This window comes from Telmatherina bonti, assembly GCF_933228915.1.
Source record: "Telmatherina bonti genome assembly, chromosome: 13".
Taxonomy (NCBI): Eukaryota; Metazoa; Chordata; class Actinopteri; order Atheriniformes; family Telmatherinidae; genus Telmatherina; species Telmatherina bonti.
Window position 1 is genome coordinate 17,838,385 of NC_136611.1, and position 143,712 is coordinate 17,982,096.

General features: G+C 38.0%; 8 protein-coding genes across 26 annotated transcripts; 4 read left to right on the plus strand and 4 right to left on the minus strand.

Annotated features, from left to right (window-relative positions):
* Positions 1–2,198: 2,198 nt before the first annotated feature.
* Positions 2,199–27,785, minus strand: agtpbp1 (ATP/GTP binding carboxypeptidase 1). Of its 12 annotated transcripts, none has more exons than XM_079251447.1 (27): positions 27,666–27,785; positions 25,985–26,043; positions 25,046–25,176; positions 19,772–19,839; positions 19,457–19,520; positions 19,026–19,172; positions 18,569–18,700; positions 18,334–18,427; positions 18,147–18,184; positions 17,667–17,875; positions 17,381–17,558; positions 17,098–17,139; positions 16,238–16,326; positions 15,810–15,926; positions 14,045–14,826; positions 13,871–13,954; positions 13,623–13,709; positions 13,234–13,382; positions 13,013–13,100; positions 12,368–12,512; positions 11,547–11,697; positions 10,435–10,615; positions 10,100–10,229; positions 9,497–9,628; positions 8,488–8,664; positions 7,497–7,648; positions 2,199–4,121 (listed from the first exon to the last, which is right to left on the minus strand). In XM_079251447.1, the coding sequence occupies exons 2-27, from the start codon at positions 26,014–26,016 to the stop codon at positions 3,950–3,952; spliced, it is 3,771 nt and encodes a 1,256-aa protein (XP_079107573.1). In that variant the 5' UTR covers positions 26,017–26,043; positions 27,666–27,785; the 3' UTR covers positions 2,199–3,949. The 12 variants fall into 12 exon arrangements, with proteins under 12 accessions (XP_079107573.1, XP_079107569.1, XP_079107572.1 ...); XM_079251443.1 differs by having other exon boundaries at positions 9,464–9,628; XM_079251446.1 differs by having other exon boundaries at positions 2,199–4,118; positions 13,623–13,712.
* Positions 27,786–28,022: 237 nt separating this feature from the next.
* naa35 (N-alpha-acetyltransferase 35, NatC auxiliary subunit) lies at positions 28,023–39,450 on the plus strand. 2 transcript variants are annotated; one of them, XM_079251832.1, is made up of 23 exons: positions 28,023–28,086; positions 30,182–30,307; positions 30,418–30,451; positions 30,614–30,728; positions 30,839–30,913; positions 31,881–32,048; positions 32,505–32,571; positions 32,697–32,740; positions 32,830–32,880; positions 33,349–33,432; positions 33,733–33,847; positions 34,223–34,401; positions 34,654–34,713; positions 34,869–34,975; positions 36,102–36,168; positions 36,406–36,504; positions 36,816–36,994; positions 37,087–37,223; positions 37,819–37,886; positions 37,967–38,107; positions 38,218–38,340; positions 38,650–38,730; positions 38,965–39,450. In XM_079251832.1, exons 2-23 carry the CDS (start codon positions 30,187–30,189, stop codon positions 39,022–39,024), a joined length of 2,175 nt encoding a protein of 724 aa, XP_079107958.1. In that variant the 5' UTR covers positions 28,023–28,086; positions 30,182–30,186; the 3' UTR covers positions 39,025–39,450. The 2 variants fall into 2 exon arrangements, with proteins under 2 accessions (XP_079107958.1, XP_079107959.1); XM_079251833.1 differs by having other exon boundaries at positions 34,920–34,975.
* An 846-nt stretch (positions 39,451–40,296) lies between these two features.
* Positions 40,297–41,586, minus strand: LOC306764470 (kallikrein 1-related peptidase b11-like; the record flags this gene model as incomplete). Its single annotated transcript, XM_079251644.1, has 5 exons — positions 41,538–41,586; positions 41,197–41,359; positions 40,741–41,021; positions 40,519–40,658; positions 40,297–40,443 (listed from the first exon to the last, which is right to left on the minus strand). The coding sequence occupies exons 1-5, from the start codon at positions 41,572–41,574 to the stop codon at positions 40,297–40,299; spliced, it is 768 nt and encodes a 255-aa protein (XP_079107770.1). The 5' UTR covers positions 41,575–41,586.
* A 2,226-nt stretch (positions 41,587–43,812) lies between these two features.
* golm1 (golgi membrane protein 1) lies at positions 43,813–51,629 on the minus strand. Its single transcript, XM_079251465.1, has 11 exons — positions 51,498–51,629; positions 49,549–49,690; positions 47,939–48,118; positions 47,687–47,741; positions 47,457–47,559; positions 47,146–47,269; positions 46,667–46,826; positions 46,367–46,585; positions 46,060–46,206; positions 45,728–45,826; positions 43,813–45,418 (listed from the first exon to the last, which is right to left on the minus strand). The coding sequence occupies exons 2-10, from the start codon at positions 49,675–49,677 to the stop codon at positions 45,729–45,731; spliced, it is 1,215 nt and encodes a 404-aa protein (XP_079107591.1). The 5' UTR covers positions 49,678–49,690; positions 51,498–51,629; the 3' UTR covers positions 43,813–45,418; position 45,728.
* Positions 51,630–52,558: 929 nt separating this feature from the next.
* Positions 52,559–61,452, minus strand: LOC306764348 (G-protein coupled receptor-associated protein LMBRD2B-like). Of its 2 annotated transcripts, none has more exons than XM_079251484.1 (18): positions 61,340–61,452; positions 60,240–60,451; positions 60,061–60,152; positions 58,766–58,864; positions 58,457–58,624; positions 58,148–58,358; positions 57,891–57,965; positions 57,666–57,770; positions 57,408–57,588; positions 56,435–56,616; positions 56,190–56,323; positions 55,857–55,962; positions 55,613–55,710; positions 54,708–54,811; positions 53,925–53,967; positions 53,687–53,795; positions 53,195–53,279; positions 52,559–53,068 (listed from the first exon to the last, which is right to left on the minus strand). In XM_079251484.1, the coding sequence occupies exons 2-18, from the start codon at positions 60,411–60,413 to the stop codon at positions 52,998–53,000; spliced, it is 2,037 nt and encodes a 678-aa protein (XP_079107610.1). In that variant the 5' UTR covers positions 60,414–60,451; positions 61,340–61,452; the 3' UTR covers positions 52,559–52,997. The 2 variants fall into 2 exon arrangements, with proteins under 2 accessions (XP_079107610.1, XP_079107611.1); XM_079251485.1 differs by having other exon boundaries at positions 53,925–53,971.
* Positions 61,453–76,205: 14,753 nt separating this feature from the next.
* On the plus strand, positions 76,206–89,906 carry slc1a3a (solute carrier family 1 member 3a; the record flags this gene model as incomplete). Of its 3 annotated transcripts, XM_079252069.1 has the most annotated exons (9): positions 76,206–76,389; positions 77,203–77,340; positions 84,399–84,603; positions 84,784–84,826; positions 86,122–86,390; positions 86,466–86,699; positions 86,805–86,999; positions 88,633–88,767; positions 89,323–89,906. In XM_079252069.1, the coding sequence occupies 9 exons, from the start codon at positions 76,206–76,208 to the stop codon at positions 89,528–89,530; spliced, it is 1,611 nt and encodes a 536-aa protein (XP_079108195.1). In that variant the 3' UTR covers positions 89,531–89,906. The 3 variants fall into 3 exon arrangements, with proteins under 3 accessions (XP_079108195.1, XP_079108196.1, XP_079108197.1); XM_079252070.1 differs by lacking the exon at positions 88,633–88,767; XM_079252071.1 differs by lacking the exons at positions 84,784–84,826; positions 86,122–86,390.
* Positions 89,907–92,496: 2,590 nt separating this feature from the next.
* Positions 92,497–121,724, plus strand: nipbla (NIPBL cohesin loading factor a). Of its 4 annotated transcripts, none has more exons than XM_079250978.1 (49): positions 92,497–92,829; positions 94,336–94,410; positions 95,646–95,794; positions 96,061–96,226; positions 96,531–96,631; positions 96,763–96,871; positions 97,062–97,219; positions 97,816–97,964; positions 98,458–98,548; positions 98,775–98,996; positions 99,660–99,914; positions 100,039–100,790; positions 102,253–102,463; positions 102,609–102,785; positions 102,967–103,140; positions 104,268–104,429; positions 104,526–104,629; positions 104,726–104,812; positions 104,970–105,201; positions 106,064–106,215; positions 106,342–106,422; positions 106,535–106,635; positions 106,837–106,966; positions 107,072–107,154; positions 107,814–107,946; positions 108,173–108,316; positions 108,935–109,021; positions 109,441–109,661; positions 109,743–109,845; positions 110,049–110,147; positions 110,337–110,483; positions 111,351–111,485; positions 112,232–112,330; positions 112,484–112,537; positions 112,609–112,717; positions 112,921–113,051; positions 113,434–113,574; positions 113,668–113,761; positions 114,468–114,622; positions 114,793–114,883; positions 116,249–116,422; positions 116,577–116,767; positions 117,584–117,691; positions 118,041–118,241; positions 119,062–119,208; positions 119,361–119,743; positions 119,839–120,013; positions 120,175–120,372; positions 120,497–121,724. In XM_079250978.1, exons 3-49 carry the CDS (start codon positions 95,731–95,733, stop codon positions 120,857–120,859), a joined length of 7,644 nt encoding a protein of 2,547 aa, XP_079107104.1. In that variant the 5' UTR covers positions 92,497–92,829; positions 94,336–94,410; positions 95,646–95,730; the 3' UTR covers positions 120,860–121,724. The 4 variants fall into 4 exon arrangements, with proteins under 4 accessions (XP_079107104.1, XP_079107106.1, XP_079107107.1 ...); XM_079250980.1 differs by having other exon boundaries at positions 104,529–104,629; XM_079250981.1 differs by having other exon boundaries at positions 100,039–100,214.
* Positions 121,725–123,077: 1,353 nt separating this feature from the next.
* ndc80 (NDC80 kinetochore complex component) lies at positions 123,078–127,997 on the plus strand (the record flags this gene model as incomplete). The annotated part of the gene is made up of 16 exons (XM_079252099.1): positions 123,078–123,169; positions 123,597–123,680; positions 124,061–124,184; positions 124,305–124,477; positions 124,591–124,693; positions 124,822–124,908; positions 125,074–125,167; positions 125,351–125,451; positions 125,554–125,698; positions 126,040–126,245; positions 126,392–126,541; positions 126,683–126,772; positions 126,902–126,994; positions 127,096–127,226; positions 127,510–127,612; positions 127,869–127,997. The coding sequence occupies 16 exons, from the start codon at positions 123,078–123,080 to the stop codon at positions 127,995–127,997; spliced, it is 1,905 nt and encodes a 634-aa protein (XP_079108225.1).
* Between the last annotated feature and the right edge of the window lie 15,715 nt (positions 127,998–143,712).

A 143,712-nucleotide genomic window follows, 5' to 3' on the forward strand; every position in this document is an offset into this window, starting at 1 on the left:
GGAGGCCACACACACTAATGAGCCTAATTTTGACTTGTTTAAAGGACATTACATCAAAGTTGAATCAGCCTGTAGGGTGTTTTTCCACTTTAATTTTGAGTATAACTCCAAATCCAGACTTCCATGGGTTGATACATTTGATTTTCATTGATAATTTTTGTGTGATTTTGTTGTCAGCATGTTCAGCTATGGAAAGAACAAAGCATTTAATAAAAATATTTCATTCATTCAGATCTACAACATGTTACTTTAGTGTTCCTTTTATTTTTTGAGCAGTGTATATATATATATATATATATATATATATATATATATATATATATATATATATATATATATATATGTATATATATATATATATATATATATATATATATATATGTATATATATATGTATATATATATATATATATATATATATGTATATATATATGTATATATATATATATATATATATATATATACATATATATACGTTCCCTGCCATAGGATGTGAAACACTGGAAAGTTTTTTGATAATGCTTTGACAAAGCTTAAATGCTTTGATAAAAATTTAACATAGATTAGATGAAAAAATACACATATTAATGTGTAATTTATTTAGTCATGTATAGTTAATTATTATGTAACAGAATTATGTAAATTTTTTGTCATTAACTCTCTGTTAAAGCCACATTTCACGATATGTAAGTTCTCTAACCCTTCATTGAGATTTACTGCTGTTGCATTCAGATGACATCAAACACACATGCACTCAACAGTTATCCCTGTTCATGTGTGCTGCTGTGACACACAGCCTGTACACGTACATCTTTGTCCAACCGTGCTTTGTGTACTTGTACCTTTTCAGGGTGCCAGTCTGTCCCTCTGTGGGACCACCAGTGAGTTACAGAAGCTGCCAAGTCAGACTCTGGCACTAATTGGCTACACTATTAGACGCCCACAGAGCCACACTTTGACTACAGAAATGAGCTCATCAGTGTGAGGTTGGAGATTGGGCATGGTGCCTGAGTGAAAGCATGAGACAGGGAGAGGCAGAGGGAGAGAGATTTCTAATTAGGGGTCTCTGATGAACACAAGAAACCTACAGATGCACTTCAGAACCATCCCTTCTACAAGACTCACACATACATGCACACACAATATTCACCCTTTGACCAGTGTGCTTAATTGGTTGGTTGGTACTGGTATCTGTGCCGATGGCTGGAGGGAATAAGGTGGTCCTTTGTGTGATGCACTTCAGCTGCTCTGATTGACAGCAGGGACAGGAAGTGAGGGCGTGGGACTTAGAGAGGAAAACAGCTTTTCTCCCTGCGCTGCCTTCCTTGGATTAACATTCTTCTCCAGCACTCCAAATACCTCTTATCCTCTTCCCTGCTTTCACTCCTCGTTCCCTGCATCTTCCTGTCCACTTATGCCCATTTACGCTGAGCATCATTTATTTATTTTCAGGACATTTGCACTGGCCTTTTTTGTCACCCTCTTCTTGCCCTTTTCATTTCCTGACAGGCAAAAGATGAAGTTAGTCAGGGTACTTAAGAGATGGAGGTACATTGCTGAACAAATGCTTATACAACTGAGCATCTACTCATGCTCTGTTGGCTCAGGAATAAATCAACTCAAACCAAGTGCTTTATACACTTGACCAGGAAGTCCTCCTGACACCTGTTATGCTGCACGTCATATTAATTGTAGTCGTATTACGACTGATGACACATTTTCAATATAAAGCTGCTGAATGTTGCTGGCAGCAGGGAAAAAAGGCTTAATCCCCTACAAACATCAATTTTGATTGTAGAATAACTTATTCCTTTTCATTTTCTCTTCTGATAGAAAGAGGCATGGCAGACTGAATCAGTTTTCTTTCCTATCATGACAAAAGAAAAACGGGCAAATGATGTCAGATTTTTATGTCATGGTCAGGAGTAATATTTTAAACTTCTTTTTCTGGATAATTGTGAATCTCTTGTCCAATTCTGGAAAGATTTACCCTTGAAAACACCTTTATTTGCTGCCACACTTTAAATTAAAACAGAGCTTTCTCACATTACTAAACATTTCTTTTGTACCTTCCTTTTATTTTTATTTTTTTATTTTTTTTATGTAAAGCACTATGTGTCTTATATACAAAAAGTGCTCCACAAATAACCTTGACTAGTCTACACAAAATAAAGCACAGCAGTTTTGTGTTCAGTTTATTTCCCATGCTTTCACTCTCAGATTCAGTTTTCTCTCACACAATTAACTTAAAAGCAGCTGGTACCTTTGCTTGTTTACCACAAAAAAACATTTAAAAAAAAAAAAAGCAAAACAATCAACAACTGTCCATTTAAACAGCTTCAAACAAATATATGAGCGCACACAACTGTAATGTAATATGATCTCACATTCATACACATTCACAGGCATACGTACCAATGTAAGATGCTCAAGAGCAGAATATGGAAAGACATGGAGCAAAAAAAAGGGACAGAAAAAGAAGAGAGAATGAGGTTTAGATGGAAAAAGAGAAAAGGATTGGAAGGAGTAAAAGTGGATAATCAAATTGAAAGAAGAAACGCAGGGTAAGAGCATTAGCTGAGTTGAATAATGGAATAACCTTCTCCTCCACACATACACATATTATGACCTCACACAATAAAAAATACTTATATACAAACACACAGGATGCATTCTAGGAACTTAATCACAAATAAAGCAAAAAAAAAAAAAAAAAAAGCCAGCCATCCACCATCTGTACAACAGCAAGAGAAGCACATATTCATGAACTTAAAGAAAACTATTTCATACCTTAAATACATAGCACCATCTGTTTTTCTGCCTGGGACTCTGCAGCAAATCCACAAAATGTACAAACAGGAGAGAAAATAAAACTGAGGCAAAGTCCAGTATATTCTTTTTCAACCATCGCATCCATGTGACCGCCAACTTTAGGCAGAGCTCTGACAACTTCAGGTGTGACTCATTCTGATGTGTAAAGTGAGTAAACGCTCAATAAGTTTGCTTGTTTTTTGTTTGTTTGTTTCATATTTAACATTTGTTTAAGTGCAAAAACATGTTTTTGGATCACTGTAGCTCATGCTTGTTCGTTACGGCTATAAAACACCATCTATTATTAAAACAACAGCAACACTGACAGTACGTGTGGATTTTATACATTCCATCTAATTGTCTAACACCTGTATGTGACCAGAAAAAGCCCAACTACTTCTGTGGTGTTTTCATCTGCATTTATGTTGTATACAAGGTCTACATTCATGTGATATAAATAGTTTTGGATAAAGAAAGGCAAACAGCACACGAGTGATCACCCTGTATGCACTGTGGTCTAAGGGGGAGAGGTTGCAAGGGAGAAAAGGTGGCATCTCTGCCTTGGTGTAGTTGCATATGAGGTTTTTGTTGTTCTTACTGTTATGGGACTCTGGATAACTACATGATGTGATGGATAATAAAGGACATTTCTTTGTTCTGGTTACAGCAGGAGATACAGCTTTTCTCTCTTACTTGAAGGCATATTTGTTGTTGTTTTTTTAATAAGTGAGAGGAGTTTAAAAACAAACTACAGAACACACAGATATGTGAGTGTTTAAGTTAAGCATGGTGGTGCCTGCTGTTTGCAGCTTGATTTTTTTTACATGTGAATCTCAGAGGCTGTCTGGTGTCTATGAAGGCTATAATATGGTGCTAAAAGGTGAAAACATTCACTGAGATCAACCCTCACTGTTGTTTATACAAGTGCACCTTAAGAGAAAGGCAGGTGGGGATGTGCACATTCAGGACCAATGTATCAGTTATGCTGGGCTGACATGAAGGAAGGAAGAGGGAAGAAGTATATTTTGTTAAAGTGTGTGATTTAGTTGTTATTGACCAGAAAAAGTGAAAAGCCAAAGAGAGTCTTCCACTTTTCACTCAAATAATCCCAAATAAAGAGGTGATGGGCACATCAGGACTAGTCTCTGTGATTAGTCTCAGAGTCCGACAGCTGATCCTGATTCTCGTTAACTTCTCCAGCCAGCTCATTTTCAGGCTCTGCATCCTCATCGTTGCTTTCTGCGCTGTAGTCTATAGCTTCCAGAAAGGATGGCTCATCCTCTTCCAACACATAGGTAGTTGAGCAGCTGCTGAATAACCAAAGAAAGAAAAACCATCATTGCAACAGATCTGTTACAGATAACAACGTTTAACTACTATTTAATGACTGATTAAAAAAGACCGAAAAGTGTTTTCATTTAGAAACAAAAAAAAAACAAAGACAGTTTTGCTTTATGTTGCAATAATGTCAAAAATAAGAAACCGAATATGTATGTGGGGCTGATGATTAATACATTTTTATAAGTATGCAAGCGGTAATTGATCTTGTTTGTCATTTTTGACTGGTATCCTGCACACCAAACAAGAGAAGCAGAAAATCTCTGGAGAAACTCTAAAACAGATTTTGTTATAATTTTGCTTAACAAATTATCTGAATGGAAAATTACAGCTGGTTCAATTCCGGCTCATAAACCAATAAACCTTAATAAAGCAGTAAAAATGACTTTAAGTGAAACTATAACTTGAAAAACCAACAAACAACAATTGTAGAGTTTAACATGCATTTCTAAACCATAATAAAATTTCATCTGATAACAAACGGTGCTTATGAGCTCTCACCAGTTAGGCTGTTTTTTTTTCCTTTGGGTCTTAATGGTTAAATGGTTGCTGGTTCTTTGAGGTTTTAGTGGCTTTAGTGGGTTTTTAATGGTGTTAATGGTCTGAAATGTGATCCCAAGGAGACAGTCGATCAGGGGGCTCAGACAATGAGCTCCCACCAATCTCCCCACTGTGTGAGTGCATGACACAGACGGAGATACAGGGAAATTGTGCATCAGTACATGTATGGTAAGCGTGTGTAATGATGGACAAAATGTTATCCAAACAGATGAAGAAAGTTGTGTATCAACCATTAGAAGCCATTACAGCCATATCAAACCCAGCTTATTTTTCAGAATTATCCAGCTGCAGTCATCTGACATCCAAGATCATGCATAAACATGAAGACCTGAACAGCCTCCACACACATGCAGAAAATAAACCTCCACAACTTTTAACTGTCTTTTAACCCCACCCTCCCAAGACAACGAACCAAACAGAAATTAATAAAAACTTATTCCCGAATCCACATATTTGTAAATATCGAGAGACGCCTCCCAGTGTCCACAAACATCGTTTGTAAGCTCTATTAAATGCTAAGTGCTAGCATACCAAGCCCCACGCATAAAACCATAAATCCAGGAAGAGAGCAACCAATCCCACAGGGTACTCACACAAACACTTTTGGACTCCCTTAATGATCAGACACATAAATGATGAATGAATATATCAATATGAGAGTAGATAGGTTAGTAAGAGAGAGAGACAAGGAGAGGCTGGCAGAAAGAGATGTATGCATTAAGTGGTTTTGCGTATAAAGCCATTCTTCTGAATCAACCGCTTTCACAAATCTTTTGTTGAGATACGCTGACATTGTAAAATAAAAAGAAATGAAAATAAGCTTGGGGGTCACAGCTTGCATCAGAACAGGTTTAATAATTTAGTGGCGGTGCAGAATGAGGAGCAATATAATCTGTGTGGGCCACACATTTCTTGATTGGTAATTTTAGTCAAGATGATCAGAAATCCTGTGAAGCTGTGTAGAAAGGCTCTTTTTTTTTTTTTTTTGTTATTTTTTTCTTTAAGGATGAAGCAGAGCAATGCTGACTCATAGTGTGGTGCATTCTTTTAATAATGGATAACAACTTGGGTATAATTACCTTTTTTGAATAAGCATTTTGTTTGGATGAGGAATGTAGTTAGTATTTGTTTATAACTCACTAGTTCACAACTTTCCAAAACCCGCAGATGCACTTGCATCGTGGCAAAGGATTATCAGAACAATACTTTCCTATTTACTATTTTCATCATAAAGTCACATAAAACATAATTGACTCATGACCGCAAGTAGAAAATCATTTAAGGTTTGTGCTATAAATTATCTTTGTAATTAACAAATAGTTAATTGTTGTGGACTGTAAAATGTCAGAAAACGGCACGTTCTCAGGGCAATTTCTCCAACCGTTAATTAAACTAGAAGATAAAACATTCAAACAAGTTCCAGCTTACATCTGCATGACCACAAAAACAGAAATGAAAACACTGAAACAATAATTTTTCTCTTGTAAAAAGCAATGTGCTAATTTAAAGAAAGCAAAAAATATCCTCTAAAAACTGGAACCAGAAAAAGAATGACATGTTCCTTCATTAAAACAACAAACCAGCCACTGATACATTTTTGGATGAGTGGTGAATGTATGATTGCTTTTACCAGAGATTTAAAGAAGTAATGGTTCATTGTTTTAATTTGATTTGATTATTATTCACACAGCACTGGAGTTGTAAACTAAACACACACACAAGAAAACCACAACAAAAAACAAGAAAATCCAAAGATATAAAGTTGATGTGCAGAACATTTCTTTAAATACTACCAGTAAAGTAATAAGACTTACATCTGTCCTACACCTGAACTATAAACCCATCCAGGGCAGTTTTCTTTACATGCAGTTATACTTAAGAGTATAATAGCATGCAAATGTATTCTGGCCATGCAGACAGAGAGGCTAATTTACATATTCAATGTGCATTTAATCCTCACTGCAGACCTGAGCCACTGACTACTTGAAGTGGCTCTGAAAACCTCTCATATGCCCTGCCTATTTCTTTCATGGGTAGTTCCCTCACAAACAGCCAGACTGGCAATTTACCAGTGACACACATCACGAACAAACTGTTGTTGTCTCAGAAGCACCAGCATCCAAGTAGACAGTAACACTGATGCTGTTTTCACACAGCTTCAACATACATCATGGAAAGTCTGATCACATGTGCAGTTTCAAGTATTTCACTTCACATTACAATACACCAATAACCACCGGTGTGGATGGATCGGAACTCCTCAGGCTAAATGCAACTAGTCTTACAGATTAAATCACACTGTGAGCTGGAGGAAACAAAGAAGATTTCAGAGCAGGAAAGCTAATAACATTCCTGCCAAATCCTTAATTACAATCAGTGTCCTGAATGATATAATCACACATGAAGTTATGAACATGTTTCAGATCTGCTTGGGTCGCACTGATTGCAGTATTTTTACAAACGTTTCTAATGACTATGTAATGTATACTATCAGAGAGACCTCAATAAGACAAAACTTTTAAGTGGCTGCTTTGTCGTGATGTAGAGCTGTGAGTGAGCACAGCTCTGATGACTAAAGACATGAACTGACACTTTTCAATTTGCCAATTGACTCTGAGATGTAAAGAAAAGCCTGAACATAAAAAAAAAATGCTTATAATGAAAAGAAATTTCACTGGCTTTGTGCTTATGTAAACTCAAACCACACCACCTTCTACAAATACCACACATCAGGTTCCAGGTGCTTCATAAATAAATGTGTGTGTAACAAGTTCCTCATTACAAACCTGACTGCCTTCGTATGCGTCCCGATGATATCGCTCTCCAAATCCAGCAGATGCTGGTGATTACGGAGACCCGTCAGCCTCTTCAGTCTCAGCAGAGCCACACAGAACTGAGCTCCCATTTCTTCCAGCTCTCTGGTGCCTATCTGAAGACCCTGGACGGGGGAAAAAACATACATTGGAAAATACTTAAAACACACATCTGTTCACAGAAAAAAAAAAAAAAAATCACTCATGCAACTTCGTCAAGCTTCTGTATATTTTCCAAAATAACTAGCTCTAATTAAAATAAACTTTAAAATGTGTATCCTATTACTGTGCTTGTTTTAATGACCATAACCATAAGAAAACTGACACTGTTAAATATACAAGTTCAATAATCTGTTCAAGTATACATGTGAATGAAGACTTGTTAAGGAATGGCCACACACAAAGTTAAACTCCAGCTCAACCCAAAAATCTTTTATGTTCTTTGTTTCCCCAGGGCAGAACTAGGAACATCTTCACTTGGCCTGACTGCAAATATATGGAGCTACAATTCAGTGGACATCAGTTCCTGCACATCTGGACAAACACTTCTGCACAGGAGGAGGTGGAAGCATCCAAGAACTCTGAATACCGGTATATTAGTTGTTGACATTGGCAAAATTCAGAAGGAAAGAAATCTGCTGGGTTGGACAGACATGAAGAAAAGGAGATAATGAAGCCAAAAAGGAGGCAGAAGAAGGAACACGGAATAATCAAAGGAAAGGAGAGGGAAAACTAGCACAACACTTCCACCTGGTGGATATTTGGAGATCTATGTGTGACCCTTCCCCTGAATGGCTCTACAATTGTTACAAGTAGTAGAAAAAAAAGTAAAGTTACAATCTCAACAAAATTTTTTAATGAGCAAAAATTGGAAAAAAAACCAAAGAAAAAACAAAAAAGAATGCTCTAATGAACTCCTTAAAAATAATCCTATATAAAATAAATAGATACTCTTCACACATACCTTATATTTGCCCTGGTCACAGCCACACAGCGTACTCTCCATAGTGTAGCTGCGCTGTACTCCAATCTCTCTCCATACAACCACACGGGCAGTCGATTCTTTGGAGCGCTCCACTACAAAGCTGCAGCTAGCCATGCTGAAGGCTGGAGCAATCTGGGACAGGATCTTAGGAAGTGTCTGAAAAATGGACAAATCCATTAATATTATTGTGTTTATGTGCATGTTGCTGTTTTTCACTGCAGCAGCAGTGGAAAAGAGTAATTCGCCGTCACGAAAATGCTAAATCTTTTGGTCTATCCTGCAAATTCTGGGAAGAGGCTTTTACTCTTTGCCCTGAATGCTTAGAACCTATCTCAGCATTTTCCAGACCATCATATTTTGGGGGGAGCCCCCAATGGCAACCCCTTCAATCCCAAGAAGGTCAAGTTAATTTTATCTCCTCCTCTCCATATCTCGCACAACGATATCCATTGGCCACCCCGCCGTACACTGGCGGCTGCTGCCGTCAATCGGCCACCACAATCCCTGTTCCCAAAAATATTGGGGAAACACTGATATCTGCACAAGTTCTTGCTTCCCAGACCTGAGATACTAATTTAACAGATCAGAACTTAGCATGACAATTCAGTCTCAGAAATGTGGTTGCAGTTGGTTTTATTGGCATTACTGCACAAACTGGGACCGAATAAAACGTTTTAAACTTTCAGTTTGCATTACTTCAGACAGCAAAGTTGCACAAGCTAACATAGATCTCTCAGATTATTGTGTATTGAGTATTGTGCTGCGAAACAATTTTAAGTTAGTCAGATTCATGCTGATGAGAGTAAAAAGCAAAACGAAACAGAAAAATACACAGGAAGATGGTAACTCAGAATATGCAGATGTAATGGTTGTCTGTCCTAGTTAGTACACATAAAAATGACTGGATTGAGAAATACTAGAGAGCAGGGGGAAAGATCTTGTAAGTGTTCATTACTTTAGAGACACATTTCTGTGTTTGTGTGTTTACTCTGTATCCAAGGTCCTCTTGTAAGTCGCTCGAAGATGCACTGATGTTGGTCTGCCAGACTGTCTCCTTCAAGCTGCAGCCATACATGAACACATTCTTTTTTCTGGAATGGCCGTGGTAATCACAGAACACCTATGCATTTATAAGCACACACACACACACACAGAAACACACAGAAAGAAGAGAAGCAGAGGTGGTTATGATGCATCACAGATAATCTTTTCGAAACTAAATTGAATTTAAGCGGTTATAAAAATATGTAGAAAAAAAAACAAATGACAAACTGAAAGAGGCGGTACTACCACCAATAACATAATGAGACTGCATTGAACCTGCTCTTAATCACTTTCATATCTAGTGCAAACCATTAACATCTTACTAAATCCAACTTGCCCACACAAAGTGTTTCAGAAGCCAGCAGAGGGTGTTGTTTGCAATAAAACTTTACGTGATGTTAAAAATACGGTGGCCGTGCAGGTGACCGGAGTGTGAAGCCGAACAGGAGAAACGTTTCGGGCAGTGAACGAGAGGTTAATGAGAAATAATGTTCCATAGTACGAAATACCCCACAGTCATTTAAGTCCAGTTAATTAGAGGTCATACCAGAGGTGCCTTTTGTATGTGTGCAAGATACTGCAGCAGGCTCTTAGTATGGTAGATGGTGGGGTGGAGCTCAGGATTGGGGTTCTGCCACTGGCGATTCAAATCCTCTCCACTCAGAGAACAACGATGACTACAGCAGAAAGGAGACGGCAGAGAAGGGGAAGGATACAGAATAGAAATCAACAAAGCAACAGCTAGAGAATCCCTTTAAACAAATTGAATGTGTGTTAATTGTACATAAAGTTGTGACAACTGTGCAGGCCCAGGTTCAGCAGATGAGTGTATACCTGAAAGTTGCAAGGGTGTATTGATTTGGAGTCATCTATTGTACTCACTTTCCATTTACAACTCCATCAGGGTTGAGCATAGGGACTATCTTAAAGATGAAGGCCTCTCTCAGGCTGGCTGCCAGTGGGCTGGTACCCATCAGAAATTCCAGCGTGCCCTTCATTACCCAGCTGGCGTTGGTCTCTCCAGGGTGCACTCTGGCTGACAAGAAGATCAGTGGACGATTTCCTAAACAGGGAGAGTGAGAGAGTGCAAAGCATGAACACATTTACAGGAATTTAAAGTTTTTCACCACGTGGAAACAGCATCAGCAAACAATAGTGGAGTGAGAACCATTTTGGGAATTACATGTGTCCTGACACTCCAAGGCTGTTCATATTTGGCAATTTTCACCTTAATGATCCTGGGCTATTTAAAAAAAACCACTTCATGTCATTTATTATTTGATTTCCATCTTGTTTTAAAGAGTGCAAAGCATCTTAAAAACTCAATGAAAGTAATACAGATCTGGATGAAAGTGACATAAAGGTTGATACATTTTTTTTAGATGGGGACATCATAAAAAGTAAAAAAAAAAAAAATCATACAAATGGCAACAATCTTCATCATCCTAATTTTGCTTCACATTGCAACTTTTTTTACAGTTATTTCTAGAGCATTTAGGACTTTTCCAGATTAAGTTTGAATTATTTTCCCTTCTTTCCACTGAATGCACAGCAAAAACAATAATCCATTTAGTTTAACACAATCTGTCACGTATTACATGATGTTGTTCCCTTTTTGACTTAACATCTGCCAGGAGGTTATACTCCTGCCCGCATTCATCTGACTGTCTGTCTGCCCGCCATTTGCTAGCAACTTTACACAAAAACTAATGGATGATTTTTTTTTTCTTCTGAGAATAGGTCTTGGTCCAACTGAGATTCCTTTAACTTGTGGGAATAAACTGGAAGCACACAGGAATTTTTAAAATGATTTCTCACAATATGTGTGGAAATGAGCAGATTGACTGAGCTCTTTGCTCTTCAACTGCTTTTTATAGTTTTAGAGAGGCGCAATTTTGATAAACATATTTTTACCAGTTTTTCCAGAACACATGAAACTTTTGCAATAAATAAAACCACAAGTACAGCATGTACACTTAGATTTATTAACTTACTAAACTGACAGATGTGATCATTGGAGTTGGACTCAGGCATGGCAGTGATGGTAAGGAGAGGACAGCTGTTCCCACCAAGGGTTTCACACAGAACGTCCTGCCTCAGGTAGATCTGAGGGGTCCTCAAATCCTCTAGTTTTGAAAGGTGCATCTGCATGTAAAGACAAATTATAAATAGTTTTTATTTCTCTCTTAATAGGCCAGTTGATTACATCCTTCATTTAGTGCATCAATGTTACATTTTTAATTAAAACTTTATGATTAAAACTGGGAATAAGATTACATGCAATTAAGCCAGACTGGACTTTTCTGTTGTTTTTGCAATAATTAGCCTTCCAAAGTTACTGAATATATAAATAACAAGACAACAGGCTTTGTGTCCAAAGTCAGTCCTGGAGGGCTGCTGTCCTGCAGGTTTTGGATTTTTTCCTGATGCAGCACACCTGAATCAGATTGATGGGTCAATATGCTCAAGCAAAACCAAACAAGCTGTTGAGGGGGAGGCATTTAATTTGAATTACGTGTGCTAGATCATGGGTACATCTAAAACCTGCAGGACTGGGGCTCTTGAGGAATGAAGCTTAATACTCCGAGACTATGGGAGCTAAGGTTCATCAAGTGTCTGTCTGGGACTTTCTCTGGGTTTGACACACTTAAAAACAACAGAATAAAAGACAAACTGAGTATGAAGCCAACAAAACATGAGTTAACACTCAGAAAACGATCCCATATTCTTCCTGCCGGGGAAATGATGAGAACTAACATTTTTTATAGGAACCTAAACTTTTACTGACATTGTAGTACTGGTACTGTAACACTACCTTAAGTGTGGAGAATGTATATGGATAATGATAGGCAAAGTAGCACACATCATCCTTGTGGCTGAAGCTAGCGCTGAAAGTCAGTGTGTAATAGGACTTTCCCTTTTGTCCACCAGCTGCTATGGAACTCCTTGCAAAGTGATTCCTATGGAGAGGAGGGAACAGAAGCACCCAAAGCGCAACATTAAACAGTAACATTCGATAAATAATTTCATTGTGTATTTCTGAACCAATTTCACAAATTTTGATAAGTTTAGTGACACAGGCACAAATGATTAATTGTGTTATCAATGAAGGCACAGCTGGATACAGCTCATATTAGACCTGCATGGAAAGCCAATACAGTAAAAATAAAGTATAAAGACATGCAACTTTAAATATATTTCTGCCAAGAAAAAGTGTCTAAGTGGAGGAACAGTGTAGCAGACAGAAAAAAAATCTATCCAAAGGAGACTTTTGAGAAAGAAATGTGAATTTCTATCAATGCTGCAAGGTAAAATGCTTGCGCTGTAGCTACATTAAATGTAGATGGTAAAATGTGCAGTCGTGAATTAGAAATAATCTTCTAAGTGGTGCTGTAATAGTACCATATATTTCCCTGAATTATTTGTTTCTACATGACTACAAAACCCTGTGTGGACTCACTTATAGTAACAGATGTCGGTTCCAGTTCTAACCCAGCAAGGCTTGCCACTGATGGCCTTCTGCACCGAGTACATCAGCACCTGCATGCCTGCACATACAAACATGTAAGAAAACACACAAATCTGGAATATCTGTTGCATTTAGCACTATCCTATGTCATATTTTATCTATGTAAATGTCTGATAACTTCGTTTTTATGCAGATGATGTTGCATTTCTCACCGTAGTTAAACTGGCTGTTTGACTTCTCACAGTTGATGATGTTGAAGCGGTAAGCAGTCCCAACACGCATGCCACTCACCTCAAAGTAAAACCACTGATGGTAGTGATTACTGTTTATATCTGAATTTAGCACCAGGTCATATTCATATCTGGAAAAATACAAAAAGATCATCTATAAATATGGACTCCAACATCCGCCATAAGAAATGAGCTTGTAAAACATCTTAGTTAAAAATATATATATATCAACATAAATCTGCTGTGTGAAACACTAAAAAGTTGAACTCAACTCTAAATATCAGTGATGTCATAAAACGGATCTACCTGATGCTATAAACAGAATTGAGGTTTTTAACTCTTCACAAGAAAAGATGACACTTTCTACTTACTTCCTAACTTGGACTGCCTTCCTGAGGTTGCCCGACTCAAACTGAGAGTTGAACCTCAGAGATTCACCATTGTCTTCAATCACAGGACTACTAAAACAGACAGAGAGCATTAGGAAGGGACAAATGGCACGTTTAATAGGAGATTATAATACTCAGCAAATGGCTGACAAATAAAACCAATCAGCTATTTTCAAATACATTTTGTCTAAAGGCATGTAAACCTGTAAGTTAGACTCAGACAAACTCACCTGGAAATGTCCAAGTCATAAACTACTTTGTCAAGAATATCATTGGGATGAATCAACCTCTCGATGTCCTGGAATATCTTCGACCTACAGAGTTAGACACAAACCGCTTTACTCTGCTGCTCCTATATCTGATGAAGACTTTAAACATCATGCTAAACTGTTTTAGCTGATCACCTCTGTACTCCATAAAGTCTCTCCAGAAGAGGTTCTTTGAATGTTGGAGCCACATGGCCAAAATAGTCTGGATAGGCCACTTCAGCATACTGTGGAACTGAGCTTGTCCCCTTTACCATCTCCACATAAAGATCAGGGTCATGCAGTGGGAGGAGGAGGGCTGTGTCTGGCACCTCCAGAACTGCACCTTCTCCTCCTTCATCCTCAGCACCCTCTGAGCCACAGTCTGAACCCAAGTTACTTCCTCCTCCTCCGATGCGACGTGCAGGGATACCCCCCAAGAGTAAGGGGGAGTGTATGTGCCGGGTAGCGGAGACTGGAGATCCTTCTTGTTTGACTACCTCTGATCCTTCTTCTGTGCTCAGATCCCTGCTGTCCTTTAGAGAGACACACTCCAATGGACGCATCAGCTCCTGTTCTATCATCTGACCTTGAGAGAGAGAGCTGCTGAAGGAGGACAAGTTGGTGCGTCCATCTGGAGAAGGAATGTTGACATCTTCTTTTTTATCTTTGTCCTTGCTGAGGTAGACTGAGTCCAGTTGGAGGGGTGTTAGAGGAGCAGTGTGTGTAGGAGTGGGGGCAGAGGGAAGTGGCTGAGTGTGATGTCCTTTAATTGAGTTGTAATCCTCCTGACAGCTCTGTGTGGGGATGTGTTTTGGGGACAGGGCTGCAGCTGTGGGCACTACGATTGGCCGAGACGACTGAGTAGATGCTGATGAGGAGGAGAAGGATGTTGATGAGGATGTGGAAGAGGTGGTCTTTGAACAGTCAAAGTTATACCCCTGTAGGAGGAACACAGATTGAAATATCGCTATGAATTGTTTGTTTTGGAGAAATTACGTTGCAATAAAGCACATTTTAACTCATTTAAGCAAACAAGCCAGTAAGAATATCAAAACATATTTCAGATTAAATCCACACAAATCAGCCACAGGTTGCTGCCAACATCCCTCCCTTTATCTTCAGGTGAATAGATGTCTTCTGTAAAATCTCAATTCCAAAATGTTGGGACCTGAGTAAAATGCAAATTTCTGAATAAAACTGAATATAATGTATTTCCAAATTTCTAACTCAATAGACCAAAAGAAAGACTTCATAATATTTAAAGTTAAACTATTTGCAATTTAGTCACATATACTTCATCTGGAATTTGAATGCAGCAATAAGTGTCAACAAAGGTGGGACATGGGCAAAAAAAAAAAAAAAAAAAGGGGTGAAAAATTCCCAACAAATCTGGTGAACAGGCAACAGGTGAATAACTTGACTGGGTATCAAAAGAGCACCTTAGAGAGGCAGGTCAAGTCACAAATAAATATGAGCAGAGCTTATTGCACACAAACTTCACCTACGAATTGTGAAAAATGTCTCTTATAAAACATTTCAAAGACTGAATATTTCATCATGTATCGTACATAATATCAGAAAGATACATCGTTGTGCAAGAACATGTAAAAAAATTTATACTGAATAATCGTCATCTTGGCCCATCTGGCAGCACTGCACTCCCTTTTATTGCAACTTATACATCTGGAAAAGCCTTAATCGATTGTGAAAGCTGTATAAAGGTACCAACATATTACTTCTATCAAATTCAAGATGACTTTTTATGTCCAATTTTAAACAGTTAACGAGATTTTCCAGTCATTATATTCTGTTTCACCTACTGGCTAAACATGCCCATTCATCACCATTAGGGAAGATACACAGAGCAAGTCAGTTTGAACTAAGTTTTCTGTACAAGAGCAAAGAATCCAGTGGCACATACCTGAAAGTCTTCAGATAACTCTAAGAAGAATCTCCTGTAGACTTTCAACTCATCATATGTTCGGCTGAGACTCCTTTTGGGATGTAGCCTGTTAAGGTCCGTTTCTATATCATCATTCTGATTGACAGAACACAGAGGAAATAAAACTGAAGGCTCGCCGTTTTACAAATGCAACAGGGTGCTGAGTGTGACAACAGGCATGGTTGGCATAGTGATAGTTGATTTATGACTGCCCTCTGCTGGAGATTAAAAGAAGTGCGATTATCAATGACTATTCACAATCCTTAAAATGATATCACACCTCATTAAGCTTCTCTGTCTTAAAATGAAAACAGAGAGAAAATGTAATCATGTTTTCCACTGCAAAGTGAGTAAACATAATGTTATCATGTGAAACGTGGTGTATGCATGCCAGTGTTGATTATTACCAGACTGCACTGATCCTTTTCATCTTCATCATTTTCAGTATCTGTATCTGCCTCTTCATTATCGTCGCTTTCATCCACCACATCATCCACTGGACACAACACAAGGAGACACGGCTATTACTAATCTTTTTTCTATCTCCTTGCCTAAGCTTGGTTTTTATTAATGCCTTAAAATGTGTATAGGGCTGATTTACAACCATTCAAAAAGGAACTTCCAGATGTTTTCTGGAAATTAATCTCTTAGCTTTGACAGAACTAGAGAAAATGTTGACATAAAAGATGTGAGCAGCCATGATCAAGAGATGGGTGAACAGGAGAAGAGAAGAAATTCTGAACATATTTCTTCACATATAAATTAAAGCTGAACAAATGAAACGACTGACACTGCTTTACCCGGTTGAATCAAGAAGATCATGTTGTTTTGGAACTCAACATGAGACACCACTTTGCCAGACAATGTAATGTACAATACAGAATTATTACAGACAAAACTATTATTTTCCTATAAATGGAGGAAAATAACTTATGTGTGGACACCTGAACTGATATGAGCTACAGAAATACAGACTCATGAAATAAAAATGTTCTTTTTGGATTTAAAATAAGTTTAAGGGAAGAGGAAAGAAGCTCAACTATTTCACCAGACAGCCTGCAGACACAATGTAGGAAGAAGATTAGTTGAGAACAATGCAAGTATAAATGTCTATCTGTGAAAAGCAAGCTCTTTGCAATGTGCATGAAGCATCTTCCTTACTAACACATGTCATGTGTTAGATTAGTGAAGTTATAGAATGACGTGAAGTAAATGAGACGGCAATAGGGAGTGAATCTATGTAATCTGAGGATTACGTACGTCTTACCCTTCTTTAAGGGCTTGTTGCAGAGCTGATGGCTTGTTCTTCCTGAAAGGCATATTGTGTGCAGCAGTGTCAAGAGTGTTGCCATTAACCATTTAGTGGGTCCAGGGATATAAGCAATATTTGTGTCTTTATGGGATGGGGGATAAAATCTAGCAGAAACAATGTGATGAAATAATGTCTGCATCGTATCATCATGAAAGCTGTGCACATAAACTGTAATAAGTTGGGCACACTCTAGTGAGCTGCGTGTATGTTTCTTTGTGAGCGTGTCCAATGTTCTCACCCCCTGGAGGTTGGTTGTACAGCTGGGCCACAGGGCCCTCAGCAGGTACATGAGGCAGTTGGTAGTGGAAAGCTGACTTGATGGTCGGCAGAGGCAGGCGGTTTTTAGGAAAACATTTCCTCATGATGAGACTGGAAGTATTGACCAAAGGATCCAGAGTTCGTACAGGGAGACACTCCTGCAAACAAAACCGCACACAAAGTAAAGAGCAGCTGCTTCCCGGTGCATGTGTGTGTGCCCTGCCTGCTACGACTGATTCTTAGGTCTTATGCAGTTTTTCACTCACAGCGGATGAGTTGTAGAGGATCCTCATGCCATCAGCCTCAAGGAACGCCTTCCTCCCAAGTTTGATGTTGGTAATGTTCCTAAGGCAGACCAGCAGCCCTTTACGAATCAGCATATGGCGATGGCGCGAGTCATTGCGATGCCAATCCAGATACAGAGCGAGCAAGGTGGTCACAAAGCCCCCATCCACCGCACGACGGGCATTTGTTTCTGCACAGGGGAGGAAATGAAGAAGCAGATAAAACACTAATACTTCTCATTCTGGCACAGTGGGATGGGGTGATGGAGTAAATAGTATAAACAACATGACAACATTTGCTTCCTAGCAATACAGAAGGTTACTGAAAATGGGGATGAAAAACAAGGCAGAAGTAAGCTACAGTATATTGCACTAACATCACCACACTATCATGGCACTGAAAAAAAGGATAACTATACCGCTAAGGAGCATGAATTAAATGCTACAAAGCAAATTACTCACTGGATTTGAGCAGAGCTCCCAGTGCGTCGAGAGCTACCCTGTTGATTTTGAAACAAGTCAAATGGGTTACATGGTCAATAAAGCAAATGTCACTGAGAGATGCTGAATAACTCATTAAGGACGTGGATGTCCCCATTTTGTTATGCATTAGCTTCAATGCTGCCTTGTTAAACGGACAGACACTCACTTATACAGGCTGGTGCTCTTCTTGCTGTATGGTCCGACAATCTTGAACATAAGTTCTACCACTCCATTCTTGCCCAATGAAATGGCATTCACAGCTATACGTAAAAAAAAAAAAAAAATTACTTACAGAAAGATATTTTCTTGTAAAACTAAAGTTTATTCTGCGTCATCATGAAAAGGGGCAGATAAAGACGTGTAAGGTGCAGCATGAATCTACAGTTGACTTATTTACTTACAGTTGGAGGAGTAAATCCTGAGAACCTGCAGACAGGGCAGGAGTAGTTTGGTGTTCTGTAGATTCTGTTTTATTAGGTTGGTGGTGACGTTCATCGCTCCACTCAAACGTGCCTTCACTCCAAACTTTCTGTCTAAACACACAAAGGTATAAAATCAGTATGGGCCGAATTAACCTGCTTCTTTTCAATATTTTGTTCATCTCCTCACTTTAAGAATGAGTCCTTGCTTTATCGTACACAAAAAGACATCTTTGCAGTATGTTTATAAAGTTATTCCTCAGATCTTTGAGGCGTTGCTTAAATGAATTCATGAGATCTAACTTACAATGAATTTTACTCATGCAAAAGAAAAACTGAGACAAATGAAAAGTATCTAAATGTCCAGAAATCAAACATTAGTTGTCCACTTAGTGCGAGAACTAAGATCCTGTGTGTGTTTTTGTGACAATAAACACACCTTTCAGGCCAACCTTGGCCAGCAGTGAATGAAGTTGCAGCACGAGTTCCTCACTGGGAGGCATCTCTTTACTGGCAAAGATTAGGACCTGGAATAATATTCCTGTTCCTCCTTTAGACACAAACACTCCCACTCTGCGGCCCCTGCCTAAGACGAATAAAAAATACCGCAAATGGAAGAGCATTAATGGTGATGAAATCAAGTTGAAGACTTTGTTAAAACCACCTGGCAAAATACAGACACCAGCTAAAAATGATTATGTTTCATCACTTGAGCATTTTATTAAAGAGACAAAGTATGTAGGATACCTTTTTCTACTGCCTAATGGCTTAAAAAAATAGAACAAGAAATTTATGTCATCACTCTTGACTTTCATTTGTTCACATATAAAATATTTGCACAAATGCATGAGTATATTAAAGTCTCCTCACCCACAGTCAGCAGCTCAATTAGGATGTACAAGATATTAAGCGATGTCTGGACATCCCTGGAGTTCTGTTAAAAGTCACATAAAATACACATGTTAACATAAAATTAAAAAAAGGATGACAATGCATGTCTAGAATAATAAAAAATATCTATAAAAAAGAAGAATTCTGGTTTATGGGTCCAATCCAGAAAGCAGAATCAGTATTGGAGCTTGATATGACTGACTGCATGAGTGTTACAAGCATGTAATACAACTTCATCCCTTTACTGCCATCATTTAAAAAAAAGTATATTTTATGAGATTTACGTCAGCTGACCTCCAGTGAAGACAAGATGACCTCCATTCCACTGGAACCTTTGGACATGACCTCTTTCCCACTCTTCTCTGAAAACAAAGTAAAGATGATCAGAGATGTGAAGACAGAAATGAACACACTAGGGGAGAAACAGCTGAGGAGAAGGCTGTCTAGCACAGCATGTCCTTCTGTCACCATCATTACATTGGAAAGTATGAAATCATACTGCAAAACTGCAGAACGTCAATATATGCCCATAAAAGTTAAGAGAATTTGATACCAAAACAAACTAAACCAAGCATGCAGTCTTTAATTATGTAGCTTATCAAGTTGTGAAATGTTCACCTTGGTCCTACTCCTTATGTTGGGTGGCTATTTTAGGAGAACTTAATTTCTTTTGAGGGAGTAAGTCTGGAATGTGACAGAAGGCTAAACGCTTTTAACAGTAAGGAAAGGACTTGCATGCAAAAGCATGCACTGCTGCCATACTGGTTGCCACAACATAGAACTCATACAAGCTCGGATTACAACAGACAAAGAGGGAGAGTGACTCATTCTCTGGTAAGGACAGCATTAATCCGTTGTACCTTTGCATAGCAGGAATTGTTTGCTGCTACTAATGTTTAGCATCTCCAATGTTTAACCTTTAATGCACATTTTTGCATCGCAGAGAAGCCTAAGTTTTATATCCATAGAAGAAATCCACTCAACGTGGGAAAAAAAGGTGACGAGGTCTTTGGATAATCTCCACTGCATTTGTTTCCAACTTTATACATCAACTCCCCAAACCTTTAAGCCTTGTGCTTGGTGTGTGAAATGACTGACAGATTCTTGAACACTCTGATGCAGCACAGTATCAGCTCTCCCAAAAACAAATACAGGGAACGAACCTAATACTGAAGTCTGCACAGTTGACATTTTAAAAGATGACTTCTGAAAATCAACATTTATATTCTGAGAAAAGTGAAAAATCCATAGAAGTATCACTTAAATAAAGTAAAAGCACTTATAAAAGACGGCATGAAAAGAAGCCATCAGTGCAAATACCTCAGTTTTATGTCCGACAAGTCATAACTCTGTTCCAGAAATATAGACTTCATACAAAAAAAATCTTAAGAAACAGGGGATTAAATTGCACGACTTCTACCTCTGGGGAGTTTATCTGCCTGGCACTAAATGCACTGCGTCATTAGCAGGTGTATATGGAGATGATATGTGTCGAGTAAGCAGCTCTCACAACTTGTGATCTCTCACCCAAAATTATGCCAGGGTTAAATTATAGACAGATGCAAGTGATGCGTGCTCTGCCTAAGCGCGCACACACACACACACACACACACACACACACACACACACACACACACACACAGACACACAGACACACAGACACACACACACACATGCACACAAATGTGCATATCTGAGAATGTGGAAACAAACATGTATGCACACACTTCAGTGCACCGGAGATCAGTAACCCCTTTACACATATCTGTCATGCCAGACTTTTTAAAACTCTTCAAAGCAAATTGGCATTTCAACACCTAAAAAGTAATCACTGTGCATGTGTGTGAAAACACACAGAACTAAACTTTAATACTTTTGCATTAATCTGGCTGCATTTTAACTTACCTCAGTCTCCATCATTGTTTTTGTCTTGTAAGATGACTGTAATTTAGAAGTTAAGGTTGCTATAGCATGAGCTGCTGAGGCTCAGCGGCTGCACAAGTCACAGTGTTTGTTCTAACTTCTCACTTTCACTTGACCCGACCAAAGTCAAATATCTAAAATATTTGAAAGTGAAGCACCCACTAAATTGCAAGCATAGATAATGATTGCAATTCAGTTGTGACAATCTTGTGCTTTGGAGGATTTAAAGACTGACAAGTGAGACATCATCTATCAGAAGTTGTTAAGTCATTTTCCAGCATATTTTTGCCATGCTGGATCCTACCTGGTGGGTCTGAGGAGACTGCAGAATGATAATATGTCCTGGTGTAGCGATACTCCATTTCAAAACAAAGATCTCAGAATTCACCAATGCTGTCAATGAGAGCGTGTCCTGTTCTCCAAAATGCCAGCTTGACTTCCACTGCACTCTGAAAACTTTTGGTCTCCAGTAAATCAAAACGCCTCAGAGTTGGATACTCTACAGTATATGTTGCCAAAAGGTAAATCACTTTTATAGCTTCACTGGTATGTTCCTATCCCTCTAAGGCAAGAAGTAATCTCTTCAACTGGTCAACCCAATCCCCCTACTCTTCTACCATGTGCCCACACACTGCATGGCAATAAGCACCTCCCCTTACATGTTTCCAGAACTCATCTGCAGTCTGCGCAGATAAAACACTGACAACATTACTCTCAAATTAGCCAAGAAACTATTTTTTGGCAGTAAACACAAGACCTTTTTAAGGCTGAATCCATCCTTTGCCAAACCAACCCACATCTTTATTGCATTTTTTTTAACAGATATGAATCTACTCCATTTACAGATCCTGGCTTTCCCTTGTTCTTTTTTAAGGTATCTCTTTACTGCTTCATAAGCCCCTAAGACTCTGAACTTGAGACAAGTGTACAGCAAAGTCCCTCCTGGAGTGTATAGTTACTGTGAACAGGGTCACAGTCCGTCCCCCCCCCCCCCCCCCCCCCCCCCCCCCCCCCGGCTCACTTCCCTCAAACCAACGTCATACTCGTACACATTTGAAGTTTAGGCTGCAGGCGAGGCTCTGACAGACAGCTCAGCATAGATGAGAGGGGAACAGCTGTATATCATGATTGATAGAGTTACAGACAAGCTTTTCCACTGTGCCTATCAGTCATAACGGATTAACTACAGCTCTCCTTTGAAGAGAAAAGACGCACCAAATTATGCCAAGAGTAAAGATGAAATTCAAGAAAGGTGAGATGGAAAGAAGGGAATTTCTAAATTCCTAACACATGCAAACTCATGACTTAGCTAAATTGTTTCACAGCTTCACATGTGGACTCGGCAATGCCGAACTGATTAAAGTTTGTCTTCATTTCTGAAAATCCACAATGAAAAAGCCCACTAGCTGAAAACCCTCGCCCCACAGCATACTTCGAGCTCTATTTAAAGCCTGACATGAATCCCTTAACTGGGTCTTGATTAAGTACCGTCTGAAAGCACCAGCTTAACATTTTTATTAACATGTGAATATCTGATTTTAAACCCCCCCACTCTAATTCCAAAGAAAAAAAAGTCTTCAGATTGCTTGTTTTGTGCATCCAAAAGTTTAAAATACATATTTTGCTATTTACAACTGAGAATACCAGGAAATCCTAACATTTGAGAAGTAGTAACCTGATAATACCTGACATTTTTATGTGATAAATGGCCGAGACAACTATCAAACTGTCAGTTAATTTTGTCAGTTTGACAGATACATATAGTGACTGCTGGAGCACTACAACAATGTGAAACTGATATTTCTATTAATCTAAACTTACAGTAGCTGGGCCCTGCTAACAGGGATACACTAATGTTTCACTCTGTCCAACACTGAAATGTGGCACAATGCCGTCTTCTGCCTCAATGAGATCGCTTTCTCAACAGATCTCTTAAAGAGTAATCAGAGACTTGGAGACTGGATCAGTCCATCCACACCTTGACTACCACCACCACGACCCATCTCCACTTACAAAATAAATCCACTAAATAGATTATAATGAATTAATCAATTTAGCAACACCAGCAATACACATCGACATCTATTCAAATGTGACAGGTTAATGTAAATTCATGATGAGGAAAATAAAGGAAGTTCTATTTTACGTTCCAGAGAAAAATTAAGCTTAGAATGATGATACTTCACTCGCTGACTGTATGAACACTACAAGTTTGGGAATGAAAAAGAAGCAGTGTGGCATCAGGAAGGAGGGAGCTTATCAGACCATAACCGTTTGTTACTAGTCTCCGCTAGCGGCCAGTTACTCAAGCTTACAGAAGATATCTCTGAGTGAACACACTTGGCTCTATTAAAGAGCCCTAAAAGGCCACTTCATCTATTTAAACACACAAGCTTAGTTGCTGATCCACTAGAAACACTGAGCTCAAACTAATTATATTTGTCACATGCACAACTTAACATGGGACAATGTGCCGTGAAATGTGTTTCTGCAGCCGCTACTAATAAACAAAATGACCACACGGTTCATTTACCACCTTTAAAACTCATAAAACTTTCTTGCTTACACAGTTATTGTGTTATGCTATTGTTTTATAACTGAAAATAACATGAAAAAAAAGAAAATTAAGAGGTTGTATGTAATTAACTGGCCAATTACTTAACCATGTACATCATACTCATCTTTAACTTCATGTTTTTAACGTTAACACTTGTGGCTTATGTATGGTTTGCACCTTGGGGTGAAATTTTTATGTTCGGTCTAGTTATGACAGACATGAAAAATGACCTGGCCTTGAAGGGAGTTTTCTTCATCAAGGAATCAAGCATCACTGTACTGTAAACATCCTCATCTTGTCAAACTGCAGAGCTAATGAGCGTCATGTTTTTCCCAGAAATCCTTAACTGTTGATTCAGCTATTACTCTTGCTGCAACTTTCTGATTACCTTGTTTGTTTTTGGCCTGTTTCACTTGTGCGAAAACCTCCTTTGACCGCATGTCCTAGGTTCACAAAAACAGCTTCTAAATTCTTATACCACACAACGAATAACTGCGCAACGTTCACCCACTTAGTTTATCAAGATGTTAAAAAATAGATAGTTTTACCTGCAAATGTAGACTATCTTTAAGCTGTATCTCAAAATACATTTGGTTGGTTTCAAAAACTAACAACTACTGATCTTAAAAAAAAACAAAAAAAACAACAACAACATAAAAAAAAAATCTAAATATAAGCAGTAGTAAGAAACCTACTCAAGTCAGTTTGGTCTTGAAATAACTTCAGCTTGTTTAAGTTATTGATATAGAGCAGCGCCATATTAATTTATTATTATAGCCGGGGACAACTGATTTTTGGTCCCTGCAACATTTTCTTCTTTCATCTCCTGTGTCGGGTCATGTAAGGATTTTTCTGAGTTTTACTGAGAATCAATCATTTTTAAAAAATGGATTACATGTAGTATTATGCAAGTATGTCAGAAACCAGTAAAACCAATTATCTCTATCACTTTGATTAAATGCAAAGACCTCTGATGGATAGCATCTACCAAGAGTTGTTGATAATACCTCTAAAAAATGAAGTTTTTCTATTGTCTCACATGGATAAAGATTCATTATTTTGCATGTACGTCCAGAATATGCTCTCACCCTGTGTTTGTATGAGATGAAGGATCTTTGTTGTAACCTGTCTTGCCATTTCAACATCCCTCATCATGGCCTCTCCATTCATCTTCTCCAGCTGGGCCAGGAGCATCAGCACCCTGGAGTTACTGGGAACACTGGAAACACACACATTTACATTTAGAAATATTGCATGATACTGCATAACACTACTTTTATCAAGAAAAACAAATATAATCAGGTCACTACTTCTAATCAGTCCTGAGAGGAACAGATTGCATTTGTTATACAAGTGATACAAAGTAGCAAGGACTCACTGTGGAGAACAAAAACATCCCTTTATTTTCAAATGATTTCATATGCTAAGTGCCAAACAATTTACAAATTGCTAATCCCCCTTTAAAAAATCATTTCAAATATTCTTTTAAGATTTATTTATTTATTATTTTAATAAAGCTAACTAATAAGGCTGCCCCTTAGTGCTTCACTATTTCTGGGTACTGACCCATCGTTTTCTAATAATATTAGCCCATTGGCACTCAGATGGAAACAAGAGATTAAGGGTCAGTTGTTACAGCAAGGGCAAACACTGGAGAGGGAATCAAAACTCTGATTATACTCAGTGGAGCAAAATATCTCTATTCCATATAAAGAGAGAGAGAGAAGGAGGGAAAATGAAAGTGTGCTCAAGAGACAAAAAAAAGAACAAAAAATAAAGAAAAAATTAGAAGAATGAGCCTGAGCAGTAATGCCCGAATAGGAAAAGGAAGAACAGATGTAGAACCTTCATAAACATGAGCCAGATAAATAAAGATTATTTTTAGTCTTGACAAATTCACATGGGTGCTCCAGGGAGAACCACCTAACCATCTCCACACATAGCGTTTCGGCATCAATACAGGCAAGCCATAAACTAAAATGTTCTCACAGTAACACAGTATGTGAACAAAAAACTATGAACCTCACCCTTTCTCTGTGGCCATTTTGGGCTTGTTCATTTTTACCACATCAAAATGTCATGTCGCCTGCAAGAGAAAGAAAACAAAGCTGACACTGATGAAAAAGAACAAGCATAAACATTCTGCATCTGTTAGAAACAAGTGTGATTAACCTTTACCCGGGTATCAAATGGATTCCCAACGGATTCATGTTGGGGCCAGCTAGACAACTATGCCCAAACCAGCTGACAATAAAGCTTAACTGTCCCCAGCTTTGAATGCACCGTTCTATAAATATGTGCCAGACGGGTAGCAAACTGATCTGTATAGGGTTGTAAAAGTGTGAATTTTTACAACATAATAATTATCACTTCTTATAAAATAATTGCAGAAATTCTAGTTTCATGGTACAAAAATATGTTCTCAGACATTTATTTCTAAAAATATATATACTTAAAGGGATGAAAAAAGATGTTCTACTGGTTTTTGTTTGTGTGTTGATAAATGTTTTATTACATTTACTTGAAGTAAATTTTCAAATGAAAATGCATTTGTACCCGAGTCTGAAAGGTATAAGAAAGAAGTCCACAAACTAAATCCATAAGCTCTTCTCTCCCAATATCTTAAATTTAATATTATATACACAACAGTCTGTACAATTATCATCAATCTTCATTATTCCATACATTGAGATATGACTTTGTAGCTACAGTGTATCAGTGAACTGCAGTTACAAACACAGCACAGAGCAGTGCCCCATGAGTGATTTTACACAAAACAATGGAGCAGCCCCACATATGGTAGGGCTCATATTTCTACAGGAAAAAGAACTGCAGGACAGAAAAAAGCTTTGACAAAAATGAATAAATCATGTAATTTTATTTCAGTGGTATCATTCTGAGAGAAACTATAAAACACCAACGGTTCAGTGTTCAGCTCCCAAGCCTTAAAAGAAATAATTCAGACAGTGCTGACAGACAGGGATAACTGACAAACACTTTTTCTTAATTCTTTACAACTGATAATGTTTTGATAATGTCTCTGATGTGCTACAAACAAAAGGATAGACATGTTAAAAGAAACTCAACCAATTATTTAAAAAAAAAGAAAAGAAAAGAAAAAAAAAAGGTAAATAGTGTAGATCAGTTTAAACAAAACATTGACCTAAAATAGCTAACCTCGACGAAGCCTTTTGCAGAGCTTGTAGATTAAGACTGCAACAGCTCATCGCACTCTTGTACTAAACACAGCCAGGTCACTGGATAATGGAAGATCACGCTTGGATAAAGTCTGGGCTGAGGGGGAGCACAGATGTAGCCTCTGATAAGACGATGTCTTCTTTAAAAAGTTATAAAGATGACATGTCAAGAAGGCTGGCTGATATAACCATTCAGAGCTTTTTAATGCCATAATCTGTGAAGACTTGATTCCCACTGTCATTACATCAGCCTGTATGACTGTTGTAAACAAGATATATTAGACATCTTTTGATTGATTGTTTGTTTGTTTTAAACCGAAATGTCAAATAGTTGAAGAAAGTAGCCCCTGCACCTGCTGATCTAGTCACTCATTGACGGCCGCCTGTCTGCACCAACAGGCTAGCTAACAGGGCATACGCTAACAGTAATGCTAAATATAGAGTACACGGCGACTTCCAGCCAAAGAAACAAACCTCTGCTATTATAACAACAAAATGTTATTTTACGAACCTGCCCGAAAGAGGAACTGTTGTCCCGTTTAACCTGGCTCGACTCCAAGATAAGGAGTCAGCCACTATTTGTAAATGCTGAAACGCCCTACTGATGATGTTGTGATGAGACAAAACTGCCTGTCAGAAAAGCTGCCACGGAATAACGCGAGACTACAGATGTATATCTTCTGGTTTGTTTTAAGCATATTTATGGAAAAGGTAAGCTTCAACTGGATCTTGTAACATAATTTTTTAACTGTTTTATATCGTCTGCTGGAAATTTTAGGACAACTGCGTTCCTCGGTGTAGAAACTTTACCATTTTTCTGAAGGACTACAGTTCCTACTCTGACGATGGTGTATGACGTAAAATGTATGCGCCAGACTTTACTGTCTCCTTAGGGATTTTCATTAGCTACATGGTTACTACAGGAAATTAAGGTATGTGCTGATTTACAATCAATATATGCTTTTTAATAAAAGTATTTGTGTTTTTTATATTAATATAAGGGGAATAGATTATACTAATATGCACAATTAGGCTTTGTACGAAGAAAAAAATTCCCTGATACAAACATTAGCTTGTTTGCAAACGGTGTATCCAGCTAGCTAATTTAAGGTTGACGATAACTAGCTAACATTAAATCACATTTTACTACCTTACAACCATTTTCCATCACATTTGAACGTTTGAAAACAGTAAAGTTATTATATAGTTATTAACGCATGTGTTAGTAGTGCCGATAGAAAACAAAAATCAGCGATCAATTTTATTTGTATGTTTGACGTGCCTAGTTGGTTCCCTCAAGTTGTTGAAGCAATGTAAGCCTGACTGGGACTTTCAGGACAATTAAAAATTAAGTATGTTGCTTTTGGAGCTATAGTTTATCTTATTGAGTCAATTCACATTGCATTAAGTTAATATTTTAATGGTTCACAGATTATGTAGATTGTTATGCGTTACATTTTCACGCTTACGTGAGTCTATGTCCCTTTTAAAACATGCAATTATATAACTTTTATTATTAACATTAACACAGCAGCCTGAGGGATATCATTTTTACATGTTACCATGACCCTGACCAGAAACCACTAGTTTTTTACAGCAACCATACAGCACAATATGCGTACAGATTTGCATTAGCTTTTACTTGACTTTGTGCCTTACGCCTTAAAGTTTGATCAATTACCAGGGTGTTTGCAAACTAAACTCAGATATGCAGGGTGCAAACACTAAACATTTCAAATACAGTCACCAAAGTTTTTGATTTGAATTTATAGCAGCCATGTGCCCAATTCTTTTCATATCTTTGTCTTCCAGACCTCCACTGGAACTAACAGTCGTCCTCAAATTTATTATACTCTTTTTATTTAAGAAAAGGCTGAATTTCACATAACGGGAGACTAAATAAAGGAACAACTAAAAAATTGTTAAATTTTAATTTAGTGATATAGTACATTGTTTTTTTTTATCATTAACTTGTGTTGATGTGAAAAAGAAAACAAACAAACAAACAAATTGGTCTTGGACAAATTAGAGCACTTTTCTGATGAACAGTAGGACAAAATACCTGTCAACAGGTGCAAAAATCTGATTGTACAGAAAAAACCTGACTGTAGTGGAAACATCAAAGGATTGCTCAACAAAATATTAGTTTGTGTGATGTAACATATTTTTATTTTATCATATTACCAGAAAAAAAATGTAATGATTTTCATAAAATTTGTATTTATTATTACTTTTATCAGTCTCAGCTGATTTCACAGGCAGCTGTTTTTTTTTCCTTCTTTAATGGGCGGGTATAAATAGATTTGAGGACGATTGTAAATGTTTACATTAACTTTCTTTTCTTAATGACATTACAAACCAGGAAAACAGTTTCATAAAAAATATCTGCTACATTTCCACTTTCTCTGCTTTGTAAGAATCATCTATGTTCAGAGTAGTAGAAAGCTGCTTTGTGGACCGCTTCAATGCTGATTACTGGGACAGATTTAGTGCATTCAGAGTATTTCTTAAACTGTAATTGGTGTCATCTGACCTTTTCCAAATAAAGGCCATGAATAAAAACAAGTTGTAACAAGCTATTTAAGTGGTGAGACTTTGGCACAAGTTATATGAGAGTTACCATCTTTTCGTGCATAAATTGACTTTTGGATGAGGCATTTCTGCTTTTTTCATCACAGTTCACAATTACACAAACTCACAAAACCAAACCTCTGTATGTTATTATTTACAGGTAGAACAACATTTTTTGTCCCAATGTTTTTTTTCCTATTGTGATTATTTGATTATTGAAACATAGGTTTGAATATTAACATAATTATGGTCCACATTTTACAGAGTAACTTTAAGATTGGATTACCGTCCAGATGAGTTAACTGATAAATCCACAATGATCAGAGCCACTAATGTTTTATTTAGTGCTACACAAGCAAAATTTCTTATCCACCGAAACACATTAATGGTATTGGATGGTTAATCTTTTCCCTAATATTTCAACCTTTTGTCCCAATCCTCGTCTTTCTTTCATAGTCACCATGGTGATGAAATCAACAGTTGATGATGATGATACTGGCTGGGGGCTGGGCATCCCAGAAAAGATGAAGAACAATGCAAATTGGGTGGATATCACTCATGAGTTTAAGGGTGCCTGCAAAGGTAAATGCCTTGTCCGTGACTGTGTGCTTTAGTCTTGATGTGTGCAGTTATAAATAACACTGACACAACCTTTTTTACTCAGTCTGCTTTCTCATCCTTTATTTACACAGAGTTGAACCTTGGAGAGTTGCTTCATGACAAACTGTAAGTAGCACATGTTCTTTTCTAATGCAAAACATAGCTCGTTAGTTTTTTTATATAATGCACTCATTCAAATTTCGCAATATTTATATTTACTTAAGCTATTTTAACAATTCATGAATAGTTTTTCAGCATCTGAATTTTAAGCTTACTGTGGTGTTGCAGGTTTGGACTGTTTGAGGCCATGTCAGCTATAGAGATGATGGATCCTAAGATGGATGCTGGAATGATTGGAAACCAAGTCAACAGGAAAGTTCTCAATTTTGAACAAGCTATTAAGGTACTGACCTTAAGACACCAAGTCTGTCTGGATTATTTATTTACATTAAAACAAGACAATCAGCTGGATCATTCTAAGTACTTTGTATTGCTCTGTTATGTGAATTCCAGGAAGATGCGATCAAAGTGAAAGATCTCAGTCTTCCTGAACTCATTGGGATCATTGATACATGTTTCTGCTGTTTGGTAAGTTGGGTTTTCCTCGGGAAATTCTATTTTCTGAGCACAAAGACATTAATGACTACACAGACAATAAGTAAGGTACTGTAGACCAAGGGTGGTCAGCTCCAGTCCTGCAGGTGTTAGGGGTTTCCCTGCTGCAACACACCTGACTCCTATCAATGAGTCATTAGCATGTTTATGCAGAGTATGATGTTAAGTGGGGGTGGGAAGATCAAATCGAAAATTGGGATTTTTTTTTTTTTTTTGCTTCACAATTTTAAAAACAATTTTTTTTTTTTGTTAAAAAAAATTTTTTTTTTCAAATAAATAAAAATAATCCATCATAGAATTTTTGTCATTTTTATTATTTATATTGATCTTCTTACTTGTCTTCTTGGGCATTATAGCAGCAGGATGCTGATCTGCCTACCGTCTTGTTTACTCATAATTGAAATCAAGAAAAATGACGAGCAAAAAAAAAAAGTTTTATATGTTTTTTTGGTTTTTAATCTACAACAATCAGCGATATTAAAGAATTGTGAGAATTGCAATTTAAATCGAATCGGCACCCAAAAAAATCGGAATTGAATCGAATCAGGACAAAAGCATATCGTCACAGCCCAAATGTTAAGCTCTTCACAAGTCTAATTAGGTCTGATGTGTGTGAGGTGTGCTGCAGCAGGGAAGCTCCTAACATTTGCAGGACTGTTGCTCTTCAGGACTGGTGCTGACCACCCCTGCTTTAGACTACTGATCATGTAACTGCTCTCGATGAAATGTTTCTGCACTAATATTGTGTTTAGAAAGATATATTGTGAGTCGGTGTATTTTTTTAGCAACAGAAGGTTTTATCTTGATACATGCTGTACTCTTTAGCTGTTTTCTCTGTTGGATCAACAGTTCAAGAAGCCAGTTTTTAGAAAATACAAGGCTGTTATTTTATTATGTTGTATATCACAAAGCCGCTTCGGATTTCTGCATGTATTCCTAGATTACATGGCTGGAGGGTCACTCATTGGCCCAGACTGTTTTCACCTGCCTTTATGTCCATAACCCCGACCTGATTGAGGAGCCAGCTCTAAAAGCTTTTGCCCTGGGAATGCTGAAAGTGTGCGACATTGCACGAGAGAAAATCAACAAGGCAGCTGTTTTTGAAGAGGTGAACGGTTTTCTCCAGTCTGTCAGAATGTTTGTGTCACCACAGTGAAAATTAGCACATACCTTGCTTTTCAGGGTGGGACTATAAGCAAATTTAAAAAATGAAAGAGCACCAACCCTGGACAATAAGGGTAATAACTCATTACACCCCCCATTAACTCTAAAGTGGTGCAATGGAGTTCCACTGGAGCTGCTTGATGACAGGCAGGCCTAGCTGTTGCTGTATTTGGCAGCTTCTAGGTGTGAACTTGTGTACCAGTGTAAATGTGATCAAGTTATTGCCCACCTCAACACCCCCCTAGGGAAAAATTGGCCATTAATAAAGAAAATATATATTTTTTAAAAAGTTTAGTTTGAAGGTTGTTTGAAAGATTATTTAACTGTTTTGGTGAATTTGTGTATATATAAAAAACATTCAAATGTCTGATTAGTTATTGGACTAACACTTTCTCCATAGGAGGATTTCCAAGCCATGACCTATGGTTTCAAGATGGCCAATAACGTCACAGACCTTCGAGTGACCGGTAGGAGTGCTATATTTTATGTTACAGTAGACACCTTATGGATGCTGACTAAATGAATTATTTGAGAAGAACCAAAATGGCTTTTGTCATTTTTCTCTTTCTCTGTCTTGTGTTTTTCTTACAAGGTATGTTAAAAGATGTGGAGGATGAGTTACAAAGGAAAGTTAAGGTATTTGTCAGTAAAGTTTTACAGTGATATTGTTCATACAAATGGTGTTCTGATACACATTAGTTATTGGTTATCTCCTGCTGTCTTAGAGTACACGCAGCCGACAGGGTGAGCAGCGAAACCCAGAGGTTGAACTGGAAGTAAGTCTGATTATTCACCACTGTGTGTTGTCTTTTTAAATGATTTTCTTTATTTAAGGCTTGTAGTTTGAGTAATATTTATACTGGCTAAATGGAAGTCAACAATTACATGTAATAAATCAGATTTACTCACTGTTATTTAGAAATCAGTCTTAGTTTTCCCACAAGGAGTCCTTAACTGAACCCTAAGCCCTCATTCCCATTCACTGTATGTTTTGTTTTGTCTACATTTCTTCTGTCGGAGTCTGGGACTCGGTTAACCTTTATAGGCAGTACTCTGAAATCTCCAGATGTTCCCGATAGTAATGAAGGGGAAAAAAAACACAAATCTGACCCCAAGTGGAACTTTTTGGGTGGTCAAACCAAAAATAAAAATCTGTTTATAACTTCTTGTTTCTTGTCAAAAGACCAGCCAGGAACATATGTATTAATAGCTGTGCATTGTTGTTCCATGTTTTATTTGAGCAGCACCAGCAGTGCCTGGCGCTTTTCAACAGAATCAAATTCACACGCCTTCTACTGACTGCCCTGATTGCCTTTACTAAGAAGGAGGTAATGTACAAACACACAACAGCAGACAAAGGCCAAGCTAATGGCTACACAGGTCTAATTGTCCTAACATTTATAATGCTAAACATTTCAGATTGTAATAAAGTAGCATGTAGCTTGAAGGACATTGAAGTATGTAGTATGTAATACAATCTTCATTTATTTTTACTTTTATCTGGTAAAAACTAACAGTATAGAATGTCTATCCCATTTTCTAATCCATGTACACATTTTATTAATGCTCAGTGCAAATGCTTCAATGAAATAAGGATGGTTTTCTCTTTGTTGTTGTATCTTTATCAGACCAGCTCAGTAGGTGAAGCCCAGAAGCTTGTGGCTCAGGCAGCTGACCTGCTATCACCCATTCATTCCAGTATTCAACATGGCATCCAGTCACAAAATGACACCACAAAAGGAGGTAATGCTCACTGATACACAGACTTTTAAATTACGTGAAGGTATATATTATGTTCTGTTCTTACAATGTGTTTCTACTTAGACTGAAGCTCATACTCTCTGCTGCAATCATATGATATGCGCTTAGACATGAATGTTTCCATCAATGCAGAGATGTGTCACTCTTACGCCACATCAGCGTGTAAAGGGCCAGTGGGGAAGTTGACAAAGTAATTACTGAGAACTGACTGTGTATGTCTGCAGTCTACAGGTTTACGATTATGTATATGTATAACATAGTGCATACTTTTGCATGTGGGTACACTCATCCAGTTTAATCATCACCATGGTAACCGTGTCCCAATACAATGCACTTTTTTGCATCTGAATTTTACAGATCACCCCATCATGATGGGTTTTGAGCCCCTTGTTAACCAGAGACTGCTGCCTCCAACTTTTCCAAGATATGCCAAGATTATTAAGAGGGAAGACATGGTGGCCTACTTCAGCAAGCTCATAGAACGCATCAAGACTGTGTGTGATGTTATTAACACCACAAACCTGCATGGCATACTGGTAAACACATTACTCTAACTTTCTCGGTAACCTCAAAGAAGCTCTTTCTGTGTCTTCATGCCTTCTGTGTTAAAAAATATGGGTGTTGCATGTAATAAATTAAGAATTAAAAAAGGAACAAATTATTCTTAAAGACAAGTAAAAATAGTTTTAAATCTTTTTCACTCTATGCCATATACTGATACAATCTCCAAGATATTTTTTAGCAATAAAGGCTCTCTGATACTAACTTGAATATTGTGGTTTTACAAGGACTTCTTCTGTGAATTCAGCGAGCAGTCTCCCTGTGTGCTCTCCAGATCTTTGTTACAGGTACATCAATATGTGGTTTTTATGTGTCTGAAGATGTTTATTTCTGTCATTATTTTTAGATTGCTTTTAAAATTTTAAATAATCATTATGTTTTATGCTGTCAAACTTTTAAGGTTTCAATGAAAACTTTTTCCTATTTTTTTTTCTAAATTCAGACAACGTTCCTAATTGACAATAAGAAAGTTTTTGGAACTCATCTCATGCAGGACATGATTAAAGATGCACTGAGATACTTCGTCAGCCCACCTGTCCTCTCTTATAAGTAAGTTTAAAATTCAAAAAGGTTATTCTCATTTCTGACTGGTTTGAGAGATTATGTCAATCATGGCTGAGTTTACTGGAGCTGTTTCGCTTTCACCACCTCAGCTATGTTTTACTGTTTAGGTAGTTTTTTTTTGCTTTGGATTGTTTGTTTATGATAACTTGCAATCATTCCTGGTTATTACTTTTCTTTTCTTTTTTTGCTTTCTACAAATATTTATAGATGACATATAGTCCAAACTAAAAAATAGTTTTTTCCAAACTAGTTAGAAAATTTTCTAACCAAATTTCATTCAAATCAAGCTCCAGATCTGTTTTCATCCAGTAGACAGAAGTTGTGGGTCAGTCCTTAAAAATATGAAAATGATCAGCAACTGAATTACCAAAGAGTCTCTAAACAGTTTGTTTTTGTGTTGTAGTTGTTTTATTTTTGGTGATATAAATTTCTACTTCTCTACTTTCCCATATGAATCCCCTCCATCGACATTTAGGATGGGTCTAAATGTTGGTTGTGTGAGTAAAAGTCATACAATCACTCCAACCCTACTGCGATAAAATATAGGCTGACAGGTGATCTAACAAAACCATCAGTTGGTAACTGATGCCCTGTAGCAAGTCTGGAGCCTGTTGTAAGAAGTCAGTTTGTTTGACAAGACGCAGAGAGACAAAACTATGTTCCTCTGAGGAAAAAAAATCAAATAATTGCAAATACACAAGTTCAGCTAATATTTAGAAGGAAAAAAACTTGAGAAAAAAAATCACATTTACTGCATTTTAATTTATGATATAATGGAGTTGGTCGAATTTAAGTCAGTCCTAAGATCACAGTACATATCATCACTAACAGTGACAGCAGTGCAGAATGACAGCAACAATACTAGACAGTACAGATCTGTACAGAATTGGTAAAACTTCGTGATTATTTTCATGCTAGTGGCCAGCAGGCAGACGTACACAGTATGCTATAATGAGGTTTCTGACCTGTTACAGTCGGCTCACATTTTCTGTGCTTGCAACTGTCAGTTCTGGTTTCACTGGATTCGTTAGTAAATCTGCATATTTAGTTTGTTGCTAGTATCTGTAACAGTTTGGATAATTTTTTTGTGTGTTTTTTTTTTTCTCTCCAGATGTTGTCTGTTCAACAACCATCAGGCCAAGGACTACATCGACTCCTTTGTTACACACTGCTCCAGGGTATTTTAAATATTCCAATTCACCTCATTCGATGCTATAATATTGTTCAGTGTGCGAGGGGATTGCTTTGACGTCAGCAAGAGATAACTCACAGCTCTTTACTTTAAATGAATGGCTTAACAGTTTACATCTACTTTAATCACAAAGAGTAATAAGAGGGGAAAACTCATTGCAATATTTCCAGGGCTAATACAGTTAAACTGAAAGGAGAAACAATGTTTTTACATGTGCATGCAGCCTTTCTGCAGCCTCATACAGATCCATGGACACAATCGAGCTCGCCAGAGAGACAAGCTGGGGCACATTCTTGAGGAGTTTGCCACACTGCAGGATGAGGTAAGATGCGACTGTTTGCTTCACGTTTTTCTTTTTGGTCCACTTTTAAGGTTTCACTTGTGGGGGTGCATATGTGCGGGGGTATAGTGGTATGTGTGTATGGGGGGTGTAGGGGTAGAAGAAAGGAGAAAAAAAAAAAAAAAAGGTTTCACCACAAATCACTGAAGACCAGATTAAAATGTTTTAGTTAATTAACATTAACATTAATTAATCCATTGCACCGTATTACTTTCATGTGGCTCTCATTCATTCACACAGTTGTGAGTTTATCATTTGCAAACTATCTACTGAAGGCTTTTTGTGCCCTGCAGGCAGAGAAGGTGGATGCAGCTCTGCACAGCTTACTGATGAAACTTGAGCCTCAGCGACAACATCTAGCATGTCTTGGCACTTGGATCCTCTACCATAACCTGAGGATCATGATCCAATATTTGTTGAGTGGCTTTGAACTGGAGCTTTATAGCATGCATGAATACTATTACATCTACTGGTAAGAGCTCATATGTTTGTTTACATCCGGTAGCTGTCGGAGGCTCTGTAGCAGGCCAGAAATGAAATTAATGCATGTGTGCGTTTTTGTAGGTACCTTTCAGAGTTTCTTTACGCATGGTTGATGTCCACCTTAAGTAGAGCAGACTCCTCTCAGATGGCAGAAGAGCGCATTCTAGAGGAGCAGCTAAAAGGACGCAGCAGCAAAAAGGCCAAGAAGAAGAAGAAAGGTGCTTTTGCTGCGTAATCTTAAGTCTTTGCTAGAGAAATCACAACATGCAAATCCTTGAGGCGATGCTAAGCTATTGGTTTTTAGTAGAGCTGCAAAATGTATTATTTGAGCACCATCATCACAATGTACATGTGTGCACTAGTCACATTGCAGGTCCTGCAATGTAGGAGACAAATTAATTTGATTAATTTGATTTGATTTCAAAGGTACCTGACACACAGCTTTGCTTATTGACAATGGAAATAAACCTTTGTGGTAAAACACAGTTCACATTTGCACATTTCAGAAAGAAACATTTACTCAGGACCTAACACAACAAAAGGAAGCAATAAAAAGATAACTGGAATAAATTGGACCAAAACCATATTTTGAACATTCACAAAAAGAGGTGAGATCAGTGCAGGTTCATTATTCAGCAAGATGGCAGGAATGCAGCATAATTTAAATTGCTATTCAAGTCATCAGTTAAAAATTGCTGTATTTTTTCATATCACAGTAAAAATCGTAGGGTTAGAAAAGTCTTTCCCAACATCGTGCAGCCTTAGTCTCTGGCCTAAGAGTCGACTCTGATACTGTCTGGGATTATTTTCCAGTTCGTCCCCTCAGCAAGGAGATCACCATGAGTCAAGCATACCAGAATATGTGTGCTGGCATGTACAAGGTAAGTAAAAATTCATGACCCCCCTCACCCTTGACAGAGTAAATGTTATGATATACCCTCCTGCCTCCGTGTGCTTGCAGACAATGGTAGCTTTGGACATGGATGGTAAAGTACACAAGCCTCAGTTTGAACTGGACAGTGAGCAAGTTCGCTATGAGCATCGCTTTGCTCCCTTCAACAGTGTGGTCACCCCCCCACCTGTGCATTACATCCAATTCAAGGTAGTTTTCACGTTTTTAGGTGTAATTCATCCAGAAGATCGTTCTCATTTTCTATTTATCTTTTCACAGTTTGGATCATCTGACTTTGTTCCTATTTGTTCCTGTTGCAGGAAATGTCAGATCTAAAGAAGTACAATCCTCCGCCTGGCTCTGCAGACCTCTACCTGGCAGCTAGCAAACACTTTCAGCAGGCCAAGCTCATCCTAGAAAATGTGCCCAGCCCAGACCCAGAGGTCAGGAAGGGAAAAAGTTTGCTTTCTTTTACAGAACAAATGTTCACATAGCCCAATTTTAAATAGATAAGAATGGTCATAAAAAGTGCTGATCTTTTCAGTACAATTGGAGATCTATCATAGTCCAGTCATAGCCTTGTCATTCTATGACTCCTAACTTCTGTTTTTGTTTTTTTTAATCATTTGTATATGTAACATTGCCAGCAGGGCTGTGACCTCATAAATCTGAGGCAATTTATAGTCTTGAAATATGATTCTGTTACAGGTTTTCCGTCTTTGCTAAATTAATCATGTTATTACCAATAACAGGTGAACCGCATACTGAAGGTGGCCAAACCCAATATAGTAGTTATGAAGCTCCTGGCCGGAGGACACAAGAAGGAAACCAAGGTAACACAATACATGCTTACATGTATTTTTTATTTCTATTTGCTTTAGTCAAGGCTTTATTTAATTTAAGCTGTCCTTAATTTATATTATTGAAAAAATAAGTGAGTTATTGGTACAGTTAAATGTGCTGTTTGAAGTTCTTTGCATTGTATTTGCTTATTTCAGCTTTGTGACAGCTGTTCAGTGTTGTGAATACTTTACTTCAGTTAAAATCATTTTGTTCCTCCCCCTCAGGTGCTCCCAGAGTTTGACTTCTCAGCACACAAATACTTCCCTATTGTCAAGATCATTTGATTAATTCCTACTTGACACTCCCCCACCAGAATTCAGTGTGCAGTTGCCCCAACTCTGTCCAGGTCTAACTGTGATGCTCCCAGCTGTCATGTCATGAAAATGAGTGTCTGCTTCTTTTTGGTTTTGTTTTATTTTATTTGGGGTTTTTTTTTCTACCTGAGTGAGCTGTATGAGAAACAAACCCAGAGAACTCACAACTGGACCTAAATAAGATACAGGATCCACATATAAATCTGTGAACGTTTGTGTGTGTGTGTGTGTGTGTGTGTGTGTGTGTGTGCGCGCGCGCACATGTGAGTCTTAGATAAGCCAAGGTGTGGTTGTGCCAAAAAAAAAAAAGGCAGATGGAAGCTGACCCCAGAACAGTCTTGTGAAGGCTCGGCAAGAATGCTGTAATGATAATGGGTGCATATAATTAAATAATATAAAACCTCATGGTATGTGTGATTTGTCTTGGTGGTATTTAGTCTGAAATAGTTTTTTGCATCTTGTAACTGAAGTGAGTACTGCATGGCATCACTTTGAGGCACTTAAAGCAAGGAGTGGACATTGCTCAGTGTTCAGAACCTGGTCACAATAAATAAAATATTAGCCCTCTGTCATTCCTGCAATATGCATGAAATATCACTACAAATGGAAAGAGTTTAACAGCTGTAAAAGTACTACATGTAGAGTAGTTTGTAGAGTTTAAAGCCATCAAACAGACATGACTTTAATATTTTACAGTTATAAATATGAAATAATGGATGAAAAGCAATTAATGTTTAGAAATAAAAGGGAGAATTTTGCTGTGTATTTTCTTCATAGTGTTCCCTGTTGTCAGTATCTCCTACTTCACCCTTATGATGGCACAAAACTAATACTTGGCCTTTTCTAGAGGTAAGGTACGAGTGGGACCGTGTCTATTTCACTGTCAAAAATTTCTCTTGGAACTTTTTCTGGGAAAAGTTTCTTATCTTAAGTACAACTGGTTTGAAAGTGGTTTTACAGTTATGCAAATGACCGCTGATATCCTTTTATAATACAATTGATAACAGATAAAGCATGAATGGACAGACAGCTTTATTTTTGTAAAATAATGGAATGCAAAGCAGCAATTTAGACAGTAATGTTAAATATTTTCTCTAGGTAAAACAATAACATTGTGATGCACTGCATGCATCTTAGAATTTATACTTTCCATTTAATAATGAGCAGTACAATGCAGCTAAAAACTATATTATTTTTAAATGAAACAGATAATTATTTTTAATTATGACATTTGTGCTTAAGCTATTTATTCCGCATAGTTTCGTCAATCCACTTCCTGTAGAAACAGATATCCAGCATTACGATGGTGTTTGCACACTTATCCACGGGGTCACTTACAATGATTCCATGTAAAATGTTTTGGTATTCCACAGCTGACCCTGCATCACCCTGCAAGACACATTTAGCAGATTTAATACAAATGAAGAGCAAGATGGATAAATAAATAAAACAGTAGGTGCTTACGTGGCAGGTCTCCACACCAGGCTCAAAGGCACACATGGTGGTACCTTCATCACTGTGGTACTTCGCATCAGGCTTGTCATTCTCACCACATGCAGACATTTTTGTCATGGCACACCTCACATCTTCCTGAGGTTCTGATCCTGAGAATTTAAAAAATTAGTAATGTGACTCAGATTAAAACAAGTGTGTGTTTTAGTGTGTGAGTCTTATACTCATTAACACCTGCTTTCTTTGGTCCCATGCCTCCAATGTAAACTTCTTTCTTCAAGTCTGGTTTCTTACAGTCTTCTGGTGGAAGTTTGATGGTGGGAAGTTTGGCAGACACATCCTCGTTCAGTTTTATAAGCATAATGTCATGGGGCTTCCCCTCTTCATCTTTATAGGCAAACTGTTGGTCAGTTTTTATCACTTGCTCGAGCTTTTTGGAGGATCCTTTGAAGAAAAACTTGACCTTCTTAAAAAATGGCACATCGTTGTTTATGCCAAGCTTCACTTTCACTTGCCTGCAACAAAGAACATGTAAATCCATCAAAGTCTGTCTCATGAAAGAGTTTCAGTTATTTCTCTACATTTGGGTCATAACAGAATTAATAGGATGAGTTTTTTTCTTTTCTAATATCCAAAGTAAAAATGAATTAGTCTATCATTTGGACAGGTGAAGATGAGACATTGTCTTACTGTTCAGCACAGTGAGATGCAGTGATGACCCAGCGGGTGTTGAGCAGAGCTCCACCACAGGACTTTCCACCCTGAAGAGAGTCAATCTTGACATGGTACTGCCTCTGTTTGCCACAAGACTTACTCCCAACAACCCTTTTCTCAATGTCTCCTGATGCAGTGCCTGAAAAATGGAAAAAACATCATACACTATATGAGATGATGGAAGACTTACAAAAACCCAAAAAGGCTGCACTCATCAAACTTAACATCATAAAGCATCTTAATGGTCACATTTAGAACTAAATGACTTCTACAAATGAAACATCTAAATGTGGCTGGAGAGGAAAATAATTACTGACCAGCAAGGAACAAAATGAGAGCAAAGCAAAGCTTCATGTCTCCTTTGGATGTAGATCTCTTCAGGTGACTGGGTGGCCGATGCTTCATCATTTTATAGTAAGTCTCTGATGATGGAGGGCTTTCCTATTGGCTGGCCTTGTTACTAACCTTATATGCTCTTCACAGCCTCTTTATCTCATTTCGCAGACCTGTTGTCACAGTCCAGTGTTAGTGAGGTGGGTTAGGTTATGTGGTAGACTGGTGCAACAGAAAGGAAGGCAATGAAAAAGAAATTTTCCTTAAGGATTTTTCACACCAGTGCAACATGTGATCTTTAAAATATAGAGTCTGATCAGAGCCCGTTAGTTTTAATAATGTTATTGTTTTACGACATATTCCATGTTTCCAGCCATATTTTACTTATTTTGGTGTCTTGCACCACTTTGGGTTTTTTTTTGCCACTATAACCTGTTTGCATTAGCATGTGTAAATAATCTGACAGCATTTAATAACTACATCCCATCTGTTGTTCTGGAGACCTTTGTGTGCGGTTGTACGTTGAACAAGTTTAAAGTTGCGTTTTGTGTTTTTTACACAGCAAGTCTAACAGCTTCAACTGATTTGAGACCAATTTTCAGAAAATACAACACGCTCAGAGGTTAAAACCAAATGATGCTCTGCAGGTTGTCAGTGAAATATAATTTGCTTGACAGCTGAATGAGTTATAACATTTTGTCAGTTTCATGCCACAGTAACCGCATTACAAAGATCAGTTTAAAACATAAATAAAGTATGTTTTTATTTATTACAAAAATCAGTAGCAGTGAACTATTTATGTAGTTTGTCAGCTCCAAGGTGAAACTTTAAATGATGCATGATCAAACTAACACCTATTCTAAATTCTTTTTTTCTACTAAATGAAATTCTCTTAGTAAAATGGAGATACCTGCACTATTTTGAATTTACCGTTATGATTTTGTCAATGATCACGCACAGACGTTTAAACAAATTCCGTACAACGAAATATTATCTTATTCTCATATATATTTGACTGCACATCATCTCCTATTTGCATACACACACACACAAAAAAAAAACAGAACTAGTTGTTCAAATAAATACTTCTGAAACCTTTTCAGAGATTTTTCTTTTTTTTTAGAGTTTGTCCATTAATGCTGTTTGTCCATTTTAAATCTGCAAACTTTTAATGTCATCAATTACGTTTTTTTTTCTAAATTAACATAGTGATGCATATGTTTGCTATTTTGTTGCTCAAAGGATCACAAATTGTTCATAACAAACCAGTGAATCTCACATAATAAAAACCAATAATAACAAGAAGTAATAAAAAACATCTTTATTTATCATTGTCATGAAAACCTATGGATTTCCTAAATCTCTCAGTTCACAAACAAAGCACAACACAACATCCTAACAAGCCAAAAAAACCAACAAAATGAGACTTTTTATACAAAAAGGCAGAGGTGGAAGAGGGCCGTTCAATAAAAATCTGAAAATAAGGAAATAAAGAAGCCAACAATGTTCATTACTTCAAAAGTGTTGCTAAAAGATGTACTCTCTTTCTGTGTTTTCGCCTTATGGTTGCAACAAACTTTAAGCTAAAGTAAATACAAGCAGCACTCCCATTCAGTATCTGAACATTTACTTAAACAAGTACAAACATAGAAAACAAAAAGTATAAAATACAAATAATTTAATTTCTTATTTATCAAGTTGAAAAACCAAGTTGAACTCAGGAGAAGTCTGATTTACAAATTCCTTGTTGTCAAACATTGTAGAAAAACATACATTGTGAATAAATGACATTACATCCTATTCAGAAAAACACTGGAAAATTAAGTTTGATGACAGCTAAAGAATTCTGACATTTTTCTTTGCTGTGTATCCTCGAATTTGACATGTTACTGGTTGTTATCTTTCATAGAAACTGGAGAAAAGTCTGCAGAACAGAATGTTTTAGCTAAGTACTGGAGTTATTTAGCTATGTTAAGCTTTTGAATACCATAATTCATATATACCATTATAACTTCAGCTTTTTTTGTGTTGCACCTTCATGTCAAAAGTAAAAAGGTCTTGTGCATGTAAAACCTCGGTATCTTGACTTTTTAATTTTATCTATCTATCTATCTATATCTATATATATATATATATATATATATATATATATATATATATATATATATATATATATTAGATTCAATAATGCAGGGCCAGCTGAACTTTAACAGCCAGACATGCGATTCACAACTGTAACCTTTTCTTTAAACAGTGGAGCTTAAGATGTCTGAAATAAACAGGTGGAATCATTTTTTAACCTTCTCCTGCACACCCATCTACCTGCCAGCTGAAATGAAGCCACAAGATACAGAACAAGAAAATCATTCAGATAGGCAAACAAAACCATTTCATTTACATAATAGCCAACAGGCTTAAAAAGTCTTGGAATGTATCACTGATGATAATCAGTAACATGGAAATGAAAACCAGAAGGAATTCAGGTCACTGGAAAAGGAAACGTTGTCCGGCAAGAAGCACAAAGCAATAAATTATTTCTCTAAAAATTCCCTCACTTTGATTTATGTAAAATTAGTTGTTCTTTGCCTTTATCCAACTATTTCCAGTTCAGTGCAGCTTTAATTACAACACATTAATACATTTTAGCAGTACTACTTAATAATTCACATCCCACGGCTTGAAGAAGCCATAAAGCACAACACATGATTCCAGCTGTGTGGGACTGGCCTTCATGTTACAGCAATTTTCAGAAATACCTCCTCAATCTCAGCTACATTAGATTCAGCAGACCCGAGACAGTATGCACAAACAAAAAAAACAAAACAAAACAAGGAACTGCTTGCATTTCTCAACATTTTACATCCACATTGTCTGGTAAAACGGAGCTGATAAGGCATGCATCGATGTGTAATGAATTAAAATATAACAAGCGTTTCCAGCTTATAACTATGTTCCTGCTTTACTGGAATTCAGTGTAGGAAGTGGCAAAACTTCAACCTTGTGACCCTATGTGATAAAAAAAAAAAAAACAGCTCAGAGAAAAAGCCTTGCTGCCACTAAAAATTCAAAACATTTAAACAATGAGCACTCAGAAATAATCCTACATCAAAAAGGTTTACAGCAATGAAAGAATACACTTAAATCCAGACATCAGCATCATCTAGGACAGAAACTTCCTTTGATTACATCCATAAAATCTAGAATCGGAGGACTTTAACAGGGAGAACAACAAATGTTTTATTTTCTGCAGTTGTATAAAAGGGTTAGGCTACTGAGCTGACTGATATTTAACAGATTCTGGACAACTGACCCGAAAGCAAAGCTGTGTCTAAGAGACACTTAAGGCTTTGTGAAACATACTGCTGGATCAGGGCGAGGTGTTGCCTGTGCAGCAGCGCCCTCTGCTGGCAGAGTTATGTCTCTGGAATCACTGATATCTTTTAAACTTGTCACAGCATTTCACACCCTGTAACCCTACAAGGGTCTGCACATAACTCAACTCACAGCTGTGATCAAGTGACCATTGGACCTGTCAACACATCGTCAAAATCTTCAGATTTTTAAGCATGTTGAGGTGTTCCGCTTTTCAAGCCAAAGGGCGTTAAGTCTTCAGATACCTCCAATCATTCTTGCCATTCTCTACGAGAGCTAAATAGTTGATGAGAAAATAAGAAAAATAACAAATGATTAAAAAAAACCCAGAAAGAAATAAGAGAGTAAACCACCAAGTCGTCCTCAACGAAGTAAATTCTTTCTGACATCGTATTGTTTTCAGTGTACTGTCTTGCTGTCTGCATGGAAATGTTGAGCTGAGGTGCAAATAGGTCCTGCTCTCTAATTCGAGGATCCTTCTTCAAATCATTCTCTGCAAGAAGATGAACTTCTGTCAATGACACATAATGAATGTAACAGCAATAACAGTAATAGCAGCTGCAGACGTGCCAACTTATTTAATGGCAGTTTATGTGTACTGTAAGGGGAAGCTCAACAATTACAATCTACTATTAAAGGGAAACCAGGTTGAGATCTTTTTAAAATCATTGAACCAAAACTGACTGAATTTATAGCTATGAGAATGTGTGACATGTTAGTGTAATGTGTAACGATGGCTTTGAGAATAAAAAACACAAGTACATGTCAGTCAGAAACATATTAGTGCATTTTCAGTGCTTACCTTAAATTTGAGAAAGTGCAGCTTGCTTATCAGCTTCAAACTCTCCTTCATTCTCATTATCTCCATTGTAGTCAGCCAGTTCCTCCTCCATGTCTTTGTCTAGAAAACAGTCACACATTGGATTAAACATGAGAAATATCTATATTCATTTGCTGGGTTCAGTTATAAGGAAATATCTTCTCACAAACAACTTGGAATGGTTCAGTGTTCCTACTGCAGATACACCCACAGAGATACAATAAATGTGCAAACTTAGTCATGCATTTTATCTACATCATATTTTGATTTTATCCAATATTCACACAAAAAAATGATATTTTCAGCCTATTTACTTTGCTGCTGCTGCTTTTCCAAATCGATTCCACCCACTACTTGCTCTTCTGCATCATAATCCTCTGGTTCCTCAAGGTTCTGACCATCAGGAGTCTCATCAACCCTCCCTTGACGAATCAGCATCCCTTCCATTCCAGGGTCTGCTTCTGGAAGAATAAATAACTATTTAGTTTAATAAAAAAAATGTGCAACCTGCCCACTTGGAAATGAAAAAAAGCACAGTAAATTATGCAAAACACTGTGACAGAGAACCTGTTTAGCAGCAAAGCTCAACTACTGATGAGTTTAACTCTCAGTGGTCTTTACCTTCTGTCTGAGCACCTTCCTCATGAATGTCCATCACCTCCATATCCTTATCCTCGGTCAGATTATTCAAATCTTTATCTTTATCAGCCTCGTCTGTTTTCACATCTTCTTCTTGTGACTGCATTGTGTCCTGCTCGTCTGCAGCAGCAGGTGGAACCGACTGAGATACCACTTTAGAGGAATCCACTGCTGGTGGCTGCTCCAATAAAACATCTGAACCTGGGAAAACAAGGCAGAAATGTTTTCTTTGGTTTACACATTTTTAAAGTTATGCAACCGTAAACACACACAAAAACAAACCTTGGTCCAGGATGATGTTGTTGCTCAGACGTTGAGAGGTTTCGTTTTGTTTGGGCTGAGAAAGGCTTGGTGTGTGGCTTACAACAGTTACAGCTTGTACCCCATCAAGCCCAGTCGTGACTGTTCTGGCTTCTTTTACTGCTCCAGTCTCTTTGTTTTCCTGGTCAGGAATAAGTACAGTTTAAAAAATGCACAACCATTTGCATAAGCAAGCTTGTTTTGCTGTGTCACAATGTGTTACGAAAGTTTTACGCCTGAACACACAGGAGGATAAATCTTGTCTAGAACACACAACACACCCGCTGTCATCAACTTGAATTCATAGTAAATAGACAGTTCTTTTTCTTATACTTAATTACTCTTTTGACGCCATCTCTGCTCTGATTTAAGTTGTGTGTGTCGACTCATGACACCTCTCTGGCAGCTGTTAAAACCTTTCTTGCACACAATTTATTGTCAAAACAACCCAATCAGCTTACATGAGAAGAGACAACTAGAGGTGGGATAAGCTTCTCCATTTTCTTCTGAACGTCTAGTTTAGCAGCTGCGACTCTCTCGTCACATAGCTCCTTCTGAGAAAGGACCTGGGAGTGACAGTTCGTCCTGCACATGTGTACACACAAACACGTGTATGTTAACCAACACCGACTGGACTGAGGCAACTCATAGCAGCAATGACAGTTCTTATATATGATACCCAAAGCTGCACATAAGATTAATTTTGGTTACTTTTTCAACACCCTTAATAGCCCAGAATAAATATAAATGTTGAAAACAACATTGTACTTACATGTCATATGTGAGTTTATTGTTCAGGGTGTTGATGTTGCCTTGGCAATTCTGCAGCTCTTTCTGAAGCTTCCCCAGGTCATCGTTCAGCTGATTCAGCTGACCTGAAGTAAACACACACACACAAAAAAAAAAGAATTGCTGTAAAACAGATTTGTTTTATTTTTTGTAGAGCTCTGCTGGTTGCTGAAGTTATTTAGTTAAGTGATAGACAATAATAGTGGCTAATACCTTTAAGATCCTGGATGGTTTTGGTGTTGAAGGAAATATTCTGCAGTAGTGAGGCCTTCGTGCAAAAACACAGGAAATGTAAATATTTACAGCTTTAATATAATTTGGCTGTTTAATGTGAACCACAACATTAAAGAAAACCCAAATAATCTCATGTGAATGTGCCCTTAGTGGTGATTCAGAAGAAACCTTTTCATGTGCAAATTTAACACTGAGACACTGCTTTTGACAACAATTAGTGGTGATGTTCACCTTTTCTTCGCTGCAGGTTGTCTGAGCTCCCTCCAGCTGTCTCTTGTAAAAGCTTTCGATCTGACTGAAATGCTCCTTCTGTTTCTTAATCTCCTCTTGGAACTCATTCTTCTTCATCTCAGCTACTCCTCGCTCAGCTGCTCCACGTCGCACTTGGCCCTCCAGTTCATACAGCTTGGTCTTTGCCATGCAACCAAAGATAAGAGGTTAACCTTAGTTCAAGTTATTTACTACTTTCATGTCACTCATAATAGCTCATAATATTTTAATAGAGATATTTGACTCATAAATACTTGTAACATTTAGACAGAAGAGCAAACAGGTGATTACAACATCAATCTAATTGTGTAAATAAACACAGAAACACAGAAAGCAATTAGGTAATAATGAACCAATGAAAAACTCAGACTACAACAGTAATATCAGTGCACTGCTTATGTTTAGATGAGTTTCATCTTTAAGCCACTTATTCTGAAAGAATAAAGGAAGATCAATACAAGCTTTCGTTTCTGTGAAACCATATTAAATTTTTTAAAAATAAAAATAGGGACATCTGTCTAAATGGCACGCCGAGGACATAAGAAAATGTCCTCACGTTTTTCACATTGGCATTAAAAAATCATCTAAACAAAAACAGAAACTGAGGTGGCAAAACTTCAAAAACAGGCAGAGCAAGAAAATATGCTGATGAGTCCCCAAAACATTGTTTCTCCACAGCAGTGTCAGCCCATATATTTATTAAATTTTTTGTTTTATTTGTATTTTTATACCTACATTTATTTAAAACGCAGAAAATATGTTTTAGAGTTCTTGTTTAGGTAAATTGGGGATGGATGGAAAAATGGGGGAAATTGAGGCGAGTACTCGCCTCCTGTTTGTTTGTTGGTATGTGTTAGAGAGCGAGAGACAAAAAGTGTACATATGTGTGACTGTATGAGAAAAAATTTAATATTTTTAAATGGCTTCTTTTATTTTAATGTGCATACAATATTTATTATGTAAAGACTTTGTAATGCTGTTTGTCATGAATTTGATTTGAATATATATATTATGCAGAACAATCATAATGTTAATAAATATGTTTGTAGTGATGCAAGTGCATTTTCCTTACTGCTAAGACATACCTGTAGAAATTAGCAGTTTTACCTTTGCTATACAACCTTCAGGTGCTCTGAAATTGTATACATGCATCCATCTCTGCGTAGCATAAGCATCTTGAAACTGTTCTGAGTTTTCTATAATTCTTGCAATTGCAGTCAACTAGTTTCTCACAAACATACCACAGTGCAGAGAACAACAAATAGTTCATTTTTGTGTAGCAAGTCTGCACCAATGAAGCAACATTGATGATGTGTTTCTTCATTATAGAGCATACAAGCTGTTACACATGAAGGTTGATCAGATATGGAAAGCAATAAACAATTCATATCAACCAAGGACCATTTAATCTGATAAGGACTCATTGATTTTTATCAAAGCACATTGTACTGATTACATCCTTTTTTCAGGAGACACTATTGTCTTTAGTTTTGTACCATTTAAATAAAAAGTACAGTTGTAATAATTTCAATTAGAAGACACAAAAACCTAAAACATGCAAGCTACCGTACCTGTAGTTCCAAGTTTCGGGAGCTGGACACCCAGTAGTTAAATCCCAGTACCAATATACAGGCGATTAGAGCTGCAATCATGAGAGGGGGAGATCTTCCTCCACGACGGCCATTCCCCAGCGCACCCATTGTAGTCTACAAACTGGACACATACAGACAACAGCAATCGTCAATTTCCTTGTCATTATTTGTATAGTTAAATAAAATAAAATGACTACATTTTACTTGTTGAAGCCACATTTCCAAAACTGCTTGGGTTTGAATGTTCATCTAAAACATGAAAAAAATCCCCCTGTAATGGCAGTAAGCATGACTACGTTTAATGAGTAAATGGTACACCAAGATTGCACCTTAAATGTCAGAAAAACAAACAAAAAATATCACATAAAACTAACTGCATAAAAACCTACTTAAAACCATATAAATACTATATACATGCACAAGTGTTTAATAACAGGATCACATCCAAAAGAACATCTTTGGCATCCACCTTTTCCAGGTCACACTGACAAATGTTAGATGTCTACAGCAAACAAAAAGGATGCCATGGTTGTTAATGGTTGTCAGTGGTGCATCATCATATATGAAAACAATGCATTAAGTTGAATACTTAGCATAATATAAATAAACACTATATATGCTAGAGTTTATTTCCTAAAGCAAATTGTATGACTGAGGTTGCAAAAACTGCTCCTGTTGATGCAGGTTTAACCTCATAAAGATGAACACAAACCCACAACCAAGCACTCTGGCAGCAAATATTAAAATCAATTTATTGCCAGAGGAGAAAGCACTGGGGTGTATTAGGCTATAAAATTACGCTGATATTTTATAGCCTAACACACCCCATGTTAGGCTATGTTCTGTATGTTCTGCATATGACACGGTCACTAAGTTGCCTGCAGGTTCATTTACTAACAATGGCTGGTTTTCTTCCTGTGTGTCTAATTTAGCTTGTGAGCTCTGGGTTTTCCTGATAGTTGATGGCTTCATCCTCCCGCAGGGGGAACATGACTCTAGTGTGTATAGGTGTATGGATGTGTGTATATATAAGTGGGTGTATATGTGTGCTTATATACACGCAAATGTATGTAGGTTGTTCTCTTTTTCAAACATTTTTCCCCCCTTTCTCTCTCTCTTTTTCTCTACAAGTTGTTTTATGTTTTCTCTTCTTTTCGATTCTCTTTCTGTCCCTATTCTGTCCTTTCGGTCCAGCAGTACAAACTTTGTAATACAAACAATTATGCAAAATAAATAGAAAAATAAAATTAAAATCCAGAATATCAAGGGGAGCATTATATATATGATGCTTCCCTTGGCAAAGTAAATTTGCCCAGCAGAATACAGCATCCAGAAAATCCATTTTGCCTGCTTAAATGATGGACAAGACAAAAAGACAAAAAAAAAAAAAAAAAAGAAAAAAAAAAAGAAAAATCATTTCCTGTTACACAGCAACAGTCATTGTAATGCAGCGTCTGTCCGAAAGGGGGCGACCTCCATCCGAAAATAACAAAAACAACCAATGACAGAAAATCTGGCGAATGCTACAAAATAATTACGAGTCCGGAGAGGGATTATACCAAAAACGTGATAACTTCAAACAGACACTTTTTCCAACCCTTGTAAAAATTATTACAGTTAGCAAAAATAAATAAAAAAAATAAAAAAAACAAAAAAAAACCTATCATCGATAAGCTAAATGCAGGTCAGGAAGATCAACAATTACAGCAATACTGCCAATGTTAATGCGGCATAAATGAAGTTCAAACAAGATATTAAATGCTGTCAAATAGCTAGAATGAGCTGTGCATTATTTGGCCAGTTTTATTACTTGATTAACCAAGGAAGCTTCTCTACACTGCAAGGTAAGACTAACAGCGTTAGCAATACAGCTTGCTCCCTGTTGGCTTTAGCTTTGGCCGACGTTAGCAGACAAGCTTTCTACTTACCCGATATGGTAGAGTTAAAAAAATACAAACAGATATTTGCTACGTGAAATGGAGTGGTACGTGGTGGTATGTTTGACAACCCAACTACTTTCACTAACATGAAATAACGCGACAACTCTTGTAAGCTAGCTCGTATACATGACAGCGGTTCAAGCAGCCAGAGAACTGCCTGCCTGGCTGGGACGGTCAGGTGACGCCTTTGCTTGTCGTATGATATTTGACATTCAGGTTGTAGCGCACTTTTGCCAGTAAACGTTTTAAAATACATTTAAATGACTTTTGTAATATTCGCTTGTATAGCTGGGTAACGAAAAATAACTTCGCTACAAAACTGGTGTTATTATTTCAAGGTCACAACACTTGGCTTGTTTTTTTAATAGTCAACAGATCTAGGACAGATCACGGAATACTGTAGTTTACGAAGAACTAAAAATGCATCACATCTACATGCAAGCGTCCAGTGACCAAGATGTTTCTTCTCTTTTATATTAAACACTGAAATTTATTTAAATTTTATAACATCTTACTGTTCTAATTTTTAAGGTTCATTTTCTGAAGCTCAAAATGCCTATCGAGTACTGTATTGAATAATGTAACATGTATTGATTATTATAAATAGTATTTATTACATGTATTTTAACCAATAAGGGAATATCCATCATATGTTTTAAATAATTGTTTTCCTTCTGTGTATTTATTTAATGTATCATAAACTGGAATTGATAACCCAAGTCGTTAGCATCAAGAGAAATTTATCAAAATATTGTCAGAGTATGTATATTCTGCTGGAAACATGAAGAGCCCAGACAATAACCTTAACATATACAAATATATGAAAAAATTGGACATTTTGTTCACTTTGTAATTAGATTTCCTGCAATAATTTCTTTAGAACTTTTCTCTCATGTTTATTTATACTACATAACAAATATGTTGTAACTCAATATAATGGTCAATGATAATCAGTCAAACACAACACAACATACTAAGTTAAATGATTGTTTATCAGTCTCAAAAATAATAATTCAAGTTTACATTTTGCAAATACAATCCACGTTCATTCTATAAATATCAAATATCTGACATTAAGTATGTCTAGTTTTGAAATGGTCTCACGTCATTTAATAAGAAAAAAAATGAATAAATGCTACAAAATCAGACAAGAATTTTTTTTGGAATAAAACTATTAAAGAAAAACATGTTTAACCCCTCTCCCCCTACCCAACTCATACACACAATGGTTAATTGACACGATGAAAAAACAAATCTTTGTGTTCCTGATCTCTTTGGATAAACTAGAAACAAGATGAAAAAAGTGTATTAAAACCCTTTGTCAGTTTCCTTTGACAAAGGATACAGTCACAGTATACATGTATCAGATGTACTTATTTAATTCTGAGATAAAGTCCTTTGCATTAAGATTTCCTTCAGGAAACCAGAAACACTAGATAACTGGACTCATTAGTAGCATTTATTCGCTTTTATCTCTCCCTCAATCCTCTATCTTTTAAACATCATCAAAGAAGCCTGGCAGAGGAGGTGACAGAGAAAGGTAGCGTCCCCCAGCAGATCTACGGAGTAAAGCAGAGAGTAAGTGACAGAAAATCTTTTGGATATAACAAGATTCTGCTCTAAAGGACACAAAAAAATCTTTCTTAGTCAAACACTAAAATGATTTAGTTTAGTAAATAACATACCTTCTGTTTGGCAAACTATCATCGCTGGAGTCGTCCTGCAGCAACCTTGTCTGCTGCTCATCCCGATTCCCATCTCTCCTGGTGACTGCAGTCAACGGAAATAACAGTGATGAATGTAAACATGACGCAGACTTCCACTAGTATGCAAGTGGTCTTGAGGAAAGAGTTTAAATTGAATGTGGAAAAACAGGGATGGGATTGAGATAAAATGAATAACGTTGCTTTTTATTGATCTGGACTTGTACAACAGAGTCATCCAACCAAAATATTTACATTTGTAAATATTAAAAATAAGTTATTTTTACTTCTGCTTCTTGTGTTGAAGCTAAGAAAAAACAACATGGAAACATTATGTTGCTCCAAAGCCACGTTACATGCATGCATAAATACTTTTAAATACAGACTGTATAACTTACAGGAGCCTGAAGCAATTCAAAGGCTGCAGTATTTTCTATAATAACCGTACCACTTTTTAAAAATGATTATTCATACCATTTTTCTTTCTGTCAGTCGCAGGACTGTTCCGATGATCCTGCATCTCTGAATAACCAGTCCTGTTCTGCTGTGAGGCTGCCTGAGCTTCATGGCGCTCCCTCCAGGCCTAAGGACAGAACAAAAGCTTCACATACTGCATTTCATCACATGCCTAAAATGCCAACCACACTAAACATAAAAGAGTAGAACGAGTAAGGTGAGAAATTGGAGAGAATAGTGCTAAAGGAATGCTCACCCATCTCCGATTTTCTCCGTTCTCTGCTTTCTGTATTTTCCTTCTTTCTACAAAAGAAAACATTTTTGAACATGTAGTTAAAAAATGCATTCATCATTTATTTTCCCTCCAATGTGAAAAAGAGCAACAGGACTTGCATCACATATGTAACACCCTACAGGTGTGAGATTAAGTAAAATGAGAAGCAAAAAAAGTTTTGTACATGTCGCAATTTAAATAAAATCTAACCTAATAATGTCTAAGTTCATTCTATCTTATAGAAGAATGAAGTTACTTGGGAAATAAGCACCTTTTGTGACTTAACGTTAATGTTCATGAATCGAAAATCAGTTTGAATTGAGAAACTGTTCTGAATCGAATTGTCACCCCAAAAATCTGAATGGAATTGAATCGTGAGTTGTTAGATTCACATCTCTAAAGATTGAATTGAACAGGGTCATATACCCATGATTTACTCAGTTAAAGCACCTCTTGCCACCTTATGTCTAATATGTTCTGTTTTACCACCCATTTCTCCTCCATAAGGGCCAAGACTCCGAACATTAGTCATAACCCATTAATACAGTATGTGCCAAACAAGCCAAAAAGAAATGAAACATTGAAAAGTATTTCATGAAGATATAAACATGCAAGAGAAACAGTATGCTTTGTGTAGACCTCTAAATGCACAATAAAGAAAATAGCACGCTTCATTTAAGCAGAACCATAGAAATATGAGGTCTTTCAGTGATCACAACCATCTACACAAAATATTGCATAACAGACAACCTATGATTTTAATACCTCTTCTGATGAGTTCCTTGCCTTCATCTACAAGGTCAGCGGTCAAGTCATCATCAGTAATGTACTGATGGAAACCCAGGAGGTTCAAACAGCGAGAACCCAGACTGTAAACCCAAAAGAAACAATAATGAGTTTAAAAAGGTTTTAAAATGTTTCTCAGAACAGATTTCTTCCAAGACTTGTCACCATGGCTAACTAGACAAACTGAGAAACTATTTATGCTTTTCTTTGCTAATTATCAACATTAACAAAATGCATCCCCTTGCACATCAATAACTTTTGATATTAGACCTACTTATAAGACACTAGATACTTTCAGGAAGGAGTGTCCAAAGCTGTTCGAGGGCCCCTGCCCTGCAGGTTGTCAATGCATCACTGCTTCAACACACCTGAACTTCATAGGTTCATGACTCGATGCAATCAGTTGGTTTCTATTATAGGATATGTATGAATTGGCTCGAAATGATGTGTATGTTGATTCGAGTATGTAAAGTGCCCTGTGACAACATTGTTGTGAAGTGGCGCAATACAAATAAAGTTGAATTGAATTGAATTGAATAGGTCTTCAACAGCCTATGAAGTTCTGCACCATGACTTATTAAATTGAGTCAGGTTTGTTTGAACAGGGATTCATTGAAAATCTGCAGGACTGTGCCCTTTAAGGACCCGGCGCTGGACACCCCTGCTTAAAGGTACAGTCCTGATGATCAAGAGTTTTCATATTGATTAATCTATTGATAACTGGAAGTTTTAAGAAACTAGTGATGGCTTAGTGCAGGTCAAAGGCATACAATATACACAAACAGATTTTTCATGGCAAACGCCAGCTGATACAGCTTCTAGATCTAATTTATCAGATCTGCATTCAATGAATTATATTAAGTTCTTAGTAGTTGTAGGTTTACTTATAAAAAGTGGCCAGGCAAAGCAGCAACACCAGCATGGGATAATAGATGTAGAACCCATCATATATGACAGGCAGCAGCTGCATAGAACCCATGATCTGACAAGGAGAAAAAAAAGAGAAACTGCATCACTGCATTGGTGTGATGTAAATCGTGTTTGCTTGTTTTCTCAAAATACCATATTATCTGTTATAAATACAATTCAGATATATGTTAGTATGACTGACTATAAACATGAACCCACAGAGGTGTAAGATGTCTGTATTCTGTCCTGGTGTGAGATGGCAGAGTCCATATGAATCAGGCCAAGAAAGTTGAGGCACAGAGGTGGAGTCAGCCGACAGAACAACCTGAGCAGGGAAAAACAAAGAAGAGCAAACTCATAAAACTGTACAGAAACTGAACGTAATGCAAGACCAAATTCATATCAGGTATCCACTTCCTTTTCATCTCTGTTTACAATAACATCTCTAACATTTACAGGTATATAAACATATATTAACAAAAGCCGAAAAGCTGAGAAATTTTCATATTCTTGCTAGTTTTGACTATAATCTTCAATGCAGTGTGGACATACATGGCACTAAACTGCAGGCTGTAAGCATCTGTCTGATGATGTGGCACCAGGTGATAATAGTTAAATAGGCGTATCCTGAACACTGTGGAGTAGACGCACACACACATGAAGAGAATGCTGACAAAGCACGCCATCTAGTGGAGGGAAACAAAAGGACAGGAGATATGTCATGTGACTGCAAAGCAAAGATTGTCTATCAGAAAACCTTTAGAAAAACAGAAATATCATATAGAAAAACTGCTTACTTCGATACAAATGTAGTTGTATTGTTTTACGGCGCTCTGAATGAAAACAGCAAACAGAGAAAGAACAGGGTGTGTGCTGAAGAAAGTGCACTCGGACCAGACCACTGCTGCAGATAGGAGACACAGTAGCACTGCCAGCAGCCTGCAGAAACCCTGTCTGAACACACACTCCCAGTACCACTCTGTGCAAGACAAAAAAATATATTGCATGTACATGAATGAATATACTGGAGGAACATCAAAACTGTTGTTTGAGTTTGACAAGTTAAAAGCGAGACGTTGGATTCTAAATAAATCATTGGGAATTAAATCTCACACAATGACTGCTTTGCTGATAGCACAAGTGTCTGTCTGCATGCAACAAGAACCGCTTTCATTAGCAGGTCATCATGCTCCTTAAATCAAAATGAACTGATTACAAGAAGGAAGAAAAAAAATCTGATTAGATGTAGCAGTTTTCAGTGCTGTAAATCAGCTATTTAAGGTGTGATAAAAAAAAAAAAAAAAGACCAGCCTCAAAAAGCAGCTTAGCAACTTTTTAACTGTTCACTTTGCAGATATCATGGGATTTATAAAGCCTTTAAAAATCTTTACTGAGCTAGCTATCAAACTAGAAATCTGTAGAAAAGCTTACATTTGAAGTGGCATGTTTAAAATAAGTAAATTCAAATAAGCACGGATGAGAATGAATCTACATCTATGTTTATTTAAAGCCAAAAGGATACAACATTTAGGACACTGAGGAGTAACTGAAAGGCAAAAAAGCTGGCCAGTAGTGAAAAAGTATTTGAAAAGACTACAGTAGAAGATAAAATACTGACAGGTCAGTCAAAGAGAAGAAAGAACAAAGACAATCTCAAGAATGTGGCCTAATAAATGTCACAAAAATTGACTAAAAAAATGTTTATGTTTAAATAAAGTAGCTGAATGAATGTGCACAATTTGCCTGTGAATTTAAGGTTTCAGCACCCACCTACTGTAGGGGTGCAGAAAAACCTCTGGATCCAGCCATGGTGGGCCGAGGGGAGGCTGTGGGTGAAGACTCGTAATGGACTGGTCTTGCTTTTAGCTACATCTTCTAGGTGAAAGGCCTGATCTAATAAGATAGACCACTGAACCTGAGCCTGGTTGTGTTTCTGCACCACGACAATTACCTGAAACACATTCAGACAAGACAACATGTGAATTTGAGTTTGTGTCAATTGCACCATTAAAAATGAAAATGAATTACTTTTTTATGAAGGTTAATTAGGCTTCTTTTTGTGGGAGCAGTATTCTGTTCACCACGAGAGCTCTCCACATTCCTTCCAAACTCTTCTTGGTATTCAGTAGGACACTGAAAAAGACAAGACACCCCTGTGAAAGCTGTCCCACTGAGCTGGACAAGCAACATTAAAAGATGCATGAACTGAACATAAAAACACTAAGTGAACTAGTGAACATGCACATTGCTTACCTTTGTCAAAATGGTGTCCACACATCTCCTGAGACTGTGGTTATACCTGACAGATTCATTGACATCTGCAACTTCCTGATAATGGGAAATATTTGTATTCAAAATAAAAATTGAAACCAGATTAAGTGAAAAACATAGGTGATTCAATGATTTCTACAGATTTTCTTTCATTTATGTATATAAATTATGTTGGAACACTTTTAAATTTAGCTGAAAAATATTCTCATCAGAGCACAGAGCTCTTTAAAAACCCTCACCTCCATAACATCTGCTAGGTTCTCCTTTGCTTCAGCCCTCTCAGTAGCCAGTTTTGCTACCTTGAAGTAGGTCTTGGCCAGCAAGTAACCATGGGAAGATGAGAGCCAATAAGAACGTGGTATTTCCACCAGGCCGTAGCCTAGCAACAGCACCAAAAGGAAAAGGCCCCAGGTATTGGCAGCTGTAATACAGATGATTTGAAGCTTTGTCCTGCAGGAGAATTTAATAAAACAATAACAACGCTGATCTAATGTTAAGAAAAACACAACTACAGCACAACATAATCTATTTCAGTACTTTTGACATACCATGTGAGTTCCCACTTTGTGCGAGCAGCAACATAAATAAGCAGGGAGATGAAGATGAGGAGGTAGGATCCATAATAAATAGCATTTTCAATGAGAGCTGTTTTAGTTTTTCCAATCCTGGAGAAAGCTCCAGATCGTGCATAAGACTGCATGAAGGGCAGCAACAGCCTGTATACTCACACACAGAGAAGGGTACTCAGTACACCAAATAAAGACACCTATTTCAATAAAACCTGAAAGATTACACATTTTATAGTTTGAGTAGCTAAAAGTCATGTGTTTATGAGCAAACAAGGTGTAGGATCTCACCATGTCAGAAACTGGGAGGTCCAGTATACAACTCTCCAAAACACTGGCAGGACACCGTCAGGGATATAACTCCAAGGCTTTTCACACCTTTTTAGTCCACTGCACCGTTTGGAAATACAAACACACATTTACAAAAAACAGAGATAAAGCTCTTCACAGCAACTTTATAGTATGATCCAATATTCATGCAAAGCCAGAGTACCCAGAAAGAACCCACACATACATGGTTAGAAAAGCAAACTCCACACAGAAAGGCCACTGTCTGAACCCCCCCAGCCCAGCTCAGGTATAAACCATCGATCTTCTTTCTGTGAGGCCACAGTGTGAACCACTACGCCTCCAATAGATATACAGATAGATCTATCTATCAGAGTTGCAGGGTGATCCAACTGTTCCTTGAAAAAAAAAGATTAATCAAATAAATTAAATTAAAGATTCATATTAGAATTATTATAATTAGATAAAAATGATTTTAAGTATAATAATTATTAATTATAATAATTATTATGCAAATGATCCAACAGAAAAAAGACCAAAAAAGGGACCATTTTTAAAAGACATATTGTTCAGTTGTTTTTTTTTTGTTTGTTTTTTTTTTGTTTTATATTTCTCATTGCTGTGAGCTATACAGCTCAGCTATACCAGGGTGTGGGCTGATTTTGCAGAGACTAACATTTCAAAGGTTTCATTTTCCTTTGCTGCAGATACACAAGGAAAACTGAACACCACAGTGGTGTAGACATATTTTCACAGTAACCTCTAGAATTTATGTATAGAGGTTTGGCATTTAGAGGAAATTATTTTCTAAAGATTGCCTTACAATGTTTTCAAAGTTCCAACAAATGAGAGGGCACGCAGAGTCATGCTTGGTGCATTTTACTTGTGTTATAAATGCCAGCATAAGAAAGTTTATATGGCTGTTTGACAACATAATTATAAATCTGCTGTGCCCACAATATGATTTGTGGAGCGTTATGTAATATTTAATTCTCAATCTCCTACACATGATTGGCAATTCATCAGAGCATATTTATATAGTTTAGTTTACTAAGTTTATTTTCTGACATAATATTTAAAACAAAGCTTGAAGAAGATCTTTTTGAGGCTAAAAAATATAATAAGAACCAACAGCAAACTCAATTAGGCCAAAGAAACCCTGAATATTTCCAGTTTAGTGTAAATAAAAATTATTTTATTACATAAATGGCCTTGGAACACAAACATGGGGAACACACTTTCTTCAAGCTGACCAATTATGCCCCTGAATCTGATAAATCCAACAATAATGTTGTTACCTTGAGCTGGGCTTGATCTGATTAGTCTGTGTTCCCTGGGTTACAGGAAATGTGTGGTTTGAATGGTCATATACACACTGATTGTAGATGGTCTAAGAGAGGAGAAGAGTTGAGATCATCAAGAGAAATACAGTAAAAGTGCCGGTTAGCAGAGGAAGAGTGGTTAAATGGTGTCATACCGTGCTGACATCAAGTGGCAGGATGAAGACAATGAGGAAGCAGAGGTACCAAGACAGCAGCGTCCCAAACAGGACCATACGCTGCTGCTTCCTCAAATCACCATAACGTTGGAGGAGGTAGAGGGCCAAGAAGAAAACAAGCACAACCACGGCACTCAGTGCAGCACCACTCATGGTGATGAAGATTTGATCTCAAGAGTTCATGATGACAGCTTAGAAGATCCAGGAGACAAATGGAGAGGGACAAGTTTATCTCTGCTTAACAGCAGATTTTTTTCTTAAATTTTCAAATAAATTTCATACATAAAACTTCTCATCTCTTTTTTTATGTTGAAATCTCCTTGTTTAAATGCCAATGTTTGAGGTGTGACAGTGTACAAAATAGTAAAGTAAACTATTTGAAAAGACAGCAGCTTTTCAGTGAGATTTGCATACAGTCTAGCACAAGCTTCTGGTCTCTAGTGTTTTTTTGTTTTTTTTGTTTTTTTTTTTTTTAAAGAAAAACGAGTATGAGGATTTTATTTTAATTGTTTGTCTATTTATTTAAATTTCATTTCACTAGTCAAAGCAAGAAGACCTGCCTAAGGTTTAAGCAAAGTGTAAAACTGCGCTAATTTGATTGCTGGTGAGAAAGATGACACAACTTGACCTGAGCACTTAGGATAAGGGTCATGGATAAGGTCTTGACTTGTTATTTCACTAATTCAACAAAATGCTCAAAGAGCTTTGTGACAAATTGGCGAGACAGTAAATGGAATGGCAGGAAAAATATTATTTTTCTTCTTCTTTATTTATTCTTAATAGTCGACTTGCTTGTACAAACACATTATGAAAGATGAACGCGGCATATAAATAGCTTTGGTTCTCCATATAGCTTAGCGTATACAGTTTTTATGTTTGGTTGTTTTATGTGTGCGTTTTTATTCAGTGTCTTTATTTTCAGCCATTGTGGTTCAGTCTAATATCACTAATATGACTAATATTTTTCTATTAGTCATAAACAAGCAAGCCCTTTGGTGGTTATAGAGTCACTGTGGTCTAAAGCTAGCTTATCTAAATAGTGACGAGGATTTTACGATCGTCGGTTAAGTAAGTCTTACCTTTATCGATGTTTCTCGCAAGCTGAAGCTCAGTGGATAAATTTATTCTCGTGATTTTACGATCATATTATGTTCTTCGGACTTCGACAGACGTACACAACCTTTCAAACAACATTACGTACATATTTCCGGCTAAAGAAGCAAGGGATTGTGGGTAATGTAGGAAATTTCATTTCACTTGTCAACTGAAATTTGACTAGTATATATATATATATATATATATATATATATATATATATATATATATATATATATATATATATATATATATATATATATATATATATATATATATATATATATATATATATATATATATATATATATATATATATATATATACATATATATATATATATATATATATATATATATATATATATATATATATATATATATATATATATATACATATATATATATATATATATATGGCTTAAATATTCCAGAATTTTTCAGAAAACAAAGCTTACTGAAACACAATTGCTTAGACAGAGAATAATAAATAACACATATGTCTCTGGTCAGCAACCAAAGGCCCCAGAAGTGACTCAATAATGATCTGGTCTCCTAAATCTTCTTGCCCAGTCATTTTAAAACTTGTTGGTTAATTTAAAACACAAGACAAGAAATAAACCTCAGATGGAGCCCCAATAATTGAAAAGAAAGTTTTCTTTACTGACAATTGGGAGGCCTCTTTAAATCAGCAAAAGATATATCCATTAATTTTGTTTAATAGTAATCTGTGAAAAACAAACACTTTGAGGTTGTTTGAGTGCTTCTATTAACTAAACACTAAAATTTTATGGAAATGACATTTACATCATAATTCTGCAGCTGTTGTTTTACCTAAACTTAAGAAATGTGGTGCCTCACATGATGTTTTTAAATATTGAAGAAAAAAGATATCTCGCCCAATTTATTTGTTGACATGAAAACAATTGTGTTTTTCAACTGTTTATCCTCAACTGATCTTGCCCAAAAATGTCCATATACATGAGGAATAACAAAACCAAAAAGATCAGAAGTAGATTTGATAGGTTCTGTAAAATGTTGGTTAAATATCAGAAGTCACATGGAAGTGTGGAATGATCAAGATAGGAATAAAACTTGGGCTGAAGCATGACCAAATTCACAATTATTGCACTGAAACATAACTGTACCATCCTTGGTTTTCACAATGACATCACACACATATATGAAGACATGTTGCAGATCATGGTCATTAAAGATTTATATTTATGCCTGGAAGTAAGATATCATTCACAGTTAGCACTCTTTTTAAAATGACTAGCTTCATCTCGACAATATTCAATGTTTGTCACAGTTGATAAAACAAATACTATTAAGTTTTCAGTTTAAGCAATTCATTAGTATAGTTAAGTAACAATCTGAAGAGTTTACCGAATGCTCAAAATGCTTCTCAGTCAACTGAATTCAAAGATGCAGAAGAAGAAAAAAAATTAAAAGAAAAAAAAATCTTCAATCTATATCAGGTGTGTAGGAGCAGCCACACATATGAGTCGTCAGCACACAGTGGACCCAGTACGTTGAAGCATACGCCATGGTGTTCCAGCAAAAAATCCATGTGATCCAGCAGATCCACACACAGGTGTTCCACCAGATTTAGGCAGACGGTCCAGCCTTCCACTGTTCTGGATACATTCAGTGCATTCAACCAAACTGACCCGAAAATGTCCAGAGATTCTGGCCAGTCATCTAGAAGATCGACCAATAGCTCCATGTCGTCACCCAGTTTGTTTAGGTTTGAAATCTTAGCCTAGATAATCCATAAATTTACCCACAGGAGGTGTAATCCATATGTTTAATTTGCCCATTTGGCTGTGACTTCCATGATAAATAAATATTTTTCTTTTGACTGCGTCTGTCTTCGCTCTGCATTGCTAGGCTAATTGGCCTGATCCAAACGCTTACAGTACAGATAAAACCTATTGACAGGTGCTTAGTGAGGCCATCTGTCAGTCTGCAATCTCTCTTGATCCACTCCCTCGCTCAGATTACAGAAAACAGTTGTATTACCATTCCAGTTTACAACCTGCTGTATGTCCCCACATCCTATGTGTCTCATTGATAAACCTCCCTAAATGAGATTCAGCTCCTCATTTATGATGTCATGCTGACTGTTCTTGTTCTTTTTACTGAGATAGAGGAAACACTTCACACACATAAGACAAATGGTTCTTTTCTTTAAGTTAATTATTTTAACATAATTCTGTTTATTTTAGCGTAATGCAGAAAGTGTAAAAAATGTTTGAAAATATCCTTTGATGGTATTTTGGTGAAAATATTTGCAGGTTTATATGGCAGAAAGATAGACACAAAGACATTTTACCTTGAAGATGGGAACTAAAGTAAATGTTACTATTGTATGTCTATTTAGGACTACAACACAAGTGATTGTGGACTTTTTTTCTCATATTTCTGCAGTTGTCACCACCAGATGGAGGTAGCGATATTCGTCTTGAACTTCATATGTTCTATGGCTTATCATAGAAACCATAAACATGAGTCTTAAGGAGGAAAAAAAGATTAATTTAATTTAATTTGATTTTATTTTTTGATAGGGGCAAGTATGTTTCATGAATCATGTCACACAGAACAGCATTTTAGCCAAGGCTAATTCACAATGCCAGTCCCCAGCAGCAGTAGGATCATAACTCCAGGTTAATTTTGAAGCAAGTGACACATATAAAAACGACTAAACAATACAATCACAATACCTCCCATCCATTTAAAAAAAAAAAAAAAAAAAGAAAAGAAAAGCCTTCAGGAATGCAATTAAATTCCAGGTAATAATATGAAAAGCCTCACTGAAATCTTGCTCTGACAATGTGAAAAGCTCATCTCCTTTCCTTCTTGCTGTTGTCTTCACTTATTGAAGCTATTATCCTGTCATTCTTTTGTAGAGCTGAGCTTCACTGGCCACTTGTTTACGACAGAAAAGAAAAGTGTCATTTTTAAATCTTTGGGAACATCAAACACGTATTTAATAGAGACCCGGTCAGGTTTCTGGCAACTCCCTTCTGGCATAACAAGACACAGATTTTATAAGAAATTTAAAACTTATACAAAAGTCTCACGTTTTAAAAATGAATTGTGATTAAAATGTAACCATACTGACCCAGCAGGGCATCTGCTCACTTGTTAAGTTGTTGCAGTATAAGGATGAGATCCTATAATTTCCCCTTTTACATTTTTATTTTATTTTATTGTTAGTTTTTACAATGTACGCTCCTGACTCTAGTCGTTGCCTCTGCATAACGTTTAGTGAAAAAACTTTTTTTTACTTACCAGATAGATGCGGGATTCACTTCCAGGAAATACAAAAGCATGTAAAGCATTCGTGTTGTGTTAACTTTAGATTTTGAGGGAAACTTTGCCCAAGTTTTGTTTGGAGTGTAAAATTAATATTTTTCCTTCCTGTTACAAGCAACAACCAGTTTATGTTATGGATATAATTTGGTTAGACCCAATGTAAATCATCTTTCAGAAAATGTTGTCTTGGTGGATAATATCAAGATAAATCAATGCATTTTTGAAAACTTTATAAGTATTACTATATTATATTATTGTAGCATGATTATGTTTGTACTTTTCTTCAATATGACCAATTGATGGGCCGAGTGTGTAGCTGAACTTGGTCTCTTGATGTCATGTGGTCTCACACTGAAAACAGTCTTTCACTTGCATCCAAATAAAACAAATGAAACCATTACATAGTGCGTAGAAGGCTGCTTTTACCTTTATTTAGTCTTTGATTAACCAAAGACTGCTCTGGAATGGAAAGGTCTCCTTGTTTGTAGGTAAACAAAGTTTGTGTGTGTGCTTTTGAGACCATGATGTCCCTGTCTCTTTTGCTACTGTTTAACTCTCCCCTCCCTATCTACTTGTCACGCAACCTCACTCACTTCAACAGTCCTCATTATCATCCCCACACTCCCACCCTGCATCCAGACGATGAGCCACTGGGACTGCATCCAGCCTGGCCTCAGTGAATCCAAATCAGTGAGAAACTGTGAACGACCTCATCTCCCATCGTGCTCATTGAGCAGCTATGAGTGCACTGAGATCCCTGGGCTTGAAGATTGTAACATTTGATCCATGGGAAACCCTTGTGCACAATGATGCCAGTGAACAATGTGGCCCCAGTTCTGTGTGTCCCTAGAGGGCCACTGTAGACTGTGGATCGTATGACCTGTCCTGGATACATCACTCCATTGGGAGTGGGCCACTCCCATCTGAAACCACTGGTTTGGTAGAGCAACATGGGCCGGGTAGAGTTACACACACTAAGGTCTAGTAGTGCTGTGATTTTGGGTATGGATTGTGTGCAAAACATATTCAAGTGTGGGACAGCTTATTTGTCAGACTAGGTCTTATATAACAAACCAGAAGGGTGACAAACTATGAGCTCTTCAAAGATACTGCCTAGAACATGTTCTTCAGATGCTGATGTAATTTTATTGAGGGGAACTAGAAGTCACTGATTCCTATTTTCAAGCTAAATACTAATATTTTTCATTTTTTTTATTGCATTGGTATATGTGTCATCAACAGTAAACAACAAATTGACAAACAGTCATGTTGGGACTTAACTACAGCAACCTAGTTTGTTCCAAATTCCTCCAATAATCACTTTAACTAAAATGAGTCCAGACGTACGAGTGCTTTCAGTTTTGCCAAACTGAGCAGAGAAGTTAAGTCGTACAAAGGAGAACTGGTTAAACAAACAAGATAATGAAGCAAAACCTGGTAAATATTTTTTTTTAAATAAATTTATTAATTTAATAAAGATTAAGCATTATCTCAATAGCATTAGATCTGTGTTGGATACCTCATTGCAGCAACCTGATTTCTTCAAAACTAAATCTAACTTTGGATTAGACAGTTCTGCACATGTTAAGACAAGCAAGGTTTTACTGCAGACACAGAAAATAAGAGGAGAGTAAGATGAGTAAATTTAGCTTTTGTAAAATAGGCAAGACAAATTTGTAGCACTTTCCCTGTACAAGACAATTCACTGCTTTGCATTAAAAGCAGTACAGAAGGTGTAAAAAAAAAAAAAGCATAAAAACAACACAAATAGCAAAATCACAACAAAATAATAAAATATATGAAGACAATTAAAAGCAAGTTTAATTCAAAGTTACTGTGCAGGTTTCATGCACAGGTGGATGAGAAAAGAAATGTTTTTAACCTGGATTTAAAAGTGTCTACATTTGGTGAGAATTTAATCTCCACTGGCAGTTTCTCCCGGTCTTTCTGGGAGGCTAAACTTTTAATTCTGTTGAGTTGGTAAAAAAGCTGTCTTAATGACAGCTGCTGAAAGATCTGAGTCAGATCTGAGTCGATCAACACTCCAAGGTTATAGACTTGATTGGTAATTTAAATAAGAGATAATGCGGCAGAAGTACAGTGAAAGTGAACAAATTTAAGGACAGTGCATCAGTTTAAATGATGATTGTAGCCAACTTAATTATCAAAAAAAAAAAAAAAATCACCATCTCATGAGTCTGGGACACCTGGGAATTACATGCAGTTTAGTTATTCCACAAAAAAGCTATCAAGTTAAATTAAATATCTGAAGTCTAAACTGATATATCTACATTTGAAATTAGCAGTTATCATGTGCTCATTTTAGTTTATTGGGTTTATTTGATAGGAACAGTGTGCAACTACACAGTCTTCTGATGAAAAGTCAGAGATGCTTTCAGATATTTTCTGATATCATAGCTTCTTGTGCTAAGTTATGCTAACGTTAAGCTAAGTCAAATAGCAGTAGGGCAAGTTGCTAAATTTAACATGAGTTTTTAATCATTTTCTTATGTCAGAAAGAAAAATTATGAATGTTTGTGAACCTGTCCTTCTGAGGTGGGAACACTTTAGAAACTTAGCAACCCTGAGCAGAGGAACAGAAAAACAAAGTCTTTATGCCTATAAACTGGTGACTAAGTAGCATAAAGACCTATGTGTAAAAAAAAAAAAAAAAGAAACAGAAGATTTTCTATTTATATCTTCGTCACATTCCCCTGTCCTTTTTTTAATTCCATGTTTTATAGCAAAATCTTTGCTTTTCAATTTTTTTTTTTTTTAATGTAAATGATTGACTTTTAGGTTGACCTCATTAGCCAGTCCTTTGCTTTGGGCTCCTTGAGAACAAAGAGGCCTGTGTTGCTTGTTGGGATGGCTCTGAGACGACTGTGTGAATGGTATTGGTGACGGATTTAAATCCTTCCAGATGTAAAGGGTAAGCCAAGAGCCAAACCAAATTGTTTGGTATCATACAATAAAATGTTCAAGGATAAATTTCCATTACTCTGGAAATGTTCTGTTGGATGGATGGAAATGGGAAAACATGTTGAATTGTTAAAGAAGGACTTTGGCCTGTAAACTGTGGTGCAACGAGATGAAGACTGAATTACATATCCAGTAAGTATTGACTAATTCTCATTAATCCTAAAAATAGTCATATACATGACACAATACATGACAACAAGTTCTCTGACTGAAAGGATCATAGATTGTTTGTTAATAGCCTTAAAAAAAACCTCACAACGGTCACTCCAAGCAGCAGGAGGAAAATATCAACTTGTGTGACTATTTCAACATCAGAAGAGATTTCACTGTCAACACTTACTTTTCGAAGCCACAAAATCATCATAACAAGGACATTGAGTTGGATGGCATAGTCGTGTACAGTGCTTTTAGTTTCTTTATGCAATTTCAAGCCCAACATGAAAAAAATAAAGTTTTTATTTCTAAGTGACATTCAGTTAATAAGTGCTTCAACATTTTTGTCCCTTTCGAGTTGAGTTGAGGCAATATGGAAGAAAACTGGTTATTAAAAAAAAGGGTTAAAAGAGTCATAATTAGGACAAAGATACATTTGTATAAATAACAGGTCAGGTACCATCACAGACACAAATTTTGCAATTCATGTACATGTTGTTCTCATGAAATTTAGATGCCAGATGTTCTTAAAGCGTAATTACAGTTTGCTTCAGCCTGGAGGAACAAATGCACCATGGAGATGGTTTTGAACAGATAAAGCTCTTCATATAAAGTCAACACATTAACATGGATCAAAGCCCCTACTAAAGCTACTATGAAGCAAAAAACATTGAATATAAGGATCCAGTATTCTGCAGATATCCCCCCTGTAAGACAATAGATCTAAAACTGCTTAGGAAGAGCTCAAAGCATTCACAAAAATGTGTTCTCCTGGCTTCCAGATGGGAAACATCCCAATTTACAAATACCACCACATCACCCAGCGGGCCACAAGAATCTTAAACTATAATCCCTTTACTAGACATTTCATAATATTCTTAAATATATTGTTTTTCAAAGCTTGACTGGTTATATCTACTCAGTTTTAAATAGGTGTTCATAATGTTAATGCCAATAGTAATAGCATTATGTTAACAGTGTTACTTCATATTATTAATATTTAATTAATATTATTCTCTTTCGATTACCGAGGAAAGTTCTACACCCTCTGAACCACTAAAATAAATCTCTAATGCAACAGTTTCATAAATGAATTGTTGGGCCACGGTGAATGTCTTTTATCAACATCCAACTAAACCAGTATAGCACTGCTAAAAGAAAGCTATGCCAAGAAGACAACCACTAAGCATCACTCTGAGCACTTTAGTGTCCCTGAGGCCCAGACAGTGACAGCGGGAGATCATATAAGATACCTATTTGCAACATTTCCCATTTGTTGACTGCTTCATTTGCTCCAAACGAACAGATAATTATGCTGCTCCTTTCTCCATATTAAAGCCAACCACACTATCCAGTGAACAGCAAAAAAAAAAAAAGAAAAAAACAACAACAAAAGATTCCAATTTAAATTTGAATGAACTCTGTCCTACAAAGTGCAGCAACTGCTGAATGCGTTTGCTGAATTTAGTCTGGATTCCCAAAATACACAGATAGATACAAATGATAAAAACTTACAGTTTGTTGTGGTTCCTGCTCTGACCTGTGCTGCAGTGGGTGTGCCTGTTTCCCTGGCAATCAAGTCCACACCAGGTTCTCATCAGGAAATCATCAGCAGCAAGATAAAAGGCCAGCTCAGTTCACCAGTCATCGCCTGATTGTTGTTTCATCTGTGGTAACAGCTCTCGGCCATTGCAGCATTTCTGCTTAAGAATTTAAACTGCTTGTTTCACAACTGTCTGTTCTGTCACCAGTGCATGATTCTTGCCTGCCTGCCCGCCAACCTGCCTGCCTGCCCGCCAACCTGCCTGCCTGCCCGCCAACCTGCCTGCCTGCCCGCCAACCTGCCTGCCTGCCCGTCAACCAGCCTGCCTGGCCACCTACCATTCTGCCCAGGAGAACAATAAACCTGTCCTAGTATCCACATCCAATCTGCACTTGGGTCCTTGTTTGTCCTACACTACAACAGAACAATCAGGCCATCAGGTATGGATCCAGCAGATTCTAACCCAGAAGGCGCCGCCGGACAACTTCAGCAAGCCCTATCCGGTCAGAATGCTCACTTAGCTTGACATGAGCAGATGCTTCTAACTTTGGACCAGAATTACCACACCATCCTTACGCAGTTGTCTCAACTCACCAATCATGTGGCTGGTCTGGTACAGCCTGCTCCCGATCAGCAACAGGTTCCTGACTCATCCAGGTATCCTACCGCTTCTGCCACCCCGGTAAGAGAGACACACATCCCGGACCCCAAACCTTATGCCGGGGATCTGGGTAAATGTAGAGGGTTCTTACTCCAATGCTCACTTGTGTTCAACCAGAAGCCCATCACTTATGCCAGTGACAAATCCAAGATCTCCTATGTCATCGGACTTCTGGAGGGCAAGGCTTTGTCATGGGCAGAAGCAGCGTTTGAACGGCAGGGTTTCAGGCACATGTCTTGTCCAGCTTTTATGGATGAGATGAAGAAGGTGTTTGACCATCCAGTGAGAGGGGGCGATGCCGTTAAGCGGCTGATTAATCTCCGACAAGGAAAAATGAGTGTTGCTGAGTTTGCTGTGGATTTCAGGACTGCGGCTGCGGATTCGGGCTGGAATGATCAGGCTCTTTGTGGAATCTTCACAAATGGTTTAAGCAGCCGGCTTAAGGATGAGCTTGCCACCCGTGATGCATCAGATTCCCTGGACGACCTGGTTTCCCTCTCAATAAGGCTGGACAACCGCTTACGGGAGAGAGACAGAGAGCGGCAGACTCGTTCTGAGCTGTATTTTCCCGGCTCCACCATCGGAGCGGTCCGCCCTTCCCTTCCTAGCACAACACAGTCCGAGGAGCCCATGCAGCTGGGCCGAGCTCATCTGTCCACGGAGGAACGACAGAGGAGGAGGGACACCGGCGTTTGTTTTTATTGTGGAAGACCAGGACACCAGAGAGCTGTCTGCACAGAACGGCCAAAAGATCTGGGTCGTCGGTAGCTGTGGGAGTACTGACGACCACCACTCCAAAGGTAATTCCCCACACAAAGACACTCATTCCAGCGGTGCTATATGTCAAGGGTTTCTCTCATCCAGTACAGGCTTTAGTGGATTCTGGAGCTGAAGCGAACTTTATTGACAAGGAATGGGCTGCAAGGATTAATCTAGACCTGGAGTCTCTCTTCCCTCCTGTTTCTGCCCGGGCTCTGGATGGTAGCATTCTTTACTCCATCACCCAAGAGTCCGTTCCGGTTAAACAAATTGTTTCGGGAAATCACCAGGAGTTTATCAGTTTCTTTGTTGTAAATTCACCCCTGGTTATTGTTACACAATCCCCATCTGGATTGGACTACTGGGAGGATTATTAACTGGAGTTCTTATTGTCATGCAACTTGTCTTCACTCTGCCGTCCCATCTGGTATAACCACTACCAGTCATTGTCCCACTTCTAAGGATTTGTCAGACATTCCTCTAGCCTACCATGACCTCGCTGAGGTGTTCAGTAAAGAGAGGGCCCTTTCTCTTCCTCCTCACCGACCATATGACTGCGCCATAGACTTGTTACCTGGGGCTCCATTGCCAGCCAGTCTGTACAATCTTTCTAAGCCAGAGACTGAGGCCATGGAGAAATATATTTCGGATTCGCTGGCTGCTGGTTTAATTAGACCTTCTTCTTCCCCTGTTGGCGCAGGTTTTTTCTTTGTCTCTAAGAAGGATGGTTCTCTTCGGCCTTGTATTGACTACCGGAGATTAAATGCTATAACCATAAAGAATAAGTATCCTCTGCCACTTCTTGAGTCTGCCTTCAACTCTCTCCATGGGTCAACAATCTTCACAAAGCTAGATCTCCGCAACGCATATCATCTGGTCAGGATAAAAGAGGGAGATGAGTGGAAGACAGCCTTCAAGACCCCACTCAGCCATTTTGAGTATCGAGTCATGCCTTTTGGACTTTGTAATGCCCCTGCTGTTTTCCAAGCCTTAGTTAATGATGTGCTGAGAGACTTCCTGAACCGTTTTGTTTTCGTCTATTTAGACGATATCCTCATCATTTCCCACAACCTCACCGAACATATACAACATGTCCGACAAGTCCTGCAGAGACTTCTGGAGAATCGCCTATTCGTTAAGGCCGAGAAGTGTGATTTTCATAAGAACAGTTTCTTTCCTCGGATACATTTTTGAGAGTGGGCAGGTCCGAGCAGATCCTGAGAAGGTCAAAGCTGTTACCGAATGGCCAGTCCCAACTTCTGTCAAGCAGCTGCAACGTTTCTTGGGTTTTGCTAATTTTTATCGCAGATTCATTCGCAATTATAGCCGCATCGCAGCTCCCCTGACAAGACTTACATCGCCTACAGTCCCATTTGTCTGGTCTGAGCCGGCGGCTCAGGCTTTTGTCAAGTTAAAGGATCTATTCACCACTGCTCCTGTCCTCATCCACCCTGATCTCAACCATCAATTTGTGGTGGAGGTTGATGCTTCAGATGTTGGCGTTGGAGCTGTCTTGTCCCAACGATCCCCAGAGTCTCAGAAGTTACATCCTTGTGCCTTTTTCTCTCGACTAACACCAGCTGAGCAGAACTACCATGTCGGTGATAGGGAACTCGCCCTGGAGCAGTGGCGCCATTGGTTGGAGGGATCCAAAGTGCCATTCCTCATCTGGACTGACCATAAGAACCTGGAATACCTACAGTCTGCTAGACAAATGAATCCCCGACAGGCCCGTTGGTCTCTTTTCTTCAATCGATTCCACTTCACGCTGTCATACAGACCTGGGTCCAAAAACCAGAAACCGGACTCTCTCTCTCGCCAATTTCCACCCAAGACTGCAGTTTCACCTGATACCATCTTACCTGCAACCTGTGTTGTAGCCGCTGTTTCCTGGGAGGTGGAGGACAGGGTTAGAGAGGCCCAACAGCAACAGCCTGACCCTGGCACAGGTCCCCGTAACCGCCTTTATGTCCCCAATTCTGTACGTTCCCAAGTCCTCCAGTGGGGACATTCCTCCCGCCTAGCATGCCACCCTGGTTCTGTGCGAACACTTTCTTTTCTGAGACGCAGATTCTGGTGGCCCACAATGGATAAAGATGTCCGGGAGTTTGTTGCAGCCTGTACGACATGTGCACGCAGTAAGTCATCGCATCAGCCACCTGCGGGATTTCTTCGTCCATTACCTGTTCCAAGCAGACCCTGGTCGCACGTTGCTCTGGACTTCGTCACTGGTCTTCCAGCCTCAAGAGGTAACACCACCATCCTCACAGTTGTTGATCGCTTTTCCAAAGCTGTTCACTTTATTGCCCTTCCCAAACTTCCTACTGCCAAGGAGACAGCCAACTTACTTGTTCATCATGTCTTTCGGCTCCATGGTCTGCCCACAGACATAGTATCAGACAGAGGACCCCAATTTACATCCCAGGTATGGAAGTCGTTTTGTCACTCACTCGGGGCCACTGTGAGCCTGTCGTCTGGTTTCCATCCCCAGACCAATGGCCAGGCTGAGAGGTCTAATCAGGATCTGGAAACTGCCCTGAGATGTGTGGCTGAGTCCAACCCCTCCTCCTGGTGTGACCATCTGGACTGGGTAGAGTATGCTCACAACTCCCTTACCTCTTCTGCTTCAGGCTTATCACCTTTCGAATGCTCCCTGGGATATCAGCCGCCCCTGTTTCCAGCACAGGAGGAGGAGGTTTCTGTGCCGTCGGTCCAGCTACACATCCGCCGCTGCCGACGGATTTGGAGGAAGGCTCGAACTGCGCTCCTTCAGGCCTCCGTACGCACCCGCCGCATGGCGGATCGTCGTCGGACTCCTGGACCCCATTACGCACCTGGCCAAAAGGTTTGGTTATCAGCAAAGAACATTCCATTGCGTACTGATGCCAAGAAGTTGGCCCCCCGCTTTTTGGGTCCTTTTGAGGTTGAGCAGATCATTAATCCCACCGTGGTCAAACTGAAACTCCCCAGTTCCATGAGAGTCCACCCTTCTTTCCATGTCTCCCAACTCAAGCCTGTTTCCTCTAGTCCTCTCGTCCCTCCTTCCAGACCCCCTCCTCCCGCCCGGCTTGTGGCGGGTCGCCCTGCCTATTCTGTCCGGCGTCTCCTGGATGTGCGGCGTCGGGGTCGTGGCTTCCAGTTTCTGGTGGACTGGGAGGGGTATGGTCCTGAGGAGCGTGCCTGGGTTCCGTGCTCATTTATTCTGGATGCCTCCCTGGTCCGGGATTTTCGTCGTGCTCATCCGGAGAAGTTTCGGTCGCCCGGTGGCTCCCGTGGAGGGGGGGGGTACTGTTGTGGTTCCTGCTCTGACCTGTGCTGCAGTGGGTGTGCCTGTTTCCCTGGCAATCAAGTCCACACCAGGTTCTCATCAGGAAATCAGCAGCAGCAAGATAAAAGGCCAGCTCAGTTCACCAGTCATCGCCTGATTGTTGTTTCATCTGTGGTAACAGCTCTCGGCCATTGCAGCATTTCGGCTTAAGAAGTTAAACTGCTTGTTTCACAACTGTCTGTTCTGTCACCAGTGCATGATTCCTGCCCGCCTGCCTGCCTGCCTGCCCGTCAACCTGCCTGCCTGGCCACCTACCATTCTGCCCAGGAGAACAATAAACCTGTCCTAGTATCCACATCCAATCTGCACTTGGGTCCTTGTTTGTCCTACACTACAACACAGTTCAGATCAAGAGTAAATGTGTGTGTTGGCGTGTGTATGAGCGTCAGTGTGTATGGACTTATGTCTAAAACTCTTCTCTCTGCCACACATGGATTCTCCTGCCATGAGCCTGAAATAAAAAAATAAAAAAAACCGTTTGGTTTGCTTATATGTTTTTTTCACCTTCATCACATTAAATACAAATCTCATTGCAGATGCTGAACAGAATCGCTTAACTTTGCTGTGAAAACAAATTCCAGGCCATCACAAAAGTGGTGACTGTTGTGGCAGCGTTGAAGCAGCAGTTATGCTTTATGACACACTGTGTTGCTAACTTTCACTGGACACAGCGGTCAGCTTGTTTTCCCCAAACCTCCAGATTAGACAAATAAACACGTGTGCCATGTTGAGCAAAATGTTGCTTTCGTAACCAGAAACTGAGCACCAGTTCCACAACTGGCACTGGCAAATATTTACCTTCTCGGTTTAGATTAACAAACTACAGTATTTTTTCTAGAAGAAAAGACAGCCAACTGGACTTTGCATGGTGCTAACGTATCTAAAGAGAATTAACCTGACCTGACTTATCTGTTGAAGCTGTGTCACTATCATTTCTATGAATCAACCCTTTTTCATATTTGATGGATGAGGCACTTGCATTTCTCAGTGGGTTCATTCTCTTTAGAAATCTTCAACCAGGCTAAACTTATCAAGCGTGAAAAAACATTTCAAAGAACAGCTGAGAGTGGCAGGGGAAAACAAGGTCTTTTTTTTTTTTTGTCTTTTTCATGCTCTGAAAGCTCATTATTCAAGTTTCCCTCAATCTTAAAAGCACAAAAGCACCCCCTCCTCTACCTTCAACTTTTTTTTAGTTTCCGCTTTAATTCCCAGAAGTTATTGCTGTACAACTCAGTGACTAACACAAGTTTTTCTTCTACAGCACCGCCTCCATGCTCTGACTGGTTCTTTCGTTCCCTCATCCCCACCACTGCTCCCCCCTTTCCTTTCTCCTCCCCTCTCTTCTTTCTCTACGCTGTCTCTTCATTGCTGGTTGTTCACACCAACCAGCTCAAAGCCAAAGAGCTGCTCTGCCCCTCTCACACCGGTCGAGCTCAAAGCCTGAACTTTCCCCTGAAAACGTAGACACTGCTGCTAAAGGAAGTTATTGCTCAAGTCTACAGGTACAGAAATGGCTTTTACTTTGCAACTTCTCTATCTTATATGTTTTAGAACACCTGCGTTTGAATGTGTGTGAGGCTTGATGTGGGAAAATAGATATGAAGCAAACTGCATACGTGTGTTTTAGGGACGTAAGAGGAAGTTTGTAATTCTTCCTTGTTAGTGAGAGCATGCTCTCCTATCACAGGATGCATTTTTTATTAACACAAATGTTAAAATATAGTTTCTTGGATTTTGTTGCAAACATATTACCTTTATGACTGCACTTAGAGGAGGAAATCCATCATTTATTTTGAATTAGCTTTATTTTTCGAAAGTATTCATCTCTAGAAATTACACACAAATCTACTTCTGACTGATACAAAAGACTGTTTCTCTACTTTTTTTTTCAAGTAATTATGTATGTTTGGCATCTAAATATCTAATTATTTCCCTGTATTTCAAGCAGGTAACGTATGACTATTTAACCAAAGGAGAGAGGTGTGAACTGGGAGAATTTAAGCAGGAGCGTCATCAACACCTTTGCACTGTCCTCATCACAGTGGAGAAGAGTCCAAGTTTATGCAAGAGTATTGCAGATCTTTGGCAGATTCCAGCTGTGGCCATGACTCAAAGTAACGGGGAAAACCCCCAAAGGACCCGTAGTGGTCTCCACCAGATCCGGGCTGGGATCCAGAACCAGTCCCTGCTGGCCAAGAAGAGAGTGGAGAATATTACGAAGAATGATGTAAAGGGATTCTTTATCAGAAATGCTTTTGTGATTCTAACAATTGCTGCGGTTATTATTGGTGAGTAACACTTTTGACTTTCATTTCTATCTTGCGCTTAATTTAGTCGCAAAGTTTTGTCAGTAACTCAATTAAAGGTTATCTACATTTGCTGCATCATCCTATGATCCATGAATCTAGTGTAACCAACTGCAGCACAGCAGGGGCTACGCTATCCAGGAGAAGGAAAGAGGAGACGACTTAAAGCAACTCACCGGATGAGCAAACAGAGCCCTGATGAACTTAGCAGACTGGCCTTAACATGACCCTCTAGCTGACCTTTGACCTGATGCCATTAACCTCTGAATTTTACCTGGTGGGAAGAGAAGCAGGCCCACCCTCAGTCTGCACATCTGCAGCCTTGCTAGAGTCGCACCATGCCATGACAGACATATTTGACTGATATTTCTCCCATCGTGCCGCAGGGTCAGCCACCTGGACTTGTCAGTAGAAGACTGCTGGAGTTGGCAAAAAGCTGACTGTGACATTCTCTGACATTAAGAGAATAAAGGACTCACATTTGGGGAAAAAAAAAAGAGTTAAAAACGCAGGGGCTAAGTTATCTCATAATGCTAGCAAGTGCTAACATTTACCTCATATTTTGTCAACACATAACATTTTTTTGCAGGCTTTTATTCATAGCAACAACTCAGAAATAAGTTGTGGGGTTCAAAACTTTGCTCAATGATACTCCTTTTACCTGCTAAACTCCTACTGCTGAGTAGAGTTTCTGCTCTTCTTAGATATATATGAATTGTTTTTTCTTTTATTTTGTATATTACTTTTAAAATAAACTCTAGCAAATTGCCCACTTTCATCCGATCCTCACTGCAGGTATAATCCTGGGATTTGGTCTGCGCCCATACAAAATGTCTTACCGTGAAGTGAAGTTCTTCTCTTTCCCTGGAGAGCTGCTGATGAGAATGCTCCAGATGCTGGTGCTGCCTTTGCTGGTCTCTAGTCTTATCACAGGTATGAACATTGTGACAGTTTTGTGCAATAAAGATATATATTTTATAAACTCATTTTATGTAGGTTTTACTACTTTGGATGGTTTTTGTGGAAGATTCTGGAAAAATGGTTTGTGCTTTAAATTTTAGTTTTTAAATTTTTTTTTTTAATAAAGTTTTCAGTCTGTTTAAGTCACATTAAACATGACTCATGTATGAGTTTAATACATGTTTCTTTTACACTAAATGCATCCTTTTATTAATCATAATATTATTATATGCAGTATATGGGAAAGTGCTGTAATCAGTCAAGTCTGTTCCATGTGGGTGCAGAATTATTACAGTAATAGGATATATTTCTATAACACTTTTCCAGTCATGTTGACCACTCAAAGCGCTTCAGGGGTGTCAAACTCCAGTCCTCGAGGGCTGGTATCTGGCAGGTTTTTGTTGTTTCCCTCTACCAATGCACACACACTCATACCTTGAGGGACACATCAGGGGGCTGTTCACTGTCTTGCCCAAGGACACATGTCCTGACTGCAGTCAGGTTGATGGACTACTGCTCTTCCTCCTGAGCTACAACTGCTTATTACCTTATTATCACAGTACTTATCACATTGATTAAATCTGGAACAAATGTCTAAACAAGGAGAAAAGGTTATTTGTGACCCTGTTTTTTGTGTATTTATATCAAACAATTTAGACACACCCCATTCCTTCCAGTATCTGTTGATATTACATTATCTCTCAGCCTAACACTTACCTGAGTCATCTCATGGCACATTTTATCACATTCTTAAGTCATTATAAAATCACTGTTTGGCAAGTGGCGTGTGTTTTCTTTGTAAGACTCAGCATTGACTGTGTTGTTTGGTGTTCTGTGACTCCACTGACCAACCTTCACCTCATGAGTAGAGTAGAGTAGTGAGCCAGCTGCTCATTGGACGCTCTTTGTTGCTTTTGGGTCCAGTTGCAAAAGGGGGTTAAGACAACCCCATGAGCAAGAGAAAGATGTTCCAACTTGGAGTTCGGCTTTGACTTGCGGGCTTAACCTCTGTGCCAATGATTTTCATCTCGCAAATTCTACTGTGAAGAGTTTGTGGTAGGGGTAGAATTTATTGCATTGTGGTGCACTATTTCAGAGAAAAATAAAATAAATAACACATGGGTGACAGTTTATTATGGATCCCAGCCTCTAGTCACATGTTTCCAAAAACTTTAGTTGCCAAAAAGGCTGCAACGATTTGTTGACAAAGTCGACTTCAACAATGAAAATTCATCGACGCAAAATTTCATTGTCTACATGTCGTGTTATAAACGCCCGTAACAGCTTTGCCAATAAAACGCTGCACCAGACAACTTAACGCCATTTACCAACCACAGCTTTTCACACAGTATGAGAACTCTAAACACCAAGCAAATGACGCAAAGCACCACAGGAAGTGCTGGGGGCAGTATTTTCCTGCAGTGTCTTTGTTTAAACAACGAAGAATAAACTGACCGGAGCGCAACCTATTTCCAAAGTTTGGGGATATTTCATGCTAAACAAAGTGTCAAACAGGTGAAATGTGTAGTCTGCCACATAGAGTTGGCGTACTACGGCAGCACGACAGTCATGCATGAGCATCTGAACAAAAGCACCCTGGAGTCATGGTTTCCAGCATTCCTGATGGCAAAGTTAGTGTTAGCGATTTGAGATGTGCTGTTGTTACCTCTGCAAAAGAGGTTATGTTTATACTGGTGTTTATCTTTTTGTGTTCAAGATAACTCAAAAAGTTATGGATAGATTTTCATGACATTTTCAGGAGTTCTTAGAAATGTGAAAAGAAAGTAGAGATTAAATTTTGGTGGTGAATGTTTTTTAAAAAAGATTCTGACCCTTGCTTACCTTCAAAAACCGGCTTTTTCAAGATGTAAATCATTTCAATGCAATTCTATGAATTTTAAGATGTTAAAATATTTCATTTATTTTGTTTTCCTTTTGAGGCAAATTCTGTACAGCTTGGATATGACACTATAGCTAAGTTTAAATGTTTCAAAATAAATTAGTAGTGAGCTGTTAAGCTTATATTTAATATTCAACTGGTTCAGGAGTCTTTTAACTTACTAAAGGACATTATGCTGGGAATCAGCGAGACATTCATATGATGCAAATGAAGAGAATGGAATGAAACACAATGGAGCCTGTAAAAAGAGTTGTGTCAACTGGAAGGACAGATGGTGGGCGTGACTGAAATAATCGTGACTACTCGACTACTTGAAAAAATTATTTACAGATTAGTCGACTATTAAAATAATCATAGCTTGCAGCCCTAGTTGCCAACAATCTGAATACCAGATGGTTTGCTTCACACAAACTTTACTGTCAAATGTTGGGTGAGAGAGTCAATTGTCCGACATCAGTGTCCATGCAGTGATTGACAGGGAAAAAAGCCAATCTTCTGGCGGACAACAGAGACACGTTGCCAGATAATAGTCTGCTTTGTGCTGCAGTGGGGTGTAACATCAGCTTCCTCTGACATCATGTCACATGACCACAGTTGCAGCATGTGGAAATCAACAGAATACTAATCTGTTGTCAAGCCCTCTCCACATGTGCCCTCAGGAAAGTGTGATGTTTCATATTAACTATGGGAAGTCAGTGACAACATCACAGAAAGCACACTTAAAATCCAAAGCTTGTGTAATCTCCGTCCTTTAAAAAACAGACTTTAAACCAGTCGTTATGCAATATACTTCTTTGTCTCATTGTTTTCTCTTTTTATTGAAAGCAGTTTGATTTGGAGCCTGCAGTGTTTTATCAACAACATACCTCACATTTATATAATTTTAATGTGGAACAGAACTCATCTGCATCAGTTAGATTGTGTGCAATTACATGGTCTAAACTCATAGCTGAAAATTCAACCACAAAACTCTCTGAAATGCATGTCTGTCACGATTTAAATTTCAGCCAAGTCTACCACAGCTTTACAGATCAAATTTCTAAATGCAGATTAAGTAAACTGTTTAACTGTAATTTCCCAGTCTCTCGCAAACAAACTCCAAGTATTTCTGTAAACAAATACTTAATACCATAAACATTTTAAAGAACCTTAGCTTTACATTTACCCAATTTTTTTACACTATATGCAGGAATGCTCAAAAACATGCAACATCCAACAGTTTTGAGTTACTACTGGACATATGTGACTTTAAGCAAGACTTTACATCTTCTTCAGATAAAAACATCACAGTTTCTTCAAACATGTGGTCCCTTTTACAGAAGGGCTGTCACGCTCTCAAGACTGAACGGCGCTTTTATGTGAGATAGATTGTCCCATGTGAAAAAGCTTATCTGATCTAAAAGTGAGATTGAATTGAGAATCCAAAGGTTTGAGCTGACTCTGGGAAGTAGTCTAAAGGGGTCCCAGAGAGGAAGTCTGAACTGAATACAGTGGGGCCCTGGAAGGAAAGAAACTAAGAGGAACAAAGCTGAAAGACATGCGAGCACGGGAACCAAGGATCATGGTTTATGAGAAAGCAGCAGCATGGGCTTCATTGATAAAAAATAAAGAAATGTAAAGTTAATCATTTTCGACATATTGTCTCTTAGATACACTAATAACCATGTGTTTGCAACCAAATCTATATTGTTGTCAGGCGTTTCATTCTGAGTGTCCACAGGGACTATTTATAGACCCAACAGGTTTGCTGGACAAAGACAGCAGAAGAGGGCAGTGAAAAGCTGAAAGTATTTTATTTATTTTATTTAATGAGAACAATGCACATCAGTGAAAACTTTGTGCAAACTCAATACAGTGTGTAAATATGCCAGATTTAGCTAGAAGCTACTTTCCATCCGTAGTCCTCAAACATTTACAGACAAGACATAAAAAACATCAATTACTTTATACACACACAAAAAAAAATCAATCCACATACAATATAGTGCCCATATTAAACCTCATATATGTTGACAGAATTGATTGGTTTTAATGATTACTAAAGAGGAACGTTGTTTGCGGTGCCTCATGTATGATCAGAATTTATCCCTAAATGCAATAAAGTCAGGGGATCTTAAAAAAACAAATAATATAATACAGTGTTACACTCAAAAATATTTCTGTCAAGCCCAAACATTTCAGCTCTTTTTGTGAAAAATGAATTGTTCTTCTCTGATTTAATATTGTGTACAATGAGATAGTGCACGCATGTGGGTGCAAGTCTGCTTTTCTCCTGAAAACCTTTACCCAGTTTATGGTTCACATTTTTACTACAAAATGTATTACGTTATAATGTAATTGGTATTTAAAATCTAACCATCATGTTATAATGTGATATGGTCCAGTTTGTAAACTTTTTGTCCAGGTGGACGCTGTACACACAAGTGGTTTAGGCTTGTGTTACCACATTTTCTAGCTTGTGTCATGTTAAAACGATGTAATATTACTTTAAACATAAACCAAAGCTCAAAAAAGAGGTATATGCCTGTTTTACTTTTAATACTGTATTTTTAGGCGAAAAGAACTTTATACAGTTGTTTTGAACTCTTGCTTAAGGCTTTTTATCAGAACCTTGCCCCTATCACATTGTGATCCCAGAATTTCCTTGCATGGCCCAACTTCTCCAGGATGCAAACCTCTGTATTACACATATATTATACATCATACTATGCATCACGTTCTGGCTCAAACATAAATGAATGTTGGAAAACAGCATACCTGTCAAACTATTCTGTCAGTTACAAAATGATAACTCTTTAGTCTAGATGTATGTCTTCACAAGTCACAGCTTTGTCCACATCTCAGAAAACACCTTAAACTGAAATAATTACATCCTCTGTGGAGTTGTGGAGGGTGGCGAATGTAAATCTACTCAAGATTACCAATTAAATAAGTGAAAATGCTCATGTCAGGTATGTTTTTTTTCATGCTGTTTAAACTTCTTCTGATGAGGATTTGCACTTTGAGTCATAACATTTTAGTATCCAGAGACTTAAAGTGATGTTTTCTGAACTACATGCAGTATCCTGATATTAGGTGCCTTCTGGGAAGCTCTTACAGCAACTATGTCCTGTCTTTCACCCCAGATTCTACAAAGTAGCCTCACGTTGTTGTCTGAATAGTCCCCCAAATTACAAAGAAAGTCATTCTACTTATGCTCCTTCAATCTTGGTTCCTTTACTCATTTGAAAAGATTGAATTGGTTAGGCTGCGTCTGTTGTTGCCTGGACAACAGGCTGGAGATCATTGTGAGTACGTGTGGAGCTGACTAAAGTCAACAGCTTTTCCCAGGGCTGTCAGAGTGGGGATAGGAAGAAGCAAGTGTATAATTAAAGAGAACTGCAGCAATGAGTTCAAGTTGTAAAAAAAAAAAGCAGAGAGAGGAGAGGGAGAAGATCAGTGGAGGGGGACATGGGGCATACTGAAACAAGAGAATGTGATGGAGGGGTGTTAAAGAAAACAGATGAAAAATTTGGGAGAGGGAAATGTAGGAGGGGAGGCTAAAGTGGAGGACAAGATCAGAAAGAAGTGGACAAAAGCCTGAATGGACAAGTTGAGACAAGGGGATTTAAGAGGACCAAAGCTGGAGGATACACCCACACACTCTTAAATTCTTTGTGTGAGACATACTTCCTTTTCTAACCTCTGAACTCAACCTTCACCATCACAACTTAATGTCACTTTGAGTCTGAAAGTTTTTCCTAGAATAGCCACTAACTTTTTGTTTTAGGAAGTACAATTTTACAAAAAAAATTGTTTTCTTTGTTTGTTTGCCACCTTTGCCCCTATGCATTTTATTTAAAACTACTAGTTAAGAACAATTTAACCCACAGCCTTAGTAAAAGCTTCTAACTCATCTCTTTGGTGTACATGAACAATTTCTCTTTTCTTTTGTTTGTTTGGTGTCATTGCTTGACTGAGAGTACAGCAGTGACTTTTCATCCGAGCTATTAACTAGCTGTTTTGGATTTTGTATACTTTCATCGTAGCCTTTGTTGCTACTTTGCACAAGTTGCCTGCTGTAGCAGGAAACTTGCTGTTTGTTCTGAATCCTGCTGAAAAAACATTTTTTCAGCATAGAGTGTCATTTTTGTATTTTCTTTGTTACTTTCTCTGCTCTGGCATTGCCTCACTTCATGTTACATGCAAATACACCATTGTTGTATCATATTCTGTGTGGCACAAGTAATGAGTTTAAGTCAGACTGTTAATCTGTTACTGAGATCTCTGCAAACTGTGTCCATAACAAACCAGTGTCACACTCAGGAACACAGGGTTTTTCAAAGCCAGAAACACAGCATGTGCATTAATTGATGTAATTTTACATTAAAAATAAATAAATAAATAAATAAATCTACTTCTGTCACAAAATAGCAATGAGTCACATGTCTGGTGATTTATCCCCACAGATGTAAATGAATCTATAATATGAAAACCAATTGCTGCAGTTTTCCCTGGGTGATTTGCAGCAGGGTTAGTGTTATCCAGCAGTAAAGGTCAGAGTCAGATTGTGTTTCTTGCTGCTTTTTGTTGTCACGGATAATGATTCAGATAATCCAGATGGGTGTAATCCACCCATAAATACAGCACCTATTCCCAGGCTAACTGTATATGCATAGTGGGAGTTAAATTAGTGACACATCAATACAAGCTTGATTGTAATTATCAGACAAAAGAGGATGGAGGTATTCTTCCATTTATAAAACAACAGCAAAGAAAGAAAAACTCAGTCTGCATTATTTTAGTATTTATTTTAACTCTGTATTTGATATATACCATCACTCTGTTGATGACACCACATTTAGTGAGCTCTTCTATTATAGGAATCTTATCTTACTAAACATCATAGACCTTGTGGAGAAAACTGAAGAAGAAAGATAAGCTGTGAAAAGGTTGATGACTGACTTGACATGTGACTAATTTACTATACATGAAGTTATAAATTTGTAGCATTGTCGCTGCACTGCTGCTCCCTCTGCAGGAATTCCTGCACCTTACATGCTTGTCCATGCTTGTAATATAATGAGTCAGAGAGTAGGTACGAGATGATACATATTATTTTGATAAACCCATTGTGATTTACCCTTTTTAGGAATTTCTGCTCTGGACAGCCGCGCCTCTGGTAAAATGGGTATGAGGGCAGTGGTTTATTACACCACCACAACCATCATTGCTGTCTTCATTGGTATTGTGATGGTGCTCATTATTCACCCTGGAAAAGGATCAAAGGATGAATTCACCAAACAACAGCAGATAGAGCAGGTCAGCGCTGCTGATGCCTTTCTGGACCTTGTCAGGTACCTGCAAACATTTGTACTGCTTGAACAAGGCTAAAATGACAACAAGCATTCAGTAACTCTCAGATGGTCTCACTCAGATGGAGGTCATTAAAGTGGGACAAAGTGGGAAAGGAGTTATTGTATATTTATTAAACTTGAATTGAAATATGTATCAATCTGTGTTGTTGTCTCTTCCAGAAACATGTTCCCTCCAAACCTTGTGGAAGCTTGCACCAAACAGGTACTATTCCCATTTTGTTGCCTTTTTTTAGTTGCTTTTACACAAAGTGTTCATGTACTTCACAATATAAAAATTCTTTCTATGAAAATTCAGACACGATCATATCTTCAACAAATCAAGCTGTAAGTTTCTGTTTTCACCAAACAACAACTGTAAAAGCAGTTCATACTGTAGTCATTTAAGGGTGGGATGGAACTTTTTAGAGAACATCTGTCAATTTTTAGCTGCCAAAACCTTTTCCTTTGTACCACTTTCATTTCCTCATTCCAGAACAGGCACTCCTGTGAATTTGTGAAATTTTGGGCACCAGTTGGTAATATTACACATGGAAAGCACCAACAGCTGCATCCTGGAAGCTAATTCCAATCCAATCCAATCCAGTTTATTTATAAAGCACCGTTAAAAACAACAAAGTTGACCAAAGTGCTGTACAGAAAAAACAATAAAACATACATATTTACATCATAATGGGGCATCAGCACATTGTTAATAGTAAAACAACCCTTTAAATTAGTCAAACGCCAAAGAGAAAAAATGAGTCTTCAGACAAGACTTAAAAACAAGAAGCAATTCAGCCTGTCTAATGTACAGGGGCAGCTTATTCCACAACTTGGGACCAATAACAGAAAAAGCTCGGTCACCTCTCAGTTTACGCTTCGTCTTAGGAACCACAAGCAGAAGTTGATCTGTTAGCTTTTATGCTTTATGTTATGGCCCAGCTTTCTAGGGGTAACGGCCGCAACATAAAACAAAAGCATGCAAAACAAGATGCTAAGGTCAACTGTCATACAAAAAGATAACAATAAAACACATGAGGCCGTAAAGGCTCTTAAAACTACATCTAGAACCAGTCTCAAAGTGGGCGAGCTGTAGCCACCACACAGCTGCCACTGGATGAAGGAGCTGAACTTTTTTATACTGGTGTGGAGATGTGGTGAATCTTTATTGACTCAGAGGGCAGCCACTCAGCGATGCCAATGAAGGTAGGGTGATGCAGAGGATCCAATTCCAGCCAGGGAACGCCAGAGGATGTCTTCCACATTGAATAAGTAGACTGGTCAGAAGCAATTGGTGGTAGCTGTGACACTATACATTAATTTTTTAAGATTTAACAGGTTAAATGTTAATTTGTTTAATTTGTTGGGAATGTTAATTTTTTTTGTCCATATCAACAACATACGTGCACTGACTGTCAATTCGTCTGAATGTATCTTGTTCTTATTTACACATTGTTATGACATAGCGGGGAACCAATTATTAATCACTGAACACATTTGTCTTTCTATAAAATGCAGTTCAAGACTAAGTATGCCAAGAGAGTAGTTCATGTGACAATGACAGTGAACGACACAATATTTGCACCAAATGGCAGCAAGGAGATAACCCAGGAGGAGACAATCCCAGTTCCTGGATCAGTAAATGGAATTAATGCTCTCGGCCTGGTGGTGTTCTCTATGTGCTTCGGCCTGATTATCGCTAACATGAGGGAACAGGGACAACCTTTAAAAGACTTCTTTGACTGCCTCAATGAAGCCATCATGAGACTGGTCGCCATTATTATGTGGTAGGTACTAAAACTGTTATCTATCAATATAGTTCAATGTTTCCATACTAATTGGCAAAACACATTCATCTACAGGTACGCCCCCATTGGTATTTTGTTCCTGATTGCTGGTAAGATTGTGGAAATGGAGGACCTTTCAGTCATGGGTGGCCAGCTAGGAATGTACACTGTGACAGTCATCTGTGGCTTGTCCATTCATGCCTTCTTTGTCCTGCCAACACTCTACTTCCTCATCACCAGGAAGAACCCTTTTGTGTTCATTGCTGGGCTTCTGCAGGCACTCATCACTGCCCTGGGAACATCTTCTAGGTTTGTGAATGGACTGAATATTCAAATGGCACACAGAGAGGAAAGCCTCTGTATAATATAATTTGGTCTATCACCTTCTGCACCTTCTGTCTTCTTGTTGTTTAGTTCTGCCACATTGCCCATTACTTTTAAATGCTTGGAGGAAAACAACAAGGTTGACAAGCGTGTGACCCGTTTCGTGCTGCCTGTTGGTGCCACTATAAACATGGATGGCACAGCTCTATATGAAGCCCTGGCAGCCATCTTCATTGCTCAGGTCAATGATTATAGCCTTAACTTTGGACAGATTCTCACCATCAGGTATGTTTTGCATACTACAGGTACATCTCAGAAAATTAAATTATTATGAAAAAGTTCAATATTTTTCATCACTCATTTCAGAATGCAAAACCCATATATTACATAGATTCATTACACATAGAGTGAAATATTTCAAACATTTATTTCTTTAAATTTTGATGATTGTGATTTATAGATGATGAAAACCCACAATGCAGTGTCTCAGAAAATTAGAATATTACATTAGATCAATAAAAAATTTTTTTTAAAAAGAATATCTTGAACAGAAATGTCAGGCTTCTGAGAAGTATGTTCATTTCCATGCACTCAGTACTTGGTTGGACCTCCTTTTGCATGAATTACTGTATCAATGCGGCGTGGCAATGGAAGCGATCAGTGTGTGACACTGCTCAGGTGTAATGGAAGCCCAGGTTTCTTTGATAGCAGCCTTCAGTCATCTACATTGTTGGGTCTGGTGATTCTCATCTTCCTCTTGCCAATACCCCACAGATTCTCTATGGGATTCTGGTCAGGTGAGTTTGTTGGCCAATCAAGCACAGTAACACCATGGTCATTGAAGCAGCTTTTGGTACCTTTGGCAGTGTGGACAGGTGCCAAGTTCTGCTGGGAAAAAAAATGGCATCTATATAAAGCTTGTCAGCATAAGGAAGCATGAAGTGCTCTAAAATTTCCTGGTAGATGGTTGTGTTGACTGTGCACTTCAGAATACACAGTGGACCAACATCAGAAGATGACATGGCTCTCCAAATCATCACTGACTGTGGAAAATTTACACTGGACTTCAAGCATCATGGATTCTGTACCTCTCCACTCTTCCTCCAGACTCTGAGACCTAGATTTCCAAATGGTGCACCTTTTCCTTCCACTCAACTTTCCATTAATATGCTTGGATACAGCACTCTGTGAACAACCAGCTTCTTCAAAGATTACCTTTTGTAGCTTTCCCTCCTTGTGGAGAGTCAATGATCGTCTTCTGGACATCTGTCACGTCAGCAGTCTTCCCCATGATTGTGCAGCCATGTGACCCAGACTGAGAGACCATTTAAAGGTTATACCTTTGCAGGTGTATTGAGTTAATTGTTTGATTAGGGTGTGATATCATGACTTTTTAAGATTGAAGTTTTTCACAATATTCTAATTTTCTGAGACACTGCATTTTGGATTTTCATTATCTATAAGCCACAATTATCAAAATTTCAAGGATTGAATATTTGAAATGTTTCACTCTATGTGTAATGAATCTATAAAATATATAGGTTTTGTATTCTGAAATGATTGACCAAAAATGTTGAACTTTTTCATAATACTCTAATTTTATGAGATGTACCAGTACACTTTCATTTAAACTTTTTTTTTTTTTTACAAAATGGTCTAATTTGATATCTCTGCAACTCATCTTTTAGCATTTTCTCTTCGCTGAAATTAATTCTGCAACCGCAGGTTACAATTTTATTTATCACTGTGTTACCATTCTGCAATTTGACAAAGGATAGATCGAGAACAGCAGTTAAAAGAAACGCAATTAGGCAACCATATTTGGTGCAATTACCAAAGAATACTCAGAGGATCAAGATTAAGTTATTTCAGACCCAACAATGGATGATTTTCTGATAATTGCACTTTTACTCCTCAGTATTACAGCCACAGCAGCCAGCATTGGGGCAGCTGGTATTCCTCAGGCAGGCCTGGTCACTATGATAATAGTGCTGACGTCTGTAGGACTGCCCACGGATGACATTTCCCTGATCATTGCTGTTGATTGGTTCCTGTAAGTATCAGTGATGTGGACCTTTAAAAAAGATGGAAAAATCAATACAAAAGTCATACAAAAGTCAAATCAAGTAACATCATTTCAAGTTGTTTTCAAGCTGTAGCACTGTGTTATAACACATATGATTTAGGAAGTAATAAACAGGATTTAGTCATGAGGAAATAAAATACAGTGTAGTATGAACCCAATTAAATTTGAACCAGTCGAACATTTCAATATGCCACGCAGTAACGGGTGGATAACAGAACCACTGCCAGAGACACTCCCATCACATTCCATGTTCCTCAATCCTTTGGTTTTTTTAATTCAGTTAGCACCCAACCTCAAAGCAAGTCTTTTGTTTTGTCTTCTACGGGCTTTCTAAATTCTTGCCTCCAATTCACAAGTGACATTTTCCTGTCAACACATTTGCACGCAGCCTAAATGGTATAAATGCGCGATGTATTCTGTGTAATTGTTTGGAGAAGTGTTATCTCCTAACTAGTGTTTTCTTAGCAACTGCTGCTGATCCATCCAATTTTCTGTCCTCACCTCCTCTCCACTTTCCCTCAGGGACCGACTGCGCACATCCACCAATGTCCTCGGAGACTCAATTGGTGCAGGTATTGTTGAACACCTGTCTCGTCATGAACTGGAGAAAAAAGACCCAGAGGTGGGCAATTCAGTGGTGGAGGAGGCAGACATTAAGCCTTACCGGCTCATCTCCCAGGAGAATGAGTATGAGAATGAGAGGCCTGTGGACAGCGAGACCAAGATGTAGGAGCAATGTTTTTGTTCATAACTGAAAGCGTACTTTGGAAACTTGTTCCTCTGATTTGAACCACATTCTCAGTTAAGCCATTTGGGGCTTTCAGAGCTCCATTTCCCAGAAAGGAGCATTTGAATTAAATTAAATCTAAAGCCAAACATATCTCAGCCAAGTGAATTCCATGAATGTGTGAGGCTTCCCTTTACACTGCAGACTAGAAAGGGGCATTTGCTTTAAGTGTTTGGGCTTTGATGCCTCCTGGGTTGCATGACTGCCATAACGTGGCAGCTGTTTACTATTAAAGACAAAAATACAGAGCAGTGGTCTGAGGCCTGCTTTCATATCCAACTCTCCATTTAATTGTGTGGAGTAATGCCACCCACTAGAGGCCAGTAATTCCCTGTCAAACTACCACATCACGATACAGCACGTATGAGAAGAGTGTTTATTTCTGGCTTGTTGGTTTGTTTTACTTTAATGGTGTTGTAAATTTAAAAAAAAAATTAAGAGTAGCTGTAGTATAAATCTAGTTGAAGACTGATAAGATGTATAAGATAAAATGTTTGACCAAATTCTTTTGGGGGAAAAAGGTTCAATTAAAGGCTCAGTTCAGATATCTGTAGCTTTAGCTTGTACAATGTGCGTACAGATTTCCGGTGTAGTAATGAATGACACATTCTACCTTCAGACATGTTTTTTACTCTCAAAGCTTTCTAATGCAATAACATTTATTGTTGGGAAAACCACCCTGGTTAAATACTTTCTCAACTATCCACCAACCACGCACTTTTGTTTTAACCTCTGCCAAGAAGGTTATGTTTTCACCGGCGCTTATCTGCTTGTTTGTTTGTCTGTGCGTTTGTGTTCAAGATGACTCAAAAGGTTATGGATGGATTTTCATGAAATTTTCAGGAGTTGTTGGAAATGTGAAAAGGAAGAACTGGTTTAATTTTGGTGGTGATCCAGATCACCGTTTGGACAATATGGGGAGAACTGCGGCCCTTGGCGGAGGTTTGCGCTTTCCGAGTGCTTTTTTTTAGTTTATAAATATTTTCCTCCAACCAAAATCAAATACTACATGTTCATGAAAGATACCAAAATCAGTCCAGCCATGGTATTTTATGTGAATTTACATGGGAAAGCCATTAAGTTTCAACCAAAACTTATTAACTAAATTTTCAAAAAGAATATTAAATCTCTGGCTTTTATCAGAGATTACCAGCTTTTCATTAATCTTCATTCATTTTATTAATGATAACTGTTTGCTTGTCTTATCTTAACAATTACAAACAAATAGCTTAGGATAATTACAAAATTTCATCAGGTCTTATTGGGTTAAATAAGTTCAATAGAAGGCTAATAGTTTAGTTTTTATATTTGGCCTAAAACAGTATTGTTGTTCTAAACATTTTCAGTTCAGCTTCTAAATAAATAAAAGCTAAAGAATCAAATGATCCAACATTTACTCATATTAATAAAAAAGATTAATTTGGAATGTCACATTTAGGCTAGCTGGCTGTTTTATATATAACTAATTCAATCTAAAGAACAAATATAGCCTTTAAATAGGGATTGTTTGTATAGAAGATGTATCTGAATACAATGAGGTTGTACAGCGATATGTAGATAAATGTTTAAGTTAACTCTAGATGTAGATGGTGACTTGAAATTTGTGCAGTAAAGGTGGTATACCTACATTGTTATCACACTTAATTAAAACATTTTCAACATTTTAGTCCCTCTTAAAAATAGAAACATTGGAAGATTTTGTGTTTCTTTTTACACTTGTGAAAATTGAAAATTGCAGTTGGTTGTTGGTGCCTCATTTGTTATAACTGTTTTTCTCTGAAAGTTACATTTACGCACACAACTGAATAACTGGAGTTTTGTCTTACCTTGATATATTTTCTAATAAAAAGATAATAAAAATATGTGTTTCTGTCTGTTTTATTATAAACTTCACAAAACACTTAGTAGTTTCTTCATTTTAATTAAAGCCTGTATAGGACAGATATCTGTCCATGAATAGATTATATTGTTCAGAATCTTTTTGTCATGAACATATAATTTTACAGACATCTGTGAACATTCTTAAGAATTTTCAACTTACCAGAGGTAATCAATAAAACAACTGTGGGAAGATGGAGGTCAAATCTTAACTTAGATAATATAGATGGTTACAAGTCCGTTTTAACACTTCTGGTGCCTTGAGATCAAACAGTGACACGATCTCATAAAAAAAACAAAAAAACAAAACAAAACAAAACAAAACTGTAATGAAGAAGTCATTTTGAAAAATTGAAACTAAGCGATAGATAGATAGATAGATAGATAGATAGATAGATAGATAAAACACTACAAAGATTTGAAAATATTTTTTCTCTATATTTTATTAAATAATCATAAAAGTTTAAATCCTATTAGTTTAGTGCACTGGCCTACACAGTATTTCACAAGATTGTGAGCTTCTTTCCAGTACTTCTGAAATCTATTTTTGAGGCATTTCTTCTAACATACTGATGCTTCTGACCTGTTCACTGACCTAATTAGCTGTCAGATAATCAATTTCTGTTTTTTGTCTGGGATTTTGATTATTCACAAAGCACTACATCTTAATTTATTTTGTATACCATCTTAACATATATGATTCATTTAAAAGGCTAAATTTAGGCATTGGTATTATTAAAAGAACATTTGTCATTATTATTATTTTTTATTATTATTAAATTAATTAAATAGTCAGCGAATACAGTTTCATTTTAAGTACAACTTCAAATGCCAGTTTGTTTAATGTATAAAAAAAGAAAGAAAGAAACCGAGAATTAAAAGTGATCTAACATTGCCCCCTAGCGGATGATATACAAAACGTCGCATGGCATTTTCTTTGGCGCCGATGGAGGGAGTCACTCCTGAGATCTTTGGTCAGTCAGACGACAGAACTTCCGGTCGGCATTTTGTTCTACGAGAGGAGAGCCTCTTGATCATCGCAACAATCGTCATATTTCTCGTTTATTGTCGAAATTGGCTGAAAACATTGTTTATGTCGGTACAGACCGACTGAAACTCCGAAGAACGAATGTTTCCCCACAGATATACGTTGAAACATTCACCCTTGAGTGACGGAAGAAGAACGAATCAGCCCGACCCGGATTATTGTTGATAGCTACCAAGCTAGCTCATCAGCTAGCTGGCGAGCCAGTCGAGTTCCTTCTGGAGGAGCTGCGAGAGAGAAGAAAGGGGGAGCTAGAGATACGGACACGGACACAAACCAAGCTCAAACATTCCCCTCCCTTTGAACGCAACATCCGAAGGTAAATATAGTTAGATAGATGTCTTCAAAATATTGATTTTAAAATTGCAGTGGTTTTAAATAACATTAAAACCTGTAATGCACGACCACCTACGGCGTCGTTAATCGTTGACCGGGAGGTAACGGAAGCTAACGAACTAGCCAGCCAGGCTAGCTAGGTGTGTTTTTGCTCTGCCGAGGCGCTCGGCCTCAACTGGATGTCATTTGTCGAGCCCGAGGATTGGGCCGTTGCCACAGAAATGCAAACCGTACCGCTGCCCGTGCATGCACTCACTTTTTTCCCCGAGCCCAAAGGAAACTGACTAACATTCATTAAACCCTACGTGTGCGTGCTTATATTGTTGAATTGGTTTCTTTTATTTAAAGGAGGAGAAACGTTAGAGGCTAACTAATAACTTGTAGATCGTTAACATAACTAGCTTGCTATTAAAAGAGGACTATTGTTGTTAGCGAGTGTTATGTTGTTGTTGAAAGTGATTTTTAGTTTGCCCATGGCTTCGCTGTTAGCTCTTTAGGGCCAAGTCCACAACTTCTCAGCACTATAGCGGTGTTGTTTTTTCCCCCTGTAGTTTAGCTGCACCTCCGCAGCTTGGCTAAGCTAGACATAAAATGGGATGCTAATGTTGGCTTTACAATAAGACTATCAATAATATAAGCTAATTAGCACATTACAATACATTTTGACCTACTGGAGTCTTTGGCGAGGACTGTGTTGGTTTTGGTTGCGAGCCTGTGTGGAAATGTTTTGACTGAGTACAGCCTACTTTGCCTGAGCTGTACTTACTGTACTGTTTGAGTTTGGTGGGCATATTTTTGTTGCAAGTGGGACCTGCAGAGTTCGGTTTCCAGATACTCTGTTTGCAAAATGCGTTTGGTGGCTGTTTGCTTTTGGAGGATGCAGCCCCCCACTACTGCCGCCACCATCACGGTGCATCTGTTCCTTTGTGCTGCCTCCTGCTTGTCAGTCTCACAGCTGTCAGCCAAGAGCCAAGCCCCTGCGTGCAGAGGAAAACCACACAGACTGAGCATGCTAACGTTACCTCTTGCTGATATGCTGTTTGTGTTGTGCATTTGTAGATCCTCCGTAACAGTTAGGACGTGCCAAATACGTTTCATTATTCCATTAAAGCATGTAGCTAAATAGTCGCACAGTCTTGTGGTTGTTTGGGTTGAGACATTATGTGTACGGATTTACGTGGCTCCAGCAAAATGCAGAAGTTTCTTAAGAAAGAGAAGCTGTCGTTTTTGCATCGAAGTCATTCAAGATTCCAGATAACTTTAACAGTGCTGCACACTTTTTGCTGTTCTTGTTTGAAGGTTGTCTAGCAGTAAGAATGGGGTCATTGCAAATAAGAATTGCACGTGTGGCAGTGAGTATGCGTTACTATCTCTGGCATTACCAGGTTGTTATGTGTTGGGTTTTTTTCTGGGCATGTAATTGCCCTAAGAAAGAACAAAATGCAGTTTTATGCCACAAAGTCTGATGTGGAGCCATGTTCTCTTTCAGCAGATTGAAGGTGTAGGAGTTTTTTTCTGAAATGTCATTGAGTCCGCCAGAGACTGCACAGAATTCTTCAAAAAGGTATTATGACAATGGTTTAAGGTATCTATTATTGGCTTATTATTGACACCACTTACAGTTCAAAAGGTTTGATTAGTGCATGCTATGTTAGTTATGTTGTCCAATGTATGTATCATAATTTCGCTTAATGCAAAGCAATAGTGCAAAGAATAATGTTCACAGCATGTAGGCTTGTAATAGATGCTTAAATAATCTGAAAGTTGCAGCTTCCTTACCTGTTTTTGTTTCACTTTCTGCATAGTTTTACCTAAGAGGTCAAAGACATCTACCAAGCAAAATAATTTCACAGATCTGTGCAGATCTGTCACAGTAAGATGTGACCCTAAAGGCCCCATAGTGTATATAGTATAGTGTGTTTAATGTACTTCACATAAATACAAAAACTATTTTTGTGTTATGATTGTCCTCCTATGCAACTAGCTGATACTGACAGTTTTATTTATGTGTGATGTGTTAAATTACACCTTGGTTTATGTATATACCCATGATTTGTATAGAAACTAACCTGTAAATAAGATGAGCATAATGTGAAGACCTGTTTATCAGAAAACATGATCACGTGTGCTTTGCAGCATTTAAAAATGTTCTGATCCTTGTAGTTTTCTGAGTTTATACACAAAACTTTTGTTAAACCCACTAAGCCAAACATTTGCAAGTTAGTATTAAGGGGTTGTCTAGCAGTACCTTTAACTGATTATTCTTTCACTACACTTTACTGACTCATAATAACACTGGATGAAACTCTTAAGAAACACAAGTTATGGTTAGTATAAGCCATGTCTTTACTGAGATGTTCAAACCTGTTTTGGCTTCTTTAACTAATAAGTGCTAATTTGCATTATTTTTCTAATCCAGTACTTGCCTATTTAGATATTTTCATAACATCTTATTATTACTGAATGTAGAGACCCCCTGAAGTATCCCCACTTAAAAAACACTAGTATTGAGTGAGTTAAGAGAATAGATATGCAGCTGTGTAGTGTGAGATAATGAAGCAACAAGCATCATATTTAGTGTTGACTAAATTTAGTTGGACTTCTGTACGTCTGATGTGCAGATAATGATCAACATAAAGGCAGGCAGTGTAAAAGTCTGTTTTAATGGTGCCTGAAACACTCAAACTCTTATAATTTAGTGCATTTAGTAGAAAACATCACCACATCTTAGTCTTTGCTCTCTTGCTATGACTTGTCCTTTTTTGGTATTCCTCTCTCATCGATGATGTTCTCTCTAAGGTGCCAGGAGATGTGAGGACGGGTGTTGTTCAACGATCCCCTGATCTACCTGTGTATCAACACACTCCCCACCCTCACCTTCAGCATGAATGGGGATATGCCTCATGTTCCCATCACCACTCTTGCTGGGATTGCTAGCCTCACAGATTGTGAGTATCATACAGTTGTGTTGTAATCACACTACCACAGTTTTTGCTCCAGCTTCACCATCACAAACTGAGAAGCTGGTTTCAATATATGTTAATTCATCATTTTGATTTAAAGCTCTTTATTTTCTACATACTCTACTTTTCTACTGTCCCATGAACTGTGCTGCTTAAGGTTTTTTTCTGAATCTTTCCATCTCACCATCATTTCTTAACTTACCTCAGTTTGCCTTACTAAAAATAAATAAAAAACTCTGTTCTCATTCTAGTGTTGAACCAGCTGCCTCTTCCTTCCCCTCTACCCGCCACCACCACTAAGAGCCTCTTATTCAATGGGAGGATTGCTGAGGAAGTTACCTGTCTACTGGGCTGTCGAGATGAGAATCTTGCCTCCCAGCTAGCCCATGGCCTCAACCAGGTCTCCACAGAGCACATGTGAGTGAAACGATAAAGGCAATTAATTGGGAAAGTTTTACATTATAATTTCACAGTAAAATATAGAAATAATTAAAGGCAGACAACAAGTGACTAGTAAACATGCAACAGCATTGCTAAGTTCTATTATTAAATATGACAAAAAGGAAATAGAGACATGAAGGTCTTAATACTGTTGCTGAAATTTAGTTTATCTATACTTATAAAGCCCCTAAGTCTTGCACATTACTTGACATTCATATCCTTGTACGTCTATCTATAAGTATTTTATTATGTGCCAATGTCTTTTTTTCTGTGTTTTCAGAGAGCTGAAGGACAACCTGGGTAGCGATGAGCCAGAGGGAGATGCACCACTGTTGCTGCAGACCATGCTGGCCAGGAACCCTGGCATTTTCAGGGAGAAAAGTATGGAAACAGATGCCTGTCCAACATGAGAATGCTGTGTTAGCAATATGATTGATGACTATAAAAAATGGAACACATGAAGAAAAACTTTGTGTTGGAAGTGATTGAAAAAAAATTTCTCCTTTAAACAGATGTTATGCAGCCAATGGTACCGCCGTTCAAGATAACCCAGAACTCCATGCATAGCCCTGCCCAGTCTGCAAACTTCCAGCCAGCTGCAATTTCTCCTAATCCCTCTAGGTGAGTGATGTTGCAAGTTCAAGTTGACTAAAAAAACAGCTTTAAAAGTGTAATTGCTGGGATAATTATTTCAACATTATATACAATACAATGCATTTTTTTTTAATGATCACATTGATTTCACATTCTTCATGACAATTTTTTTGCCTCTTACCTTTTCCTTCCCTGTTGTGTTCATCATTTCATCCAGTCGGTTTGTGGCACCGCAGACAGGTTCCAGTAGTCGGTACATGGGCCAACAAAATAGTCCAGTACCCAGTCCATACACTCCTCAGAGCCCTGCACCTGGTTACATACAGCAGTATCCCCACCAACAACCCCCCAGCTACAACCAACAAATACAACCAGGTGAGACTCCATATTGAGATGGTGGTTATGTTTATGGCACTGTCTTTGTTATTATGCTATCTATCATGTTGTGGGTTTATATAATAGACATTTTGGAGAATTGATGGTTGTGGTTCCAAAATTTTCATGGAATCAATTGAAATATTAAGGCTTTATATTTAAAAATCTCATCTTGATGTGCTCAATTAAAGTTTCTTTTAAATTCCTATGATGAGCATTAATGAGCTTTTTTTTTGTTACAGCCAGGGGGATTTAAAGATTTAGGGCATAAATATTTTTCAGTTATTCTGAAAAGCGTGAAATTAAAAAAAAAAAAATTTTTTTATCTGTGCCACCAGTCAGTGTGATATACTGAAAGTCATTCAGGTATTGTGATTGGATTTATAACAATGCACTTAGTATTGTGTTGTATCTCACTATAGCTATTTGGAGCTCTTTGAACGTGTGTGATCAATTTAAAAGTAAAACAATAATGAATACAATTCCCTCTTATTTATTAAAATTTGATGGAGGTAAAAAAGGTTAGCATTAGTGTTAACATCTCTTGACTGGTTGATCGTTTTTAAATTTAATGTCCATGTTATTTAATTTTACAGTTTCTGTGGCAAGCCCGATGGTGCCTGGTGGGATACGAAATATCCATGAGGGCAAAGTATCAGGACAGTTGGCTAGTGCTCCCAATCACCACTCGGAGAGGCACGGTACTGAGGAATACCTGAATATTGTGCAACGACTTGGCAGTGAGGTATGACTGATAAACTATAGTGAAACATGTTGCATGTACTGGCTAATCAAAGGAGAAATTAATCAATAAAGGTGTTCTAATAAATTACTACAAAAATAACCATTACAGACTAAAATTACTTAGAACTGTGTTATTTTCAATAGGAAAAACATGTAAAGGACATTTATGTGGTAATCTCACATTCAGTGGGCTCTCAGTAAGAGCAGACAACTGTCATCAGTGGATGTGTGTTTTGTCACATTTATTTTGGTATATGTAAGAATATTATGTTGTACCTTCAGATTGATTTAATAGTAGTATTTGGGAATGAAGTTTTTTTCTTTTTTTTTTAACTCAACATGTTTTGACAAAATGGTAAACATAGGTATTAATAATACTATAGTTTTAAAATATACAAAAAATTCTGTCAAATTTATTTATTTGCAAGTTACCTTGGAAACCAAGAGTGAAAATGTGGTGTGCAGCTATCAGTGTCAACTTCTGTATTGTCCAGGAGGGTGACTCTACCATGAGGAATCCTTCTTTCCCTCTGAGGTCTCCACAGTCAGGCTGCTCTCCAGCATCCAGTGAGGGAACACCCAAACGTAAGGACAGAAGAGTCATAAACCATACCTGCACCAACATTATTTTCATTCATGGAAAAGTTGCTTTAAGCTTTGAAATACTCATAATTAAAATACACTTCATCTAAATAGTATGAGATTATTATCTCAAAGTAAAAGTTATGCTATTTATTAACATGTTTTATTTTTGTTGGGGATGATACTCTGATAACTTTGATCTTTTCTGCGTGGTGTTGTTACCCCAAAGCGGGTTCACGCCCACCACTGATTCTCCAGTCACCGCCTCCGTATGCACCATCGCCAAGGGATGGAGGACCTGACCAGAAGCAACAACTTCAGCAACGGAAGAAAACCCCTACAGTTAAAGAGGAGAAAGATATGTATGACATAGTCAGCTCACCAAACAAGGACTCTACAAAACTCACCCTCAAGCTGTCCAGGGTCAAGTCAAATGAATCTGATCCACCAGGTATGACTGTCAAAGACGGATCTACCCTTCTTTTATTTATAAACGTTCTTCATTAGTTGTAAATTCATTTCATTCGTTCATTTAATGAATTTTTAGACCACGGTCAGTGAGAATTCTAATGCCAATTGGCGTGTATTATTTTCGTATACTATTTTCATATACCATTACGGTCGTCACCATATCGAAGTATTAATCAAGTGGTTCAGATCAACTGGCTTTTGACAGGTGAATGCAAGAAACTCACTGTAGCTTGCCAGTGGTTGTTTAGCATAAAAAGTACATCAGGGCCAACATAAAATAGTTTCTATACTGTAGCATATTTAGCAAGTTTTGTGATAAAGAAATAAACATTTTCTAGAAAGTGTTCACTGTGTGGGACCATAGTATAAAAAGATTAAACAACTCTGATCCGTGCATTTCACGGTTTTAATACACATTGTGTTGTGGTGTTCTTGACTCCGCGTTGTGCATTAAAACCACGTAATGCACAGTTCTCTGTTGTTGAAGCCTAACATAGTACTTTACACGGGCATGTTGTGGGAAGAAGAAGCATAGAATTATAATAATAAAAACTAACAGTTCCCTTGTAATACTGTCCTTTACATGTTTTTTTTTTTTTTTTTTTTTTTTTTTTTTTGTCCTTTACATGTTTTAATTTCTCAGGTGATGTTGTGCCTGGCATGGATCAGAACTCGGACAATATTGAGGCAGAGTTGGGCTTTCAACATGTCCCTGTTCTTCAGCAAAATCTAGCTGCCCGGCTGCAACAGCAGGTACCCCAACAAGCAGGCAGTGCGGGTGGTCTTCAGCCTCCCAGTTCTCCTTACGATGAGGCAGAGCTCGACGCCCTTGCTGAAATTGAAAGGATAGAAAGAGAGGCAGCTAGTGAGAAATGTTCCAAGGAGGTGCAAGATAAAGGTATGTAGGATATCTTAATATAGATTTAACAGGCAGAATATTTATATCACTAAACTCATACAAACAAAAAAAAAAAGCACAATTAGTAGTGAGTAATAACTTTTACTTGTCTCTCTGTTTCTAGACAAGCCACTGAAGAAGAGAAAACAGGACTCTTTTCCATTGGAGCCAGGTGCAGGGGGACCAGGTGGCCCCACAGGTGCCCCAGGTAGCGGATCAACAGGAGGGGGCAATGCAGGCAAACAGACGCCACAAGAGGCCACTGCAGCTGGAAATGGTGCCAGCCGTCCTCCCCTCATGGTGAGCATCGACCTCCAGCAGGCAGGCCGAGCTGATGGCCAGCTCGACCCCTGTCTGGCTGCCCCTATTCCAGCCCTTGAAGCCCAACGATGGCCTGAAGAGCCAGCAAGTGGGCCCGCTGCGGTGGAGGGTTCTGACACAGCTATGCGGTTGAAACCAGACGGAAGACCAGAAGTAATCAAGAACAGGGTTGATAAACATGACAGCAGGAGAGACGGTCGAGACTCATCAAAGCACCGGCACGATGAGAAGTCCGCGGATAGACACGGAGATATGCCAAAGTCATCAAATCGAGGGGAGCATGGACGAGACAGAGACCGTGAATCTGACAGGGACAGGAGGCATCGAAGTGAGGGTGGCAGTCGAGACAGACGGTCCCCTGACTCTCGCTCTCGAAGTGATCGAGATAGGCCTGGCTTCCGAGCCTCTTCCACTGGAGAGCCTGGTCGGAGCAGCAGCAGGCAAGATGGTTCCAAACCGGCCTCATCCTCTACTGGTGCTAAAATTCCAGATTCTTTCCCCACTCAGCTCCTGGGAAGGCATAGCGGAGCACTGAAGAACTTCCAGATCCCTAAGGTGATCTGGGCTGACCAAACCAAACACGTACCCACCTACCAATCATTCAACTGTCACTGCCTGCTATCTCACAAAGCCAAATCACTCCAGTGCTCACTCTTTCTTTTTTGTGTTCCCATTTTAGATTTATTTTTTATCCATTTTTATTCCTGGTATTGGTCTTCAAATTCTATTAACTTATTAACTCCCCTAATCATCTGCAAAAATTTAGAATTTATGTTGTCAACTTGTTTTTATATTTTTAAGTAGTTGGTGTACAAACAGAAGCAAATGTCCAAAAGTTATTTTCCACTGTAGGTAAATAATTAGATCTAAATTAAAAAGAGCACAAAATCTTTACGTTAACTTTCGCTACCTCCAGCCACATGCCATGCCACATTGCAAGGTTAAGTGCAACCCAATGAGTACATGAATTACATACAGTTGATTCTTTTATCCTTTCAGACTGAATCAGTACAAGGAGGAAAATATGACGTAGTCAGAGAAGAATAGATCTGTTTGCCTTTTCAACTTTTTAAATAGAAAATACCATGTTAGATGTGGTATTTTCACTGCAAAGGTGTAAAAGAACAGAAGTAATCCCTAGTCTTTATGATTATTATTTCAATAATAATAAAAATGAGAATATTTTTTAAAATAATATTTTTTCCATACAAGTGAATGAAAACTCTGGATTTTTATGTAGACATGGTGATAACTGTTCCAAGTGATTGGGATTATATGATTTAAATATTAGATGTAAGAGTTTGCCTTCAGTTAAGTACTAAGTTGTCCATCTGAGAAATTTCCTCTATAGATTTTTCAGAAAAACAACAAATGTGAAATCGAATTAGTTTTTTTTCCCCAAATAGTTTAAGAAGTGTTGAGTATTTTTGAATTTGGTTGTAAGCATACAGAATCATTGCTAGTACCTTTGTAGCTATACCACCAGAAACATGCTATACTGAACACATTATTGACTTTGCTGGACTCTTGCTTAATAGTAATAGTTTATACCAGCTACTTGAGACTTGTTCCCCTGCTAATCAAGAGCTTCTATTTGAATAGTAGATGTGTGAATAAGGAGCAGAGGCGATGCATTACATTGGTTGAGGTGTAAGCATAATTTCTTTGTGTGAACTGCATAGATATTTTTTTCCCATTTTATGTGGTGGCTGGAGGTCTGCTTCTGTTACACTGCAATGTTGACAATGTCATGGGTTCACTGTTGGTTCTTTAATTGGAAATCCAACATTATTGAGGGATAACAGTGGAATTTATCTTTGCCTTTGCTGTTGGGACATGGGGAACTAACATAAAAATCACCAATTCCATGTTGATTTCATTCATTAATTATATTTTATTATCTTGATTTTATGTTCTCTTAACAAAATTCATATTTTCTGTCATAAATTTTGTAAATAGTCAATTTCAAGATATTTAAACTTGTCCTAACTCCCTTCTTTATTTCCGTTTTTAACAGATCAATCGTGATAAGGATACCAGTGGGTCAACTGAAAGTCAAATGTGGGGTCAGCCTAAAGTTAAACTGGAAAGACTTGGCTTGGTAAAGGATTTTGAGAAGCGACCCAAGCCTATTGTGGTTCTGAAAAAGCTCTCAGTTGACCAGATTCAGAGGATCATTCGGCACAGCAAGTCTGGAAAGAACAGGTTCTCAGGAAAGTCTGGCAAAAGTAAGAGTGTAAATCTGTTGAACTGCAGGCTGTTTTGCCCAAAATCTTCAAATATCTTTACAGTCTCTTTAACTCTGGAGACTACAATAAAAAGAGACAACTATATTTTTTTAAAACCCAAAAAATGTCATTGTCAATTGTTCAGGTGGTATGGACCCAGCAGTTCTGAAAGAGTTGCCCCCGGAGTTGCTAGCAGAAATTGAGTCAACCATGCCGTTGTGTGAAAGGGTAAAGATGAATAAGAGGAAACGAAGCACTGTAAATGAGAAGCCCAAATATGCTGAAGTCAGCTCAGACGAAGACTTTGATGCAAATGGAGAGTGTGAGTACATTAATTCATTTCATGTTAATTCTGTAGACATTTTTTTCCCCCAGAAATCGTATAAATTCAACAGATTTTAATAAATGAGCTTATAATTAGTTAATTACAGGTTACCATAGGTTTTACCATTGAATGTTGGCTTTGTTGATTTTAGGACCTAACTGTTGTTGAATTTCTGCAGCTGCAAGGAAGCGGCACCGCCGAGACAAAGACAGAGCTTGGGAATATGAAGAAAGAGAGAGACGGGGTTCAGGGGACCACAGAAAAAGTGGGCACAGAGACAGCCGGCGAGGTTCAGGGAGCCGATACAGAGACTCCTCTGAGGAAGATTCGCCACCACCTAGCATGAGTGAAAGTATGTCTTAACCATTCCAAGTGTTTTTTTTCTTTTATTTAAGTTTTGAGAATAAGAGCAGTGCTTTATTGGGTTTTTAGTCAAACTGGCATGATTCTACTAAGTGGTTGTATTTTTATGTTGCACTAGCATCTCCATTAATACCAGGTTAATTTAGCTAATATTTTTGTATTTTATTTAATTTTTTAAAACTTGTACTTATAAATTTTCCTTACCTCTGCAAATAAGTGTGACGCTTGACTCTATCACACTTGTTCCTACGTCTGCTCCATGGAATCTGGGTGTCATGGTGGATGACCAGTTGACCTTTAAGGTCCATGTTGCCTTGGTTGCCCGTACTTGCAGATTTACTCTTTACAACATCAAGAGAATCAGACTGTACCTGACGGAACATACGACACAGCTTTTGGTTCAGGCTCTGGTCATTTCAGGCATCGATTACTGCAATGCTCTACTGGCAGGTCTGCCTGCATGTTCTGTTAAACCTCTGCAGATAATCCAGAACGCAGCAGCACGTCTGGTCTTCAACCAACCCAAACGGGCTCTCTCACTCCTTAATCCAGACCTACACTCCCTCTCGACAGCTACATGTCACCAGTGAAAGACGCCTCGTGTTAACACCACTACGTGGGACCAAATCACGAGCCAGACTCTTTTCCTCTGTCGTGCCACAATTGTGGAATGGCTTCCCAAACTCTGTCCGCTCTGCAGAGTCCGTGTTTACTTTTAAAAGCAAGCTGAAGACGCAGCTCTTCAAGGAGCACTTCCGCACTTTCATTAGCTATATTTGTCGAAAGGTTGGAGAACCTAGCCCAGTTCTTTGCAGCAAATATTATGGTATTTATTCTTTGTATTTTAATATGGGTAATATTGTGGGTTGGGGAAAAAAACCCAAATAATAATAATAATTTGGGGTGGGAAAAAAGGCTGTAGCACTACACATCAAGACCAGCGTCCAACTGGGCTTCAGCAGTCCACTAACACCTTCCTATGATGTCCTTTACTGTTTGATTTCGTGCCTGTGTTGTTCTTACTCTCTTACGTAAGTCGCTTTGGATAAAAGCGTCTGCTAAATGACTGTAGAACAGAAAACTTGACACCTAAAAATGAAATTTTTTTTCTTTTAGTTGCCAGAAAAATGAAGATGAAGGAGAAGCAGAAGAAGCGGAAAGCATACGAACCCAAGCTGACGCAAGAAGAACTAATGGACTCATCCACTTTCAAGAGATTTTTAGCAAGCATTGACAACATACTGGAAAATCTGGAGGATGTGGATTTCACTACCATGGGTAAATATCAGTGCCAAACACATTTTAAAGGGTGTGTCATAATTTTATGGTGAAGTTTCTGTTACTTTTTTTTTTCTTTGTTTTGTTTTCAAACAGCAGATGATGATGAGATACCTCAGGAATTGCTGCTTGGTAAACACCAGTTGAATGAGCTGGGCAGCGAGTCTGCCAAAATTAAGGCCATGGGAATCTCCAGCAGGGTATAATATATCTAATTGTAAAATGTTTATTTGGGCTGTTGTGGAAATGTGAAGTTGTTTCAGGTGTGGGTCTAAATCATATTTCTGTTGTTGTAGATCCCGTCAGATAAGTTAGTGAAGCTCTTAAACATCCTGGAGAAGAATATCCAGGATGGAGCGAAGCTGTCAACCATGATGAACACTGTAAGTTCCATTTCCTCCTCCAATTATTAACAGCAACATATTGTTATCAAGTCATTTTGAAAAAGCTACATAGTTCTTATGTCATTTAGTAAAAACTGTTACCCAGAGACCAGTTTCTTGGAAAAGCTATTTACATTAATTTATTTCCTAACCTCAGGACCACGATGCAGAAGACGAGGAACGACTGTGGAGAGACTTAATAATGGAGAGAGTCACAAAGTCTGCTGACGCCTGTCTGACAGCTCTTAACATCATGACATCCACACACATGCCGAAAGCTGTCTACATAGAGGACGTCATTGAACGGGTGCTACAATACACAAAGTTCCACCTTCAGAACACACTGTATCCACAATACGATCCCGTCTACAGGGTGGACCCCCATGGAGGTGAATATTATTCACAACTTTATTTAGTTTTAAACCATACATTTTTTTAATGAGCTTGGGTCTGACACTTTCATGAACTGACTCAAACAAAACAGATGGTTTCTTGTATTTGACTGTATGAGAACCTTCCATGATAATTGTATTAAAAAAATTATTTAACAAAGAAGAAAAACAAAAGCAAGCAGACAGTAGTCACAAGCTTAAATTTCAGATTATAGATAGTGATTTTAGAGTAGAAATATAACAAGCTCTGGTAGCAATTACAGTGGGAATAGATTAATCATGGAGTATCATTTAGTGCCTTTTTTCTTTTTTTTCTTTTTTTTTTACCAAAAGAGACATATCTGAACAGACCTCTTAGGGCAGATATGCTTGCTGAACATGCCAGTTAAAGCCCTTAACATTGTGTGTAGTCATAGGATTTTTGTTAAAAGGATAAAACTGAAAGGTTTATACGCTGTCTTCTGAAGTCCAGGCATGTCACTATGACAGCGTTGCGCTTTATCTAATGAGCTGTCTTTGTGATTATCATAACTCTTTAAGGTATTTAGTTCACTACCTTTGACTGGACCACGGACGTTAGCATAGCAGATCAGGACAGCTGTCTACTTATTGTGATTATTATCCTTTTTTAAGGATGGGCCAGTCTCATCTCATATTTGCATTAGAGTTGCTGTTGATGTCAGATTCAACAACAACACAACTTTACTTTCGGTAGACATTCGTTTCAATAAAGACAATATGAACTATGCCCAATTTTCCTGCTCTGACTGGCATCCCTCTTAAAATTTGCATGTAAGTTTGCCCCACTTTGTTGTTTTTATTTACATTTTTATAAAATCTAAGTTACTGATTTTTCTAGGTGGCATGCTGAGCTCCAAGGCAAAGCGCGCAAAGTGCTCCACACACAAGCAGCGTGTCATTGTCATGTTGTACAACAAAGTGTGTGACATCGTCAGCAACATTTCTGAACTCCTAGAGATTCAGCTTCTTACAGACACCACCATCCTACAGGTAAAAGCTAAACGCATCCCCCACAATGTTTTACTTTGTAAACAATACTCCTGTGGAGTTGTTACTTAACAAGTCTGAAATTGCATTACAGACCAGATGATGATTTATTGCCATCTTTCCTCTCAGGTTTCCTCTATGGGAATCACTCCATTTTTTGTGGAGAATGTCAGTGAACTGCAGTTGTGTGCCATTAAACTAGTTACAGCGGTGAGTATTTGTGTACAGAAATATGTTATTTCACTTCCAGGAATCGTCCTGTCAGGTTACTGAAATATGTTTCCATTTTGTCAAACTTCTTAAAAAAAATTTTTCTTCTCAGGTGTTCTCACGGTATGAGAAGCACCGGCAGCTGATCTTGGAGGAAATCTTTACATCTTTGGCCAGACTGCCCACAAGCAAACGCTCTCTCAGGAATTTCAGGTAAGTTGTTTGTATGCACAGTGAAAATTAATGAAGATATAATACATACATATTGTGGCATGCTTGTTTTAAGACTCACCTTTATGGAAAAATCCTTGAAGGCAGAAGTGAAGATTTTAGTGTAACTTTGTGTTCCAAAGTCCATTATTTTGCTAGGTATCTAATGACAACTTACCAGGTTACTGACCTTTTGTGTTTTAGGCTCAACAGCTCAGACCAGGATGGAGAGCCAATGTACATCCAAATGGTAACTGCTCTCGTGTTGCAGCTGATCCAGTGTGTGGTTCATCTCCCCAATGACAAGGATGTTTTCGATGAATATGAAACCAAGGTAAGAGGACAACATGTACAACACATTCAAGTATATATTTGTTAATGTATTCAAACGTCACATTTAATAATCCTTTTCTTAAAATAAAAACTGTTTCTTTTCTAGGTGGATCAGGATGTCTTGATTACCAACTCTTATGAGACTGCAATGAGAACAGCACAAAACTTCCTCTCGGTCTTCCTCAAAAAGTAGTTATTGCTTCTTCCTCTTCTTTCTTAAAACTGTGCTTTGAATTTTTATTACAATTATTGAATTTTGTCACCTTAAAAACATGTTTTTACAGAGCAAACTAGTGTCAGTAAAACTTTGGTAACCCTTTTTGTTTAAGGCAGGGGTAGGCAACGCCGGTCCTCGAGTGCCACAGTCCTGCAAATGTTAGGAGTTTCCCTGCTGCAACACACCTGGCACACATCAGACTGAATTAGCAAACTTGTGCACAGCTTCACACACAAATCTGCACAAGTCAGCTAATTAGATTGATTGATTTGAATCAGGTGTGTTGCAACATGGAAACTCCTAACTTTTGCAGGAGTGGCACTCGAGGACCGGAGCTGCAATGTTGATGTCACACTGTTGATGTCACACAAACATATTTTCCCATAATTCATTGCACTGTTTGTCATAGGAAATGGTTATCAGACTTGGCAACCTTAGAGTGTGAAATATTTTTACCTATGACAATGTTGGCTTATTACCTGAATGACCATTCAGGACACTGTCTACCAAGCTTGACATGGTTTGGTTGAATTCTATTCTGCCTTCTTGTTTTGCTCATTTAATTTTCCACCTTTGTTCATTTTTGGCTGTTGAAATTGTTTTATAATTCATACAATTTATTGATTCTCAGGTGTGGCAGCAAGCAAGGAGAAGAAGATTATCGGCCATTATTTGAGAACTTTGTCCAGGACCTGCTCTCAACCGTAAACAAACCTGAGTGGCCTGCTGCAGAGTTGTTGCTCAGTCTGCTTGGTAGACTGCTGGTCAGTATAATCAAGTTCTTTATTCAAACTGAAAATGTAGCTGTTTGTACTTAAGAGATTGATAAGTGTCACATTTGCTCAGCTGCCATCAGTTTTGTGTTGTCTGGTATGTGCAAGTTACTCTTTTCACTATTAGTTTGACAGGACTTGTTTTTTCTAATTCACTATGCAAATAAAAGACTGTTTGATTGTACAATGCTTTTCTTTCTGTCTTTCCTTTCATCAGGTACACCAGTTCAGTAATAAACAGACAGAGATGGCTCTAAGAGTAGCTTCTTTAGATTACCTTGGCACAGTGGCTGCTCGTCTTCGAAAAGATGCAGTTACAAGCAAGATGGACCAGAGATCAATTGATCGTATCCTACAAGAGGTACATGAACTTTTCATTTAGCTCATGCGCATTAGTTGAGGTCAGTTTCATTTTGTTTAAGTTGCAGACTGGTGAGAGTGCCTCTGATCATACTTGTTCACTGCTGGAAGCCCCTTCAGAGGACATACTAGCATCAAAGCTGGAGCCTGAGGTTGTATTTGTGAATGGTGCAAGTTCCTAGGAAAAACAAAAAACAAGTTTGGTAATGCCATCCATGTTTTTTTACCTTTACATACCTCTAACACTGAATTCTCAGTTACCCTTTAATGTGTGTGTTCTGTGATAAGGATGGCTTCTTTCAGCAGGACAATGCATCTTGCCACACTGCAAAAATAGTTTTTATTTTGACAAATATGATACAGGATGCAACTTAAACGACATAAAGGTTTTTGCGAATGTATGTGTGCATGTTGTCACAAGACACCTTGTAACCATAAGGGTACATAAACAGTATTAAGGAAGCAGTTTTAATGTTGTGGCTGACCTGTATACTTTTTCCTGTATTAACAAAAGTTTAGCTGATGAGCATGATATGTGTTTTATGGTTGTCCTATGACTGAATCCCAGCTTTTTGCTTTATTATGGGTATGTGTGTAATCTGGAACTGTGATAATACAGTCACCAGGGAATGATGAGACCCAGCAGCTGCAGAAAGCTTTACTGGACTATATGGAAGAGAATGCCGAGACGGATCCTTCATTAGTGGTGGGTTTACATCAGACTAATTCTGCTTTTGTGGATGTCAGAAATAAGTTTACATGTTCTTAGTATTACAGTATTATTATCATCATTACTATCATTATCAATTATAGTCATCATCAATACATTTTTATTATTATAGACTGTCAATCCATAAATGGATATGTTTTTAAAAGGTATTGGCTGTACGAGAGCACAATGCTGAAAAATCAATGAAACTGTTGATTATTTTTACATTCTATATTTTGCTCCAAATGATCAAGTAATCTCTTCCTTTTTAAAAAAAAAAAAAATCAGACTTTAAATGATGACTGTTTAGCTATGTGCAACAATTGTCACGTGTTAAAATGTTTTGTATTTTTCTATTCTTGGTCAAGAGATTTTTTTTCAGTAAATCCAGTTCTGATATATTGTTTCTTCTCTAGTTTGCTAGAAAGTTCTACATTGCCCAGTGGTTCCGTGATGCCACAACAGAAGCTGAGAAGTCCATGCGAAACCAGAATCCGAAGGACGAGGATTCATCAGATGGACCACAACATGCAAAGGATGTGGAAACAACTGGTGAAATTATGCAGCGTGCAGAGAAGCGCAAGAAGTTCCTGCGCAACATCATTAAGACCACGCCGGCTCATTTCACTACACTGAAGTAAGGACTGTTCCTTTTACCCTGCTAGCTGGATGACTAGTGCTAACCTAAACTTTTCTCCCTCTTTTCCCTTCTCCTCAGAATGAACTCTGACACTGTGGACTACGATGACTCCTGCCTCATTGTTCGTTATTTGGCCTCCATGAGGCCGTTTGCCCAGAGCTTTGATATTTATTTAACACAAGTAAGAATCAAATACCCTCTGTGTATCTTGGTTTGTTGAAACACCTTAACCATAAAATAATTTGCTTTTTATTCCTGTTAAAAATGGAGCTGTATGATTTATCTTGTGATTTAAACTGTGAAACAGAGAAAGGACCAGCTTGTTTAACCATAGGTTACTGCACACTCATTGTTTTACAATGTAAAAATAAAAATCCTTTTTAGATCTTGCGAGTTCTTGGGGAAAGTGCCATCGCTGTGAGGACTAAAGCCATGAAATGTCTGTCTGAAGTTGTGGCTGTTGATCCCAGCATACTGGCAAGGGTATGTCTGAATCTGTTTTAAAAAGGCTGTAGTTTATGTTTGGAATCATAGTTTAATAGTGCATGTATCATGTGGCCTGTCAGAACCAATATCTTTATTCTATTGAAGTCTTTACTGCTTTTATTGATGTTTGTTATGCTTTTTATATTGTTTTGTGTACTGATACTCTGATATTGTCTGCATCTTTAGTCTGACATGCAGCGAGGTGTCCACGGTCGTTTGATGGACAACTCCACCAGTGTCAGAGAGGCAGCTGTCGAGCTGCTGGGCAAATTTGTGCTCAGCAGACCCCAACTCACTGAGCAGTACTACGACATGCTCATCGAGAGGATATTGGTAAGTTACCTCCTTCCATACTCAAAATGTTAGTCATTACCTACCAGTAGAAGTATTGATGTCAGTTGCAGTCCTTGCAAAGTCTCGCCACGTTTTACAGTTGCTGTGCAGATGCGTTATCTAGTCATCCTCTCATGGCGACCACACTACATGTATGTATTTATAATGTATGAAGACCCGCATTAAGAAAAATGACGTATCCTTTTATCAGGACATCAGATATCTGGTATGGTCTTATCGATGCACACCTGTTGGAGTTAATGTGGACTCAGCTTCTGAGCACCCATGGAAAAAAAACTTCTTTTTTTTCTCCTCCTAAAAATTACACACTTAATGATTTATTTGAATCCTAAACTAAATAGCTTGAGTTTACAAACAAAAAGAAACGTAATAGACAAGCACTACAGGGAGAAATAAAAAGAAAAAAGTAATTCTGTCTTAATTAATTGAACTAATTAGAATTATTTTTGAATTAATATTTATGTCAAGATAATTCAGAAGCCAGTCAAAAGCAACAGCAGTTTAGTGATTAACAGATCTTTCATCTGTGCTGAGATGATGGAAGCTATGTGTAGTAAAATGCATTCAAACAATGAGAGAAAAAGACTATTCATTCTTTGAACAAAAAGTCTGGGAAGTGAATATGTAGACATTGTTTTGCCTGTTGTCATGGAAATGTAAGGAGGGTTCATGTGGAGTTCACTTGTCATTACACGCTTATACTGCCACCTATTGGCAAACTAATGCTTCAACACTTCATGCAGGAATTTCTTTTCTATATGAAATTCAGAGCTTTGTTTTTTAAGCAATGTTTTATATAAGAGTTAAAAATAAGGATTTTAATTGTTACAAATGTGTTGTGCACAGGACACTGGTATCAGTGTAAGAAAGCGGGTGATTAAGATTCTCAGAGACATCTGTCTGGAGCAGCCAACCTTCAGTAAGATTACTGAGATGTGTGTGAAGATGATACGCAGGGTCAATGACGAAGAAGGAATCAAGGTGGGTGATCAGCTGCATCTTTATCGTTTGCTCTTTGGCTTGAATTGTCTTCTTTTTTCCATTCATGATTTGTAGAATTTTTGTATTACAACAGGTGGGATTTGATTTAAAAAAAAAAGATCTAATTACAAACTTTGTCAGTAAATAATGTCAATCACATTTTAATCCCATAACAATATGTGCCCCAAAAAGCAACATGTTTTGTTTTTTTTTTAAAAATGGATTTTTACGGATGACTCAATCAAATGTTAGACATCGAGCCAAAATTATTGCTTCATACTCTGACTGCAGCTTAAAGCCAGATGCTGCGTAAAGGTGATGTTTTGGACAGTAGAGGGGCTTACTCAGCAGCTGCTGCTACTAACAGACAGAAGAGTAAACTATATGTGCTTTCATGTTACTCACAAAAAGTTTTCAATAACACCAGGAAAAATCGCTTAGCTTGTTTATCGTCGCTTTTTCTTTAGTCACTAAAGGGGTCTTAAAAACAGTTAAATATCATGCTAAGTTTTTAGCAGAAGTCTGCATTGTGCATCAGTGCACCAGGAAATTGTGCACTTTTGTGCAAACGTTCTGCGATTGAATGTGGTAATTAATCATACTTATGGGGTTAAAGTTTCACCCCTGCAAATGAAATTAAAAAAAGCTTAATTAATCCCAGTAGGAAATTGCAATGACATATTTTTCCAGAAAAACTTGTGGTCGAAAGATATTGACAGATATTAATACATTTAACTTCTTCACAGAAACTGGTGAATGAGACATTCCAGAAGTTGTGGTTTACTCCAACTCCAGCGCATGACAAAGAGACCATGACCAGAAAGATTCTCAACATAACAGATGTTGTAAGTTAATCTAACATTTTTGTTATGTTTTTAATTTATAAATGTTGTGTGTCAGTTAAAAAAAACAAAAAAACATCTCTATTCAGACTTACAGGGTTGTTGAAATGCAAACTTTAACAAATATTGCTAATCAAACTGTCTTGTCTACCTCAGGTTGCAGCATGTCGAGACACTGGCTATGACTGGTTTGAGCAGCTTCTTCAAAATGTAAGTCATAGTCTTTAGTTTTACATGGTACTGTTTTAAAGTTGCATAAACTAACATTGTCCCTTGTTTAGCTTCTGAAGTCTGAAGAGGATGCATCATATAAGCCAGCAAAAAAGGCCTGTGTCCAGCTAGTTGACAATCTGGTGGAGCACATCCTTAAATATGAGGAGTCTCTTGCGGGTATGCTTTCATTTGACAGTCTAAGCTGTATCAATATGCTGATGCAAAGTTTCTGTTTATCTGCTGCCTGAAAGTTTTGAGGACTCATTTTTTTCCTTCTCTGTCAAGTTTAATAAGCTTTAAATGTGTTTTTATATGGTACATCTGTAAACAGCCAGAAGTAAATAATGCATCTGTGCATTTTTATTTACTTTTTTATGTAGAAAACAAGGGGGTAAACTCAACACGGCTTGTGGCTTGTATCACCACCTTGTACTTGTTCAGCAAGATCAGGGCCCAGCTTATGGTCAAACATGCCATGACCATGCAACCTTACCTGACCACGAAGTGTAACGTAAGTTGTTTCTTTTTTCAGTGTAATTGTTAAAATAGAAATAACAATTTGTACATTTTGCACTGGGACTGGACCAGCTCTTGAGCTGCTTTGCTGTGAAATAAGCTTTTGCACTAAACAAAATAACATAAGATTAAAGACTTACATTGTAAAGGACGAGATTGGATTAATATTTTTTATCTCCGGCAAAAAGATTTCTTGTGCTGTGTTTAAATGCTGAACTTTAATGTTTTCATTTGGACTTTTTCACGGCTTTTTTCTTGTTCCAAGTTTCTGCTGCTCATGTTTAAACCAGTATTTTCTTAAAGCCACATATCCATTGTTGATGTCAAATCTGCAGGTCGTTTTCCGGTTATAACTGATGTTTATGTTGACCCTGCAGACTGCCAATGACTTCATGGTTATTTGTAATGTGGCAAAGATCTTGGAGCTTGTGGTGCCTCTGATGGAACACCCCAGTGAAACTTTTCTCGCCACGATTGAAGAAGATCTCATGAAGCTCATCATCAAATATGGCATGACGGTGTGTGGAACAGGCTTTTTAGAAGCTAGTACAGGTGTGCTGGGTGAAATATTTTTTCAGAGGTGACATTATGGTTTTCCTGTTTTCCTTTAGGTGGTCCAGCACTGTGTGAGTTGTCTCGGAGCTGTTGTAAATAAAGTCACACACAACTACAAGTTTGTGTGGGCTTGCTTCAACAAATTCTATGGTGAGATGTGGCCTTTAATGACATGATGCATTTTTTAAACTGAATCTGAAGATTGATTTTACAAAGTACTGATGTTGACCAATGAACTGATGAGTTGCGTGACTCTTGGTGGATCAGCAATCGGTGTAGACCTCCGCTCTGATTCAGACACCAGCAAGGTGGAGGAGATGTAAGAGCACCGGTGCAGCCTCGAGTTATTAAAGATGAGCTTGTTACACATTTGTAGTTGGAAGATGGACTCAAATTGAACTCCTAAACGTACAATCAGTGTCTAGAAGTGGTAGTGTAAATAGTCGGCATCTTTCAAGAAGACCATGACTTTTATGCTCCATCGCATGCATGAAATACTCCGGTACAGGGCTGGCCAGTAAAGATCTTAAAGATTAATGAATAATGACAGGCTTTCCTCCTCATTTGGCCTAAATCCTAAAAAAAAAAAAAATCTTCTAAACATGAGATTTGGAGTAAAGGAAAAACTGTACAACTCTGAACCATGTCTGTGAGTCTGTGGTCGTTGCTGCCAAAAAGTTGATGGTCAAGAAATCATGAAACTTGACAGACTCCATGGAAGAGTTTTGAGTGTTTAAAAAGAAGGGGTATGTTGTGTGTTTGTTGTTAAACAATAAATGCAGTGCTCAAAAACAATTACATTTAGCAAAATGTAAGGTTGTCTCATAAAACCTTTGATATCTGTATTTTTCTCCAGGTGCACTTAACAAGCTCAAGATTCAGCATCAGGATGATCCTAACAGCACAACGTTGGTAGCAAACAAGCCTTTTCTCCTGAGATCGCTCTTCACTGTGGGTGCCCTGGCCCGACACTTTGATTTTGATCTTGAAGAGTTCAAGGGTACAAACAAGGTAGACTTTTACTTGTAATATTTAACATTTTAAGTCAGCTGGACAAGGCTTTGGATTGCCGGTTTAAGTTTAATGATTAGTTTTCAGGATTTGAAAGAATATTGGATTTTTTTTTCTATAAAAAGTTACAGCAGCCAAATATTCCAATCACTTTTTTAAATCGTGTTCAGGTTATTATCAAGGAGAAGGTTCTTGAGCTGCTACTATACTTCACCAAACATGAGGATGAAGAAGTCAAGACCAAAGCCATCATCGGTTTGGGTAAGAAGACTGACTGTTTTCCTTTTTACTGACTAAAGTTCCCGTGGCTGCAGGCATTCTGTTTTCTGAGCTTTTATTTGTACCATTTTCAGGGAGGCTGTATGTCACTATTGACATGAGGCATTTTCATTTGCATGGAAGGACAGACTGATTTTATATTTTGTGAAAACATTTTTTGAAACACTGCTAGGGAAGTTAATTGGATCTGGCACATGGGATTTGGACTGTTATTTCTTTCTTCTAGATATTTGAAAGTAAGGGTCAAAATGTTGAATGCAAATTGAGTCATATAGGAGCAGGTATATAGGTCTCCCTAAATGTGGCAAGCTTTGACAAAGATAATGGTGTTTCTTTGGTACCATGGTACCACAATGCATGATATTGGCTTGGTACACTTTTTAAATTCTTTTTTTCCCTCTTTACCACAACCCTCAAGTGGAACAAGCTGTAAAGAAAAGGGATTGATGTGTGGAACTGGTACTATGTTGTGCTTTATTGGAACTACTTTAGTCATGGTTCCAATGGATGGATAATGAAAACATGTGTTTTGGCCTTCTTGTCTTTTGGGCCTGTTTTTAATTTACAAACCTTTGCAGACCCAGAGATCCTCTGTTATTGGTCTTCTAATACTTAATAAAGTCAGGACATGTACCGATGGGGAGCCATCCTTTCAATTTTATGCCCCAAACCTCTGAAACACCCTGCCAGAGGACCTCAGGGCTGCAGAGAACATTCATGATTTTAAGAGCAAGCTCAAAACAAACCCTTTAAATTTGGTTTTTACTTTGTATTTATTGTCTTATTGTGGATATTTAGTTTATTCATTTTAACTTGATTCCTTTAGTAACATTTTATTTTGATGAGTTATTATTGATATCACTTTGTATATTTCCTTTTTATTTATATATTTTGTGTTTCCTATTGGGCTTTGATGTGCTCAGTAATTTGTAATTAGAAGTCACTTTGGATAAAAGCATCTGCTTAGTCAATGAAATAAATACACACGCAGGAAAGTTGTGTGTCTCATTTATGTTGCTACGGCCTCACACATGGGATGATGCTGTATATAATGCAAAATAAAGCAGGGGGACGTTATACTAAGTTGTACTGTGCAGTCATAAAAACACTCTACAAGTCATCATATTCATTTTTTTAAAGTCAGTTTCTCACTTTGTGTTTCTACAAATTAAAAAGGTAATATGTTTTATTGCTGAATCACTGAGCCACAGTAAAGCTATCGGCAAAATAAAAAAAATGTTCTGGAAAACTATTTGTTAAAGGCGTTCATGCTCCAGCCAGTGGAAACTATATGGATTAAATCTGGTTTAAATTGTTACATAGTAAATCAATATTGTCCTCCTCCAGGTTTCCTTGTGATCATGCATCCGAGCCAGATGTTTGTGCCTGAGGTGAAGTCCTTGTACAACGGGATCCTGGCTGACAGTTCCTCTTCCATCAACCTCAAAATCCAGATCCTCAAAAACCTGCAGACTTACCTTCAGGAAGAGGACACACGAATGCAGGAAGCAGACAGAGAATGTTCGTAAAGATGGTCATGCCACAAACACCAGTTGTGGTTTTCTTTTTATTTTATTGTTTGTTTTTCTCTTTTGTCCAGCACTTGTGAATTACATACCTGAGTAGTACCCAAATTACTTTATTTAATTTCTTTATATGTCTTTTGTCTTTCTAGGGAAAAAACTTTCCAAACAGGAGGATCTGAAGGAGATGGGAGACATTTCTTCAGGGATGAGTAGCTCCATCATGCAGCTTTATTTAAAACAGGTGTTGGAGGCATTCTTCCACACCCAGTCCAGCGTACGGCACTTTGCTCTCAACGTCATTGCTCTCACACTCAACCAGGGTCTTATCCATCCTGTACAGGTAAAAAAGAGAAGCCCATGTTTTTGTCTTTACTGTTTTCTTTGTGCCATTCATGTTTATTCAGTGAATATTCATTTTGGTTTTGAGGTTTTCAGAGAAAAAGCAAACTGTAAAACCAACAAAAAAGCACTACTTTAATCAAAACCTCCAGTTATATAAAGGCTTTGTCCACACGTAGTGGAGTATCTCACAAAACCAAGATATTTTTCTCTTGATTTGGCCAGTCATCTACACAAAAACAGATTTATACAATAGAAAACTATTCTTTTAAAAACCTCTGACCTGAGTTAATATTTGTAAATAGTCTGCATGGAGACACAGATACCTGGAGTTTTAGCTTTAAATACCACTCTACGACAATTATATCACACAACGTTACATGTGAGGAACTTTGGTAGGTGCAAACTCAAGTTTCAATAACATGGACGTCCTTAAGACTGTTAGTTTTATCCATTGTCCAGCTGCTTTGTGTTTGTTTTGTTTTACATTGCTGTCAGTCCCGCTCCACGTAGATGACCAAAGGTGAAGAACAAGATTATGGACAGTTATTTAGGCATTATTGCTGCCTAAAGCCTTGATATGCTTATGAATGTGCTTAACATGGTTATGTGGATAGGTGTGGGTGGATTTCTTTTTGAAAAGTAAGGTCGTGTGAACTCATCTTTTTATTTTTTTTATTTAATTTTTTTATTTTATTTTACTGGCAAGAGGGGGGGAAGATATTTGTTTTTACAAATACCCGGCTATGAGTGTACATGGTCTAAGAGACAGATGATTACATACTTGGGTACACAGTTGTTCATCTTGTCTCTGCAGTGTGTACCCTACCTCATTGCAATGGGAACAGACCCAGAGCCCAGCATGAGGAACAAAGCTGACCAGCAGCTGGTGGAAATTGACAAGAAATACACAGGATTCATTCATGTAAGTTGATGTCCATGGGTGTCCGTTTTTAGAATAACGGGTTAACTTACTTCCTTAACTAGCTGAACCATATGGTCTTTGATAGTAATGTTGTAGCATCTAAAAATTTGACAGAATGTGCAAGCTGACCAACACGCTGATTTTATTTTTACATATATGCTCTATGTAACAATTTAGTTTCATCATTTTAAAGTACAAGGGGACCTGCTGATGTATTTAAAGATCTTGTTTTATTGATTGTCTACAATTTCTTAAGTATATCATTATTTGCAAAAACATTTCTTCATTGTGTTGTCTAAAATTCTCGCTGTACATTACTTCTGTTTTTTTTTCTGTTACATAATCATAGATGAAGGCAGTTGCTGGGATGAAGATGTCATACAGTTTGCAGCAGGCCATTGCGCCGTCTCGTAAAACCATAATAAGAGGGTTCAGACAGGACGAGACCCACTCAGCTCTCTGCTCCCACCTCTACTCTATGATCCGGGGGAACCGGCAGCATCGCAGAGCTTTTCTCATCTCTTTGCTGAACCTCTTTGATGATAGTGCTGTAAGTAAACCTGCACTCATTTTACACGTTTCAACATTGCTGGGTATAAAGTTACATTTTTGGAGGTCAAGTGGAAATTGACTTTCCATTTGTTTCACATTTATTGACAGGCATTATAATATAATTTTTTTTCTTTTTATAAATATATCCTTCTGTGATATATAAAATGTGGTCTTCAGTCTTAAGTGGAGAAGCACTTGGAGAGCGCAGACCTTTGCCAAACAGCTCATTTCCACCCTTGTTGTGATTTCCACCCTGTTCTCGTCCTACATTCATTTAATATGTATACTTTATTGGATTCCTAGGTCAATTAATAATGAATTCTGTGTCTTGGCTATATTTTGATGTTTTTGTATGTTTATTTGTTTTGCATGGCTGCATGGTGGCCTGGTGGTTAGCACTGTGGCCTCACAGCAAGAAGGTTGCTGGTTCTATCCTTGGCTGGGGCGAGGTTTGGACAGTGGCCTTCTGTTTCCTAGTATTTATAGTCCTTGGTTTCTGTTCTGGCTGCATTGTAAAATAGTGGTTTGTACTGGTTCGATCCTTGGCTGTGTGGAGTGGGGACTATGTCCAGTAGTTTTTGCGTAAAGTCGCTACAGACAGACAGATCATAGCTGGCAAAAACGTGGCTTCTGCCACCTACTTGGCAAAGGTAATAAAATTAAAAAATAACATTTATTTTTCACCCTTTGTGTTCAAGAAGATGAAAAAAGATTATTACTTTAAAAATCCAATCAGTTGTAAGAAGTTGTCATATTAAATGAGTTTGTGTCAAGGACTGATTTGAGTTCTTGTTCTTTCCTTCTCTTTCTTTCTGCAGAAGACAGAAGTGAATATGCTGCTGTTTATCGCAGACAACCTGGCTTGTTTCCCATACCAGAGCCAAGAAGAACCTCTCTTCATCATGCACCACATTGACATCACCCTTTCTGTATCTGGAAGCAACTTGTTGCAAACTTTTAAAGAGGTAGAGTGACTGACAGTTCTGAGAATAAACTTGCATTTGCAATTGCCATTCAGGTTGTGTATTTTATATCCTGTATTATTTGTGATGGTCTTAAATGTAGATGTTACTTTTTTAAAAAATCATTTTTCAAACTTTTTTGGTTTTCCTTGCAGCTTCTTCTAAAAGAGCCAAGGCGTAAGGAGAAGAAAGTAAAAGAATGGAAAAACACATCTGATGGTGAGGAAGATGATGAAAAGATGAACTGTGATTCTTCCAAAAGTGACGAGGAAGAAAACAGCAACAGTGACGAGGATGAACGTGATCATGACGAAGTGATTCGGCGGCCAAAGAAGACAAGAAAACCTGTTGCAAACTCAGACAGCTCAGAGTCTGAATCTGATCTGGAGGATTTGGATGTAGAAGATGTGGACAAAGTAATGAGGCTACTCCCAGAAAATCCCACAGGACTCGTGGACTTTGCCAATGCTGTTCAGGGCATCTTGCTTCTGCTGGTCCTTAAACAGCATCTAAAGAACCAGTATGGCTTCTCTGACAGGTAAGAGCCACTCAGGCTGATCCAATCAGTTTAGATTTGAGCAAAGTTGAGAATTTCATAACTCTTGTACATTAAAATGTTTTGTCTATAAACAGTAAAATTCAGAAGTACTCTCCAACTGAGTCAGCCAAGGTGTATGATAAGGCAGTGAACAGAAAAAGCAACATTCACTTCCACCCCCGACAAACCATTGACTTCATCTCCAACAACATGGCTCATGCCACACTGACGGAGGATGTAAAAAGGCGGATAGTCAAACAGTACCTAGATGTAAGTATTAAAGACATTTTTGTTGGAAAGGTTTTTCTCGTTTACCTGAATTACTTTCTTTGCAACTACTTAGACCAATACTACAATCCCTTTTCAGTACTGAGTTTGCAAGGGTTCTTCAAATTTTCTAATTTATTATATGGTCTCTTCATTGCACACAGTTCAAGGTTCTGATGGAGCATCTGGATCCAGATGAAGAAGATGAAGAGGGAGAAGCATCTGCCAGCGCAAACATCAGAAACAAAGCCATAAACGCCCTACTGGGAGGCTCCGGCCTCATGTCAGGACCCAGTCCACGCAATCAGGCGGGACCAGAAACAGATGATGATGATAGTGATAGCGATGAAAGGACAGGAGGGGTGAGATGGATAGATTTGTCAGCTTACTCATGAATTAATTTTAAATATAAACTTTGCAATTGTAAAATTTGAGTGAAACTAATGCAGTGTTTTTCTTTCTTTTTGTTTTATTTTTTTCTGGCAGTCCTCTCGAAGGTCAAGGCGAGCAGGGGACTCCTCGGATCCCGGCCGTATGAGTGAGACAGTGGAGGCAATGGATGTAATTGCTCTCTCTTGCCCCAAATACAAAGACCGACCGCAAATAGCTCGAGTTGTCCACAAGACCTCAAATGGATACACCATCCACTGGATGGCAGGCTCCTACTCGGGGCCCTGGGCAGAGGCCAAGAAACGTGATGGCCGCAAACTGGTGCCTTGGGTGGACACTATTAAGGAGTCGGACATCATTTACAAGAAGATTGCCTTGACCAGCAACCAAAAACTGAGCAACAAAGTAGTACAGACTTTACGCTCACTATATGCAGCGCGGGAAGGAGGGGCAAGCTAATGGCTCCTGTTTTTTTTTGGTTTTTTTTTTTTCTTTTGGGTTTCCCTGTTCCATTTCTACTTTATCTAAATCCTTCTATTTCCTGTCAACCCCCACCCTCCTCCTCATAAACGTGACACCGACAACACAGCCAAACTTCACTGGATTCCTAACCTGCCCCTCTCCTTCCTCATTTTGTAAGAGAACACAAGAGGGCAAGAATATTTGACACTACATACTTTTACATGAGTTATTCTTGCAAAAATGACAGAAAACATAAGACTTATTAGCGGGACTGCACGTGTTTTGTGTACATGTTCAGAGGATAGAATCCTGAAGGCATTAAAGGAATAATTCACCCAAATTATCCCTTAAAAGGCTATCAGAAAAGAGACCTGGAGGGAAATGTTTGTCAACATTGTTGTGGGAGCTCCTTCGCTGTTGTGCAGCAGATTCTAGTCGCTCATTTCTACTCCCACTGTATCATAGTTTAACACGAAAAAAAAAAAAAAACTAAAATGTTTATATCTCTGAATACAAAAAAAGCTGTAAAAAAAAAAAAAAGAATAAAACCTTAAGTGAATGTTGGAAATTAGTCTTTTTGATGTTCTTATTAAAGTGTTTTTTGGAGTTTATTATACTTCTAGCACCCTGATGGTTTTCCTTTTAGCTTTTAGATATTTGGAAAAAAAAAAAAGAAAAAAGAAAAAAAAAATTAAAAATAAGAATTTTTATTTTTGTTCACATTTATTTGTCCATGCTGTACAATGGCAGAGTCCTCTGAATATAATTTATTCTATTTCAAACTACGCATGCAGTATATGTGGCCTATTGCAGGAGGATATTTTGTAAATGTAGATTTTGTTGTATTAGGTCACTCTAGTAATAAGAGGAAAAGGGATTTATATCCTTTTGGTGGAACAAATACTGCAATAAATTTTCTACTTCTCTTTGTCACTTGTCTGCTCAAAGTGTTGATATGAACTTCTCACTTTGCAAATGTGTTAAAAATATTTGATCAGGATACTCTTAGCTGCAAAGAGTTGAAATGACAAGGAAAGAGCCTGCAATTATTTTGAGGTTTTGCTTAAAACTAACTTTAAAAAAAACAAACAAAAAAAAACGTATATTAATCGCTTTTAGCAATATGACTAGCCATTCTGTCATTTATATTTTTGCACTGGTAGAATTTGTATTTTGTCAGTTTAAAAATGTATTTCATATGATATTAAGTGGCGTCATCTTGCCAGAGGACTTATCCAGCTGTCTAAATATAATATCTTAAAGATAAAGGTATAGATTACGCCATTAGATTTTGTCACAGTGGTGTCCGAACTGCCGAGTCGATCCTCGGGTCGATCCTGCAGGTTTTTCATATATTTCTATTCCAGCCATAGACTGTATATGAAATATTCATATAAAGTCTATGGTTCCAACACACTTGACTTCCATTAAATGGATCAAACATCCAATAAAGTTCTGCACTACTGATTAATTTGAGTCAGGCGAGTTGGACATCGCTGATTTATGAAATATGTGTTTTCACCAGAAAAAGGTTTCCACGTTATTCGTGAGAGTAGCGAAGCATTTTTGAACCACATAGGTTACCGTACAGAAATGACGTCACTGCTATGTGCTAGTTTGATTTCTTTTGGCGGGGTCTAAGTGTACGTTCAGGGATTAGCTCTTTTTTTTTGTAAACATCGTCAAATCCACGGGAAATGGAGCGGTACGTTCAAACTTCTAATTTATTTTTTCGAAATGTATGCCGCAAGCTAAACCCTGACGTAATGATATAACCCCAGACAGTTTGCTAAGAATTTCCCCACCAGCCTCTGTCGTACCTAACGCTAGCAACCGTTAACGTGAGCTACGTACAGACAATGGTTACTGTATACGGTAGCCAGTGTTTCTTAATACGGGTCTTCAAGGCCCACTACCCTGCATGTTTTAGTTCTACCACCTCCAGTATACCTGATGCAGATTAACTGAACTGGTTGCTGATGAAAATGTGATTAAAAAGCCATTGAGTGGGCTTTGGACTTCTGACGTCTTCCGACATTATTCACTGAAATCTGTAACTAAGGTCAGCATTTGTCATGCTATTATACCTTTTCTTGGATAGTTTCTTAGCTTGATGAGAACACGAGAACCTGATTATAATCCTAACAAGCTAGGTGTTGTTTTCTTTGTCTTTTTATGTTATTTCTTTTTTTCAATGATTACATTCAGTGGAAGAATGAGCCGAGCTGCTAGCAGCAGACCTTCGGAGGTGCCGATGAGAGTGCAGGACAGTAACAGGATGAGCATGGTGTGCACAACACCCAAGAGGTTGGTTTAATGTAGCTTCACGTTATTGCATTTGAACCTAAAGTGTTTTGTGTTTTTTGTTTTGATTTGTTTTGTTTTTGAGAGTCCACGTTTGTGCTAGGCATATTTGTGATTTCAAAAGGGGAAAAAAAGCCTAACCACGCCCACATAATATAATATCTATATTTTCAACCGAGGTATTAAAATTAGAATATGGACTGCATTTAATTAATAATCTGATGTATGGTGTCAGACTTATTTCCAATGTGTGTAATGAACAGAAGTTACTATTTAAGGTTTATTATAAACAAAAGGTAAAATGTATAAATGATGAGTAAAACTACAAGATGTTGTGCCATTTTTATTTTTTTTTTCCCTTTTTTTCTTTTTGTTAATGTTAATCACCAAATAGTGTGGCAAAATGTATAATTGACTGATTTAGTTACAGGAAGCAGCCTTCTTTCGGGAAGCTCAGCGTACCAAAACCACCATCGGTGACCTCTGAAAGGCGAACAAGCTTCTTTGGTCCCAGGTATGTCAGCGAAGTGACTTAGCTTAGCAACAGTGTTAAGGATAACAGTGAAAGCATACAGTGTGTATTCATAAAATAGGCCTAATGCAGCTTGTGAGATGAGAAGCAGCAAGCAGAGATGATTTAAAGTTTCAATCTTGTGATGTTTGAAAACATGCCTCAAGTTTCTTCATATGACCTTGTATCACTGTTACATCGTCATAAAATGAGAAACGTAGATGTGCAGACTGAAGATCTGTCAAATTCATTATTAAATACACACTGATATTACTTTATCATTATTTGGATACAATACAAGGAATTAGAAGAAAGTAGATTGAGATAGTTTTTGCACTTAAAGTTCTCATTTAATAATTCATATGTAAATATAATGTCCGCAGGACTAGTGGGGCCAGCATGCCTCGCAACAGTCTCATGTCAGTGTTGGGAACAGAGAAGATTAAAGATTCCAGACCTCTTCATGATAAATCATTTGTTCAGCAATGCATCAGGCAGCTTCATGAGGTAAAGATGTGTTTTTATGTGTGTATATAAATATATATATTTCATTTATATGAAATGAATTCCTCCCTTGACCTTTTATTGGCACTGGCTCAAAAAGGTTGAAATTGTTTTCTTTTCTAGTTCTTGACAGAACAAGGTTATCCAGGCACTTTGTCAGCAAAAACTCTTCAGTCTCCCTCTACCAAGGAGTTTGTGAAGATGTTTGAGTTCATTTATCGCCACCTTGACCCAACTTTTGAGATGCCAAACTCTAAAGTTGAGGAGGAGGTTCCAGCTATCCTGAAAGCCTTGAGGTATCACTTTATTTTACAAATGGCAGGTTTTTTTTAATGTTACTTTTTTATGTAGTCATCACAGTCCTCTGTTGTAGAAATGTTGCTGACTATCTCTTCCTTTCTTGTTAAAGGTATCCATTTGTTCTCTCCAAGTGTTCGATGTACTCTGTTGGAGCTCCCCATACCTGGCCTCAGGCCCTCGGTGCTCTCATGTGGTTAATTGATAATGTTAAGGTGAGAAACTGGTATAAGTAACCTAATGCTAGGCGGTTCCTGCCTTGTTCTACTTGGTACTAGTTACCTGCCTTATCGAATGTAATTGCTGCTCAGTGTTTTTCACATTCATGGTGTCTGCATTTCAGATTATATGGAGTTTAAGCAAGCAAGAGCTGCTGTTCACAGACTTCTGTGAAGACGACAACATTGAGGAGGGAGCTGAATATAACAAGGTGCCATGTTAAAATGGTGTGCTATACACCTGCTGCTAAATTCAAACATAACACATTTTTTCCATATTTGCTCATCCATGCATGATTTTGTTTGCAACAAGGATGCTGAAGTCAACTTAAAATTCTTTGATTTTAAAATTCAGTATTCATGTTGTTTTTGTGCAGCTCTTCCTTGACTACACAGCTGAAACATACTCCAAGTTCATGCAGGGTGATGACACTTTTGAGGATGAGGATGAGGCATTCCTTACCAAACTAAGTATGTACAGCAACTCTGTGAAATGGTTTTATGTGTATTTAAACATATTATGTATTTGTTGTTGATTATGTGAAGGCTAAAAGGCAAATCTAAAGAAAAAAAAGACTATTTTAATTTTACAATACACATGTGTGCGTTTAAAAAAAAAACATCAGCAAGAAGTGTGTTTATGTGTCTTTACAGAGAAGCTTTACAATGTGGATGAAGCCCTGCTGGTCTCAATGGAGGAAAAGCACAGGATACTCAGTAAAGAGGTTGAACGTCTGGAGAAGGAAAATCAGACAGTAAGGTTTTTGTACTAACACATCTCACTAGTGCAAATAGAACCACCACACCTCACCCCAACCCCTGGTTGAAGAAGTAACTGTTTGTCTCGTCCTGTGCAGGACCGTTTAATGACCAAGCGGATGGAAAGGGTGAAACTACAGACAGATCTCAAGAAACTTCAGAGTTATCGAAGCAGCCAGGATTCTCATGAAGCCAGTCTTGAAAACAAAGCTTCAGAACTGAAAAATGAGCTAGAAAACAGCGGTAAATCTCCACCATATGTTGCTTGACTTGCCTTTGTCAGTGAAGACAACATTGCACAATTCACAGCCAAAAAGTAACCAAACTCATTTATGAAAAATGGTGTTGGTCAAGAATTTTTAATCCAATAACCTGCTTTACAACCACAAGGTATTTCTACAACAATAACTTTTGCTACCCAGCTGCCATCTTTCATTCATTGCAGCCACATTACATTTAAGGCTTGTATAGTCCTCAAGTCACTCAACCCTTGTGACATTTGTCTGTGTTAAGAATATTTTCTCTGCACACCGAAGGACTGCAATTGGTTCCATGTACATCCCGTCATTTTGTAATTCATTTAGTCAGTCATTTGGAATCTCTGAAGCATGAGAGGGATGAACTACAGCAACTCCTGCAGAACCAGAAGTTTACTCCAGCTGATGTGGAGAGGATCAACCGAGAAAAGAGGGAACTCCAGCAGACTATCTCCAGTCTCAGCAAGTCTCTCGAAGATGCTGAACAGCACAAGTGGAATGAAGAGATTGCTCTGGCAAAAATTAAAGAGAAGGTTCCGTATGAACAAAAGAAATTAAATCAGACATGAATCTTTATTATTTTCTAATCGGAGAAATATTTACATTGTATCTATTCATATATTGTTACATATTTGGCCTCTTAGTTTATTTCTTCTTTTGTTGTCCCCATTATTTCTAGACTGAGCTGAAGCTGACAGAATACCACAAGCTGGCACGGAAGCTGAAGCTCATCCCACAGTCTGCAGAAAACGCTTGTGGCCAGGATTTTGAGATCAGGCCGTTTGAATGTGGAACCAGCAGCATGCTTCAGCATAAAACACAGATCCAGGTAGTCCATTGTAACTTTGTTTATAATTTATATCAGATAATAATGTAAAATGTATGATGATCATTAAAAGTTAGTTTGTTGTGTTATGTTTCATTAAATTGCATTTTATTAGTGTTTTGAGGTTTGTGTGATGTGCTGTAGATGCTTCTGAGAAAGCTGATCAGTAATGTGGAGGAAGAGGACAGTCGGTTAGGAAACCTAAAACTTTGTCTGGAGGAGTCCTGTGAACAGGTAATGCAACTTTTGTTTTAATATATTTTATTTGTTTTAAAAAATGTTGCATTTCCGATGATTCAGCATCAACAAGACCCTTGGCAGATTTTGTAACAACTTTTTATTTGTTGCATTTGTCTTTTTTAGGTTAATTCCAACATAATAGACAAGTCCAATGATCTGAAGCAGCTCAGAGAGCAGATCCGTAAACTGGACGAGCAGCTGGATTGTGAAATGCAGGTATGTGGAATTTGAGACTCCACAGCTGGCATCGTAGTGCAGTAAAAAAAAAGAAATATTGCATTGCCCGTTTGCTGTTTCATATATTTGTATCTTTATAGGAGCTGGCTCGAGAGGAGCAGGAGTGGGCAGCAGAGATGGAGTCAATGGACAACCACTACAAACTTCTTGAGAAGAAAGTTAATTATGGCTATGACGAGTCAGTGCAGCAGCTAAAGGCAGCGCAACAACAGTAAGCTACACCTTTTGTTTATGTTACTCTTAAGAATTTCTTATACCAGCAGTTTTAGGTATTTCCACTTTAAACTATGACATGGTCTAGTCACATTTTGACAAATCAGGGTCTATATCTGAACATCATCAACACTTTCGTCAAATGATGTAATAAATGCAGGCTCTCATTATTTTTTTCACTTTCTTTTTATGCTGCCAGAACACAGAACAGTACAGAGGATCTACTAAGTATCTGTGCATCTATGTAGCTTGTTAAAGACTTGTGGTGTTGTCTTCTCAAGGTACCACCTGGTGCTGCAAGAGACAAATGAGAAGAGGCGAACTGTAGCCAACAACCTGGCATCTGTATTTACTACAGCTGCCAACCACCTGTCCATTACTGAGGTAACCGTCATGCAATAAGTACCTAAACACTGACCAATAAATATGCATCCAAAAGTTTAAAGAAGGTTAAATAGGATCTGTTCATGTTGCAGACTTGCAGTGTATGCAAGGAACATTCTGACATCATACAAAGAGTTGGAATATTTCTAAAAAAAAATATTTTTTTTTTGTGGGTGATGAAAGTGGGAGAAAGCTGTTGTTAGCTCATTGTTAACCATTATGTGCTCTGCTTTGTGCTGTGTTTCTTGTACAACAGAAGTGTCTGGAGGATCTGCACAGCAGAGTGCAGCGCATCTGTGCTAAGGATGTTGAGGAAGACGAGGCTGCTGTACAGAAGCTGCGGGAGACTTTGAAGAACTTCATGTCAGGGGCAAATATTTTATAAAAAAAAAAAAAAAAAAGACAGCACGATGAAGATCTGTAGGTCTGCAGCTGAACACGATTTAAAGGACAATGGAAGTGTTTATTTTCCTCTGTTTTGTGTGTATTTTTTTCACTTTATTTCTGCCCTAGGAGGAAAAACAGCCAAATTTCACCTTATTATATATGTTCTTTACAGGCTTTAGAAACATGTTTTATATAACTAGATTGCTGATGTTCCCGTTCACAATAATCTGTAAATACTCCATTTTAGAGTTTTTTTGTAAGTATGATTTGACTGTTTTTGTCTTTTTTTCTTGTTCAGTCATGCTACAGCATGCTAATACTAAAAAGCACAATAAAAAAAAAAAACTAATTAGGTTAAGTGACTGGTTAGAATGTTGTCTGGAAACCTTTTTGCACACAGCATCACTCCTCCCTCTGCACTCAGTCTGTTATGTTGCATAGAGACCACTAGGTGGCAGCAAACATCCACTGACAAGCAACATTTGGCATTGTCTGAGCTGACTGAGGCAGTTTAAAATATTTCTTTTTTTCCTACATTATTTTTCATTGCTTTATCTTCCCATTATAAGCTGGTTGAGTATTTAAAGGACAAACAGAGCAGTGTCAATAGTTAGCTCTTCGATTTTCTTTAAGCTTTTTTCTCACCTTTCTTCCTTTAGAGTCTTTTTCCAGACTCTTCATTGGTTAATGTTATACAGGCTGTTTTACATCAACCACAGATTGCGATGTTAATAGAACTATTTGTTTCCTTGAAAATGTGGGAATCGACCAACACTGATGTTAACACTTGTTTCAAGTTAACCAAAAGCAAACACTAATTCTTTTGAGTCAACTTTCCCATTCCACTACTGTCAGGCTAAACAGTTCTATAAACAGAGGAGAGATATATCACACATCTGTACTTGGCTCATCTGGGCAAATTTTATTCTGCGCGTGTGAATTTATTTTAGGTAGCAAAGAGTAAAAGAAAAAAATTAAGTAACCAGGATACACCAAGAATAGTTTATATTCATATTATTTTCATCCTATTTTAGTAAAATACATTAAAGCTTTGTAAATGCAAGATACCATGAAGGACGCACACAGGAAGTGACATATGCACTCAATCAAATCTGCGGTGCTAAACCCCACCCCCAACACACACACACACATTTTTGTTTCCAATAAATGAATCAAGTCTTGAACTTTTTTGTTCTCAGTATCCACAGCCTTCATAGCCACTGGCAACATACATCTGCAGTAGTTCAGACTTTGATTCTGGTTTAATTGGCCTCCAAACAAGTTCCTCAAACTGCTGGTGAGACATTTTCTTAAGATGTCTAGTTTCTTCTGCAGCTTCGCTCATTGGACAAAGTGGTACTGGTTGATATTTCACAGAGCTGCATCTTTTTACACTTTCCTAATGTTGTTCCCCCTTACAAGGAGCATCTGCCCTCAATTCTCAACACATACAAATCGTGTATGTCGAACAAATGTATGAGAACGACAGATAGCTTATAAAAACACCCAGTAATTCCAGCAGAGGGTTATCTGATGAGTCCTCTTGCAGAAATGAATAAGAGTGTCTTCCTGTCTGTAAAGTGTCTTCCTGTAATTAGAGGTGACATCTGAACGAAACTCCACTTCATGTCGATACAGTAATTGTCTGAGACATTTTTACAGTGGGAACCTTTGAAAACTGTCAGAGTTGCAAGTGTGAGAGAAATGTTTTGGCAGATGTGATGGGGACAGATGAGGTGAATGTTAGGGGCTCTGCGAAGAGGGGGGAAGAAAATGTGATTGATAACTTCCACCCCTTGCAGAAGCCCCCCTGGACCTTGTATGCGTGTGTGTGTGTGTGTCAGAGAGGTAGAGTATGCTGGTTGGTGTGTTAGACAGCAGAAGAGTGGCTGTTAACAGCTGAAAAGGCTTCATTTTGCAGAGAAGGCTTGGGGTGAGCTTATCAGATCGCATGTGGACAGGTGAAATCCATAAAAGCCATTTTAGAAGACCTGTCTATGAACGTGTGAGTAAATGAATGTCATGATTTGTGTATCTTTGCTCGCTCTAAGAAATACACTTACATGGTGACTTTCATGCTTCTTTACATGTTGTATAGTGTGAGTGTGTGTGTGTCCTTATGGCCTTCGGCTTGTGTGGGTCTGTTTTTATCATGGGTCATTGCATTATAACATGTAAGCTCTCCATGAATTCTTTATACACAGGATGTCCCTACAGTGGGAGTCAATATGACCTGGTTGAGGGCAAAACTTAACTCATGTATACTAGTGTGTATTTGTGTGTGTGTAACTCCCACATGGTCTCTAACAAGAAGGGGATACACAGGGAAGAAGGCATGTGATGACGTGGTTGGGAGCAAGCAAACAGATCACTGAGGTGTTACTGCGTCTTATTATGGGTTTATCTCACTGCAATAATGTCTTCTACAGATGTGAAAAATGGAAGGAGAGAAAAGGAATGATGAAGAGGGAAAGTAAATTCTCCCTGCTTTTCTCTCTAAAGATTCCCTGTCAAACTATGTTTATACATGAGCAACAAAGCTTCATTTCACTTTCTAATAATTTACCATTTTCTTTTTGCATTTTAAAAATTTCCTTGAGTGTTCAACTTTACAACAAATCATAATTAATAAGTATTGTGCTGTGTGCAATAAGCAATATAGCTGAATGTGGGGCAGCGCCCTCCAAACGTGTCTAAATTCTGCACTCTCTATGTTCTCCTTGTGTATTCACTGTTTCTGAGTTTCTGGGTGTAAGTCAGTCACAGACATGGAAGAATCTGGAATATAATTCCATCGTCCCAGATAACAATGCTTTACCTAACAGAGCAGGTACTGATCATTTATAATACCAACAATACCAGTACATTATTTCATTATTATTTTAGTTAACAGTTTGCATAACTTCGTTCCAACATAGCTCCAATCATTTCAGTATGAGAAATTACTGGAATCCCTCTTAAACTACTCAGTAAAAGCTGGAGAAGCTGTGCAGAAATTCATTGAAAGGTTTATTAAAACTAAAATAGCACATATAGTATGAAATCAGCTGCATTTGCGCCTGCCAGCAGGTGTGTTATGACTGCTCTACATGCACACGTGAGCTTAGTGCCTCTTTGTTATGCCTCCTTTGATGGCAGTGTTCAGTGTTGACACTATCGCAGCTTCCTGTGTGATTTCACCACATGCTGGCCGTTTGTTTAGCGTCCAGCCTCAGTGTGAAGTGCTGTAATCAGAGTGTCTTTGGTTGAATAATAGATTGAATGAGTGACCAGTTTATGCACAGCAGGTTTTTCCATGTCTGTGTACTCATAATTCAACCATAGGCCATGAAACATAACAGTTTCTCAGTGTTATTCTTTTGTGTCAAAACAATTTATCCACAGAATTCAGGATCCACTGCAGATTTTGCCAGATGATAAGACATAAAGAGTTTCCCAGGGTGATGCCACGGTCATGCAAACCTCCTCAACAAAGAAGGAGAACAATAACAGCTGGAAACCTTCTAGAGCTTCACACGGCAGCAGAGCACGTTTCGTGGTTTTACCCTCTAAAAAAGTTTGTTTTGAAATTAAGATAAATGACTTCATGCTTCTTTATCTTTAACTTTGTTGTCTCCAAAAGAATATTTATGTTGCAGTTGAAACAGGATATGCTTCACGATTCATCTTTGAAAAAAACACAATAAAGTAAAAAACATCTGGCCTGTATACTGTAGATGTACTTGTGCAACACCAAAACATGTTCAATACTCCTCATTTTGAAAAGCATAGAAATATGTCTTTATTTGCTTTTATTTCCTTTAGTGCTCCTGACTTTGCCTGGACATATATAATAACACAATAAACTAAAGGTTTTAATAAGCAGAAATACCACAATAATTACGTAGTTTGTTTCTTACAAATTCTGTGTGATGTGTGTAAAAGACAAGAAAGTATAGAAACTAAAATGAATGCCATCAAGTGGAAAACTTTAGAAAATTTGGAGTTGTGACAGAATATTTAAAAATCTTTCGATTTGACCTTTAACTTTAATGACAGCACACATTTTCTGGGGCATGGAACCAGGGGGGTGGCCTGGGGGGGGGGGGGGGGGGGGGGGGGGGGTAAAAGTCATAAAACTACCATGTGTGTGAAAGTGTTAGCTGGTTAAATGTCTGAACACATTCGAACTGATTATACTTGAATGTAGAATATTTCAGAGGTGGAGGATGTGTTTGAGGGAAGTGCAGAAAGAGCCAGCTCAAATTTCCATCAGCTTGTCTCACTCCCTCCGATGGGGTCATTAAGGCACAGTGAGAGGTCTTGAGAAGGCCAGTTTAGGTTATGAAAGGTTAAGGAGAGGTTGTAAAGGGGCTGTGAATTAGAAGTTTGAACTGGTGGCTTGCTGTGAGTCACTTTCTGGTTTAAAGGCTCCATTTCAGGGTCTCTTAACCTCAGAGGGAAACAGATGTCTGTTATGGAATCAGATGCTGATACATAACTGTGTAGACATTTTTGAGATCTTACACATGGCGTTTGGATTTGACGAACAGCTTATGATGACAACAATGTGTTTTAATTTGCCCACTTGACTGTCAGGGTCCATCTTTTACACGTAACTACATATCTTTGTCTAATTATCTTTGATGAGTAGCTGGAAATATTGAAATTGATAATGCTCAATATTTAGCAGGGGTGGGAAAATCAAATAAAAAAATTGAATTTCACACTTTTAAAATTGATTTTTTTGTTTAAAAATTGATTTTTTTTTTTTTCAAATAAATGAAATGAATCCATTATAAAATTTTTGTCATTTTCATTGTTTTTATTGATCTTTTTACTTTTCTTCTTATTCACTTAATAGCAGCAGAATGATGGTCTGGCGACCGTGTTGTTTTTACCTAGTTGAAATGAAGAAAAATGACAGGCAAAAAAAAGTTTTATACTTATTCTTTGTTTTTGATCAACAAAAATCAGCAATATCGAAGAATCGGCACCCAAAAAATCGAAATCGCATCGAATCGGGACAAAAGCATATCGTCCCAGCTCACTTGGCTGTAAGGATCCACACACTCAAAAATAGAGGTCCGGCTTGTACTTAAAAAGGTACAAATGCTTGTCGCTGGGGGTGTACTCTTTTGAGAGACATTTCTGTACCCTTCAGTTCTGGTCTATTTTTGTACCTTATCAAGTTCAACCTCACCTTAACAAGTTATGTTTTTTAATGTTTTTTCCAGCATTAGGCCTGGTCCATGCCACTTAGCAATATTATCTTATCTTTAATCTAGAAATAATTTTCAAAAAGTCAAAATACTGACCAGCCATACACTTAGTTTGCAGCATCTGACCTTCATTGTCTGGTGTAGTAAATGACTGTTAAGTAGTACTACTGTCATCACTCAACTCTGCTCTAGTTTGTAACATTACAGCCGCAATAGTTTTTTTTTCTCCACCTTTACTCTCATTCAAAGCACGTCCACTTCAATGTAAACACAGAAGCGAGTGAACAATGTGACATGCGACGTGATGTTATGGGCTACAGCAAGCGTTGTGCGTCTAAACCGCTCTTAATGCATTTCTTTTGAGGCAACTTTTTAAATTTTTTAAAAAATTAAAATAATAGCACTGCTGCTAACAATAGTTTTTGTCACGACAAACATTTTTCAATGCTGCAGGTACCCTTATGGTTAAAATGGTACAAATTTCTACTTTATGTCACTTTGAACCCTTTTTCATACTCTGAAGGTGTGCTTCTGGTCTCTTAAAGACCAGTATTGTACTTTTGAGAGAACATTTCTTTAAAATGTACCTATAGGTACAGAAATGTCCTTATCTTGTACCTCTAATTTTGAGAGTGCAGCTTTTACATGTAACTACATATCTTTGTCTAATTATCTTTGATGAGTAGTTGAAAATATTGAAAATGATAATACTCAGCATTTAGATGTGAACACTTGTAATGAGCAAGTGAATTTTTTCTATTTGTTTCATAAACTATGTAAAAGACGCAGTACTCCTCAGCATGCATTTGTCATACATTTTCAGTTTGTTGGCAAACCAGACTCAAATATGACGCTTTATTTTCTTAATATAACTAAATTGCATTTTTTTTTTATGGTAATGGTCACCGGACTATACTTGTAGAGCTTATATACTTACGTACTTATATATTCTTGTATGTATATATTCTTTGCAAAGATTCCAAAATAAATTAAATAAACACTGATTAAATTGAGGAAATAAACAAAAACCCAGGCTTACTTGCTTTTTGAGTAAACCATCAGACACATGAGAGATTTACAAGTAAATTTAACCCCATAAACTTAAAAAGCAGCCCTGCAATGGACGGCTGATCTGTCCAGGGTGTACCCCGCCTTTTGCCCAAAGACTGCTGGGATAGCATCCAGCTTCCCCGCGACCCTTCATTGGACTAAGCGGTTCGGATAATGAATGAATGATTGAAAACTTGAAAAACGTCTCAGGTGTCAGCTAAATAGAGCTGGGTATCATCAGTCATTTTCTGCACAGCCTATTTCCATTCATTTTTTATTAAGTCTGATTCAATGCGATTTTGATTCAATTACAGCTGCTTGTGTAATAACAGCTATTTTTCAGGATATTTCTGGGCTTAAAAGCAGAGGAAAATGAGCTCCCAGGTGCTGGGAGTGAGTCCATGCAACATCCTGACTGACAGATCTCAGGTCAGCTCAAATTAAACAAAGGCAGCAAACAGAGAGGAGCTTATTTTAAGTGAAGCAAGCCTATTAGTTGTGAAACCTTATCCACATTCTGAAGTTGAGAAATATTTTGCTCAGGGTGGGTATGTCCTGCAAGGATTCAGCAGATGGACAGTGTAAGAACACAAAAGGGTGAGTGTTAGTGTCTTTGCACATCGATTAACCCTACTTGGGTGTAGTAAAAGACTAAAAATACAAGTGAATGATGAAACAGGCATTTAGTGGTTAGTCTTAGATTTCTGGCAACATACATCTCTGCAAAGTGAATCCTCACCCAGTAGTCATAGTTAGAAACTTACGCTTTCACAGTTGATAGTGCCCTCAGAGCTTTCCCAAAATACCACACAAAGTCCACAAACAGGTCTATGATGATGATGTTGTATTTCTGCTGCAATCTTTTCAAAATGAATTTGTGAATAAAGTTAGTCTTGTTTTCATTATTTCTGCTTAAGTAAACTGTCACGTTCAAATAACAATTAACTTTAGAGTGGAGAAAGAAAAGTTAACTATTTGGCCCAAACAATGCGAATGCAGTATATTAGGCCTGTTTACGATGTTGCAGTGTTAGAGGGGGTGCTCACTTTATGATCCCACTGTGTCATGGATTTATAAATATCGTGAACAGGAAGCCAAAGAAAAAGAGTTAAGTAGACTCATTTTGAAATTCATGACAGCAGTTCTCAACCTTTTCTTGTGTTTTTAAGCAACTCCATGAACATCTCTTAATTTGCTTTAGTCAGGCCTCACAGCCGAAGTCAGATTTTCTCCTTTTTTAATTTTCATCCTTATGTATTGAAGAAAACATCACAGAGTTGTTGAAACCTGGAAAATGTGAAAGCCTTCCCACATACTCAGGAATGAGACTCTGCATAACTTAGGTTAAAGGGAGTGTTCTCACATGGGTTGATCCCAGTTTCACTGGTTTAAATAATCTGTCATCCGTTTAAGGTAGCTTGGTAAATGATGAACACATTCTCTTCAATTTTTACATCAATCAAGCTCTAAGTCCCTTTTCTTTATGTTTAGTAAAAATCTGGATTTTTTCCCCCCAGATGGCAACTGTAAGATATTACACAAACAGCTGACTTGTCTCAATTAAAAGGCTTAACTGTAGTCACAGAGGGTGATAGAGGGGAGCCCTCACCACACATCCTTCGCATACCACTGAGGTGTTTATGGAAGAAGCAGGAGGCTCCTTTTTTTTTTCCAACATCAGGGAGCATACACACACGGATACAAGTGCCATGTGGATTTGCACACAGAAACACAGGAGGCTGTCAACCACCAGCCAAGCCTCGCGCTTCCTCTCTGGAAGTAAAAAGGAACAAGAAAACAGAAGTCTGGAGAGCTGGAGATGCTACAGTGTGAAGCAAAAGGGCGTCAGGGGGGCATGAAAAAGGGGTGGGGGGGGGATGGGGGGGGGTTAGGCAGAGTTGTCAGTTAGTGAGGGAGGATGAAGGGATGGGAAGGAGCAGGAAAGGGATACCGGGTGGTCTGCTGTGTTCTCCAGAGGGAAGGATGAATAGTGGGTCTGGTTTTCCTCCTGGGGGCTTAGGCATACATGCTCACATGCACCAACACTGTTTACACTGGAAATCAGAACAGTTTCACCCTGTAATATTTAGAGGTGCTTCAGATTCATATATATAAATTATTTTTAAAAAATTAACACAGGCATATTGAAAGCGCATGTTATGTCCATTTTGTAACATTCAAAATATTTACAAACCCAAGAGGGAACAGCAGTGTGTTGTCATGTAACTCTATTTTCTTTTTTTGACACTAGGTTAATAATAAATGGAGTAAATTTCATATATTTGTATTTTAATATAATAAAGAATAATATATCTGTTCCTGATGTTCCATTTTTTTTTTTATATGGTTTAGGATTGTCCCATGATTTAAAAGGTTTTGACTCAACCACAACAGCAAATATGCAGATTAGTATCCATATTTATTCCTCTTCCCACTCTCAGTCCTCTCTTTAGTCAAGGAAATCCAATCCACATCTAGACATACTGGGACTGAGAGTCCAGTCCTGATTTAAGAAATAGGCTAAAAAGCAGTTGACTAAAATATTTTTGATAATGTCACATGACCTTAAGATAATGCAACGCTAACAAGTCCAAATGTTATTGAGTAAGCTTACTTTACAGAAAATAGTGCAGATTACATGTAAGTTGGCTTCCACAGTCACACTTACTGGAATTTATCTATTTGTGTTTTATATAACCAGATAATTAATGCAAGTGCGAAAATGAACTATGAGAAAGGTTACAGTGCTTTATAGCTCACCATAATCACTAATCTTGTGCTTTTATTGACTCTTTTATTTCCACTTTTTGAAATTTTACTTTATTAGTTATTTAGTTTTTCTTTATTCTTTTTTCTCCCTAAAACGTTTTTACCCATTAGGAGAGATAGAAACCCCCTCATGGATTGAACATAGTCTTACAACAACCCTACATCAGTGATTCTCAACACAGAACTGTATGTCAATAAATTTTCTGACTCTTGGAAGCAGCCTCAGAAACATATTGAACAATCTGAGCTGTGTGTCATTTTTGCATGTAAATCTGTCTCAATTGGTTAATTTTCAAAATCTTTCTCTTTGCGTAGCCTGAGATTAACACAGATGGATGTCTTTGTGCAGCCATGAATGAGCCATATTACAAATCAGTTCGGACATACCATTTCACTTAAATGACTAAACTTGTGATCAGATGTTTGCAGAGAATGAGATCTGCTAATTATCAATGACATAAAACAACAATTACAGCATAGCTGAAAAAGATTCCTGACCCCCCCCCCCCCCCCCCCTTATTTTGTCGGCCAAGGCGACTGGTTTAGTTCCCATCTTATCCTTGAGTTTAGTTTCTGGCACTGAGTTATTTATTGCATTCATGTGTAATGTAGCCTACACTGCCACCTGCTGATGACATAAACAGGTTAATATATTTGCTTTGATCCTGGGAAAGTAAACAAGTTTAAAGTACATTTTCCGTGAAGTCACATTTCAACTTGGTTTGCTTTTTAACGAAGTATAAACATTGCTACTGTTCTTCTCAGGGAGCAGGTTGTAAGGTTAACACTGTGGTGGTTATTTAGGAGCTGGGCAGAAGTTAATAGAAAGGGAATATTTGATCTACAGTGCATTCATTAGTTGATTTAAAACATATTCACGATAATGGAGCTTCAGCATGAATTTTCATTATTAAGAGGCTAAAACTAATATGTCATTTACATTGGGGCTCCAAAGTTTGGGCACCCAGGTAAAAATTTATTTTAATGTGCAAATAAGGAGCTTTAAAAAGATGGAAAATCTCGAAAAGGCATCAAAGTACAGTTTAGACATTCTTATAACATGTGAAAAAAAGTTACATCCTATTTCCATAATTTAAACCTTCAAAATAACAGAAAACAAAATATGGCGTCTGTAAAAGTTTGGGCACCCTGCAGAGTTAGTACCTTGTATGCCCCCAATTTGACAACTGAGACCTGACAGTGTCCTGGATTGTTTACAGTTAGTGTCTGGAAAGACCAGGTGATGTCAATCTCAAAGGTTTTAAATGCTCAGACTCATCTGACCTTGCCTCAACAATCGGCACCATAGGTTCCTCTAAGCAGCTGTCAAGAACACTGAAACTGAAAATAGTTGATGCTCACGAAGCAGGAGAAGGGTGTAAGAAAGTAGCAAAGTGTTTTCAGATGCTAATATCCTCTGTTCCGAATGTAATCAAGAAATGGCGGTCATTGGGAACAGAGGAAGTTAAAGCAAAATCTGGAAGACCAAGAAAAATATCAGACAGAACAACTCAGGATTGTAAGAAAAGCAAGTAAAAACCCAAGTTTGACTGCACAATCCCTCCAGGAAGATCTGGCTGATACTGGAGTCGTGGTGCACTTTTCCACTATAAAGAGGTACTTGTACAAATATGGCCTTCATGGAAGAGTCATCAGAAGGAAACTCCTTTTACGTCCTTATCACAAAAATCTGCATTTGAAGTTTGCAAAGGAACATATAGACAAGCCTGAAACAAGTTCTGTGGCTTGAGGAGGTTAAAATTGAACTTTTTGGCCGGAATGAGCACAGGTACATTTGGAGAAGAAAGGGGCACATAATTTAATGAAAAGAACCTCTATCCAACTGTTAAGCATGGGGGTGGATCAATCATGCTTTGGGGTTGTATTGCAGCCAGTGGCACAGGGAACATGTCAAGGAAAAATTTTGGATGCTAACCAAATGCCACCTGTGAAAAAGCTGCAGTTAAAGAGAGGATGGCTTCTACAAATGGATAGTGATCCTAAAAACACCTCAAAATCCAGGGTGGATTACATCAAGAGGCATGAACTGAAGGTTTTGCCATGGCCTTCACAATCTCCTGACCTCAACATAATTGAAAGTCTATGGATAGATCTTAAAACAGCAGTGCGTCACAGATGGCCCAGAAATCTCAAAGATCTGGAAGACTTTTGCAAGGAAGAATGGGTGAAGATACCTCAAACGAGATCTGAAAGACTATTGGCTGGCTATGAAAAGTGTTTACAAGCTGTCATACTTGCCAAACGGGGGAATAGAAGGTACTAACTATGCAGGGTGTCCAAACTTTTGCAGAGGCCATTTTTTGTTTTCTGTTATTTTAAAAGTTAAAATGATGGAAATAAGATCAAACTTTTTTTTTTTTTACATGTTATAAGAATGTCTAATCTGTAGTTTGACGCCTTTTAGAGATGTTCCATCTTTTGTTAGCTTCTTTTTGGCACATTAAAATAAATTTTTACCAGGGGTGCCCAAACTTTGGAGTCCCACTGTATGTAAGTCAAACTTTTCATTAAACCACATGCTGCTCCTCTGTACTAGCCACATTGGATGGCATGCTGTCCTTCTACTTCAGGCTTTGATAACATACAACAGATCCTAACCTATATAGTAGCTATTTGAAATTCCTATGCCTGACTGTTTAACCCTACATCTAACACTTTTCCATTCAAGTTACAATCTAAATTATTGTGTGGACTTGTCTACCTTGGCACAAAGCAAAGCTTTTTGTATGTTATTTGGTGGCAGTGGTTCAGTTGGTACAGCAGTTCGAATCTATATGCTGGTAATTCAATTAACAGATCCTCCATGTGTTCAAGTAATTTTGAGAAAGACTGTGCGACTACCTTGAATTTCTGAAAAAAAAACTCAGTAAGAGTGAAATTACAAATACTGACGTATTTGAAGTTCTTGGAAACTCTTTATGGTGGAGAAAGTTAAAAACTTGACACATGGGATGGTGCTGCTACATTTTTTAGTTTTACAATGGAGCATGAACAGTTATATGTTGTTTAAATGTCAACAATGTGATAGTGCCCGTTTGACCCTTCCCAACAGGACTTTTTCCACATTCATAGATGGAAAATTATTTATCAATCAGAATAAATATCAGTGCTATCTAAATGCACTGTGAGAACACTTTTGCATAATCTGTGCTTGCATGACACAGAACCTTTCTGTTTTATAATGAAATATGTTTCGGCTCTTAGCTGGTTTATGTAAAGGACTGTGATGAGTGCAGGATGGCTACACATCATTTTAAGTCCTGCAGAATCCTTATAGAGGTTTTGCTGTTTGAGTGAGCTGCTTGCCAACAAAGTGCAGGGAAGAAAAGTATCATGAGATTAATTTCTCGTGCTGTCTGCATACCATGGAAGTTAGCTGATGACAGGTGAATCCATGTAACAGTGCAAACCTTCACACTCAGCAAATCCTTTGCTGAACATATGTAGAAAAGGTGATGCTGTCAAACATTTGAACTACATTTATGTCTACTTATGTTGCCTTCATAAAGACAATGACTCAGTTTGACTGATGTCTGGTCAGATTATCAAATTCTGGTTCAGTTCAGTGTTTTAGAAACAATGCTTTATTGCTTTCTAGTTGAAAAGTGAACTTTTTTCTTTTCTTTAAATCTTCATTCATCCATCTACCCATCCATTTTCTGTTGCTCATATGAGGTCAGGTCGTGTGGGCAGCATGACACCTCTGCACCAGAAGCTTCATATTTACAGTGACAGGGAAAAAACTAGTTTCTCCCAGTCTCTATAGAGATGCAACTCTCACAATGATATTTACATTCAATATCCACCTGTGCCCTTGACTTGATAACATTCAGCTGCCGGGTGACGCTGAATGATGTCATTAATATGTAATGTTTAGCTACATAACAAATGTGACACACTGCTAACATGGACATGCAAAAGAGGTTTAGGGAAGCTGAGTTTTTTCCTCTTTGCACTCTCTAAAAAAATGTTTAGAGTTAGAACTTCATGAAAGTGATGTGGGGTTGAAGACAAGCACATGATTAGGAAATGTGTGTTTCAGTCACGTTATTCAGATGCTCTTTTAAACAAAACAGCTGCTTTAAATATCGCATTGCCATGCCATAATTTTCAACCCCAGAATTTAACATTAAATCTTTTGGACAGATGAGCCATGTAACTTGTTTTACTTTTGTGAGACATATGTTTATGTATCGGCCCTGCGATGGACTGGCGAGCTGTCCAGGGTGTACCCTGCCTGTCGCCCAAAGCCGGCTGGGATAGGCTCCAGCTTCCCCGCGACCCTGAATTGGAATAAGCGGTTCGGAAAATGAATGAATGAATGAATGTTTATGTATCTGACATGTTTTCTATTTATTTGATTTTAACATGACAAACAAGAAGGGAAAAAAACCCCAATTTTTTTAATAGAATAAATGTTTCACTCAGTCTTGCCAAAAGGAAGTCAAATGTTATGTGTGTGTAGTGGTGTCAGTCAGGATCAGTCATCTCAGCAGATGCCTCTTTGCTTGATGTATTGTGTCACATTAGAGTGGACAGTTTCCACGCTGACAGGGCAGCTTCACAGTCTTTCTGTGCACTGTTTCTTCTCATCACACTCTGAAACACACAGAAGAAGACAGAAAGTGATGCCTCCTCTGGGTGGTGTTTCAAATGAATCAGACATCAGGTCTCAAGTGAACTTCAGGGAAAACAAAACAGCAAAGGTTAAATGATGGAAGTCACATATGGTCACTTTTCTGTATGTACATGTGGCGTGAGGAAATCAACTTCACAAGTTCATATACCAGGCAGACAAGTTCCACTTAAAATAATTTATCTAAAAGAAATAAAATAAAAACACTAAAATCAGGGCAGTTTGGGTTGCTGGTGATGGAACAGGCTGAAGTGAGGGGCATCTCATGGATAAAAACACACACAAAAAAAACAAAGATCACCCTACCAGAAAGTCACTCCCTCTCACTGAACCAATTGGTGAGGATTGCATGCACGCAGCAATCACAAGGTGATGCCGCCACCAAAATGGCCTGCCCACCACCACCAGCAGCAAATGGTAAATCTGAAAAAAATCATCAAAAATAAATGAAAGAATGCCAGTAAAAATAATGTTCCGTTTAAATAGAAATACTAAACAGTAAAACAGTATAAAACACCAGACAATATATATATATATATATATATATATATATATATATATATATATATATATATATATATATATATATATATATATATATATATATATATATATATGTATATATACATGTATATGTATATATATATACATGTATATGTATATATATTATTTTGAGAAAATAATATGAGAAGTCTTTATTTACTGAAACTGTATGTTGATGGAACAATATTTTCCTCTATCATTTATAAAAATGCACTTTCACTTCTGTAAAAACACACACACACACAGTGGTGCTGGTCACATGTGAGGCTGTGGCAGGATGTTGCAAAGCGCATTCTCTTATTTCCCATGAATATTTTAACCATCTCACACTTCCCCAAACAACAAGGCATGGATGATAGTGTTACACACACTGCTGCTACAAGTCATGTTTTGAAATATTACTACAAAAGTCATGTGACTCATCTCCAACCATCTATCCATCCAATAATGAATCTGAGTCTGTTTGGTGGTTTGGACTGAAGGTTTGGTGACAGTGCCTGTATATCTGTACATTGCGGTTTACAACTCCATGGTAATCCCCTCTGCCTCTGCTCTGTGTTGCAGCCAAGTCAGTGACAGCAGAGCTTTGTTTCTTTAACCACCTCACTGATCTCTGAGGCCCCTTTCTGGTGTAAGTCACAACAATAAGATTTCCGTACTTATTTCTTTCGACTGTTTCTGATGTAGAATTGACACCAAAATCTTTAGAAGTGAAAATGACTGATTAGATGACTCGTGATTCTCAAGACTTCAGATCCCCTTCTGATCTACAAAGCACACTGAGACAGCATTGATATTTTGTTTTTGTCATGTCTCTTAGACGTTTTTTAATCTGTGATGACTCTCATTTCACCCTCTGTGGTGGTCTCTGACACTGTCTCATCATGTGCCTGACTCATACTGACAGGGTCTATGTAGTAGCATTGGCATAGAGGCATTCTTGTATTTGTAGATTTATTGTGTTTGGCGTGATGCTCACTAAAGTTTTGGTTATCATTTGCATCATTTCCCATGCCAGCCAGCTGCCCACAATTGTTTTATCCAATAAACAAGCTATTTAGTTTGGTCCAAACTGATTATTTGAGCCATCATGGGAAAATTATTACGATGTAAATCTTGAAACCACCACCAACCTGAAAGCTGAGATAAAGAGAGCTGCATGGTTTTCTGCTGAAAAAGTCTTTTCTGTTTCTCTTCTTATTCACATCAAGTGCATTGTGAAGTCTTTCACCACTCAGACTTAAAATGATCCACATGATGAAAAGGGTTACTGTGAGGACCCGGAAGTTCAGACACACACAAAGAAGCTGTGACCAAAAAGCAGTTTCATTTGAGGAATGAAGGACGAAGCTAAGAAGCAGAGGATAAATCCAGGGAAATGAGCAGCAGTGAGAGTCCAGGTTCTAGAGACAAGCATGGGAGGTAGACATGAGGTCAAGATTATATTGCAGATGAATTTAGCCATGATGATAAGCGAGGCTCGGGGGAGACTG

Excerpts from the sequence above, each read along its gene's own strand:
- agtpbp1 (XM_079251439.1), bottom strand. The coding sequence starts at position 26,016 with ATGAACAAGCCCAAAATGGCCACAGAGAAAGG. Across the intron at positions 13,101-13,233 it reads AAACAGCCAGTTTAACTACG|GCATGCAGGTGCTGATGTAC; the intron begins GTGAGAAATGCA and ends TTGTATGTGCAG. Across the intron at positions 10,230-10,434 it reads GATGGAGTTGTAAATGGAAA|TCATCGTTGTTCTCTGAGTG; the intron begins GTGAGTACAATA and ends TTTCTGCTGTAG.
- naa35 (XM_079251832.1), top strand. The coding sequence starts at position 30,187 with ATGGTGATGAAATCAACAGTTGATGATGATGATACTGGCTGGGGGCTG. Across the intron at positions 32,741-32,829 it reads AGTTACAAAGGAAAGTTAAG|AGTACACGCAGCCGACAGGG; the intron begins GTATTTGTCAGT and ends CTGCTGTCTTAG. Across the intron at positions 37,887-37,966 it reads TGTGTGCTGGCATGTACAAG|ACAATGGTAGCTTTGGACAT; the intron begins GTAAGTAAAAAT and ends GTGTGCTTGCAG.
- golm1 (XM_079251465.1), bottom strand. The coding sequence starts at position 49,677 with ATGGGTGCGCTGGGGAATGGCCGTCGTGGAGGAAGATCTCCCCCTCTC. Across the intron at positions 46,586-46,666 it reads CAACATCATCCTGGACCAAG|GTTCAGATGTTTTATTGGAG; the intron begins GTTTGTTTTTGT and ends TTGTTTTCCCAG. Across the intron at positions 46,207-46,366 it reads GGAAGGTGCTCAGACAGAAG|AAGCAGACCCTGGAATGGAA; the intron begins GTAAAGACCACT and ends TTATTCTTCCAG.
- LOC306764348 (XM_079251484.1), bottom strand. The coding sequence starts at position 60,413 with ATGAGTGGTGCTGCACTGAGTGCCGTGGTTGTGCTTGTTTTCTTCTTG. Across the intron at positions 58,359-58,456 it reads ACAAAGTGGGAACTCACATG|GACAAAGCTTCAAATCATCT; the intron begins GTATGTCAAAAG and ends ATTCTCCTGCAG. Across the intron at positions 53,796-53,924 it reads ACGGAGAAAATCGGAGATGG|GCCTGGAGGGAGCGCCATGA; the intron begins GTGAGCATTCCT and ends TTCTGTCCTTAG.
- nipbla (XM_079250978.1), top strand. The coding sequence starts at position 95,731 with ATGAATGGGGATATGCCTCATGTTCCCATCACCACTCTTGCTGGGATT. Across the intron at positions 109,022-109,440 it reads AGACGGATCCTTCATTAGTG|TTTGCTAGAAAGTTCTACAT; the intron begins GTGGGTTTACAT and ends TTTCTTCTCTAG. Across the intron at positions 117,692-118,040 it reads AATACACAGGATTCATTCAT|ATGAAGGCAGTTGCTGGGAT; the intron begins GTAAGTTGATGT and ends ACATAATCATAG.